Raw genomic sequence first — 144,179 nt, forward strand, 5'->3', positions numbered from 1 at the left:
GTCACTCCCTCCTTAACACACATGGAACTTACTGCACTCCCTGTCACACACTTTTATTCATTCATTTCCATGCATTTTGACCTAGTGCTCCCTTGTGTTTCCCTATCACTCACTAACACTCCTTAGCACACATTGGCACACCTTTGAACTTGGTACATCTTGGCATGCTTCCCTAGAACTGTAGCATGCCTTGACACTGCCTAACATACCTTGTTAGTCCCTCCTTAGCACACTTCAAACTCACTAACACTCCTTATCACACACTCATATTCAATTATTTCCATGCCATCTAAACTAGTGCTCCCTTATGATTCCTTGCACTCCCTTGTAACACCCTCCTCCCACATCTACCCATGCAATCGACCAAATGGGGTAAAGATGTGACAAGAGGCCACTATGATATGATTCAACCTCCTAAGTCACGTTAAGGAAGTGGAACCGATGGAAACACACCATGCAGACATTAACCATTAGCTACAAGACCCTTACAAACCAATCCAATACTTTAGACAACTTACCTTGGGGTCCCACTAGAACTAATTTTGGATAACTTAAGGCTCAGTCACTCACATGATATAGGCATTAGGGTGACTAGAAACCCAAAGTTGCTCTCACAAGCTTGCCTTCTCGGGACCAAAGACCAAAATTTTCAGTGTTATGCCAATGACTCTGGGATTTGGGCCACTTTTTTCAGGCCCAGAGCCCAGGTCATTGCCTAGAATTGAACCATCTCTGAAAGGTAGTAAAAGAACATGGAAATGATCATTGATAGTGCTAAAGAAAATACTTGTTCAAGACCTTGACTGGAACCCTACTAGCAATAATAGGCATTTCGTCAAAAATATTGCAAATGTGTAGTCTATAGGTGTAATTCGCAATTTTGAGCATAGGGGTCTCATACTTAGCTGAGAATCAATAAGAACCATTGATGCCTCAACACATCAACTTCCATTCCATCCATTATGTCATATATACATTGATCATTCAATTGTAAGTAAGAACATGATGAGAGCCACACATGGCTGCTGTCATAAAACACATACATAACCAACATAATAACAACAGAAAATACTCATGAAATTACAGTCATATAGACCACATATAATCCATCAAAATTCTCATAGAAATACAAGATGAAATAACATTTCATTAATGATGCAAAACCCAAACTTGTGATTGAACATCCATGTTCCACCTGACCATAGAATGGATGAGCCAAATCTCTCTTCAACCACTCAGCCCTGTGACATATTCCAGGCATTAATGTGGGATCTCATAGAACACATCAATCGAAAACCATCCAGGGCTTCCAGAGGCCATCCACCTCAACCCATCAAATAATTATTCCACCTCACGGTTGGACATCACAAAACCATCATTAGATCGGTCTCTATCCCATCCATCCATGGCTCTAGAGCGTTTTTCCAGCCAAGGCTCTAGGACTAGTAACTCAACCCACCAAGGGCTCTAGAGCATTTGTCCAACCAAGCCTACGAGAATAGTAAATCAACCCAAACTGAGAAGTGGTCTTAGGACTTAATTTCGTAGGGTCTATGGACCTAGAGGAAAGGTAGCTAGAGAAATTGATAGGGGAACCCCCAATAGTGGTGATAAGGGGATTAGGAGTCTAATTTTCACAAACCATAAGCCCTTAACCCATAACCTGTAAATTCCCTATCCCCTTAACCCCTAATCCATAATCCCTTAACCCCTACACTCACAACTCATAACGCATAAGCCCCTTGACTCATTAAATCTTGATACATTAACACCTAACATATAAGCCATGAACCTCCTAGGCCATAACTCCTTATCCTCTTAACCACTCACCCTTAACCCCTAACCCTTCACCACCTAAACACCTTAACTTCTAACCCCTTAACCACTAACACCTAAATCCCCTAAATCTTAAGTCATTAACCACTAAACTCAAATGTGTGAATGTATAATAATACATAAGAGAAAATAAAATGATATTATCCACATCAATGCTTGAAATAGCCTTAAATTAGCCATGAGTGGTGAGCCAGGGGGTGAATGTTGGGCACTATTAAAGTTACATCATGTTTAAATTCCTTTTATGTTGTGAGGTTGTTCTCTAATAGGGTTGAACCATCATCACAAGGAAGCATGACACATTTTTGTGGGGCAGTGATTAAAGTTGTAACACAATTCAAGTAATTTACACCTCCAATGTAAATGACATAATTTTATGTTTTTGTTAGGTTGTTAGAGGGGTTATTTATAGAAAATACATTCAATGTACTTAAACTTCATCCTTTCAGAGCCTCGACTCTAACATGGATTTGTACCAGGAACACTTCATGCAAATAAAAGGGGGCCTTTTTGTTTAACCACATATGCAAAAGAGTACAAGACGTTGCCCTTCGGGTCCCCCTTGGTGCGTTCAAATTGGGTTTACATTCTCGTCAAGTTGAAACTAATCATAATGACCTTCCTCTTCTTAATAACATTTGCTAGCGTTTCCATATACACGAGATAGAATTAAAGGATCACCTCATCTGTAGATGCCCCCATTTATTATGAGATTCAAGGGATGTTCTATTGTCTTTATTGACATTTGGATGGGTCATTATCTACATTCTTTAAATACACGTCTAGAACATTTTATGAGGGAGGTCCTTTGATTTAGATCTTTAAATAAGGCCTTATGCGGCCTTCCCCTATAAAATGCCTCCAAGGGGGTCACCTCCTTCCATGTTGCCTTGCGTACCTAGGACCAAATTGACAAACCAAGATTCAAACTTCTTCAACTACCAAATTAATGAGACATCATACCTCTTCTTGACCTCGACCTCAATGAGACGTATTTCTTTAGAGATAATTTGAGTATTTCCAACCATAGATCACAAGTTTGATGTCACGGGATATATTACCCCATTTTCTATTTGGGATTTTAGAGGATATTTTAAAATTTTGATTGTGTTAAAATTGATAAATAGGGCCAAATTACACCTTGGGATAGCTCATTTGATGAAGATGATGATTGCATTAAATTCCTCTTTTCGAGAGGAACAAAATTGATATAAATATCATCTCATTTAGACAAGAAAATGTGTGATTTTGAATTTATGCCCACACTTGTACAATTTGTTTAGGTCGGCTACATCAACATGTAGGCTCGAGAAGCCCAATGGATGTGTCTTTTCACCCATAGTGAATTTTATAAATATAAATGGCCTCTCTCCTCATTTGGCATCATCATCACTCACAAATTTTTCTCTCTCCTTCTCTCATTGGTTCGTACAACTATTGGGCAACTTGTCTCTCTCACACGTGTGGCAAGAAGGACGAATTTTCTGGGCTGAATTGGAGGACCAAAATTTTAGGCAGCAGACCAAGTTTGACCAATGTTGACAAAAGATTTATTGACTAGCTTTGACTGCGATTTTTGGAGGATATTTTTTGTCTCTTTAGGTGGCATTTCTGGGCCCAAAAATCGATGGAATATGGTAAATTTGACCAACAATGACTTCATGGTTGACTGCAGTTTGACCAGAGAAAATTATAAGAATTTTTCTCTCTCCTTTCACTGAGTTTCACTGGGGAAGACCGAGCTATTTTGAGGATGATTTATTGTTGATTTGACCAATGTTGACTTTCTAGTTAGGGCTGAAGTTTGACTGGATAAGTTGACAGGATTGTTTTGACTTTGAATTGGACAAGTCAATTTGACTTTTGTACTTTCTTTCTCTCTCCATCTCTCTCTGCTGAACTTTTGATATAATAATAAGAAGAATTGATCAAAGGGGTTTCCTAACATTGGGGTTTTTCCATGGCATCCGCCAAATCTGGTGTCCTCTTGTCTTGGTTTGATTTTTGAATATTATTTTATGTTCTATCTACTTTTATTGTCAATGTGATTAATGGTTAATGTGATTTCTACTATAAATCTAAATCGAAATTTCTATTGGGTTTGTTAAGGAACATTAAAGTAATCGTGCTAAGCACAGAACATATAATTATTAACTAAAATTAACAGATTGTCATTTCAACCCCTGCGATTCCTGTCACATTGATCATTTCCAATCTAAGGTTTACGAATCTATATGTAATTCATGGATGTATCATTGGTTTGATCACACATTGCCTTAGCCATCTAGGACACTAGGTGTAGAAAGAGGTTCCCTTAGCTACCACATTTAGCTGGATATGTATGATCCATGTGTATATGATATTATGTCCAATGTGTACTATTTTTACTGTGTTCACTTCAACTATTATGCAACCAACTCACAAAATAGAAGAAAAGATAGATGAATGCCTTCAAAATCAGCCTCTTCGAGGGGGAAACCTCCTTTACATTACACAAATGAACAATTCTTGGATGATACAAATGACAAAAATTCCTTTCTATATATAGGAGTCTAAGGGGTCATAATATAATCAAAGTTGACATAATAATAATAATATAAGGGCAGAACTGCAATAACAATAGTGGGCTTCTATGGGGCACAATAATAACAATATGGGGACAATCAGGGCACAAGAATAACAATAAGGGCTATAATGACAATAGTAATGGCGGAATCATTAGTATTCATCGCATCTGTTGTTTAAGTGCATCCGGAAGACACAAACACACAGAATACAAATCGCAGAAGTCTCAAATCCATAATCATTAGTATTACAGGGACCTAACATAAACAATTTGTTCTAACTCTTGATGCTTTGCCTATCAGTTTTAATTTGAGTTGTTCCATGGCATTTCATATTTTTTCTCAGAGAAGTGTGTCATCTTGATGGTTTGTGTATATTCTTGGTGATTTTAGTAGGTGTTATACATTGATTTTATTGTACCCCTTATTTCCTTTAGTCAAAATTTATCCCATGTCTCTCTTAACAACACACGTGAAAGGCTTCTAAGATATGGCTAGCTTCTAATAGGGTATTTTTAAGCTCTAAATGAACTTCCTCAAGAATAATGAGCTACCTATAACTATTTAAATTGATTGATAACATTATTTACAGATTTAAACATATTTTTCACATTTTTCACCTCCTTAAAAATTAATAGATATTTCCATTATGTGTAAAGCTCATGTCCATTTTTCCTCCTCATATCAACATACTTATACTAGAGAGAACTCATATAGTTTTTATTGATACTCTAATTAGACTAGCATTATTACTTATCTTCAACATCATTAGACATAACTTCTATGTGAGATGGCCTCGTTTGCTCAAATAAATATAAAATTTAATGGAAACCTAAGCGACCATAGCTATTGCTTTATAAGATTTTACTACCTATTCAAATATAATTTCGTCGCTACTCTGAAATCTAAATGGACCTATACAAATTTATTTTCCCACCGCACTTTCCGATAGAGGATCTCAAAGATCAGATTCATTCATAGAAAAGTTGAATATCATCAAGGGCGATGAAAGGTACTCATATAGCTTTCCTGCAAACTATTACTCAGGCTTCTCTTTACATGGTCCCTAAACAGGCCTTCTGTTTGAGAATAATTGTCCTGAAACTGACCAATTTGTGGGCATCTGGTCATTTCGTTAGATTGCAAAAACTTGGTCTTACCTTTGGTTAATTAGGCAGCCTTCACTAGACACTATTGCAGTTGAATCACAAGTAACTCACCAAGAGGCAAAGGAGGGCGACCAGCTAAAAACTGATCTAAGGAAACATCTGCAAGAATATAGGTACCAATTATCCATACATTCAAATGAAGAGAATGCTATAGTTCTCAATGCTTACTATCATCTTCTATCTAATTTCTATTTGTCGATATGTAAAAAACAAGACTTTTGAGATAACAACAAAACAGAGAAAGGCCCCAAGTGTTCTAGAGTATCACAGAGCTCCAGTCACCACAATATATCTTGATCGACACATCTACCCAGATTGTGTACTATAGAGATATAGATCATGGGTATATATTATTGTAATTTAGAAGTAATGTTTGAATGTGATGCACTAAGATGTCCCATAGTCAAAAGTTGGAAGCTAAGGAAGTGTGGCCACTATAAATATGATATCATTTAGTAAAGTTCCTCAGGCATGGTTTGATTATATGGATTAATGATCCACTTCCCGTATGCGAAAAATAGATCTTGAAGAATAAGCTATGGCATCAGTGTTTGTGATTATCTTGCCTCCAGAGGAGATTTTGTTATGTACTACATATGAATGGGATAAATTTTACAGCTTGCATTGTTTAGAATAATTTTCGATTTGATAAATCATTTTGTGTAATTTAAAGATTGAGATAACTGAATGGTAAAGGGGAACACCTTCTATAAAATATTTCAGACTACAAGAAATGATTAAAGATGCTTTTGGGTTGCAATCTGTTTTGCCTTGTTTCAATTAATTGAAAAAGTTGTCACAAACAAGAACATATATAGAGGGTCTAATAATGACCATATCTAGTTCAAAACTCTCCATCATTTGTCGGGTCATAAAATAAGTGCATCTTATAATTTTTACTCAATACAATTCAAAATCATCCATTAGAGGGTCGATTATATACACATACACCAACAACTACATGTAGAAAGAAAAATCAAGATCCATAAGGGTCACAACAGCGATGGTTGTATATTTGAGTATCCTCCCATTGACAAGGCTAGGTCATATGCCCTCTTATCTACCAATTTTCATTTGCTGAAGACCATTGTTCAATTTTATTCATTTTTATGATTTCTTTTTTTCAAAAGAATTGTTTTTTTTTACAATCCAGGCAGAGTCAAGGTTTGGATGAAATAATGTTCATCACATAAAATTGTGCAAGGCTAAGTAGAGTTAAAATTCCCATTGCTATAGTTTATTTCCCACTATGACTCTCACCCCAAACCCTTCCTCATAAAATTTGAAGTCAAAATCCCCATTGATATAGTTTATTTCCCATCCTTGGCAAGAAACCCACCAATACCAAGGAAGGGTTTGGCCTGGTTGAGACTTCTGAAATTCGACCCCTAAGGAGCCCAAGCTCAGATGCAACTGCAAAACTCGACCTGCTAGAGTGAAGTTGTGTAACCTCCTGGAAACTACTCCAAATCACTGAGATGATCCCTCCTATGAATCTCCTCCCCTCCCAGTGTTGAAACCAGCCTGTAGCTCTTCTCCTCAAGACCCACGTATTGCCTAGACTGACTCTCTGCGTTGTCCTCCAATACTGTAATTTGAACCACCTGTTTGTTGGCTATAGGAGATGATACTCTTAGGTTTTGGTAAGTCCTTGTAGCTCCTTATACCGTAAAGAATACAAAGAGTAAAGATGGGGCTGGTGCTTTTAACATGTATGTCACACGTATCCATTAAGCATATTTTCTTCCTTCAGGAATGAGCACAGGGGTATTATCTGCTCACATGGATTTAGCCAGAACCAGCTGACCTTATGGAAATATCCATATATGGTTAAGATAATAGAATTTTACAGGTCACATGTCTAGAGTGTTGCATCTGGCAGAGGTATTCATTGTATTGATCTAACAGTAAATGGATTTTGTGTTGAAAGTATTTTTTTTTGTGCTGACGGACTTTCCTTTGTTTTTGTCTTGACACAATGACAACCTTTCCTTTGTATTTGGTAAGTATTTGGAGCTCTTGATACCTTATAAAGGATCAAGAGTAAAGACGCGGCTGGTGCTTTAAACATGTATTTTAAGAAGATTCATTAAGCAGATTTTCCGCTACAGGTATGAGGACATGTGTATTGTCCATGGTATAAGAATTATTTCTTGCAATCAAAATATTATAAATAAAGAACATACTGTAAGCCTCTCTTATTTAACATAATTGTTTTTTCTTCTTTATACCATTTCTCTAACCATTCATGAATTCACTTTTACTGTATCAAGAGGTTTGTGATTTGTACATGGAGATTCCATTCTAGACATGTACAAGTATGACATGGAAAGGGTAATCTTCTCAGGTAAGAGTAGCGAATATACTCTGTACCATAGTGATTTTATTGTAGGAATAAATTGTTACATTCCTTGCAATTCAAATAGGAATCGACTTATGCTATATTGAAGATGTTGTTATCTATCTTTCTTGTCATATATGTTTTACCTTTTTATTGCAGTTCTCTCACCATTCATGGATTCATTTAGTTTATTTACAGGTTTGTACAGAGGGGCATATTAAACAACCAAAAGCATGTTCATGTATTAGGTATAGTAGTGAAGGATTGCATTGAATAATTTGACCATTTTTTATTTTCACTTGAGTAAAGGACTAATTCTCATGTAAGAAGAGGGAATGTGATGTTCTAAAAAATGTTCAGTGTTGGCTAAGAAAATGTTACTCCAGATATCTCTTTCCAAAGGATATGTATTTGGCTCTAACTGGAACATATAGCCTAGCCCGTATACATGGGTATGTTTTACATGTCTTTTGGAAATTTAAATCTCGATGAGGGATAGCATCAGCCTGAGTATAAATTAATTTTCATCTCACTCGAGTATAATTTATGTTAGCCTTATGATCCCCGTTACAGGTATGTGACATGTGAGGTAGAGTAAAGGAAAATGTGTTCCATAAAATCGATTTTATGGAAGTATAGGAAAGGTCATGGTAGTTGTTTCACTTATTATATATTTAGATATAATATTTATTAATAACTTAGGCTGTTGAAATTACATATACAATTAGAAAAACTATATTTAAGCAGGCTATGCTATTACTATTGAAATATTTCCAAAACTGGCAAATTACATATATCAGTAATTTTGATTTAGCAAATGCTGAGAGATCATTATTACTACAGTGAAATATGGCTTTGAAGTTAAACTACGGTGAATGGAAAAACGAACCTTATCTCAAACCAACCACTATAACTGCCAACCTAAAACAATGAATTCCAAGGTATAATAGATTCAAAGAATTATAAAAGAGTCGAATAAAATACCAAGAATATATTCACTTTCAAGTTTAGTCACATTCATATCTTGTATTTAATCCACATCGGTGATGCGATCTGAAGATCGATATCAAGATCAAAGATTTGAGGTGCACCATTATCTGTGATTTCAAACATAACATGATTCATTAAGATAGAGAAATCAGGCAACAAGTTGTAGACAGAGATCAGTTCTTGATTTTTGTGGGTTGATTTTGCCAGGTTTCATTCACTGTATTTTTGTGTATTTCAAAGGGCCATCCTCCTTGGCAAGGAAGCCCTTAATTTTTTATGATAAAAACTTAATTAAGAGAAATTTGGAGGGAAAAATCTTTGTTGTTTTCTTGATTTTTTTTAGAGTATTTCTGTTGCAAAATTATCGAGTTAAAAGTACTAGAGTATTTTTGTTTTGTAGTTTTCAGAATTTATTTACTGGCAGAGGTATTCATTGTATTGATCTAATGCTAAATGGATTTTGTGTTGAAAGTATTTGTTTTTGTGCTGACAATCTTTCCTTTTCTTTTTTGCTGAGACAAAGACAACCTTTCCGTTGTACTTGGTAGGTCTTTAGAGCTCTTGATACCTTAAATAGGACCAAGAGTAAAGATGCAGTTGGTGCTTTAAACATGTATTTCAAGTAGATTTGTTAAGCATATTTTTTGCTTTAGGTATGAGCACATGGGTATTATCTGCGGTATAAGAATAATTTCTTGCATTCAAAATATTATAAATAAAGAAGATATTGTAAGCCTCTCTTGTTTAACATAATTGTTTTTCCTTTTTTATACCATTTCTCTAACCATCTATGAATTCTTTTTTAGTGTATCAAGAGGTTTGTGATTTGTACATGGAGATGTTGTTTTGGACATGTACAAGTTTGACATGGAATGGGTAATCTTCTCAGGTAAGAGTAGCAAATATACTTTGTACCATAGTGATTTATTTGTAGGAATAAATTGTTACATTCCTTGCAATTCAAATAGGCAGAGGTATTCATTTTATTGATCTATCGCTAAATGGGTTTGTTCTGACAGTCTTATCCTTTTTGCTAACAGTCTTTCCCTTGTTTTGTATTTTCAGAGTGGAGATGGGTACATTGTTTCATTGGCTATAGGAGATGAGACTCTTAGGTTTTGGCAACTGTTTGGAACTCTTGATACCTTAAATAGGACAAAGAGTAAAGATGCAGCTGGTGCTTTTAACCTGTATCTCAAGCATATCCATTAAGCAGATTTTCCTCCTTTAGGAATGAGCACAGGGGTATTATATGCTCGCATGGATTTAGCCAGAACCAGCCGAACTTATGGAAATATCCATATATGGTTAAGATAAGAGAGCCTTACAGGTCGCACGTCTAGAGTGTTGCATCTCACAAAGGTATTCATTGTATTGATATAACACTAAATGAATTTTGTGTTGAAAGTCTTCGTTTTTGTGCTGATAGTCTTCCTTTGTTTTTGTGTTGAGAGAATGACAACCTTTCCTTTGTATTTGGTAAAAATTTGGAGCTCTTGATAGCTTAAAGAGGACCAAGAGTAAATATGCGGCTGGTGCTTTAAACATGTATTTCAATCATATTTTTTATGCAGATTTTCCACTTCAGGTATGAGCACATAGGTATCATCTGCAGTATAAGGATAATTTCTTGCATTCAAGATATTATAAATAAAGAAGATATTGTAAGCCTCTTTTGTTTAACATAATTGTTTTTCCTTATTGTACCATTTTTCTAACCATTCATGAGTTCATTTTTAGTAAATCAAGAGGTTTGTGATTTGTACATGGAGGTGTCGTTGTGGACATGTGCATGTCTGACATGGAAAGGGTAATCTTCTCACGTAAGAGTAGCGAATATACTATGTACCATAGTGATTTTTTTGTAGGAATAAATTGTTACATTCCTTGCAATTCAAATAGGCAAAGGTATTCATTCTATTCATCTATCGCTAAATGGGTTTGTGATGATAGTCTTAGCCTTTTTGCTGATAGTCTTTCCTTTCTTTTGTATTTCCAAAGTCCAAATGGGTGCATTGTTGCATTGGCTGTAGGAGATGAGACTCTTAGGTTTTGGTAAGTCTTTGGAGCTCCTGATACCTTAAAGAAGACAAAGAGTAAAGATGGGGCTAGTGCTTTTAATATGTATGTCACGCGTATCCATTAAGCAGATTTTCCTCCTTCAGGAATGAGCACAGGGGCATTATATGCTCACATGGATTCAGCCAGAACTAGCTAATCTTATGGAAATATCCATATATGGTTAAGATAAGAGAGCTTTACAGGTCACACATCTAGAGTGCTACATCTGGTAGAGGTATTCATTGTATTGATCTAACGGTAAACGGATTTTGTGTTGAAAGTCTTTGTTTTTGCGCTGACAGACATTCCTTTGTTTTTGTGCTGACACAATGACAACCTTTCATTTGTATTTGGTTAGTCCTTGGAGCTCTTGATACCTTATAGAGGATCAAGAGTAAAGTGTGGGTGGTGCTTTAAACATGTATTTCAAGAAGATTCGTTAAGCAAATTTTCCGTTGTAGGTGTGAGGACATGTGTATTGTCCGTGGTATAAGAATTATTTCTTGCATTCAAAATATTATAAATAAAGAACATACTGTAAGCCTCTCTTATTTAATATAACTGTTTTTGCTTCTTTATACCATTTCTCTAACCATTCATGGATTCACTTTTAGTGTATCAAGAGGTTTGTGATTTGTACATGAAGATTCCATTCTGGACATGTACAAGTCTGACATGGAAAGGGTAATCTTCTCAGGTAAGAGTAGTGAATATACTCTGTACCATAGTGATTTTATTGTAGGAATACATTGTTACATTCCTTGCAATTCAAATAAGCATCAACTTATGTTATATTGAAGATGTTGTTATCTATCTTTCTTATCATATATGTTTTACCCTTTTATTGTAGTTCTCTGACCATTCATGAATTCATTTAGTTTATTTACAGGTTTGTACAGAGGGACATATTAAACAACCAAAAGCATGTTCATGTATTAGGTATGGTAGTGAAGGATTGCATTGAATAATTTGACCACTTTTTATTTTCACTTGAGTAAAGGACTACTTCCCATGTAAGAAGAAGGAATGTGATGTTCTGAAAAATGTTCAGTGTTGGCTAAGAAATTGTTACTGCAGATATCTCTTTCCAAAGGATATGTATTTGGCTCTAACTGGAACATATAGCCTAGCGCGTATACATGGGTATGTTGAACATGTCTTTTGGAAATTTAAATCTTGATGAGCGATAGCAATAGCCTGAGTATAAATTATTTTTCACCTTACTCAAGTATAAATTATGTTACCCTTATGATCCTTGTTACAGGTATGTGACATGTGAGGTAGAGTAAAGGAAAATGTGTTCCATAAAATCAATTTTATGGAAGTATAGGAAAGGTCATGGTAGTTGTTTCACTTATTATATATTTAGATATATTATTTATTAATAACTTAGGCTGTTGAAATTACATATACAATTAAAAAAACTATATTTAAGTAGGCTATGGTATTACTATTGAAATATTTCCAAAACTGGAAAATTACATATATCAGTAATTTTGATTTAGCAGATGATGAGAGATCATTATTACTACGGTGAAATATGGCTTTGAAGTTAAACTACGGTGAATGATAAAACAAACATTATCTCCAACCAATCACTAGAACTACCAACCTAAAACAATGAATTCCAATGTAAAAGAGTCAAATAAAAAACCAAGAATATATTCACTTTCAAGTTTAGTCGCATTCATATCCTATATTCAGTCCACCTCAGCGATTCGATCTGAAGATCGATATCAAGATAAAAGTTTTGAGGTGCACCATTATCTGTGTTTTCAAACATAACATGATTCATTAAGATAGAGAAATCAGGCAACAACTTGTGGGCAGAGATCAGTTCTTGATTTTCGAGGGTTGATTTTTCCAGGTTTCATTCACTGTATTTTTGTGTATTTCAAAGGGCTATCCTCCTTGGTAAGGAAGCCATTAATTTTTTATGATAAAAAGTTAATGAAGAGAAATTTGGAGGGAAAAATCTTTGTTGTTTTCTTGATTTTTTTCAGAGTATTTCTGCTGCAAAATTATCGAGTTAAAAGTACTAGAGTATTTTTGTTTTGTAGTTTTCAGAATTTATTTACTGGCAGAGGTATTCATTTTATTGATCTAACGCTAAATGGATTTTGTGTTGAAAGTATTTGCTTTTGTGCTGACAATCTTTCCTTTGTTTCATTGTTGAGACAATGACAACCTTTCCTTTGTACTTGGTAAGTCTTTAGAGCTCTTGATACCTTAAATAGGACCAAGAGTAAAGATGCAGTTGGTGATTTAAACATGTATTTCAAGTAGATTCGTTAAGCAAATTTTTCGCTTTAGGTATGGGCACATGGGTATTATCTGCGGTATAAGAATAATTTCTTGCATTCAAAGTATTATAAATAAAGAAGATATTATAAGCCTCTCTTACTTAACATAACTATTTTTCCTTCTTTATCCCATTTCTCTAACCATTCATGAATTCATTTTTAGTGTATCAAGAGGTTTGTGATTTGTACATGGAGATGTCATTCTGGACATGTACAAGTGTGACATGGAAAGGGTAATCTTCTCAAGTAAGAGTAGTGAATATACTTTGTACCATAGTGATTCTTTTGTAGGAATAAATTGTTACATTCCTTGCAATTCAAATAGGCAGAGGTATTCATTCTATTGATCTATTGCTAAGTGGGTTTGTGCTAATAGTCTTATCCTTTTTGCTGACAATCTTTCCTTTCTTTTGTATTTTCAGAGTCGAGATGGGTACATTGTTGCATTGGCTGCAGGCGATGAGGCTGTTAGGTTTTGGCAAGTATTTGGAGCTCCTAATACCTTAAAGAGGACAAAGAGTAAGGATGTGGCTGGTGCTTGTAACAAGTATCTTACGCATATCCGCTAAGAAAATTTTCCTCCTTCAGGAATGAGAATAGGGGTATTATCTGCTCACATGGATTTAGCCAGAACCAGCTGACCTTATAGAAATATCAATATATGGTTAAGATAAGATAGCTTTACAGGTCACACGTCTAGAGTGCTGCATCTAGTAGAGGTATTCATTGTATTGATCTAATGGTAAATGGATTTTGTGTTGAAAGTCTTTGTTTTTGTGCTGACAGTCTTTCCTTTGTTTTTGCGTTGACACAATGACAGCCTTTCCTTTGTCTTTGGTAAGTATTTGGAGCTCTCGATAACTTAAACAGGACCAAGAGTAAATATGCGGCTGGTGCTTTAAACATGTACTTCAAGCAGATTCATTAAGTAGATTTTCCGCTACAGGTATGAGCACATGGGTGTTATCTATGGTAACAATAATTTATTTCATTCAAAATATTATCAATAAATAAGATATTGTAAGCCTCTCTCCTTTAACATAGTTGTTTTTCCTACTTTATACCATTTCTCTAACCATTCATGAATTCATTTTTAGTGTATCAAGAGGTTTGGAATTTGTACATGGAGATGTCGTTCTCGACATGTACACTTCTGACATGGAAACGGTAATCTTCTGAGGTAAGAGTAGCAAATATACTTTGTACCATAGTGATTTTGTTGTAGGAATAAATTGTTACATTCCTTTCAATTCAAATAGGCAGAGGTATTCGTTATATTGATCTATCGCTAAATGGGTTTGTGCTGACAGTCTTAGCCTTTTTGCTAACAGTCTTTCCTTTGTTTTTATTTTCAGAGTCCATATGGGTACGCTGTTGCGGTAGCTGCAGGAGATGAGACTCTTAAGTTTTGTCAAGTATTTGGAGATCATGATAACTTAAAGAGGACAAAGAGTAAATATGCAGCTGGTGCTTTTAACATGTATCTCACGCATATCCATTAAGAAGATTCTCCTCCTTCAGCAATGAGCACAGGGGTATTATATTCTCACATGGATTTTTCCAAAACCAACTAACCTTATGGAGATATCCATATATGGTTAAGATAAGAGAGATTTATAGGTCACAAGTCTAAAGTGTTGCATCTGGCAGAGGTATTCATTGTATTGATCTAACACTAAATGGATTTTGTGTTGAAAGTCCTTTTTTTGTGCTGACAGTCTTTCCCTTGTTTTTGTGTCGACACAATGACAACCTTTACTTTGTATTTGGTAAGTCTTTGGAGCTCTTGATACCTAAAAGAGGACCGAGAGTAAATATGCGGTTGGTGCTTTAAAGATGTATTTCAAGCAGATTCGTTAAGCAGATTTTCCGCTTTAGGTATGAGCACATGGGTATTATCTACGGTATAAGAATAATTTCTTGCATTCAAAATATTATAAATAAAGAACAAATTGTAAGCCTCTCTTGTTTAACATAACTGTTTTTCCTTTTTTATACCATTTCTCTAACCATTCATGAATTATTTTTTAGTGTATCAAGAGGTTTGTGATTTGTACATGGAGATGTCATTCTGGACATGTACAAGTCTAACATGGAAAGGGTAATCTTCTCAGGTAAGAGTAGTGAATATACACTGTACCGTAATGATTTATTTGTAGGAATAAATTGTTACATTCCTTGCAATTCAAATAGGTATAGGTATTCATTCTATTGATATATCGCTAAATGGGTTTGTGCTGACAGTCTTATCCTTTTTGTTGATAGTATTTCTCTTGTTTTCTATTTTCAAAGTTGAGATGGGTACATTGTTTCATTGGCTGCAGGAGATGAGACTCTTAGGTTTTGGCAAGTGTTTGGAGCTCTTGATACCTTAAATAGGACAAAGAGTAAAGTTGCGGCTGGTGCTTTTAACCTGTATCTCAAGCATATCTGTTAAGCAGATTTTCCTCCTTTAGGAATGAGCACAGGGGTATTATATTATCACATGGATTTAGCGAGAACCAACTGACCTTATGGAAATACCCATATATGGTTAAGATAAAAGAGCCTTACAGGTTACATGTCTAGAGTGCTGCATCTCATAGAGTGATCCGAATCAGATCCATCAAGAACTATCAAAGAACCATGACTCTATCAGGTCAGGACAAATCTCAAAGAATTCAGAACCATGATCAAAAACACCCTTGAACCTGTGGTAATGGCAGCCAGTGTGGAACGACGAGCACCTCGATCAAAGTGTGCTGACCGATGCCCATCGAGACTGCACGGGAGGTCAAATTAGCCCCTCAGAGGCCCGGATCGAGAAACAAAGGTGGATTTTGATGTGCGATTAGCGGCCTAGCACTAATCATGCATCGCTAGGAAAACAGGGCCATAATGGGGGAAGCCTGTGCACTTGGTCACGTCGGCAACCAGAGAACCGCGGGTGAAAAGGCAAAAGCGCTAAACGTACAAGGTGTGACCCATGCTCTCGAAACCAGCGGTATTGATCGGGATGCCCTCAAATGGTAAATGGTATTGGACAAGGATGGAGCGATCCCACTCAACATTCGACGCGTGGCGAGTGGAGGCGAGAGAAAACCACCGTTGATCGCGCGTTATCAGTCGAGCAAGTCAACTGCACAGGACGTGCGTATGGCGTCGGATTTGGAGGCCCCGAGATCGGACAGTTGAGATCAAACTTGATGGAGGAAACATAATTGACAAGGGACTACGCCGCGATTTGTGAAGATTTTGAATCCGTTTGACCACCACCGTGGAGGAAGAACGAATCCATGACGTAACTGAAAAGATGAACCGACGAAGCAGGATGGTGCCGTTTAGAGGAGGACACGTGGCCAGTGCCTGAGAGTTCACGCTGACGCCAAACACGAAACTCCAAGCGCAGCTGCAGAAGGTGAATTGACAGTGGCGAAAGGGGAACCAAACCGGTATGAGTTCGAATGACTAAAAACCATGAACATTGAAATAGAATGGACGAGTAAAGTCTGAGAGATGAGGAAAGACCAGAATCCCGAGAGGAGGACGAAATACACAGAGAGAAGGTAGTAAAGCAAGAGAAAAGTAGGAAGGAACAAAGGGTCGAGTTGACCAGCGGCAACATCGAGCACCAAAGGCTTGAGGAATTCGAGCTATCCCATAGAGGATCTCCCCAGGCTGAGCACCACATTGGGCTCTTGCCACAGTGGACCAGAAGGTCAGAGAGCTGGTAGGAAGGAAAAGAGTCTGTGTACTCCAGTGGCTTGGGGAATCGAAGAACTGCCCTGCCAAGCATACCTGCTTCAGGAGAAATCACATTGAGTCCCTGCGTTGTAATTCTCTGGATAAGGCACAATAAAATAAGGCCACCATTAAGAGCTGGACGGGAGACCTACCCCAAGGAAAATAGGGTGAACTCCTTATTAAAAATTGTTTGTGTCTTTGTTTACTGCATTTCTTTGTTGTCTTTCCCTTTCACTGTCTGTGTATTGGCAATCTAATCGATCCGTTGCTTCAATAACACAGAACACACACACACCAGCACATGAGTCTATAATACCTTTAACAATAAATCTTTAACTGATGTCACTCATAGGGTGAATATCAGATCAAGTGGTATCAGAGCTCTAGGCTGTAAGGTTAGACAAGCTTGTGTTGGTTTAGCTGTTGAATGCTCACGAGATCAAAGCTCAAATTAGGAGAAGGAGAGTTGGTGGAAACTAATCTTGAGATTGGGAGAGTCTATTCTCAGAAGACAATGTCAGAGGAAGGTTCTATGGGGCCAAACCCTCAATTCATAAAGAGTTTCCTAGCTATAAAGTCAATGGTAGAAGAAATGTAAAGGGACTTTAGAAAGCACAAGGATGAGGATTCATTAGGTTCTAAACAAGATAAAGAAGAAGATGAGTCTCAGGACCACTCCAAAAGAAAAGGGAAAGGGGAAAGCTTTCTCACACCTCCTAATAGCCCTGTGCATAATAAGAAAGCATCTTTGATTAAGCTAGATGTTAAATTTGATTTTCCTATATATGATGGAGAGCTAAATGCTCAGAGGTTGGAAAATTGGATTAGACAAATTGTTGTGTATTGCAGAGTGCAAAACATCAACTCAGACAAGATTAAAATTCAACTAGCAAGCCTACGCCTAGGAGGCACTGCCTTGGTTTGGTGGGAAGGCAGAACCCAAACTGATATGAAGAAACATGGCAAGACCATCTCTATCTGGAGTGAATCTGTTTCTGTAATCAAGAAGCAGTTCTATCCATTGGCCTACATGCAACAAGCCATGATGAGTTGGAAAACGCTTTGACAATTGAAAGGGAAAAGTGTGCATTGATGTTGGGCATCTCATTAGACTCACCAGAGACTCTTTTGAAGTACATTGCTCGTCTACACAACTACATGAGGCATACCATCCTCATGTTTAATCTCACTAGTATAGATGAGGTATCTGTACAAGCTACTAATCTAGAAGCTAGAGGAAAGAATCGAAATCCAGAAGTTGGGGGACCATCCAAACCCATTGTAAGCAAGAGCAAGGAGAAAAGAAAACAGAAGTGGAAAGCAAGGAAGTCTAACACTGCACAAAAAGGCAAAGCCTCATGCACTCACTATAAAAAGGAGGGCATGATGATGAAAACTGTTGGATTCTGCATCTAGAGCTGAGACCTAAGAAGTCTGAGGGCAAGAAGAAGAAGACTGCTGCAGCTATTGAGAAATATTTGGGGTCAAACTCGGGAGATGAAACAATTATTTCAGCGATAGGTATGAAAGGTAAGAAATCTGAAGCATCTACTAGTATTTCTGCTCAAACTATTATTGATGAAGTACATGAGAGAAAAAACATGATCTTTTTCATATTTGAGTTATTTCCAAACATAAAAAAATTGATACTTTGTTCGATAGTGGCTCTCAAGTAAATTTTATTTCTGAAGCCATTGTAAAGAAATTGGGATTAGTAACTACACCTCACAAGAAACCATACCCATTAGGATGGTTGAATGATAAAGCACAGCTACAAGTGACTAGACAGTGCAAACTCAAGTTTTCTTTTGGGTCAGCATTTGTAGATGAGGTTGAGTTAGACATAATTCCTTTGGATATATGTGGAACTGTTTTAGGAAGTCCTTACTTGTATGATAGAAAGGCTATTTTCTATAGAGCTGAAAACAAGTATCTGCTTGTTAAAGATGGAATTGAATACTTTGTAAGAGCTCATAAGCTCAAGAATAATTATACTCTCATAAATTCTGGGCAAATGAAAAGAATGATAAATTCATGCAAACAATTCTTACTAATGGTTGTAAAGGAAAATAAACTTGATAAAACCAATGTATTTGAGGGCTGTAATACTCAGCAAAAAGTTGATATAGAAAACATTGTTTCATAGTATGATGTCTTGTTTCAAGAACCTAAAGGTCTACCACCTAAAAAGGAAATAGTACATGATATTATTTTGCAGCAAGATGTTCCATTGCCTAACATTGGGATGTACAGGTTGTCTACTTTAGAGAATGCTGAAATCAAGAAGCAGGTGCAAGAGTTGCTTGAGAAAGGGTTCATTAGGCCTAGCACATCACCATGTGGATCACCAATCATTCTGGTGAGAAAGAAAGATGGCTCATGGAGAATGTGCATTGATTATGGAGCACTGAATAAGATAACAATAAAAAATCGTTATCCCCTTCCTCGCATAGAGGATCTTTTAGATCAATTCAAGGAAGCTGTTTATTTCACCAAGCTGGATTTGCACAGTGGATACCATCAGGTCAGAGTTGCAGAGAAAGATGCATGGAAGACTACTTTCAAAACAAAGCAGGGATTGTATGAGTGGCTGGTTATGCCTTTTGGCTTGACCAATGCTCTTACTACTTTCATGAGAATAATGAATGATGTACTCATACCTTTTCTTGATGACTTTTTTATTGTGTACCTGGATGACATTCTGATTTTTAGTAAAACGTGGGAAGAACACTTTAAGCATGTTAAGAAGACATTAGATGTTTTGAAAAGAGAAAAACTTTATGTTAAACTCTCAAAATGTGAATTTGGAAAAACATCTCTAAACTATTTGGGTCACATAGTAGGCGATGGTGAACTGAAAATAGATCCCTCTAAAGTGGTAGTCATTGTATACTGGCCTAAACCCAATTTTGCTACAGAAGTGAGAAGCTTCTTAGGAGCAGCACAATATTGGAGGAAGTTCATTTCTAATTTTTCCTAAATTGCGGCTCCCTTACATGCTTTAACAGGATTGAACAAGATGTTTCAGTGGGGAGGCAAACATTAGAAAGCCTTCGACACCTTAAAAGAAAAGATCAGTACAGCACCTGTATTAGCACTGCCTGATCTACAAAGACCGTTTGAAATCCAAACAGATGCAAGTGACTATGCCATGGGAGCAGTGTTGACACAACATGGTAAACCCATATGTTATCATTCTGAGACTTTTAATTCTGTAGTAGTAAACTATCCTACATATGATAAAGAATTGTATGCATTTGTTCAGAGTGTGAAAAAGTGGAAACATTATTTAATGGGCAAGGAGACAGTAATACATATTGATCATCAACCACTTCAATATCTACACTCCCAAACTAAGTTGCAGCAATTAAGACATTACAGATGGATGGGTTTTCTACAATAGTTTCATTTAGTCATCAGATATAAAAAGGGCATACATAACAAGGTTGCGGACATGTTATCTAAACCTATTATAAATGCATCTACCATACTTAAGCATAATTCTATACTACATGAAGGCTATATAGAACAATATGCTCAGGATATGGATTTTAAAGATGTATATGCAACTTTGAGTCAAGTAAAAATGGTAGAAGAATTGGATTATCATGTGAAGGATCGACTCTTCTATCATTGTGGAAAACTATGCATTCCATAAATAGAGAGGGTAAAAATAATTAGAGAGGCACACACTTCTCTGATATCAGGTCATTTTGGGGTAAGTAAAACAATTGCACTGCTGCAAAGGTTATGTTATTGGATGAAAATGAAAGAGAAAGTTTCTAGATATGTAAGAGGGTGTACTATGTGTGCAAAAAGCATGCCCAGCAATAGAAAACTAGGCTTGTACAGTCCTTTACCAATTCCTTCTCACCCTTGGGAAAGTGTTTCCATGGATTTTGTTGGAGGACTACCTAAATCTAGGAAAGTTCATGATTATCTATATGTGTTTGTGGATCGGTTCAGCAAAATGTGTATTTTGATACCTTATAATAAACAAATTATAGCTTAACAGAATGCAAAGTTATTCTTTGAACATGTATGGGTTCATTTTGAATTACCCACTTCCATTATATCTAATCGAGACACCTGATTTGTGGGGAAATTTTGGTCGAGTCTGTGGGAACTGATGGACACCAAACTGAAGAAAGGCATAGCTTTTCATCCACAAACCGATGGCTAGACATAAGTAGTTAACATGACAGTGATCCAATTACTTCGAGGATATTGCAAAAAACACCGTAAGCTTTGGGATGAACATTTGTGTTATGTGCAGCATGCTTACAACAGGGCGAAACACTCTTCTACACAAAGATCTCCTTTCGAGACCTGGTTTGGTTTCACACCAAGGTCACCTATGGATTTTGTCTTTGGTAAAGATACAATGGTTGATGGACATAGTGATGTGGACAAGGCAACTAGGTTCATTGAGCAGATCCAGGAGATCCACCAGGCAATACAGGAACAGCTGGAAAAGAGCCAAGCCAAGTACAAGGCTAGGCATGATAAGCATCGGATGGAGCATAGCTTTCAAGTTGGAGACCAGGTCTAGTTATATATCAGCAAGGATAGGATGCAAGGTGAACGTAAAAAGCTAAAGCCTATCAGGTATGGACCCTTCAGGATACTTGAGAAAATTGGTGAAAATGCTTTTCGCCTTGATCTACGAGCTTACATGCACATCTACTTAGTCATAAATGAAGATTGGTTGAGATTTTTTCAACCTTCAATTATTGAGGAACTTGAAGAGCAAAGTCAATTGCCTTCTATTGATGACCTACTACCTGAATATCTTAATGAATTGCGGGAAGACACAATGTTGGACAGGAAGGTAAGGACAATGAGCAGGGGCGATGTTGAATACCTCAGAATTGGACCCAGAGATTCGAAGCCAAGCAGCGCAAAGTGGATTGAGATTGGACAAATGAGACAACAGTATCCTCACTTAGTCGATGCTTGAAAGAAAACCAGCTTTTGGTGGTCCAAAAGCTTTTTCAGTGGGAAGGCCATGATTCGAATCGGATCCATCAAGAACTGTCAAAGAACCATGACTGTATTAGGTCGGGACAAATCTCAAAGAATTCAGAACCATGATCAAAAACACCCCTAAATCAGTGGCAATGGTAGCCAGCATGGAACGACGAGGACCTCGGTCAAAGCGTGCTGACCGAGGCCAATGGAGACTATGCGGGAGGTCAAATTAGCCCCTGGGAGGCCCGGATCAAGAAAGAGAGGTGGATTTTGATCCGTGATAAGCTAATCACGCATCGTTGGGAAAAAAGGGCCATAATGGGGGAAGCCTGAGTGCTTGGTCACATCGGGAACCAGAGAACCATGTGCGAAAAGGCAAAAGCACTAAATGCACAAGGCGAGACCCGCGCTCTGGAAACCGGCAGTAATAATCGGGATGCCCTGAAATGGTAAACAGTTTCGGATGAGGATGGAGCGATCCAACTCAATGATCGACACGTGGTGAGTGGAGATGAGAGAAAACCACCGTTGATCACGCGTTATCGGTTGAGCAAGTCAACCGCGTGGGACGTGCATATGGCGTCGGATCTGGAGGCCCCCAGATCGGACAACTGAGATCAAACTCGATGGAGGAAACGGAATCAACAAGGGATTATGCCGTAATTTGTGAAGTTTTGGAATCCGTTTGACCGCCACCGTGGAGGAAGAACGCATCCATGACATAACTGAAAAAATGAATCGACAAAGTAGGCTGGCACCGTTTAGAGGAGGACACGTGGCCACTCCCTAAGCGTTGATGTTGACGCCGAACAGGGAACACCAAGCACAGTTGTAGAAGGTGAATCGATAGTGGTAGAAGGGGAACCAAACCAGTATGAGTTCAAATGACTACAAACCATGAACAACGAAACAGAATGGACGAGCGAAGTCTGAGAGATGAGGAAAGACTAGAATCCCGAGAGGAGGATGAAATACACAGAGAGAAGGTAGTAAAGTAAGAGAAAAGTAGGAAGGGACAGAGGGCCGAGCTGACCAGTGGCAACATTGAGCACTAGAGGCTTGAGGAATTCGAGCTATCCCATAGAGGATCTGCCCGGGCTAAGCACCACATTAGGCTCTTGCCACTGTGGACCAGAAGGTCAGGGAGCTAGTAGGAAGGAAAAGATTCTGTGTACTCCAGTGGCTTGGGGAATCCAAGAACCACCCCGCCAAGCATACCTGATTCAGGAGAACTCACATTGAGTCCCTGCATTGTAATTCTCTGCTTAAAGGCACAATAAAACAAGGCCACCACTGAGAGCTGGACCGGAGACGTAGCCCAAGGAAAATAGTGTGAATTCTTTATTAAAAATTGTTTTTATCTTTGTTTACTACATTTCTTTGTTGTCTTTCCATTTTACTGTCTATGTATTAGCAATCTAATCGATCTGTTGCTTCAATAACACAGAACACACACATACCAGCACATGAGTCTGTAATACCTTTAACAATAAATCTTTAACTGATGTCACTCATAGGGTGAATATCAGATCACAGAGGTATTCATTGTATTGATCTAACACTAAATGGACTTTGTGTTGACAGAATGACAACCTTTCGTTTGTATTTGGTAAGTATTTGGAGCTCTTGATACCTTATAGAGCACCAAGAGTAAAGATGCGACTGGTGCTTTAAACATGTATTTCAAGCAAATTTGTTATGCAGATTTTCCGCTTCAGGTATGAGCACATGGGTATTATCTGCGGTATAAGAATAATTTCTTGCATCCAAAATATTATAAATAAAGAAGATACTGTAAGCCTCTTCGTTTAACATAACTATTTTTCCTTCTTTATACCATTTTTCTAACCATTCATGAGTTCATTTTTAGTGTATCAAGAGGTTTGTGATTTGTACATAGAGATGTCATTCTAAACATGTGCATGTCTGACATGGAAAGGGTAATATTCTCACGTAAGAGTAGCAAATATACTGTGTGCCATACTGATTTTGTTGTAGGAATAAATTGTTACATTCCTTGCAATTCAAATAGGCAGAGGTATTCATTCTATTGATCTATCGCTAAATGGGTTGGTGATGATAGTCTTAGCCTTTTAGCTGATAGTCTTTCCTTTCTATTGTATTTTCAGAGTCCAAATGGGTACATTATTACATTGGTTATAGGAGGTGAGACTCTTAGGTTTTGGTAAGTCTTTGGAGCTCCTGATACCATAAAGAAGACAAAGAGTAGAGATGGGGTTGGTGATTTTAACATGTATGTCACACGTATCTGTTAAGCAGATTTTCCTCCTTCAGGAATGAGCACAGGAGTATTATCTACTCACATGGATTCAACCAGAACCAGCTGACCTTATGGAAATATCCATATATGGTTAAGATAAGAGAGCTTTACAAGTCACACGTCTAGAGTGTTGCATCTGGCAGAGGTATTCATTGTATTGATCTAACGGTAAATGGATTTTGTGTTGAAATTCGTTGTTTTTGTGTTGACAGACTTTCCTTTGTTTTTGTGTTCACACAATGACAACCTTTCCTTTGTATTTGGTAATTATTTGGAGCTCTTGATACCTTATAGAGGACCAAGAATAAATATGCGGCTGGTGCTTTCAACATGTATTTTAAGAAGATTCGTTAAGCAGATTTTCCGCTTCAGGTATAAGGACATGTGTATTTTCCGTGGTATAAGAATTATTTCTTGCATTAGAAGAATTATAAATAAAGAAGATAATGTAAGCCTCTCTTATTTAACATAACTATTTTTGCTTCTTTATACCATTTCTCTAACCATTCATGAATTCAATTTTAGTGTATCAAGAGGTTTGTGATTTGTACATGGAGATTGCGTTCTGGACATGTACAAGTTTGACATGGAAAGGGTAATCTTCTTAGGTAAGAGTAGCGAATATACTCTGTACCATAGTGATTTTGTTGTAGGAATAAATTGTTACATTCCTTGCAATTCAAATAGGCATCGACTTATGTTATATTGAAGATGTTATCTATCTTTCTTATCATATATGTTTTACCTTTTTATTATAGTTCTCTGACCATTCATGAATTCATTTAGTTTGTTTACAGGTTTGTACAGAGGGCAATATTAAAAAACCAAAAGAATGTTCATGTATTAGGTATAGTAGTGAAGGATTGCATTGAATAATTTGACCATTTTTTATTTTCAGTTGAGTAAAGGACTACTTCTCAGGTAAGAAGAGTGAATGTGATGTTCTGAAAACTGTTCAGTGTTGGCTAAGCAATTGTTATTGTAGATATCTATTTCCAAAGGATACGTATTTGGATCTAACTCGAACATATAGCCTAGCCCGTATACATGGGTATGTTGAACATGTCTTTTGGAAATTTAAATCTCGGTGAGGGATAGCAATAGCCTGAGTATAAATTATTTTTCACCCTACTCGAGTATAAATTATGTTACCCTTATGATCCTCGTTACAGGTATGTAACATGTGAGGTGGAGTAAAGGAAAATGTGTTCCATAAAATTGATTTTACGGAAGTATAGGAAAGGTCATGGTAGTTTTTTCACTTATTATATATTTAGATATACTATTTATTAATAACTTAGGCTATTTAAATTACATATACAATTAAAAAAACTATATTTAATCAGGCTATGCTATTACTATTGAAATATTTCCAAAACTGGCAAATTACATGTATCAGTAATTTTGATTTAGCAGATGCTCGGAGATCATTATTACTACAGTGAAATATGGCTTTGAAGTTAAACTATGGTGAATGGAAAAACGAACCTTAGCTCCAACCAACCACTAGAACTACCAACCTAAAACAATGAATTCCAATTTATAATAGATTCAAAGAATTATAAAGGAGTCAAATAAAAAACCAAGAATATATTCACTTTCAAGTTTAGTCGCATTCAAATCCTGTATTTAATCCACCTCGGCGATGTCATCTGAAGATCGATATCAAGATCAAAGATTTGAGGTGCACCATTATCTATGTTTTCAAACATAACATTATTCATTAAGATAGAGAAATCAGGCAACAAGTTGCGGGCAGAGATCAGTTCTTGATTTTTGTGGGTTGATTTTGCCAGGTTTCATCCACTGTATTTTTGTGTATTAAAAGGGCCATCCTCCTTGGTAAGGAAGCCCTTAACTTTTTATGATAAAAATTTAATGAAGAGAAATTTGGAGGGTAAAATCTTTGTTGTTTTCTTGATTGTTTTTCAAAGTATTTCTGCTACAAAATTATCGAGTTAAAGGTACTAGAGTATTTTTGTTTTGTAGTTTAAAGAATTTATTTACTGCAGAAAATTAATTTGTTGGGTAAAATATTTTTTGGGGAGCTGCAAAGAAACAAAAAATTGAAAATGGTACTTAGAAATTAACATTAGTTATCCCTTTTCTTGGCCTTCTTTTTCCACCCCCTGGTGTGCCCTTATTTATTTATATTTATTTGGTGCATAGCTTAGGAGGCTAAGTTTTCTTTATTCCTTTTCAATACTCCTTTATTATATAGAAGTTTCTCGCTCATCGAGGTTGGGACATTTAGGAATTCCTTTGTTCGAGATTGAAGCATTAAATGCTTGGGGCACTAGGTGATAGGTAATGAGAAGGGTGGAGATCATGCTAGGATTTGTCCGCATGCTAAATCTGCCACAACCATATTTTGCATTTTACATTTTCTTTCCTTGTGGATTTATGTGCTTTTATCATTATTTTAGTTGCATCAACCTTCGGGGCCAAGTTTTCTATTGTTGACTTAAGGATGTGGATATAGGGGGACAATTCCAATGACGGGAGATGGATAATTGGAAAATATGGAAAGTGGTAAGTATGGATTACCTTGGACATGATCTATTAATCAATGTCTCCCCAATAGTGCCCTTCCTAAACCATAAGGCCTCAGAGGAGGTCTCACTGGACTAGAATCAAATACTAACCTCCCAAGTGAAGTGTGGGAACAAGGATACAATCCAGATTGGTCAATCATCCAGTTTGCCTCATTACCCATATTAATATTTCCATAACATTATTATGAAAATATATGATTGATAGAGTGCTTTAGTACCTACCAAAATATGAGCCACCTTCATTCAAGAAGAAGGTTAGATGGGAGAGAGATCTGACTGGAGCAATGGGTGGAAAACTGTGGCATAATGCTATGTGCTGACCATCATTGGGCTGCCGGTTGTCTAGCTGTCAAAATGAGGAGAAGATGTTTCACTTATGGTATACCCACTTTTGGTGGTTAACATTCTACATGAAGAATATCACCAAACCATATAGATGTCAAATTGCTTAACAAAGTGTGTCACATATCCATCATATCAAGTTGCAGCAATCGATGCGGAAGCTGTATCCAATGTGTATGACCATCATAGTTAAACTGAGGGTAGCTAACACACTACCTCCACATCATGTGAAGCACCTTTAAGCATGGTGTAAACACTTTGGGAGTAACCGAAAACCTAACATAAGGATCCACAATGTTGGTTTACTTAGACTCCTTAGTTCTAGAGAAGCTAGTATTTGGAATGGGTTTCCCAATCCCCACATCTATCTCAACATTTATGGTTCTACATCTTGTAATCTTTACCCTATCATCCATGGTTTCAACCTCTCTTCTCACTATTGAATGTTGGTTAAGTTAGGAGGTAGTAATGTTTGTTGCCACCCTTGCCTTTTCCTATGAGGAGAGGGTACTCCTCCTTTCTGCTTTTGTTCCCTACACTTGGGTGGTCTGCTTTGCATCCTCCTAAGTTTCCTCATGTTTGGGTCTTTGTGATCCAGGCTACCAGCTTTGATAATGTTGTAATCCATGGTGTTTAACATAATATACCATATTGGTGATACTCGACACTACCAACACTCCAGGGGAATCTTGAACAATTTTTTTTGCCTCGTAATATGTCTTAAAATGAAGTTCCAACTTTGGATCTTGCATGTTCAAATGACATGAATGCATTTTCAGAAAATATAAGTGTCTTGCCTTATTATTTTCAATGTTGTTTTCGAGAATTATTTTTTCATTTAGATTTAAAATTACTTTTTTGTTAGCTTTAAAAATAATGGATTTATTTATTTTTTATTCTGTTGGTATCCATAAACAACGGAGATTTAAGGTAATTAAAATCAATAATTGGAAACTTTGAATGTTGAAACTACCTTGAAAGAACATTTAAAATGATTTTATTTATTTATTTTTAAATATTTATTTATATTGTATCTAGAGAGACAATAGTTTGAATTATGGACATATAGTCTCGACAGAGACAATATGTTTTTAATCTCAACTGTTATCTCTAAAAAGAGAAAAATGTAATTGTCTCTAAAGAGACAAAAATGAAAGTGTATCTACAAAGACAAATGAAATTGTCTCTAGAGAGACAAATGAAATTGTCTCTTAACAGACAATAATTCTTGTTTTTATAGAGACAATAATAATATGTGTTCTATATTGTCTTTATAGAGAAAAATTTTTGAGACACCCGCTTAAAGACAATATTTAAGACAATACACAAGTTTTCCTCCTCAAAATTACAAATTACAATATATAGGTAAACATTACTTAAAAGCTAACTCTTATAATTTGAACAAAAGATTATAAAAATTATATCAACTTCTTTTCTAATTAAATTTATTAATTTAGATTAATTACATTTTAATTAATCAATTTATTTATAGTAGATCCGCATATCACCAGACCAATAATTTTAATACTTAATAAATATATGCAAAAATGACATCAGTTACACCATATGACTAAAAATATTAAGAACTTCGATAATTACTTGGTGAAGTCAGATCAATTTAAAAAACTACACGCAGGAATAATAGTAACATCTGACTGATCAATTCGATGTGAACGTAATTGTTCATGGTACTTAGTTTCAACCATAGTTCTTTTAAAATATTCAGAAGTACAAAATGAACGGAATTATTAGCAACGACAGCGGAACGGAAAATAAAATAAGAGAAAGCACGATAGTTTTATTATATTATATGAAGGATTTAGATAGCGACTGATGAGAATGAGAATAGCACAACATCATATTCTCTTGCCCAGAGAATCACGCGCGTGAGACGTTTTATTGAAACATAGATAGAGAAGATATGAGACCTCCTTAGATGCAGAGGTTGAATGCGTAACTATCTAGAAGCTGTACTGCTCGTAGCGGATGAAACAGTCAGTTAGCTAAACTCGACCACCGGTGGTGTTGCCACAAATGTTCCAGATGCGAGCCCCAAGGTTTTTAAGGCAGGTGGTGCAATCAGACTGAGAGATTCCCTGATTGCAAACCCCACGCCCATAGGCAGTGGGTGAGCCTGCGTGCGATGCTTTGTAGTCGTAACCGCTGAATGCAATGTTTCCTCTAGATCTACGAGGAGGGATCCAAGAGTGCTATAATAGGGACTTCCACTTAGGATCTTCTGCGTGTTACACGCAGACGATATGAAGTTTGTATTGGGCGTGCCAACAACATTGCCCACAACCAGTGCAGCTACTACCATGACTGCCAATGCAAAAGCAAATGAGTACCACAGGCACCAGCGGCCAACGCTCTTTCTAGACCCTAATATATAATTATAGCAAATCCTCTTCTTGTGTTACTTATAACTCAACACAAGAGTTGTCTTGCCTTCCTTACAGGGTCAATATTTTTCAGAGCAACTCCCTTGTTAACTTTTAAGCCTGTTATTTTTCTTGGTGTGGCAGTAATTATGTATACAGTTCACCTACTAATGTATGATTTTTTTGAAATTTTGAAAATATAATACAATTACTTTGAAGGACAAAAAAAAGTTTCAATTACATTGTTCACTTATCATAACCTAAATTGATCTTCTTCCATCATATCTGTCACAACTTATATTCATTTTGTTGGTTCTTGATCAAGTATCTTATCTACCAATTCAACTACAGTTCCCCACCACTTGATTGTTATAATCCTCCATGTTGATGGATTATTTTAATTTCTCTACTATGGTAACCATTCTTCTTGTGGCTCCCTTTATTGAACTTTTTTCGATTCATAGTTTTATTAATTTCTCTTATCACTTTGGGCTTTATTTCCATCAATCATGCAATGTGTAGCTAGTAGTATAATTGCATTGGACATATTTATACCTAAAGTATACTATTAACATAAATATTTTTGTCTTCTTCTTTTTTTGTGACCACTATGGATAAATACGATATCAGTTACTAATGTTTAGTTGGGTGAAAGGCTTCAAACCAATCCCACGAATCACCCACCATTGACTCATATATTTTGTAATCATCTTCTACATCCCCATGCAATTTGGACAAAATTTATCTTTAAATGTGCTAAGACGAATTCCTTGGGTGTATGGGTATTATATTTTACTAGCACAACCACAATTACCAATATGGTTGATATAGGCCATAGACGTATATCAAGCATATATACAACCACATTTTCCAGTGTGGTTGATATACGCTGGTTGATATATGCAGATAGGCCTATATCGACCACATTAATAATTATTATCTGTATTTTTTTAAAAACGGACTATTTATAATTATTAATAACTATATAAATAATAACAACCATATTCTTATATATTTATATATTAATGATTATTATATTAACATTATAATAATAATATTAGTAATATTAATTAATAATAATAATAAATGATAATAATATTATATATATATATATATATATATATATATATATATATATATATATATATATATATATAATTATTATTATTATATTACTATAATAATATAATAATAATATATTATTTTTATTATTATCTACTATAATATAATATAATAGTTATAGTAATAATAATAATTATATTATATTATTATAATAATAATAATTTATTAATATAATAATAATATAATCTAATAATAATTGTATTACATTATTATAGTAATAATACTATATTACTGTTATTATTATTATATTAATTCATAATAATATTAGCCATATTAATTAACAAAAATAATCTTCATAACATTAATTATTTAATAATAACAATAATTATTTTAGTAAATGAGGTTGATATATCCATAAGGCCTTATTTCTATCTATGGCACAAACCATTGATAAATATATAATAATAATAATAATAATAATAAATTTTTTTTTATATAAAATGTAAATAAACAATTACTTATTTTATTAGAAAAATTAAATTTTAATATTATTTTTATAAAAAATATAATTATTTTTATTTTATTTTATTTTATAATAATAATAATAATAATAATTTGCTAATAAAAATTAGTAAATAACAATTAAATATTTAATTATTGTTAAACAACAATGATACTTTTTTAATTATTATTATAAAATAATAATAATTAATTCATCTTTACATAATAATAATTAATAATGATAATATTAATACTAATAATTAGTTCTTTGTCACAATGTAACATTGGACCATGGTTGATCGTAGTTGCCATGGTTGATTTTCATATTGAGACAATCATTGTCGCAAAGCGACATTTGATCATGGTTGACCATGGTTGACTATGATTCACCATGTTTGACTCAAAGGAACAACAAACCATTGGGATTTATATTGAACACCCAAGATTGACCATGCTTGACCACGATTGACCATGGTTGAACATGTTTGATTCTATAACACATGGTTGACCAAGATCAACCATGGTTGACCATGGTTAACAAAGATTGTCCATGATTTTTATATGGAGACAATTTTTTTGTCACATTGCGACCTCAAACCATGGTTGACCATGATTGATATTATAAATCCAAGGGATTGATATTATCAACCGAAGGGAAAGATAAACTCATCGGATTAATATTAAAACCCCATGATTGACCATAGTTGAAAATGGTTAACCATGATTAATATTATAAACCTAAAGGGATAATAAACCCAACTCACTGATATTATAAACCCAAAGGGATAATAAACCCAAGGGATCAATACTAAAACCCCAAGGGATTATGAATCTATGGGAATAATATTAAACCCAAGGGACTAATATTATAAACCCAAGGTATAAAACCTAAGATAAATTAATACTAAAATAAACATGGTTGAGCATGGTTGATTTTCATATTGAGACAATCCTTGTCACAACGTGACATTGGACCATGGTTGACCATGGTTCATTATGGTTAACGCTTGTTGAATATAATTAAACCCTAGGAATATGAACCCTTATATCAATAAACGCAAGGGATTTGTATTATAAACCCAAGGGAATAATAAAACTAAGTGATAACAATTATAAAGCCAAGGTATATAAACCCTAAAATAAACATGGTTGACAATGGTTGACTATGTTGATTTCCATATAGAGACAATCGTTGTCACAAATGTGCAACATTGGCCCATGGTCAACCATGGTTGACCATGATTGATTTTCATATCGAGACAATCATTGTCGAACGCAACGTTAGACCATGGTTGACCATGCTTGATTTCCATATCCAACCTTGTTTGAACATAGTTGAACATCGTTGGTTATTATTGACCAAGGTTGATAATGATTAATATTATAAACCCAGTGGATTGATATTATAATCCCAAGGGATTAATACTAAAATCCCAAGGGATTATGAACCCAAGGGAATAATATTAAACCCAAGGGACAAATATTATAAATCCAGCGTATATAAACCCTAAGATAAATATTATAAAAACTAAAATAAACATGATTGACCATCATTGATTTTCATATTGAGACATTCCTTATCAAAATTCCATGTTCGGCTGACATCATAATCAACCATGCTTGACTGGGGAATAATAAACCCGAGCGTTTGATATTTTAAACTAGAAGGAACAATAAACCCAAGGGTTTAATAATAAAACCCCAAGGGATTTTGAACTGAAGGGAATAATTTTAAACCGAAGGTTCTAATATTATAAACCCAAGGTATAAAAACACTAAGATAAATATTAAAAACACTAAGATAAACATGTTTCAGCATAGTTGCTTTTCATATTGAGAAAATCCTTGTGAGAATGCGACATTGAACCATGGTTGATCACGCTTGAACATGGTTGACCATTTTTGAATAATATTAAACCCTAGGAATATAAATGCTTAGATCAATAAACCCAATGGATTGATATTATAAACCTAAGGGAATAGTAAACATAAGGTATAAAAATTATAGACCCTAAAAACCCTAACATGAATATTATAAACGCTAAAATAAACAATGTTCATCGTGATTCACCATGATTGATTTAAATATAGAGACAATCATTATCACAATGCAACGTTGGACCATGGTTAACCATGGTTGACCATGATTGATTTCCATATCGAGACAATCTTTGTGAGAAACAAATGTTGGACCATGGTTGATTTCCATATCCATGTGGTTTGACAATGGTTGAACATGGTTTCCTATGATTGACCATCGTTTACCATCATTAATATTATAGAACTAATGGATTGATATTAGAAACACAAGGGATTAATACTAAAACCCAAGGGATAATGAACCCAAGGGAATAATATTAAACACAATGGACTAATATTATAGACACAACATATATAATCCCTAGGATAAATATTATAAACACTAAAGCAGCCATGATTGACAATGGTTGATTTTCATATTGATACAATCCTTATCACAATGCCATGTTGGACCATGGTTGACCATCGTTAATTTTGATATCGATACAATCTTTGTCACAATGCAACGTTTGACCATGGTTTATCATGATTTATTTTCATGCTGAGACAATCCTTGTCACAATGAGACATTCACCATGGTTGACCATAGTTGGCAATGATTGACAATGGTTGACCATGATTGATATTATAAACCTAAGGGAATAATAAGCCCAAGGGATTGATATTATAAGCCTAAAGAAATAATAAACCCAAGGGATTAATACTAAAGCCCCAAGGGATTATGAACCCAAGGGAGTAAAATTAAACCCATGGGACTAATATTATAAGCCCAACATATATAAACCTTAAGAAAAATAATATAAACACTAAAATAAACATGATTGACCAACGTTGATTTTCATATTGCGACAATCCTTATCACAATTCCGTGTTGGACCATGGTTGACATCATAATAAACCATGGTTGACTGGGGAATAATAGACCCAAGCAATTGATATTAGAAACCCAAAGGAACAGTAAACCCAAGGGATTAATATTATAACCCCAAGGGATTATGAACGTAAGGGAATAATATTAACCCCAAGGGACTAATATTATAAACCCAAGCTATATAAACCCTAAGTGGAGATAATTTTTGTCATAATGTGAGATCCAACAGTGATTGACCACAGTTGACCATCGTTGGTTATGGATGACCAGGGTTGGACATCATTGATATTATAAACCCATGTTAATAATAAACCGTAGGGATTGTTATTATGAACCCAAGAGACTAATATTATAAACCCAACATTGGTAAACCGAAATAAAATATTATAGACACTAAAATAAATATGGTTCATTTTCATGGTGAGATAATCCTTGTCACAATGCGACATTCAATGATGGTTGACCATGGTTGGCTATGATTAAAAATGGTTGACCATGATTGATATTATAAACCTAAGGGAACAATAAACCCAAGGGAGTAATACTAAAACCCCAAGGGATAATGAACCCAAGGGAATAATATCAAACCCAAGGGACTAATATTATAAACCCAATGTATATAAACCCTAAGATAAATAGTATAAACATTATAATAAACATGATTGACCATCATTGATTTTCATATTGAGCTAATCCTTATCACAATTCCATTTTGGACCATGGTTCTCCAAGGTTTCCATCATAATAAACCATGGTTGACAGGGGAATAATAAACCCAAGCGATTGATACTATAAAGCGAAAGGAAAAATAAACCCAAGGGATTAATACTAAAACCCCAAGGGATTATTAACGCAAGGGACTAATATTGTAAACCCAAGGTATATAAACCCTAAGTGGAGACAATTTGTTTCATAATACGAGTTCGAACGATGATTGACCAAAGTTGACCATGGTTGGTTATGGTTGACCATGGTTGACCATGACTGATAATATAAGCCTAAGGAATTGATATTATGAACCCAAGGGAAACATAAACCCGAGGGATTAATACTAAAACCCCAAGGGATTATGAACCCAAGGGAATAATATTAAACCCAAGGGAATGATATAAAAAACCCAACATTGGTAAACCCAACTATAATCCCAAGGGATTAATACTAAAACCTCATGACTGACCATAGTTGACAATGGTTGACCTTGATTGATATTGTAAACCTAAGGGAATAATAAACCCAATGGATTGATGATAGAAACCTGAAGGAATAATAAACCCAAGGGATTAATACTAAAACCCCAAGGGATTATGAACCTAAGGGAATAATATTAAACCCAAGGGACTAATATTAGAAACCCAATGTATAAAAACCCTAAGATAAATATTAAAAATACTAAAATAAACATGGTTGAGCATGGTTATTTTTTATATTGAGACAATCCTTGTCACAATGTGACATTGGACCATGGTTGACCATGGTTGATTATGGTTAACCATTGTTGAATATGATTAAACCCTAGGAATATGAACCCTTAGGTCAATAAACCCAAGCAATTTGTATTATAAACCCAAGGGAATGACCATGGTTGACTATGTTGATTTCCATATAGATACAATCCTTGTCACAAGTATGCAACATTGGCCCATGGTCAACCGTGGTTGACCATGATCGATTTTTAGATGGAGACAATCATTGTCAAACACAACGTTAGACCATGGTTGACACTGTTTGATCTCCATATCCAACCTTGTTTGAACATGGTTGAAAATGGTTGGTTATGATTGATATTATAAACCAAATGGATTGATATTATAAACCCAAGGGATTAATACTAAAATCCCAAGTGATTATGAACCCAAGGGAATAATATTATAAACCCAACATCTATAAACCCTAAGATAAATATTATAAAAACTAAAATAAACATGATAGGGGATATTTTATTTTCATATTGAGACAATCCTTATCACAATTCCATGTTGGGCCATGGTTGACCATGGTTGAGATCATAACCAACAATGGTTGATGAGGGAATAATAAAGCCAAGCGTTTGATATTATAACCGAGAAGGAACAATAAACCCAAGGGATTAATACTAAAACACCGAAGGATTATGAACCTAAGGGAATAATATTAATCCCAAGGGTCTAATATTATAAACCCAAGGTATAAAAACCCTAAGATAAATATTAAAAATAGTAAAATAATAAAATAATAAAATCCTTGTCACAATGCAACTTTGGACCATGGTTGACCATTCTTAAACATGGTTTACCATTGTTGAATAATATTAAAACCCTCGGAATATAAACTCTTTCATCAATAAGTCCAATCGATTCGTATTATAAACCTAAGGGAGTAATAAACCTAAGCTATAAGAATTATAAACCGAGGGTGTATAAACCCTAACATGAATATTATAAACCCTAAAATAAACATGGTTGACCATGGTTGATTTAAATATAGAGACAATCCTTATCACAATTCCATGTTGGACCATGGTTGACCATGGTTGACATCATAATAAACCATGGTTGATCGAGGAATAATAAACCCAAACGATTGATATTATAAGCGAGAAGGAACAGTAAACCCAAGGGATTAAGACTAAAAACCCAAGGGATTATGAACCTAAGGGAACAATATTAAACCCGAGGGACAAATATTATAAACCCAAGGTATAAAAACACTAATATAAATTTTAAAAATACTAAAATGAACATGGTTGAGCATATTTTATTTCATATTGAGACAGTCCTTGTCACAATGTGACATTAGACCATGGTTGACCATGGTTGACGATTGTTGAATAATATTCAACCCTAGGAATATGAACACTTACATCAATAAACCTAAGGGATTGATATTAGAAACCGAGGGGAATAATAAACCTAAGGTATAAAAATTATAAAACCAATGTATATAAACCCTAACATGAATATTATAAACCATAAAATAAACACAGTTTACCATGGTTGATTTCCATATAGAGACAATTCTTCTCACAATGCAATGTTGAACCATGGTTAACCATGGTCGACCATGATTTATTTTCACATCCAAACAATATTTGTGAGAAAAAAACATTGGACCATGGTTGACCATTGCTGATTTCCATATCCATATGGTTTGACCATGGTTGAATATGGTTGGCTGTGATTGACCATTGTTTACCATGATTAATATTATAAACCTATTGGATTGATATTATAAAATCAAGGGAATAGAAAACCCAAGGGATTAATACTAAAACCCCAATGGATTATGAACCTAAGGGAATATGTTAAAAATCTAACCCAGAAATATTATAGATCTGATACGTAAATATAAGATAATGCAAATGAACCCAGAAAGTATATGAAATGATTCTTTATTGATCAAACCCTTAGGGTAGGGCAACACCATACATTCACTCCTTAAGAAAGGAGAACACTCCACAAGCCATATGCCTGTTCATACAATAATCCTTGACTCTATTCGTTGACTTGGAGTCTCTAGCCTCTATATAGGCCTCATATATACAATACCATGGGTCATTACCATGGTTCCCTCATACCATCAACTAATACCATGAGCCCATTACATTATTACTAACTACTTGTGGTCCCTTACATGATATGGGTTAACCACCTTATTTATTACTATGGCCCATCCCATTATTACATTATTACCTTGGGTACCTCCCTTGGTACCCCATATTATCCCCCCTAGGTATATAACATTCCACCCCCCTTAGCATGTTTCGTCTCAGAAACATGGGAAGAACACAAATAATAAGATCTACTCGAAAGAGTAGTCCACTGGTACCATGCATGTGCATCTAGCCATCCAAGAGAAAGGTGAACCCTCGGTCTCACTGGTGCCTCGCTTGCTTGAGATGGAAGTTTACCATGGCAGCTCTTCTGTGTTGATGTGTAGTAGGTGGATCTTCGCTCTTCGCTATCCGTCATACAGGGGTTGTTGTCCTTGTGACTAATTGGTTGCCATCTTGTTGGTTGTTTTCTTGCGGGGTGATGTGCGTGATGATATGTTGAAGATTTAACCCACGGTGTCTTTTTCTTTAATTCACCCTGTTGTGGTGCCTGTTGTGGTGTCTTATTTTCTAATATGACTTCAACCACTAAGCCCTCCTCTGATGTATCAGCACCTGGAACGTTTTCTGCTTCAGCCTCTGTTTGTGTTTGATTGTCTATCATCATTGGCTCATCATCTAATATGTCAGACCCTGAAACATCTTCTCCTTCAGCCTCCTTGGACTCTACCTATTTATTAATGGAAATATCCTGTAATGTAATTTTCTTCTTTTTATACCAGAGCTTCAGGAATTTCTTATGCACATTGATATTGATAGTACCTGCAGATTCCATCCAAGGATATCCCAAAACAACATCCATATTATCGATCTCTGAAGTATAAAAATCACCATGCAACACATACTTATCCATAGAAAGCTTCAAATCCTTACAAATTTGAACATCTTCATCATCAACCTGTGTATTTTCAATTTGTTTTGCTGGAACTTGAAATTTGTTTGCCAAATTAACATTGATGAAATTATGCTTGCAACTAGGATATTTATAGAAACAATGATTTTCTCCTTCTGAATCAATCCATGAACTTGCAATAAGGAGATACCCGTAGAAAATAACCCCTTAGGTTCCTTGGTTTCCTTCTTTCCTGTAAAAATAAAATCTTTGCTAGGTTGTGTGTCTGTCTATGTGAGCTTATCCACAAAATGAGCTTTACGGTCAAAGTGGTCCATAAGAGCTTTTGTGAATTTGTCCCAAGTCAAGGGCCTTCGATAGCAACGTTGATGCCCTTGCCACGATTGCAATCTTTCAATGTCCAAGTACATTGTTTCCACACTCAGCTGAGTCTCATCAACCATGATGTAATTCAATATAAAACATTTCCATTTGTGCTAGCCATTTGGCTGGATGAGACCCATCAAATGGATACAAGTCCCTCAAATTCAGATCTAGGCAGGCCATCACAAAAAATTGGCGAAAATTTGAAATGGTCACAATTTCGTCAATATTGCTCAAAATCCCTATTATAACCTATTTCCAGAAATGTAACAATCATTCTCCATCTTCCCATGCTATAGAAATCTTGATCCAGACACTAGAATTTCAGATCTGTGCTGCAACTCTCCCGCCGTCGCCAAAAGTTCTGCAAAAAAGAGCTGATTTTAAATCAGCGATATCTCCCTCATCCGGACTCCGATTCAACTGATTTTTTTTTTAATTGGGTATTTTTTTCACATAGAATATAAATATACAATTAGATTTTGCAGATCTTGCACCAGGACATCCAGATCTGTGCCACAAACTCACTGCCTTGAAAAATTGTCTGAAACCCCACTGATTTTTAGATTAGCGATATCTCCTTCATCCAGACTCCGATTCAACTGATTTTTTTTTTGAAATAGGCTATTTTTTCACAAAGAATACAGATCTACAATTAGATTTTGCAGACTTTTCACCAAAACATACAGATCTGATCTACCAACTCGCCGCCCCCGAAATCCTGCAAAAAATTAAAAAATTTCTCCCCATATTCCCCCCCTAGGTATATAACAGAATAAGATTAAACCCAAGGGACTAATATTGTAATCCCAATGTATCTAAACACTAAGATAAATATTATAAACACTAAAGTAAACATGATTAACCATGGTTGATCTTCATATTGAGACAATCCTTATGAAAATGCCATGTTGGACCATGGTTGACCATGGTTTATTTTCAAATCAAGACAATATTTGTCACAATGCGGCATTGGACCATGGTTGATCATGGTTGATTTTCATATCGAGACAATTTTTGTTACAACGCGACATTCAAAGATGTTTAACCACGATTGACCATGTTCGATTCTATAGGACATGGTTGATCATAATCAACCATGGCGGACCATGATTGACCATGATTGTTTATGGTTGACTATGGATATAAACCCTAGTGTTATAATAAGCATAAATAGTGCGGCGAAAGAAAAATGTATCACCTCCATATTTATTTCTATTCCATTTCATGTATTTATATGATTTTCTTTACAATATTTCCCGTAAGATTTTTTTATCTTAGATTGATTTGAATGATACAAAATCGAATATGTCGATTGTACTAAATCTCAACTTCAAACATACAATATATTTAATATTTAACATTAATATAATAATGCATTGTATTATTAAAGTAATTATCCAAAAATTCATATTTTTTTAATTTTTATTGATAATAAGGTTGTTTTTCGGATTAATCACATTGTAGAGATTTTGTCGACTTTTCGAACCAACTAATGTGGTTGATCCTCATTACAAATGGTGTGAAACATCCAACAAATGTGATTTGTCATGAGGATGAACCATATTAGTTGCTTCGAAACATAGACCAAATCTCTACAATGTGATTAATTCCAAAGACAACCTTATTATCAATATAGATCACAAAAGTCTAAGATCTAACATTAATTTTTATTACTAAACAAATTAATTAAATTATTATTTATAACATTTATAATAGATGAATCACTATATATTAAATCACATAAATTACAAAGTAACATATAAAATCATTATATATTAAAACAATGTTTTGCATTAAATCATTTTATATTATATTAAATTAATCATATAAAGGCATTTCCACGATTGACACGGGAAGTTTGATCCAATGGAAATTTACAATACTTAGCAAAAATGTATTATAGTTTATATTCATATATATAAAAGAAAATATATATATATATATATATATTTTGCTTGGGAGAGATAGCGTTAAATTTATAATTCCAACGTTTTCCTCCTCAAAATTACAAATGACAACATGCAGGTAAACATTACTTAAAAATAACTGTCTATAATTTCAACCAGAAATTATAAAAATTATATTAACTTCTTTTCTAATTAAATTTATTTAATTTACATTTTAATTAATCAATTTATCACTATTATATCGGGATATCCCTAGACCAATAATTGTAATACTTAATAAATATATGCAAAATCATATAAAAAAACATCAGTTACAGAATATGAATAAAAATATTAAAAACTTCGATAATTACTTTGTGAAGTCGGATCAATTTAAGAGTATCGAAACTAAAAATCTATAACATCTCACTAAACAATTCGATGTGAACGTAATTGTTCATGGTACTTAGTTTCAACCAGATTTCTTTTAAAATATTCAAAAGTACAAAATGAATGGAATTATTGGCAGCGACAGCCGAACGGAAAATAAAATAAGAGAATGCACCATAGTTTCATTACAGGAAGGATTTAGATAGTGACCGGTGACAATAGCACAACATCTGAGAAAGAAAGAAAGAAACATAGATAGGGGAGATATGAAAATAGCACAGCAGTGCAGTTGAGCAGAGATTGACATAACTAGAAGCTGTACCGCTCGTATTCGATGAAACAGTCAGTTAGCTGAACTCGAGCACCGATGGCGTTGCCGCAAATGTTCCAGATGCGGCCCCCAAGGTTTTGAAGGCAGGCGGTGCAAGCAGACTGAGAGATTCCCTGATTGCAAACCCCACGCCCATAGGCGGTGGGTGAGCCTGCTTGCAATGATTTGTAGTCGTAACCGCTGAAGGCAGTGTTTCCCTTTAGATCTGCGAGGAGGGATCCGAGAGTACTATAAAAGGAACTTCCGCTTGGGATTTTCTGCGTGTTACACGCAGACGATACGAAGTTTCAGCACCGCGCACAACCAGTGTTACTACCATTACTGCCAATGCGAAAGCAAATGATTACCTCGTCGACATGGCTGGCTAGTTGGGAAATTCTACTAATATGAATAAACTTCGACAATGGGAAATGGGAAATGGTGGGTGGAATGATATATAACCTCTAATGATATATAACCTCTAATGGTGCGATGCTTATCAGTGTGTGGTGGAAGCCTCCATTTATAGGCTTAGGCTTGGTGGGGATGGGGATGGGTGTGGGTAGCATTATAGATAACATCTGTGTGTGCTGGACACCGGTGGATGGGGACGCATGTGGTTAGTATAATACAAAGAAGGAAATGCACGACTCATTTTAGCCGCCTGTCCTGACTAGACCGTTTCCCCCTCATGAGTAGCCGCAGTCCATCACAGACCGTTTCCTCTGTAGAGAAAACCAACGAATAAGTAGCTCAGCTACTAAGTGGTTGGTTTATTGGGTTCTTAATAATTATTAAAAAACTAAGTGATTGGCTTATTGGGTTCTTAATAATTATTAATAATTATTAAAAAACTAAGTGGCTGGTTTATTGGGTTCTTCATAATTATTAAAAAACTAAGTGGTTGGTTTGTTGGGATTTAGAGTATGGGAGAGTTTTTATATAATAAGAGAGATTTGTAATTTTTTCATTACAAATGTTATAAAAATTATTAATAATTAAATAGTTAATCTAGGCATATTTTATATAACATATCAAAGAAATATAAAATAATTACAAATTGCATTGTTTAAGAGAAGTTATTTTTTTCATAATTAATTGATATTCCATATTCTAAGAAAAAGATATAAAACATAAGGAAGAGATATAAAATATATTTGGTACTTAAATTATATTAAATTTAATATTGATAAGAAACTACATTAATGGTGGGCCTCTAGTTAGCCCCATCAAATATTATCCAGAACTTACGTAAATGAGACTACAAATCACCAACATTAAGATCACCATGTAGATGGATGGCGTATTGATTAAGGTTCGTAAATGTTCAATTCACATGATATATATCTCCCATGTAATCCCGATGTTCAATTGACAAGATATATATCTCCCATGTAATCCGGGTTAGGAAGAGATGGACCCAAATGTCAGATCAGAAAATTGTGCTAGTTGAACTACTTTGCAGTCACATTAATTTATGGTAGGTGAGATATCAGCATACTCCAAAACTGAACTGACAAAAGGTTACAAATTGATCCTCAGAAGTCTTTTTATCAATTAGGACTTTATTTTCTTCATTTTCCATTATTTTTGTTCATTTTCTTCCTCACATGAGACCTGTGACCTTTCACCTTCCTTTTCTGCTAATCTTCGTTATTTTAATAAATAAATGTGCCAAAAATGCCATTTTGCATTTCCAAATCCTTAGCCATTGCCTTTGGCAATTTCCTTAACCATATTAACCAAAATGAACACCAACACTACGATGTTTTGCCCAACATTCAGCTTGGAATAAGTGTCCCATCACCGTGGTTATTATTTTGTCTTTATTAAATTTTATTACATAGAATTTTCACCAGGGTTGTTACATTAAAGGCGTGCTTCAAAAATCATCTTTCAACCCACATGCTAGAGCTGCACAAAATTATAACATTGTTGAAGACCTCGCTATGCCTCCTTCTGCAATGTTATCTCTCGAAGTGTTGCAAACATGCTCAACACAATGAAAGTTTTTATTTTTAGCGATAGGAGCTATTGATCTCCGTGATTCTAATATAATTATCTTTGATCTTGTGAGTCATATCCCGAGACTTCCTCATCAACTAGCGTTCCAGATTCCAGTATTTTTTCAAACTAGATTAGTGTTTCACATAGTTGCTGACGAAGGAGCTTCTACGTGTATTATGTTGATTGCTTGTTGGAAAACTTTAGGTTCTCCAACCATCAATCTATCACCTACCACTCTAAAAGCCTTCGATGGAAGATTTTTTCATCCTTATGGAATCCCGAATGATCTGCCCATAGAGCTAGAGGGTAAAATGGTCATGATCGAAGGTGGACCTACACTATTTCAATTGTGGTATCATCACTTTTCTAAATGATACAATTTCCTTACAAAGGGAAAATTGTCAAAGTAGACCATTTGTCTCACTACACTTCAGACCCTAACTCTAAGGGTACCATACCTTTTGTTGGAAAAATGAATACTGTTTAGGAGAATATTGGTGTTGGTTTACTCAAATATGGATCACTGATGAGAACCTTTGTGTTCCCTCCACCGAATTTTCCATCTAATATTGTTGAGGTTAACATGATTACAACAAGCACTATGGAATCTTTTTATGTGTGGATAGTGCCTTTAGAGTCTGAATTAGCCTCCTATGGCAATAAGCTTCCCTTGAGCCCATTTGAATTGGATTATCATGAAGGTAGATAATCTTCCGACCCATCATCTACTAATATTTATTGAGTGAATACGATCAATGATGATTGTTCTCCTTTACGTTGGTTAGAACAAGTTTCACTCCCTGATCCTCGACTATACATTTCCTAATGATGAAGGTATTATGGAGGTCATGACTTCAGATGAAATTCCATGGAACGATTACCATCATCCTTAATCTTTTCTACCTAACCCTAATAAACTTGATAATGAGTTTTCAACTATGTTTTCACTTGTGTTATTCTCTTAACCTGCAAGATAATACCATAATACCAAATATGCGAAGAAATATACCCAGAACATAGAAAAATGAGAAATAATAGCAAGTATTTTATTATTCAGGAAGCAATGTTCACTTGCCTCTTCGAGGGGCAACCTCCAATAGAGCTGAGCTCAACTACAAAATAAGACATGATGCTCCTCGAGGGGAGTCTCTATCATTTATATAGGATTCATACATGCAATACCATGGGGCAATACCATGGTTCTTATTAATACCATCTATCTAATACCATGGCCCATTTGAAACTAACTAGGGTCCCTTCATTAAATGCACGTTAACCACTTACAATTATTAATATGGGCTTTATTGACTCCTTATTTATCTATAACTGTGACTCGATCCTATTACATAAATAAGGGGGTTAGGGTTGGACCCTAACATGACCTCCCCCATAAGAGTAGCCTTATCCTCAAGGCTGAAGCGGTGGAAATTGCTGAAGGATAGTGGCTGGTTCGCAGGTTGGATCTTCTGGAGAGGTGTCTTTCCATTTCACGAGGACTTCCTTGATCGTGCAGCCATGCACGTGTCGTTCTCATGCGTCAAGAACCTGTTAAAGTTGGAGCCAAATTGACCCTTCTTCATCCACTTCAGGTAGACTAGTTTGAATTCTGCAATGGTTCCCAATCACTTTCTTGAGGAATGAGACATGGAAGACTGGATGGATTTTTGTAGTGGGTGGCAAAGCCTGCTTGTAGGATTCTGACAACCCTTGTCATTAAGTGATATTTGCTTATATGATTGCAGCCTCAAAAATATGTGATCCCCTTCTTGAAATTGGCGTTCTAAGCGATGTTGATCTGCTTGTTGCTTCATGCGGTTTTTGGACTTGATGAAGATTTTGTCTAAGGTGGGCCAGCATGGTTGTGCAGTTCTATAGGAGTCTATCCACTGCTTGTACCTTCGAGCATCCCTTGATATAAGAAGTAGGGGAAGGAGGGAGTTGATCATAAACTGCTTCATTTGGAGTCATTTTGGTGGTGGCATGATAGTTGGTGTTATACCACCATTTGGGTAGAGGTAACCATTATACCTAGAGATGTTGCTTTTCTGAAGTGAAACACCTAAGGTAGGTCTCCAGAAATTTGTTGACTGCTTCAGTTTGACCATCAGTTTGTTGATGATAGGAAGTATTGAGTTGTAGTTGGGTACTTTGTAGCCGGAAGAGTTCCTGCCAAAAGTTATTGGTGAAGATCGGGTCATGATTAGACACAATGGAAGTGGGCATGCCATGCAATTTGAAAATCTGATACATGAAAGATTGAGCGACCAAATTCGGTGTAAAAGGGTGGGGTAGGGCGCAAAAATGAGCATACTTAGAAAGTCTGTCCACAACCACCATGATGACTGACTTTTTTCCTGACTTTGAAAGACCCGTAATGAAATCCATAGAAACCTCCGTCTAGATTGAGGTCGGTATGGGCAATGGTTGTAATGTACCTAGGGATTTGACTGTTTCTCCTTTGCGGCACTGACAGACATCGCATTCAGCTACAAATGTAAGAATGTCCTTTCTCATGCCTATCCAAAAAAATGATCTTCGAGTGTGACCATACGTCTTCTGAAATCCTGAATGTTTTACAGTGGGAGATGAGTGCAACTCCGCCAAAATGGGGCTTTTGAGGGTGGATGTTGGTGATATTACGACTCTGTCCTTGTAGCGAAGAATCTCATCTTGCAACGAGTAGCCCGCTGTGGAATTTTGATCCGTCTGCAATTGATTAATGAGTTGGGAGAGCCAGGGATGTGAAAACCATTCCTTGAGAGCCTCTTCAACACATTCTGGAATGGGAAGGGAAATTACGAGCAGGGTACTTTCCTCCTCAAATTGGCGGGATAATGCATCTGCTACAACATTTTCGCGCCCTTTCTTGTAAATTATCTCATAATCATATCCCAGCATTTTGGAGAGCCATTTTTTTTGTTGTGGTGAGCATAGGCGTTGCTCCAAAAAATATTTAAGGCTTTGATGGTTTGTACAGATTTGGAAATGTCGCCCCAATAAGTATGGTTGCCAGGTATCTACTGCATGTAAGATGGCCATCATCTCCTTCTCATAGCTAGATTGTCCCAGATTCTTCCCACTTAGTTGTTGGCTCATGAAGGCCAAGGGTCGACCTTCCTGGATTAAGACTACCCCAATACCCGTACTAGAAGCATCACATTCAATCGCAAAAGATTTGGTGAAGTCGGGTAGTGCTAATATTGGAGTGGAACACATGGCATGTTTGAGAGCTATAAAGGCTTGTTGTGCTTCATCATTCCAAAGGAATGAATTTTTCTTGAGGAATTGAGTGAGGGGCCTAGTAATGTGACCATAATTGCGGACAAATTTGCGATAGTAGCATGTGAGACCCAAAAACCCTCTCAAGCTCTTAAAGGTCTTTGGTTGAGGCCAATCCTGCATTGCCTGAATCTTTTTGGGGTCCACCTTGACACTTTCACTCCCCACAATCTGGCCCAAATACTCAACTTCTTCCATGCCAAAAGAGCACTTGGAAATCTTGACAAATAATTTATGCTTGCGGAGCAGTTGCAAGAGCATATCTACATGCTGAATATGTGTGGCCTAGGGGCGACTGTAGATGACGAAGTCATCAAGGAGAACAAGGAAAAATTTTCTGAGATATGGTCTGAGCAGGTGGTTCATAAGGCTCTGAAAAGTGGATGGGGCATTACAAAGACGAAATGGCATGACCAGGAACTTATAATGTCCTTCATGAGTTTGGAAAGCAGTCTTTGGAACGTCTACTTCTTTCATGCGAATTTGGTGGTAGCATGAGCGAAGGTCGAGCTTAGTAAAGAATTGAGCCCCATTTAGTTCATCTAGCAAATCATCGATAACCAGGATGGGAAATTTACCTTTGACTGTCAACTTATTGAGGGCCCTGAAGTCTGGACACATACGACATTCCCCATCTTTCTTGAGCACCATGACCATCGACGATGAATAAGGACTAATGCTCGGACGAATGACAACTGCTTCCAAGAGTTCTTTGATTATTTTTTCAATTTCATTCTTTTGGGTGAACGGATATCTATATGGGTGCACATTTGGTGGTTGGGCCCTTAGGACCAAAGTAATGCTATGATCATGTTCCCCTCTCAAGGGTGGAAGCTCATGAGGCTTGTCAAAGATTGGCAGATGGTTGTTTAAGATCTGTTGCATCTCAGGATGAATATGAAGAGAATTGGGTTCGAAGGCCTGGATGGCATTAAATTGGGATATAACTCCATGGTGGCCCTTTTTTAACAATTTTTCCATCCGATGTGAGTTGATGATAGAGGGAGCTTCTGCCTGGAGTCCGAGGAGGGTATGTGTGTGTTTTTTCTGCTTAAAGCTCATAAATAACTCCTAGAAATCCATTATGATTGGGCCAAGTGTGCGAAGCCATTCAACACCTAGGACAATGTGACCTTGCCCTTAGAGAGTGGTTCCTTTAAGTTCATCAGTTGTAACACGACATCTTTCAATTGTGCTTTAAGGCTGTCAATCCTCTCATTGGCCATAGCTTGAGCTCTAGTTTGTACCATGCACCGATCTGATGTACTTGAAATTTGGGACCGCCCGAAATTTTTGGCACTAACAATTGAATGGTACCACCTTGCTCAGCTCGTAAACCTGATTCTTATGGGCTAAGTCACCAATAAGCGCCCCGGGGGGTCTCAGACTCCATTTTTTTTATTTTTTTTTACTCCGGACATAGTTTAACTTCTTGCTTAGGAACACTGTAGTAGCCAAATCCCCGAAATGTCAATGCTGCCCAAAGTCCTGTGAAAATCATGCCCAGCTATAGGAACCCACACAATTAGTCAGATCTAAATGGCGGATCTGATTGTTGCGATTGCTACAGAGCCAAAACTGCTAGGTCTAGATGGTGGATCTGATGGATTTGAGAGATCTGAATGGCTGATCTAATAGATCTGGATGACGGAACTGATTGTTGCTGCTGCGACAAAACCCCACTTGCGAGATCTAATCTGGAAAAAATTATACATGACAGAGAGATAAAGGAGGGAACTATGGTCTTTAGGAGTGTCAGGTGCTACAGATCGTAATATACATAAGGGTCTGACAATAGTACTCGGCCCAATTTTTCAGGCCACCAACCAAGGAGGATCAACCATACCCTTAGCCATATAGCCCGAATAACCTATCGTACGCTCGAGTAATCTCTCCGAGTGCTATTCTTGGTGTACTGTAGTAACAAGACGACCAATGATTTATCTATGGCGAGGTTTCAAGGGAGCTAGGGGGCTTCCAATATACCCAGAGGGTACTTGGAAGACAGTCTGTGTGCGGTTCTGTCTAATGCACTACTACTCAAAGGGGTACCCACAGGGGTTACAAGGGAGTCCAACAAGCGTGACCAACTCTTGTATTTCCTGCGTGCATGCCTCCCCAAATCCATAGGTTTATGTTCTCAATGACAGATCCCATTGTTTAAAGATGCCAAAACACGTCTCTAGCCAAAAAAAAAAAAAAAAAATTCTAAAAGATGGACATTCCATCGGCCCTGGAAAGTGCTTTGATACCACTTGTTATGCTCTTAACCTACAAGAAAATACCAGAATACCAAATATGTGAAGAAATATACCTAGAACATAGAACAATGAGAAATAACAACAAGTATTTTATTATTCAGGAAGTAATGTTCACTTGCCTCTTCAAGGGGGCAACCTCCAATAGAGCTGAGCTCAATTACAAAATAAGACACAATGCTCCTCGAGGTGAGTCTCTATCCTTTATATAGGATTCATACATGCAATACCATGGGGAAATACCATGGTTCTTATTAATACCATCTATCTAATACCATGGACGATTTGCAACTAACTGTGGCCCCTTCATTAAATGCAGGTTAACCACTTACAATTATTAATATGGGCTTTATTGACTCTTTACTTAACTATAACTATGACTTGATCCTATTACATAAATAAGGGGGTTAGGGTTGGACCATAACAACCTGAGATAATGGATAGTCTAGAATTGCCCATTTTAGTTTTTCAAGATGAGTCCGTAAGGAATTTGGGAAACATATCTACAATGATTACCATCTAGATGGATGGCGTATTGATGGGTTTGAAGAATGTGGGTGCAACCTTTCAACAGGCTATGTCTTATGTGTTTTACAATATCAAGCATATTGTACAACCTTATTTAGATGACTTGCCAATTCATTCACTAAGACAAGAAGACTATCTAATGCATTTGAGAGTAATATTTATCAGATGTTGTCATTACAATATTTGCTTGAATCCGCACAAGTGCGTTTTTTGTGTGTAATTTAGTCGATTGCTAAGATTTGTTGTTTCAAGTGAAGCCATTCGTGTCAATTTGCTAAAGGTTGACATTATTCTGAATTTTCATTCTCCTTCCAATATTCACCAACTATAAAGTTTGCAAGGGAAAGAAAACTTTCTACGTCGATTCATCCAGAACTACGATGAGTTGACTAAAGGCTTTGCTCGACTATTTAAAAAGGGCATCTCATTCATTTGGGATGAAGTGGCTAAAATATCCTTTGATGCAATTAAACATGTGTTTACCCATACACCATTGTTGCATCCTCCTGATTATCATCGAGACTACTTTTTATACTTAGTTGCATCTAATGTCACTATTAGCATCATTTTAGTTCAAGAAGACAAATTGAATGAAGAGCATGTGATATATTACTTAAGTAGAAATTTGACCAAAATTGAAGCAAAATATGCACATGTGGAGAAATTGGCCTTGGTAGCCATTCAAGTTGTCTAATGCTTTTGTCACTACATTGTATTGCACAAAACTACTGTGATTTCTTAATGGAACCCCATGGTTTACATTCTCACCAGAAAAATGCTAGGGGGAAAGTATTCCAAATGGGTAGTTATCCTATAGTAATTGGATTTGGAATTCATTAAATCGACATCTAAGAAATCGTTAGTATTTGTTGAATTATTATGTGACTTTCCCGATGATGAGATGGGAAAGGTGGTAGAGGATTCTCTTCTAGATGAACTACTCTTTCTGATCAATAATTTAGATCCCTAGTATGGATACATCATTATTTATCTTCAAACCGAGACATTTCTTCTAGAACTATGTCAAACTGATCGTCGTCATATCTGGTATCAATCCCAACAATACAATATTATTGGTGATACACTTTATCGTCGTAGTGCTAATTCTATCTTTAGATGATGTTTAACTCATAAGGAAGTCGAAAAGGCATTAAATGAATACCATTCTAGAGCTTGTGGCGATCATATGTCAGGGTTTTCCACTCCTAAAAAGATCCTGCGCGTAAGGTATTTATGGCCTTCTACGTTCAAGGATTATATAACTGATGTCCAAAAATTCCATAATTGTCAAATATATGATCGAAAAATGTCTTCACACCCAGCTCCTCTTCACCCAATCATTGTTTTCAGTTCTTTCACTAAATGGGGCATCACTTTCCTAACATGTAACCTTCACTCGTACAAGGGGCATGGGTACATTATTCTTGAGGTAGATTAATTTACGACATGACGCGAGGTGATTCCTATGTATAAGGATGATGGTGAAACATCATCCATTTTCATGTTCAATCATATATTGCTCGGTTCAGAGTTCCATAAGCCAGTTCCATAGACCATGGTAGCCATTTTTTAAACTTTATGATGATTGATATTACCACGAAGCTAGGCCTGCATCATGACAGTTCTAATCGATATTACCCGCAAGAAAACAACCAAGTAGAAGTTGTTAATAAGGTTTTAACCACCATGATTAAATGGATTATCAGGACTCATAAATAAGATTGGTGTCTAATGCTTTATCCAGCCTTATAGGCATACTCCTTTACAACTTGTTTACGACATGGAAGTAGTTATACCAATTGAATGTGAGATACCGTCTTTGAAGCTAGCAATTGAATTATTACCAGCCACTTCTATTAAATAAGAATGTTTCCCATACTTAGCATGTCTTGATGAGACTCACAGTGATGCTACATTAGATAGTGAGGCCCAAAAGAAATGAGTTAAAGCATAATATGATCAAAATGTGAAACCTCATTCATATGTAGAGGGTGATTTAGACTTGGTCTATGTTCAAGAGAACGATAAGATAGGTGCTAGTAAATTCGAGAACATGTGGCCAGACCCTTATGTTGTAAAATGTGCATTACAAAAAGGGACCTATGAACTAGTTAATTATGTTACAATTCCTTTGGGAAAGCCTATAAATGGTCTTTAACTAAAGAGATATTATGCTCAGATTGTTCGGTGAGAAAATTGTATATTGTTGTACTATAGTTTACATGTGGAAATTTTTAGCATCCTTTTATGATTTTATGCTACTTCTCATACTTACCTTGTGTTACATGCATCTTTTAGATGTCGACACTTCCTCGAGCTTACATTGGCTTTGTTGATGGTGCTACTCATAGTACACATAATTTATCTTCCGTAGCCTGGGTCATTTATTCTCCCACATATGAGTTAGTTTATATTCATGGGATATTCCTTGGTCGAACAACAAATAATATTGCAGAGTATAGCGCAGTGATTTCAGCTACTCCTTATCTTTTGTTACACTTGATTTGTAGATGTCGACACTCCCTCGAGCTTAAATTGGCTTCGTTGATAGTGCTAGTCATAGTACTCAGAATTTACCTTGCGTAGCCTGGGTCATTTATTCACCCAAATATGAGTTAGTTTCTATTCATGGGATATGCCTTGGTTGAACAACAAAAAGTATTGCAGAGTATAGCTAGTGATTGAGCTATTATCTTATGCGATTTCATTTGGAATTCATTGATTGATCGTTATGTTATATTCACAACTCATAGTATTACATTTGAATGGTATTTATTTAGTTGGAATTGCTTCCATGTAAAGGATGTTTTTGTGGGTTCATCTCTTGGAAAGAGAATTTGATTATATTGAATATCAATATATTATGAGAAATTTAAAACAGTTGTAGTGAAATCAATGCAATATTCATCCATATATTGTACAACATAGAATAGAATAGAAGTGGTATCTTTCATTAGATAAGTGTCTATAAAAAGAGTGGATTTTACAAAAATGTTATCCAAAGACATGATTCCACGTGACCTTTATTTTCTAAACATGCCAGTACATCATCAAAAAATAAAAATCTAGCCCTCAAACTAGTGACTACACATGATGATGATCATGGAAACATACAATAATGCATGCTACTCATCATAGAAAACAACTAATAGATTCAGGAACCCCCAAAGTGTGCCTCTAATAGCGGAGTGGCAGGTCATCTATCTTGCATCTTGGATGTCCAAGGTCAACCTCTGAAGGTTGTGCTCTATCTTTATCAATGCCTCTGTTGCATCTGAGTTTGGCTCTATTAGATATATTGGTTGCTCCCCACACCTACCATATCTATGTAATCTAGCTGGTCTCAATGGGGCCACATCTGCATGATCATTTTAGATAATTAGTTTTGAATACCAAAAAAAAACAAAAAATAAAAAGAAATAAAAAAACAACCAAAGTGTGAAGTTTTACCTATGTTGCCCCACTACATCCTAGGTGGCAGTGGCGTGTGCATGGGAAATATTCAATCATAATGATTTGGTTTTCCAGCCAATCGATAAAGTCGGGAGTATATAATCATGTGAGGGTTTTGAGGTCCTCCTCTCTCTATAGCTACCCGTGGAGCGAGAAGAGGGAGCTTCTCTATAGCAAATGATATAACAAATGCACCTTACCCAAAGCTTTTTAGTCTGTCTGTTCTTACTCTAGTCAGTTCCCCTTTCAGATTGGCAACTATAGACTCTCTCCAGTTGAATATAGTAGGTTTTAAACACTCTACGGTGGTTTGCATTTAAGCCTTTGTGAGTAAATGCAGAGTTGTACTACCACATATCCGTGCAACAATGAACCCAATATCTTTCAAAGGAAGCTGTGAGATGATATTAATGTCAATTCTCCCATATTTGAGAGTAGCTCTATAAGTACAATGTTGTATCACATAGGTGACAGTGGTTTCGTCACCTCGCCTATGCCCAAACAGATTGATTTCCACCCCACAACATAGAATTCCCATCAAGAAGTACATTTCATCAGCATCAATGACAAGTCTATGGTCAACAACTATGAAAAATTCTTGTAAAACATTCCACTTACCCAACATCCATTCTAGCAAGTCTAATTGGTTTTTCATGCCCAGAATGGTGAAACACTTCATGTTCACACTCTCACCAAACCATATTTACAGAACAAAACCTGACAAACAAGCATAAGAGATTATTAGAAGCAATCATGGAAAAAATTAGCAAGAAATTTGGGTGTTTTTCATATTATGTTTTTTGCCCTCAATGTTGTGTGCATCCGACTGTGCTAAATAGTGTGAATGTGCATGGTTATCTTGTTAGAAGCCAAACACATCGCATTTTTTATTCTAAAAAAATCGACTGTTCTGTAGAGGCCTAATAAGGGCCACTTGCGCACATCGAGGGAAAGTTTCATTTGAAAACCCTCTGCAAAAAATCCAAAACATTTGGTTAAATGCTAAATAAAATATATGAAAATGAATATCTCGGAGAGGTAGTCTACTTGAAAAAGATAGCTCACGATTTTGCCCAATAGTTTGCACAAAATCTGCCTTTGAAGGTTTTGGTGAAAATGACCTCTATCACTCTCAAAACGTTAAAACAAAAATGGTAAAAGCTATTTTACTTTTTGGGTTATTATAATTTTTGTAGGCCTATTTAAATATTGTTTTTTCCCTATAAACCTTTAAAACCCATTTTTTTTTATTTTTTTTATTTATTTTTCAAAGAAGTTAATTATTTCAAGTTTAAGTGTGTCGCTTACAAGCTATTTACAGGAAATGAATAATTTTTGTTTTGATTATATTTTTATCACCTTTTCGAACTCATTAGAACTTACAAAAAAATTGAAACCCTGGATTTCTCTTTACGCCCTTTTCAGACTCCCTAAAAATGAAAAGATCGTCGAGTACTTGATTGTTCGAACTTGTAAAAGTAAGTGAACAACTGACTGTTCAGTATAAGTTTACCCTTTTTATGGACTAAACCAAACTGTTTAGGAAAAAGGTATAGGTTGACTAATCATGGTCAATAGAGTTCTCTCCCACATTCTTTTACCCTTTTCCGGGCTTGAGAGACTAAATTTATGAAAAAGGACACCGTGGAGTTTACTTATGTTTTTCTCTTGTCTCCCTAAAACTAAAAACAATTAGATTTACTTTCCCTCAACTCGTTAAAATTTATGTTGAAAGAACTGCTTGATTTTTATTTTTGTGTGTTTTCAAACTCTTTATATATGAAAAATAAATTGAGTTACCCATTCATTCAACTCGTAAAATCTAAAGAGTATAGGACTTGCTAAGCATGACGAGACTTAACAACTCATTTTTAGGGTTTGTTAAAATACTTTGATGGACTCATCCAAAGGATGAAATTACATGGCAAGAATATGTTATCCTCCTCAAGATTGTAATACCATAAAGAGGTACATTCCAGTAATGGTGGGGGAAAGGTGAGAAATAGTCTTTGTTTTCTATTTGTAAAAGGCAGTATGTCACTCTTGAACATGACAATCCATCACTTTCATGTCCAAGTTTTGAAATCCATTTGTCTCATAATTGAGCATATCTTATTGAAAGTCTTCAGTTGGTTTGGGATTTATTTTTTGAGTCAAATGTTTCGAATTAATCATGTCATGTATCTAATATCTTCAAGAGAAGTCCAACTTCAGTCAAATTACTTTGTCAGTCATAGCCTTCAGTTGCATTGACCACCCTAAGTCAGTCCTGAATTACTCCAAACTATTATTGTTAAAAACTTGGCATGAGTTTTGTGACATGGGTCCTCTTGCGATGAGTCACTTCCTATCTACTTGACAAAATTATCTACGAAATTGATCTAGAAACCTTCAGTACCTTAAGGCTAGCATGCCTTAATGGCAGGTGTTTCTCCTTCGATGATAGGTTCTAATCATTGACCTTCGATCAAATGATTTTATGGGTGTTTGACATTAGCACATCTTTTTGCACTTTGTAGATTGCATTGGATGTACCTTGAGAACCATTGTCATTATTTGTGGTTTCTATTGCACTTGTTAATGGAGCACACCATTGGCTGGTAATCAAGTGGTTTCTACCATGTTCGACTACGAGGCATTTATTTGCATGCTTAGATTCATACTATGGATCATGAAATGGAGATCAAGACCCTCGATCTAGTTTCATCCATCCAGGCTGCATGGAGTTATTAATATTCCTAATTGTAAACATAGATTCATTGATGGTTGTGTCCATAATATCTCGCCTATTGATATGGATCTTCGGATGTATTTCCTTACTGTTCTTTGAGATGTTTATGTTTTGAGGATGGGAATGCCTACATCAGTGACGATATTATATATTGCATTGTAACATTTGTTTGATTGTTTTAGGGCTCCAACTACAGTCTCTAACCCAAACCTTTACATGATAAAGTGCTTCAGTCATCGAATTTATTTTAACTTTTCAATTTAGGGGGAAATATGTTACATGTCATTTTGTCGAATTAAGAAAACCACCATCTGTTTGGATATTTCGTTGTCCACAAATGTGTCCCAAAGCATTCCCCTATAAACTTAGCATCCAAATTACCCCAACGAAAGTGGAGTTCTTGGATCCCATGGTACAAAACCATGTTTTTGGCTTCCTGCATAGTTCCCTAGTCAATATCTGCACATACGTATAGGTGTCCCTTAGGAACTATGCATAAGTATGCATTGTCTTACACTATGACCTGTGAACATTACTTATCACATGCAAAAATAAAAATTAAAGTCTAGAAGCAATGTTAGTATCATCTATCCCAACTAACAAGCTTCAAATGATTTCCTAATGAGTCTTGATCCCTCTCATCATAGAGCAACTCCCTCTCCCTATGGAATCCCTATCCCACCATTAATGAATCTCATTCCTTGGAAAATGGATCCAAAACTTCCCACCCTTGGCCTATAAAGCTGACACAAGCCAAAGGATTGAGGAGGATTGTTGGAAGTAGGCTTATGTTGCAGGAATAAGTTTGGAAGGCTATTCATTCAAGTAGAGGGTTGGATATTGTGGGAAGGGACTTGCAACATCAAGGCTACATGGTTGTAAGGGTATTCTCTATTTGATTAATATAAAGTCAATTGTTATTTCTCAATTACATATTTGTTGACATAGTTTGTAGGATTCCTTGATCACCTACATAGGTTGTGATTGGGTATTGATCAGTTTATGATACATGATTTCTTAATTAGTGCATTTATCTTATGATTATATATGAGATACTTTGATCTCTTATTTATCTCTATCTATGCAGATCTCCTTCACCACATCATGGAGAAGCTATGGGGACTGAAGGGAGGCTCTCTAAAGCTTTGAGGAGAAGATGGTTGATAGATCTGAAGGTGTCTTCATAAATCATTTTGTTTAAATGGTAAGTGGTCATTATTGTAGTATTTGTTTCAGTCAATCATAGTATAGAGAAAGGTAATAGTTCTTGGTTGTTTATTACAAGGTTTCATTGAAGTCTAGGGAGATTGCTCTTGTCTGCAAGAGGGATAAGTCCACATAACACTTGGAATATTAGTTAATTATAAGAGGAATAACCTATTTTCCTCATCATAAAGAAGACACTAATGAAATATTTAATTTAATTTGTAACTATTTTGCATTTGTTTTATATATTATATAGAATATGTCTATATATATTTACATTAACTTATTAATTATTAATAATTTTTATAACATATTATATATACTTCTTCCTATTAAATAATGTAATGAAAGAATTACAAATCTCTGTTATTATATAAAACTCTCCCATACTCTTACTCCCAACCAACCACATACTCTAAACCCCAACTAACCACTTAATTTTTTAATAATTATGAACAAACTATCTCAAAATAGGATGCCTACCCCGAAGTTAGTTTTATTATAGAACTTGTCACATATCCTCTTTAAATTTTCTACCCATATTCACTATAATGGTGTTACAAGGATGTCCAGGTGAGCTACTTATTGATTGGAATTCTCTAAAAAGGATGGGGTGGTCGTCGTTTATGGCCCACGTGGACTAAGCCCTGTCATGAGGGGGGAAACGATACAGTCAGGACTTGTGGCCAAAATGTGTCACTACAAGAAAAGGGGTCATTGGTGAGGGCCATACCTGTGACAAACCTTTAAGGTCCATCACCAATGTCGCATATGGTGACAGTCCTTAGAAAAGTGTCATTGTAAGTGTATATAGTGATGGTCCTTGAAGGTTTTTCATCGAATCCATTTTCAATGACACTTTTGGTGGGGGTCGTTAAAGGTCTGTCACTAATTCTCTCTTTGGTGACACTTTTGGTGAGGGTCGTTAAAGGTCCATCACTAATTCTCTCTTTGGTGACACTTCTGGTGACGATCTTTTATTGACCCTCACAAATTCTCTTTTTGGTTACTTTTGGTGACGGTCAAAAAATGTTCGTCATCATTGATCATTCCAATTAGTTTTTGATGATGCTATGTACCTGTTACTATATTTTTTGTCAAAAGATAAAAATTTAAGGCCATTGTTGTGGAGTTATTTTTGTTATGTGTCCAAGGCCAGAGTGTTTAGAGTCAGTCAATTTGTTAAGATGTAATTAGTGTGTATCATTTCCCTCAAGTAGTAAGAGTATAGTTTTCATATGAGTCAACACATGATTCTTCTCTATTAGGTTTATTATCTAGCAAATTCCATTTAGATAAAGTTCCACTAGTGTATGTAGGAATTATATTATTTAATACATAATCAAGATTTGTCAATTCTATTAATGAGAGAAACATAACACTCCTCAACATTCATGGCATGCCTTAACATGCTTTGGTACACACTAACATTCCTTGGCACTTCGCATGTCTTGGAACATCTGTATACCTAGAACATATTTACATGAGTAGAGAAACCAAGCACATGTTGGCATGACCTAGCATATCATAGCACTCCCCTAACATGTGTTGGCATGCCCTGTAGTCCCTAACATTCCCTGGAAAACCTTGGCATAATATTGCATTAACATATATTAGCACTTGGCACACATTGGCTCTTGGCATGTATTGGAACCTATTATTAGTGTGCCTAGCATGCCCCTTTTGAAAAAGATAAAGTTCTGAATTATTAACCCTCTTATGTGTTCATTTCGTTGAATTTTGGATTGGTTATTCCTTTTGCTTCCTTAAAACTCCTTGACACATATTGGCATACACTGGCACCTTGCACATCCTAGTGTGTCTTAGCACATGGCATGTCTTAGCATGTCTTGGCATGCCTTGGCACTATTTGGCACATGTTAGAACACCCTAAAACTACCTAGCACACTCTAGCACTTCTTGACATGCCCTGGTATTCCGTGACATGACTTACCATTTCTTAGCATACCCTGTCACTCCCTCCTTGGCATCATAGTTAACACTCATTGACACTCCTTGAAACACCCTCATATTCATTCACTTCCATTCATTTTGTCCTAGTGATCCCTTTTGTTATCCTAGTACTTTGTAACACTGCTCAACATGCATTTTCACTCTCTAGCATACCTTAGCACTCTTTGACATGTTCTGCCACTTCATAGCACGCATCACACTCCCTGACACACTTTGGCACTTTGCACGTGTTGGCACTTGGAAAGTCTTAGCATGTTTGGCATGCATTGACATTACTTGGTATGATTTGGAATGGTTTAATATTAAATTTATTTGAGATCAATTATTTCAAAGTCGATGAGAAGCAATGGAGGAATATTTGGCACTTAGAATGCACTAACACATGATACTTTGCACCTATTGGCACCTAGTGTTGGTGTGTGTTGCACGCCCCTCATGGAAAAGGTAAATTGATGACTTATTAACCCTATTATGTGTTCATTTCCTGGTAGTTTAACTTGTTTCTTCCTTTTGTTTCCTTGACAGTCCCTAACATTCAGTGTCACACCCTTGCACATCTTGGCATGCCTTAGCACTTGGCACATCTTAGCATGTTTGACATGCCTTCACACTATCTAACACTTGTTAGCATGCCCTAGAATTCCCTAACATACCTTGGCAGTCATCCCTCACAACTAGCATTACATTTTTCCACGACTTGGGAACCTTGCATTCCCTAGAACATCTTGGTACTTGCTATTTTTCATGCCCTCATAGATAGCATTACGTTTTTTGCAATTGGGGAACCCAACAGATTCATTAGCAAAAAAATATTGTGCCCAACCAAAATTCTCCCTTTCTCTCAAATTTGTCCACGCCTTATCACAACCATAGGCTTTCCTTCTACAAGTCCTATCTTGAACTTCTGCTAAAACACTTCATCCTTGGGACACCTAGAATCCATTGACACTCCTTCGCACACACTCTTATTCATTCATTTCTAAGCATTTTGACTTAGTTCTCCCTTGTGTTCCCCTGAGACTCCCTAACACTCCTCAGCATCCATTGACACTATCTGCCATGTGTTAGCATGCCTTTTCATTCATTTTCATGCCCCGACACTCCTTAGATATCATGCACTCACAACAACCGTTACTTTTTTTGAGACTTGGGAACCCAACCAAGTCCTGCCTCCACTACAACAACTTACCCAAGTTATAATGACTACAACTAGACTATGCCTTGTTTACCTAGGAACTACGTAAAACACATCTTAGGCTACTCATGTCCAATCTAAACTCATCCCACTTAACAAGTTACCAAGTCAAGGTTCACGTCCAACCATGGCCATTAAACAACTAAGCAACATAGTTTACATATTCACATGTCATAGCACTTGGCATGTCTAACAATTTGTTAGCACTCTGTGGCACGTGTTAGCATCCCCTACATTTATTGGCATGATCTTCACTCCATAGCACACCCTAGCACTCCATGACATGCCCTGGAACTCTAGTATGCCTTGGAACTACCTAGTATATAAGCTTGTCACTCCCTCCTTAGAACACTTGGAACTCACTCACACTTCCTATCACACATTCTTATCTATTCATTTCCATGCATTTTGAGCTAGTTCTTCCTTGTGTTTATGTGGCACTCCCTAACACTTGTTGGAACACATTTACAAACCCTGGCACCTGGCACATCTCGGCATGTCTCCTTGGCACTCTAGCATTCCTTCGCACTACCTAACATATCTTGTAACTCCCTCCTTACCACACCTAGAACTCACTGACACTCCCTGTCACACACTCTTATTCATTCATTTTCATGTATTTGAAACTAGTGATGCCTTTTGTTTCCTTGGAACTCCATAATGCTTCCTGACATGCATTGGCACACTCTAGCACCTATCAAATCTAGGCATGTTTCCCTGATGTCTAGCATGCCTTAGCACTGCATACCATACCTTGTTACTCTCTTAGCACACTTGTAACTCACTGACGCTTCCTGTCACAAAATCTTATTTGTTCATTTGCATGCATTATTTTGACCTAGTTCTCCCTTGTGTTTCCTTGGCACTCCCTAACACTTCCTAACACATGTTGACACACCCTACCACCTAGCACATCTTGGCCGCATGTCTCCCTAGCAATCTAGCATCACTTAGAGCAACCTAGCGTACCATGTCACTCTCTCCTTAGTACACTTGGAACTCACAGACAGTCCTTGTCACACACTCTTATTCATTCATTTCCATGCATTTTGACCTAGTTCTCCCTTATGTTTCCCTTACACCCCCTAATACTCCTTAAGATGCCTTGGCACACCTTGGCACTTGGCACATGATCTTGGTATGGTTCCCTATCACTCTAGCATGCCCTGGCACTACATATCATACCTTCTCACTCCCTCCTTAGCACACCTGGAACTCGTTGACACTTCATTTGCATGCATTTGAAACTAGTGTTCCATTGTGTTTCCTTTTCACTTGTCCCAGACACTCCCTAGAATGCCCTCACAACTACCCTTACATTTTTTGGGAGTTGGGAACCCAACCAAGTCTTCCTCGACTACAACAACTTGACCAAGTTACAGTTACTAGAACTAGACTATGCCTTGTTCAACTAAGAACTGAATATAACTCATCTTAGGCTACTCATGTATAATTTCAACTTATCCAACTTAACGAGTTACAAGTCTCCATGTCAAGGCTCATTTCCAACCGTGGCCATAAAACAACTGAACAACATATTTTACATCTTGAAATGTCATAGCACCTCACACATCTAAAAATCCCTTGGCACTATGTGGCATGTGTTAGCACCCCCTACATTCCTTGACATGCTTTGGCACTCCCTAGCACTCCCTGACATGCACTGGAAATATAGCATGCCTTGGCACTGCCTAGCATATAACCTTATCACTCCCTCCTTAACATACTTGAAACTCACTGACATTCCCTATCGCACACTCCTATTCATTCATTTCCATGCATTTTGATCTAGTTCTCCATTGTGTTTCCATGGCATTCCATAACACTCCATGGTACCTGACACATCTTGGCATGTCGCTCTAGCACTCTAGCATTCCTTAGCACTACCTAGCATACCTTTTCACTCCCTCCTTAACACACCTATCACTCTCTAACACTTCCTGTCACATGCCCTTATTCATTCATTTCCATGCATTTGTAACTATCGCTCCCTTGTGTTTCCATGGCACTCCCTAACACTCCCTAGCATGCATTCACACACCCCAGCACTTGGCACATCTTGCCATATCATTGCCCTAGCATCTAGCATGCCTTAGCGCTACAAAGAATATCTTGTAACTCCCTCAGCACACCTAGAATTCACTAGCACTTCCTGTCACAAAATCTTGTTCTTTAATTTCCATGCATTATTTTGACTTAGTGGTTCATTGTGTTTCCATGGCACTTTGTAACACTTCTTAGCACGTGTTGGCACACCCTGACACCTGACACATCTTGGTCAGATGTTGCACTGGCACTCTAGCATGCCTTAGCACTACCTAGCATACCATGTCACTCCCTCCTTAACACACAAGGAACTCGCTGCACTCCCTGTCACACACTTTTATTCATTCATTTCCATGCATTTTGACCTAGTGCTCCCTTGTGTTTCCCTATCACTCACTAACACTCCTTAGCACACATTGGCACACCTTTGAACTTGGTACACCTTGGCATGCTTCCCTAGCACTGTAGCATACACTGCCTAACATACCTTGTCAAGCCCTCCTTAGCACACTTCGAACTCACTAACACTCCTTATCACACACTCATATTCATTTATTTCCATGCCATCTAAACTAGTGCTCCCTTATGATTCCTTGCACTCCCTTGTAACACCCTCCTCCCACATCTACCCATGCAATCGACCAACTAGGGTGAAGATGTGACAAGAGGCCACTGTGATATGATTCAACCTCCTAAGTCACGTTAAGGAAGTGGAACCGATGGAAACACGCCATGCAGACATTAACCATTAGCTACAAGACCCTTAGGAACCAATCCAATACTTTAGACAACTTACCTTGGGTTCCCACTGAACTAGTTTTGGATAACTTAAGGCTCAGTAACTCACATGATATAGGCATTAGGGTGACTAGAAACGCAAAGTTGCTCTCACGGGCTTGCCTTCTCGTGACCAAAGACCGAAATTGTCAGTGTTATGCCAATGACTCTGGGATTTGAGCCACATTTTTCAGGCCTAAAGCCCAGGTCATTGCGTAGAAATGAACCATCTATGCGAGTTAGTAAAAGAACATGGAAATGATCATTGATAGTGCTAAAGAAAATACTTGTTCAAGACCTTGACTGGAACCCTACTAGCAATAATAGGCATTTCGTCAAACATATTGCAAATGTGTAATCTATAGGTGTAATTCATAGTTCTGAGCATAGGGGTCTCATACTTAGCTGAGAATCACTAAAAACCATTGATGCCTCAACACATCAACTTCCATTCCATCCATTATATCATATATACATTGATCATTCAATTGTAAGTAAAAACATGATGAGAGCCACACATGGCTGCTGTCATAAAACACATACATAACCAACATAATAAAAACATAAAATACTCATGAAATTATAGTCATATAGACCACATATAATCCATCAAAATGCTCCCAGAAATACAAGGTGAAATAACATTTCATTAATGATGCAAAACCCAAACTTGTGATTGAACTTCCATGTTCCACCTGACCATAGAATGGATGAGCCAAATCTCTCTTCAACCATTCAGTCCTGTGACATATTCCAAGCATTAATGTGGGATCTCATAGAACACATCAATCAAAAACCATCCAGGGCTTCCAGAGGCCATCCACCTCAACCCATCAAACAATGATTCCACCTCAGGGTTGGACATCACAAAACCATCATTAGATCGGTCTCTATCCCGTCCATCCACGGTTCCAGAGCATTTTTCCAACCAAGGCTCTAGGACTAGTAACTCAACCCACAAATTTTACTTGGTTCCAGAGTGTTTTTCCAGCCAAGGTTCTAGGACTAGTAACTCAACCCACCAAGGGTTCTAGAGCATTTTTCCAACCAAGCCTAGGGACTAGTAAATCAACCCAAGCTGAGAAGGGGTCTTAGGACTTAATTTCATAGGGTCTATGGGACCTAGAGGAAAGGTAGCGAGAGAAATTGATAGGGGAACCCCCAATAGTGGTGATAAGGGGATTAGGAGTCCAATTATCACAAACCATAAACCCTTAACCCATAACCAGTAAATTCCCTATCCCCTTAACCCCTACACTCACAACTCATAACCCATAAACCCATTGACTCATTAAATCTTAAGACATTAACATCTAACATATAATCCATGAACCTCCTAGCCCATAACTCCTTATCCTCTTAGCCTGTCACCCTTAACCCCTAACCCTTCACCACTTAAACACCTTAAATTATAACCCCTTAACCACTAACACTTAAATCCCTTAAATATTAAGTCATTAACCACTAAACTAAAATGTGTGAATGTATAATAAGACATAAGAGAAAATAAAATGATATTATCCACATCAATGCTTGAAATAGCCTTAAATTAGCCATGAGTGGTGAGACAAGGGGTGAATGTGGGGCACTATTAAAGTCACATCATGTTTAAATTCCTTTTACATTGTGAGGTTGTTCTCCAATAGGGTTGAACCATCATCACAAGGAACCATGACACATTTTTGTGGGGGAGTGATTAAAGTTGTAACACAATTCAAGTAATTTACACCTCCAATGTAAATGACATAATTTTATGTTTTTGTCAGGTTGTTAGAGAGGTTATTTATAGAAAATACATTCAATGTACTTAAACTTCATCTTTTCAGAGCCTCAACTCTAACATGGATTTGTACCAGGAACACTTCATGCAAATAAAAGGGGGCCTTTTTGTTTAACTACATATGCAAAAGAGCACAAGACGCTGCCCTTTGGATCCCCCTTGGTGCGTTCAAATTTGGTTTACATTCTCATCGAGTTGAAACTAATCATAATGGCCTTCGTCTTCTTAATAACATCTGCTAGCTTTCCCATATACACGAGATATAATTAATGGATCACCTCATCTATAGATGCCCCCATTTATTATGAGATTCAAGGGATGTTCTATTGTCTTTATTGACATTTGGACGGGTCATTATCTACATTCTTTAAATACACGTCTAGAACATTTTATGAGGGAGGTCCTTTGATTTAGATCTTTATATAAGGCCTTATGTGGCCTTCCCCTATAAAACGCTTCCAAGGGGGTCACCTCCTTCCATGCTTCCTTGCCTACCTAGGACCAAATTGACAAACCAAGATTCAAACTTCTTCAACTACCAAATTAATGAGGCATCATACCTCTTCTTGACCTCGACCTCAATGAGACATATTTCTTTAGAGATAATTTGAGTATTTCCAACCATACATCACAAGTTGGATGTCATGGGATATATTACCCCATTTTCTATTTGGGATTTTAGAGGATATTTTAAAATTTTGATTGTGTTAAAATTGATAAATAGGGCCAAATTACACCTTGGGATAGCTCATTTGATGGATATGATGATTGCATTAAATTCCTCTTTTCGAGAGGAACAAAATTGATATAAATATCATCTCATTTAGACAAGAAAATGTGTGATTTTGAATTTATGCCCACACTTGTACAATTTGTTTAGGTCGGCTACATCAACATGTAGGCTCAAGAAGCCGAATGGATGTGTCTTTTCACCCATAGGGAATTTTATAAATATAAATGGCCTCTCTCCTCATTTGGCATCATCATCACATACAAATTCTTCTGTCTCCTTCTCTCATTGGTTGGTACAACTATTGAACAACTTGTCTCTCTCACACGTGTGGCAAGAAGGACGAGTTTTCTGGGCTGAATTGGAGGACCAAAATTTTAGGCATCAGACCAAGTTTGACCAATGTTGACAAAATATTTATTGACCAGCTTTGACCGTGATTTTTGGAGGATATTTTTTGTCTCTTTAGGTGGCATTTCTGGGCCCAAAAATCGAGGGAATATGGTAAATTTTACCAACAATGACTTCATGGTTGACTGCAGTTTGACCAGAGAAAATTATAAGAGTTTTTCTCTCTACTTTCACTGAGTTTGACTGGGGAAGACCGAGCTATTTTGAGGATGATTTATTGTTGATTTGACCAATGTTGACTTTCTGGTTAGGGATGAAGTTTGACTCGATAAATTGACAGGATTGTTTTGACTTTGAATTGGACAAGTCAATTTGACTTTTGTACTCTCTCTCTTTCCGTCTCTCTCTGCTAAACTTTTGATATAATAATAAGAAGAATTGATCAACGGGGTTTCCCAACATTGGGGTTTTTCCATGGCATCCGCCAAATCTGGTGTCCTCTTGTCTTGGTTTGTCTTTTGAATATTATTTTATGTTCTATCTACTTTTATTGTCAATGTGATTAATGGTTAATTTGATTTCTACTATAAATCTGAATTGAAATTTCTATTGGGTTGGTTAAGGAACATTGAAGTAATTGTGCTAAGCACAGAACATACCATTATTAACTAAAATTAACAGATTGTCATCTCAACCCCTATGATTCCTGTCACATTGATCATTTTCCATCTAAGGTTTACGAATCTATATGTAATTCATGGATGTATCATTGGTTTGATCACACATTGCCTTAGCCATCTAGGACACTAGGTGTAGAAAGAGGTTCCTTTAGCTACCACATTTAGCTGGATATGTGTGATCCATGTGGATATGATATTATGTCCAATGTGTACTATTTTTACTCTGTTCACTTAAACTATTATGCAACCAACTCACAAAATAGAAGAAAAGGTAGATGAATGCCTTCAAAATCAGCCTCTTTGATGGGGAAACCTCCTTTACATTACACAAATGAACAATTCTTCGATGATACAAATGACAAAAATTCCTTTCTATATATAGGAGTCTAAGGGGTCACAATATAATCAAAGTTGACATAACAATAATAATATAAGGGCACAACTGCAATAACAATAGTGGGATACTATGGGGCACAATAATAACAATATGGGGACAGTCGGGGCACAACAATAACGATAAGGGCTATAATGACAATAGTAATGATAGAATCATTAGCATTGCAGGGACCTAACATAAACAATTTGTTCTAACTCTTGATGCTTTGGCTATCAGTTTTAATTTGAGTTGTTCCATGGTGTTTCATATTTTTTCTCAGAGAAGTGTGTCATCTTGACGGTTTGGGTATATTCTTGGTGACTTGAGTAGGTCTTATACATTGATTTTATTGTACCCCTTATTTCCTTTAGTCAAAATTTATCCCATGTCTCTCTTAACAACACATGTGAAAGCCTTCTAACCTATGGCTATCCTCTAATAGGGTATTTTTAAGCTCTAAATGAACTTCCTAAAAAATAATGAGCTACCTATAAGTATTTAAATTGATTGATAACGTTATTTACAGATTTAAACATATTTTTCACATTTTTCACCTCCTTAAAAATTAATAGATATTTCCATTATGTGTAAAGCTCATGTCCATTTTTCCTCCTCATATCAACATACTTATACTAGAGAGAACTCATATAGTTTTTATTGATACTCTAATTAGACTAGCATTATTACTTATCTTCAACATCATTAGACATAACTTCTATGTGAGATGGCCTCGTTTGCTTAAATAAAAATAAAATTTAATGGAAACCTAAGCGACCATAGCTATTGCTTTATAAGATTTTAATACCTATTCAAATATAATTTTGTTGCTACTCTGAAATCTAAATGGACCTATACAAATTTATTTTCCTGCCGCACTTTCTGATAGAGGATCTCAAAGATCAGATTCATTCATAGAAAAGTCGAATATCATCAAGGGCGATGAAAGGTACTCATATAGCTTTCCTGCAAACTGTTACTCAGGATTCTCTTTACATGCTCCCTAAACAGGCCTTCCATTTGAGAATAACGGTCCTGAAACTGACAGATTTGTGGGCATCTGGTCATTTCGTTAGATTGCAAAAACTTGGTCTGCCTTTTATTGATGGTAGAGATTTTGTAGTCCTTCAATGATTACTGAAGTTCAATTTTGTTTCCTAAAATTTTCTTCTCATATGGATGACTCTGAAATTGGTCTTACCTTTAGTTAATTAGGCAGCCTTCACTAGACACTATAGCAGTTGAATCACAAGTAACTCGCCTGGATGCAAAGGAGGGCAACCAGCTAAAAATTGATCTAAGGAAACATCTGCAAGAATATAGGTACTAGTTATCCATACATTCAAATGAAGAGAATGCTCTGGTCCTCAATGCTTACTATCATCTTCTGTCTAATTTCTATTTGTCGATATGTCAGAAACAAGACTTTTGAGATAACAACCAAAATAGAGAAAGGCCCCAAGTGTTCTAGAGTCTCACAGAGCTCCAATCACCACGATATATCTTGATTGACACATCTATCCAGATTGTGTAGTATAGAGATATAGATCATGGGTATATATTATTGTAATTTAGAAGTAATTTTTGAATGTGATACACTAAGATGTCCCATAGTCAAAAGTTGGAAGCTGATGAAGTGTGGCCACTATAAATATGATATCATTTAGTAAAGTGCCTCAAGCAGGGTTTGATTATCTGGATTAATGATCCACTTCCCGTACGCGAAAAATAGATCTTGAAGAATAGGATATGGCATCAATCGTTGTAATTATCTTGCCTCAAGAGGAGATTTTGTTATGTACTACATATGAATGGGATAAATTTTACAGCTTGCATTGTTTAGAGTAATTTTTGATTTGATAAATCATGCTGTGTAATTTAAAGATTGAGATAACTGAATGGTAAAGGGGAACACATTATAAAACGTATTTCAGACTACAAGAAATGATTAAAGATGCCTTTGGCTTGCAATCTGTTTTCCCTTGTTTCAATTAATTGAAAAAGTTGTCACAAAGGAGAACATATATAGAGGGCCTAATGATGACCATATCGAGTTCAAAACTCTCCATCATTTTTCGGGTCATAAAATAAGTGCATCTTAAAATGTTTACTCAATACAATTCAAAATCATCCATTAGAGTGTCGATTATATACACATACACCAAAAACTACATGTAGAAAGAAAAAGCAAGATCCATAAGGGTCACAACAGGGATGGTTGTATATTTCAGTATCCTCCCATTGACAAGGCTAGGTCATATGCCCTCTTATCTACCAATTTTCATTTGCTGAAGACCATTGTTCAGTTTTATTCATTTTCATGATTTCTTTTTTTCAAAAGAATTGTTTTTTTCTACCATCCAGGCAGATTCAAGGTTCGGATGGAATAATTTTCATCACTTAAAATTGTGCAAGGCTAAGTAGAGTCAAAATTCCCATTGCAATAGTTTGTTTCCCACGATGACTCTCACCCCAAACCCTTCCTCATAAAATTTTAAGTCAAAATTCCCATTGATACAGTTTATTTCCCATCCTTGGCCAAAAACCCACCAATACCCAGGAAGGGTTTGGCCTGGTTGAGACTTCTGAAATTCGACCCCCAAGGAGCCCAACCTCAACTGCAACTGCAAAACTCAATCTCCTAGAATGAAGCTGTGTAACCTCTTGGAAAATACTCGAAATCACTGAGCTGATCCCTCCTATGAATCTCCTCCCTTCCCAGTGTTGAAACTAGCCTATAGCTCTTCTCCTCAAGACCCACCTATTTCCTAGGCTGACTCTCTGCGCTGTCCTCCAAGACTGTAATTCTAACCAGCTGTTTGTTGGCTATAGGAGATGAGACTCTTAGGTTTTGGTAAGTCCTTGGAGCTCCTGATAGTTAAAGAATACAAAGAGAAAAGACGGGGCTGGTGCTTTTAACATGTATGTCATGCGTATCCATTAAGCAGATCTTCCTCCTTCAGGAATGAGCACAGGGGTATTATCTGCTCACATGGATTTAGCGAGAACCATCTGACCTTATGGAAATATCCATATATGGTTAATATAAGAGAGCTTTACAGGTCACATGTTTAGAGTGCCGCATCTGGCAGAGGTATTCATTATATTGATCTAACGGTAAATGGATTTTGTGTTGAAAGCCTTTGTTTTTGTGCTGACAGAGTTTCCTTTGTTTTTGTGTTGACACAATGACAACCTTTCCTTTGTATTTGGTAAGTCTTTGGAGCTCTTGATACCTTATAGAGGATCAAGAGTAAAGATGCGGCTGGTGCTTTAAACATGTATTTTAAGAAGATTCTTTAAGCAGATTGTCCGCTGCAGGTATGAGGACATGTGTATTGTCTGTGGTATAAGAATTATTTCTTGCAATCAAAATATTATAAATAAAGAACATACTGTAAGCCTCTCTTATTTAACATAACTGTTTTTGTTTCTTTATACCATTCCTCTAACCATTCATGAATTCACTTTTAGTGTATCAAGAGGTTTGTGATTTGTACATGGAGATTCCATTCTGGACATGTATAAGTCTGACATGGAAAGGGTAATCTTCTTAGGTAAGAGTAGCGAATATACTCTGTACCATGTGATTTTATTGTAGGAATAAATTGTTACATTCCTTGCAATTCAAATAGGCATTGACTTATGTTATATTGAAGATGTTGTTATCTATCTTTCTTATCATATGTTTTTTACCTTTTTATTGCAGTTCTCTGACCATTCATGAATTCATTTATTTGTTTTACAGTTTTGTACAAAGGGGCACATTAAACAACCAAAAGCATGTTCATGTATTAGGTATAGTAGTGAAGGATTGCATTGAATAATTTGACCATCTTTTATTTTCACTTGAGTAAAGGACTACTTCTCAGGTAAGAAGAGGGAATGTGATGTTCTAAAAAAATGTTCGGTGTTGGATAAGAAATTGTTACTGCAGATATCTCTTTCTAAAGGATATGTATTTGGCTCTAACTGGAACATATAGCCTAGCCCGTATACATGGGTATGTTGAACATGTCTTTTGGAAATTTAAATCTCGATGAGGGATAGCAACAACCTGAGTATAAATTATTTTTCACCTCACTCGAGTATAAATTATGTTACCCTTATGATCCTCGTTACAGGTATGTGACATGTGAGGTAGAGTAAAAGAAAATGTGTTCCATAAAATCGATTTTATGGAAGTATAGGAAAGGTCATGGTAATTTTTTCACTTATTATATATTTAGATATACTATTTATTAATAACTTAGGCTGTTGAAATTACATATACAATTAAAAAAACTATATTCAAGGAGGCTATGGTATTACTATTGAAATATTTCCAAAACTGGAAAATTACTTATATTAGTAATTTTGATTTAGCCGATGTTGAGAGATCATTATTACTACGGTGAAATATCGCTTTGAAGTTAAACTAAGGTGAATGGAAAAATGAACCTTATCTCCAACCAACCACTAGAACTACCAAGCTAAAACAATTAACTCCAATGTATAATAGATTCAAAGAATTATAAAAGAGTCGAATAAAAAACCAAGAATATATTCACTTTCAAGTTTAGTCGCATTCATCTCCTATATTTAATCCACCTGGACGATGCAATCTGAAGATCGATATCAAGATCAAAGATTTGAGGCGCACCATTATCTGTGTTTTCAAACATAACATGATTCATTAAGATAGAGAAATCAGGCAACAAGTTGTAGGCAGAGATCAGTTCTTGATTTTTGTGGGTTGATTTTGCAAGGTTTCATTCACTGTATTTTTGTGTATTTCGAAGGGCCATCCTCCTTGGTAAGGAAGCCCTTAATTTTTTACGATAAAAAGTTAATAAAGAGAAATTTGGAGGGAAAAATCTTTTTTTTTTCTTGATTTTTTTTAGAGTATTTCTATTGCAAAATTATCGAGTTAAAAGTACTAGAGTATTTGTGTTTTGTAGTTTTCATAATTTATTTACTGGCAGAGGTATTCATCGTATTGATCTAACGCTAAATGGATTTTGTGTTGAAAGTATTTTTTTTTGCGTTGACAATATTTCCTTTGTCTTTTTGTTGAGACAAAGACAACCTTTCCTTTGTACTTGGTAAGTCTTTAGAGCTCTTGATACCTTAAATAGGACCAAGAGTAAAGATGTAGTTGGTGCTTTAAACATGTATTTCAAGTAGATTCGTTAAGTAGATTTTTTGCTTTAGGTATGAGCACATGGGTATTATCTGTGGTATAAGAATAATTTCTTGCATTCAAAATATTATAAATAAAGAAGATATTGTAAGCCTCTCTTGTTTAACATAATTGTTTTTCCTTTTTTATACCATTTCTCTAACCATTCATGAATTCTTTTTTAGTGTATCAAGAGGTTTGTGATTTGTACATGGAGATGTTGTTTTGGACATGTACAAGTCTGACATGGAAAGATTAATCTTCTCAGGTAAGAGTAGCGAATATACTTTGTACCATATTGATTTATTTGTAGGAATAAATTGTCACATTCCTTGCAATTCAAGTAGGCAGAGGTATTCATTTTATTGATCTATCGCTAAATGGGTTTGTGGTGACAGTCTTATCCTTTTTGCTAACAATCTTTCCCTTGTTTTGTATTTTCAGAGTTGAGATGGGTACATTGTTTCATTGGCTACAGGAGATGAGACTCTTAGGTTTTGGCAAGCATTTGGAACTCTTGATACCTTAAATAGGACAAAGAGTAAAGATGCAGCTGGTTCTTTTAACTTGTATCTCAAGCATATCTATTAAGCAGATTTTCATCCTTTAGGAATGAGAACAGGGGTATTATATGCTCGCATGGATTTAGCCAGAACCAGTTGACCTTATGGAAATATCCATATATGGTTAAGGTAAGAGAGCCTTACAGGTCGCACGTCTAGAGTGTTGCATCTCACAAAGGTATTCACTGTATTGATATAACACTAAATGGATTTTGTGTTGAAAGTCTTTGTTTTTGTGCTGAAAGTCTTCCTTTGTTTTTGTGTTGACAGAATGACAACCTTTCCTTTGTATTTGGTAAGAATTTGGAGCTCTTGATACCTTAAAGAGGACTAAGAGTAAATATGCGGCTGGTGCTTTAAACATGTATTTCAAGTAGATTCGTTATGCAGATTTTCCACTTCAGGTATGAGCACATAGGTATTATCTACGTATAAGGATAATTTCTTGCATCCAAAATATTATAAATAAAAAAGATACTGTAAGCCTCTTTCGTTTAACATAACTATTTTTCCTTCTTTATACCATTTTTCTAACCATTCATGAGTTCATTTTTAGTAAATCACGAGGTTTGTGATTTGTACATGGAGATGTCATTGTGGACATGTGCATGTTTGACATGGAAAGGGTGATCTTATCACGTAAGAGTAGCAAATATAATGTGTACCATAGTGATTTTGTTGTAGGAATAAATTGTTACATTCCTTGCAATTCAAATAGGCAAAGGTATTCATTCTATTCATCTATCGCTAAATGAGTTTGTGCTAACAGTCTTATCCTTTTTGCTGACAGTCTTTTCCTTGTTTTCTATTTTCAGAGTTGAGATGGGTACATTGTTTCATTGGCCATAGGAGATGAGACTCTTAGGTTTTGGCAAGTGTTTGGAGCTCTTGATACCTTAAATAGGATAAAGAGTAAAGATGCAGCTGGTGCTTTTAACCTGTATCTCAAGCATATTTGTTAAGCAGATTTTCCTCCTTTAGCAATGAGCACAGGGGTATTATATCCTCACATGGATTTAGCCAGAACCAACTGACCTTATGGAAATATCCATATATGGTTAAGATAAGCGAGCCTTACAGGTTGCATGTTTACAGTGCTACATCTCACGGAGTGATCCGAATTAGATCCATCAAGAACTGTGAAAGAACCATGACTGTATCAGGTCAGGACAAATCTCAAAGAATTTAGAATCGTGATCAAAAACACCCTTTAACCAGTGGCAATGGCAGCCAGTGTGGAATGACGAGGACCTCGATCAAAGCGTGCTGACCGAGGCCCATGGAGACTGCACGGGAGGTTGAATTAGCCCTTGGGAGGCCCGAATTGAGGGAAAAAGGTGGATTTTGATGTGCGATTAGCGGCCTAGCACTAATCACACATCGCTGGGCAAACAGGGCCATAATGGGGGAAGCCTAAGCACTTTCTCACGTCGAGAACCAAAGAACCGTGGGTGAAAAGGCAAAAGCGCTAAACGTACAAGGCGTGACCCGTGCACTGGAAACTAGCGGTATTGATCCAGATGCCCTCAAATGGTAAATGGTATTGGACGAGGATGGAGCGATCCCACTCAATGTTTGAAGCGTGGCGAGCGGAGGTGAGAGAAAACAACCGTTGATCGTGTGTTATCAGTCGAGAAAGTCAACTGCGCGGGATGTGCGTATGGCGTCGGATATAGAGGCCCTGAGATCGGACAACTGAGATCAAACTCGATTGAGGAAATGGAATCGAGAAGGGATTACACTGCGATTTGTGAAGATTTGGAATCCGTTTTACCACCACCGTGGAGGAAGAACGCATCCATGACGTAACTGAAAAAATGAACCAACGAAGCAGGATGGCGCCGTTTAGAGGAGGACACGTGGCCACTGCCTGAGCGTTCATGCTGACGCCGAACACGGAACTCTAGGCGCATCTGTAGAAGGTGAACCGACAGTGACGGAAGGGGAACCAAACTGGTATGAGTTTAAATGATTAAAAACCATTAACAGCGAAACAGAATGGACGAGCGAAGTCTGAGAGATGAGGAAAGACCAGAATCCCGAGAGGAGGACGAAATACATAGAGAGAAGGCAGTAAAGCAAGAGAAAAGCAGGAAGGGATAGAGGGTCGAGCTGACCAGCAGCAGCATCAAGCACCAGAGGCTTGAGGAATTCAAGCTATCCCATAGAGGATCTGCCCGGGCTGAGCACCACGTTAGGCTCTTGCCACTGTGGACCAGAAGGTCAGAGAACTGGTAGGAAGGAAAAGAGTTTGTGTACTCCAGTGGCTTGGGGAATCGAAGAACCGCCTTTAGTAGAACTCACATTGAGTCCTTGCGTTTTAATTCTTTGCTTAAAGGCACAATAAAACAAGGCCACCACTGAGAGCTGGACGGGAGACGTAGTCCAAGGAAAATAGGGTGAACTCCTTATGAAAAATTGTTTGTGTCTTTGTTTACTTCATTTCTTTGTTGTCTTTCCCTTTTACTGTCTATGTATTGGCAATCTGATCGATCTGTTGCTTCAATAACATAGAACACACACACACCAGCAAATGAGTCTGTAATACCTTTAACAATAAATCTTTAACTGATGTAACTCATAGGGTGAATATCATATCAAGTGGTATCAGTGCTCTAGGCTGTAAGGTTAGACAAGCTTGTGTTGGTTTAGCTGTTGAATGCTCACGAGATCAAAGCTCAAATTAGGAGAAGGATAGTTGGTGGAAACTAATCCTGAGATTGGGAGAGTCTATTCTCATAAGACAATGTCAGAGGAAGGTTCTATGGGGCCGGACCCTCAATTAAGAAAGAGTTTCCTAGCTATAAAGTCAATGGTAGAAGAAATGTATAGGGACTTTATAAAGCACAAGGATGAGGATTCATTAGGTTCTAAACAAGATAAAGAAGAAGATGAGTCTCATGACCACTCCAAAGGAAAAGGGAAAGAGGAAAGCTTTCTCACACCTCCTAATAGCCCTGTGCATAATAAGAAAGCATCTCTGATTAAGCTAGATGTTAAATTTGATTTTCCTATATATGATGGAGAGCTAAATGCTGAGAGGTTGGACAATTGGATTAGACAAATTGTTGTGTATTACAGAGTGCAAAACATCAACTCAGACAAGAGTAAAATTCAGCTAGCAAGCCTATGCCTAGGAGGCACTGCCTTGGTTTGGTGGGAAGGCAGAACCCAAACTAATATGAAGAAACATGGCAAGACCATCTCTATCTGGAGTGAATTTGTTTCTGCAATCAAGAAGCAGTTCTATCCATTGGCCTACATGCAATAAGCCATGATGAGTTGGCAAACTCTTTGACAGTTGAAAGGGCAAAGTGTGCAAGGGTATACTCAAGAATTTAGAAAGAGAGCATTGATGTTGGGCATCTCATCAGACTCACCAGAGACTATTTTGAAGTACATTGGTCGTCTACACAGCTACATGAGGCATACCGTCCTCATGTTTAATCTCACTAGTATAGATGAGGTATCTGTACAAGCTACTCATCTAGAAGCTAGAGGAAAGAATGGAAATCCAGAAGTTGGGGGACATTCCCAACCCACTGTAAGCAAGAGCAAGGAGAAAGGAAAACAGAAGTGGAAATCAAGGAAGGCTAACACTGCACAAAAAGGCAAAGCCTCATGCACTCACTGTAAAAAGGAGGGGCATGATGATGAGCACTGTTGGAATCTGCATTCAGAGCTGAGACCTAAGAAGTCCGAGGTCAAGAAGAAGAAGACTGCTACAGCTATTCTGAAAGATTTGGGGTCAAACTCGGGAGATGAAACAGTTATTGCAGCCATAGGTATGAAAGGTAAGAAATCTGAAGCATCTACTAGTATTTCTGCTCAAACTATTATTGATGAAGAACATGAGAGAAAAAAACATGAGCTTTTTCATATTTGAGTTATTTCCAAACATCAAAAAATTGATACTTTGTTTGATAGTGGCTCTCAAGTAAATTTAATTTCTGAAGCCATTGTAAAGAAATTCAGATTAGAAACTACACGTCACAAGAAACCATACCCATTAGGATGGTTGAATGATAAAGCACAACTACAAGTGACTAGACAGTGCAAACTCAAGTTTTCTTTTGGGTCAGCATTTGTAGATGGGGTTGAGTTAGACATAATTCCTTTGGATATATGTGGAATTGCTTTAGCAAGTCCTTACTTGTATTATAGAAAGGCTATTTTCTATAGAGCTAAAAACAAGTATCTACTTGTTAAATATGGAATCGAGTACATTGTAAGAGCTCATAAGCTCAAGAATAATTATACTCTCATAAATTCTGGGCAAATGAAAAGAATGATAAATTCATGCAAACAATTCTTACTAATGGTTGTAAAGGAAAAGAAACCTGATAAAACCAATGTATTTGAGGGTTGTAATACTCAGCAGCAAGCTGATATAGAAAAAATTGTTTCAGAGTATGATGTCATGTTTCAAGAACCTAAAGGTCTGCCACCTAAAAAGGAAATAGTACATGATGTTATTTTGCAACAAGATGTTCCATTGCCTAACATTGGGATGTACAGGTTGTCTACTTTAGAGAATGTTGAAATCAAGAAGCAGGTGCAAGAGTTGCTTGAGAAAGGGTTCATCAGGCCTAACACATCACCATGTGGATCACCAATCGTTCTGGTGAGAAAGAAAGATGGCTCGTGGAGAATGTGCATTGATTACCGAGCACTGAATAAGATAACAATCAAAAACCGTTATCCCCTTCCTCGCATAGATGATCTTTTAGATCAATTGAAGGAAGTTGTTTATTTCACCAAGCTGGATTTGCACAGTGGATACCATCAGGTCAAAGTTGTAGAGCAAGATGCATGGAAGACTACTTTCAAAACAAAGCAGGGATTGTATGAGTGGTTGTTTATGCCTTTTGGCTTGACCAATGCTCCTGCTACTCTCATGAGATTAATGAATGATGTAATCAGACATTTTCTTGATGATTTTGTTATTGTGTACCTGGATGACATTCTGATTTTTAGTAAAACGTGGGAAGAACACTTAAAGCATGTTAAGCAGACATTAGATGTTTTGAAAAGAGAAAACCTTTATGTTAAACTCTCAAAATGTGAATTTGGCAAAACATCTCTAAACTATTTGGGTCACATAGTAGGGGATGGTGAACTGAAAATAGATCCCTCTAAAGTGGTAGTCGTTGTAAACTGGCCTAAACCCAAGTCTGCTACAGAAGTGAGAAGCTTCTTAGGAGCAGCACAATATTGGAGGAAGTTCATTTATAATTTTTCCTAAATTGCAGCTCCCTTACATGCTTTAACAGGATTGAACAAGGTGTTTTAGTGGGGAGGCAAACATCAAAAATCATGTGACACCTTAAAAGAAAAGATCAGTAGAGAACTTGTATTAGCACTGCCTGATCTACAAAGACCGTTTCAAATCCAAACAGATGCCAGTGACTACGCCATGGGAGTAGTGTTGAGACATCACAGTAAACCCATGTGTTATCATTCTGAGACTTTTAATTCTGTAGTAGTAAACTATCATACATATGATAAAGAATTGTATGCATTAGTTCAGAGTGTGAAAAAGTGGAAACATTATTTAATGGGCAAGGAGACAGTAATACATATTGATCATCAACCACTTCAATATCTACACTCCCAAGCTAAGTTGTAGCAATTAAGAAATTACAGATGGACGGGTTTTCTACAACAGTTTCATTTAGTCATCAGACATAAAAAGGTCATACATAACAAGGTTGCAGACATGTTATCTAAACCTATTATAAATGCATCTACCATACTTAAGCATAATTCTATACTACATGAAGGCTATATAGAACAATATGCTCAGGATATGGATTTTAAAGATGTATATGCAACTTTGAGTCAAGGAAAAATGGTAGAAGAATTGGACTATCATGTGAAGGATCGATTGTTGTATCATTGTGGAAAACTCTGCATTCCACAAATAGAGAGGGTAAATATAATTAGAGAGGAACACACTTCTCTGATATCAGGTCATTTTGGGGTAAGTAAAATAGTTGCACAGCTGCAAAGGTTCTGTTATTGGCTGAAAATGAACGAGAAAGTTTCTAGATATGTAAGAGGGTGTACTGTGTGTGTAGAAAGCATGCCCAGCAACAAAAAACTAGGCTTGTACACTCCTTTACCAATTCCTTCTCACCCTTGGGAAAGTGTTTCCATGGATTTTGTTGGAGGACTACCTAAATCTAGGAAAGGTCATGGTTATCTATATCTTGTTGTGGATTGGTTAAGCAAAATGTGTATTTTGATACCTTGTAATAAACAGATTACAGCTGAACAGACTGCAAAGTTATTCTTTGAACATGTATGGGTTCATTTTGGATTACCCACTTCCATTATATCTGATCGAGACACCCGATTTGTGGGCAAATTTTGGTCGAGTCTGTGGGAACTGGTGGACACCAAACTGAAGAAAAGCATAGCTTTTCATCCACAAACTGATGGCCAGACAGAAGTAGTTAATAGGATAGTGATCCAGTTACTCCGGGAATATTGCAGCAAACATCCTAAGCTTTGGGATGAACATTTGTGTTATGTGCAGCATGCTTACAACAGGTCAAAACACTCTTCTACAGAAAGATCTCCTTTTGAGACTTGTTTTGGTTTCACACCAAGGTCACCTTTGGATTTTGTCTTTGGTAAAGATACAATGGTTGATGAACACAGTGATGTGGACAAGGCAACTAGGTTCATTGAGCAGATCCAGGAGATCCACCAGGCAGTACAGGAATAGCTGGAAAAGAGCCAAGCCAGGTACAAGGCTAGGCATGATAAGCATCGGATGGAGCATAGCTTTCAAGTTGGAGACCAGGTCTGGTTATATATCAGCAAGGATAGGATGCAATGTGAAGGTAAAAAGCTAAAGCCTATCAGGTATGGACCCTTCAAGATACTTGAGAAGGTTGGTGAAAATGCTTTTCGCCTTGATCTACCAGCTTACATGCACATCTACTCAGTCGTAAATGCAGATTGCTTGAGATTTTTTGAACCTTCAATGATTCAGGACCCTAAAGAGCAAAGTCAATTGCCTTCTATTGATGACCTGCTACCTGAATATCCTAATGAATTGCGGGAAGACACAATGTTGGAGAGGAAGTTAAGGACAATGCACAACGGCAATGTTGAATACCTCAGAATTGGACTCAGAGGTTCGGAGCCAAGCAGTGCAAAGTGGATTGAGATTGGACAAGTGAGACAACGGTATCCTCACTTAGTCGATGCTTGAAAGAAAACCAACTTTTGGTGGTCCAAAACCTTTTTCAGTGGGAAGGCCATGATCTGAATCGGATCCATCAAGAACTGTCAAAGAACCATGAATGTATTAGGTCAGGAAAAATCTCAAAGAATTCAAAATCGTGATCAAAAACACCCCTAAGCCAGTGGCAATGGTAGCCAGTGTGGAACGACGAGGACCTCAGTCAAAGCGTGCTAACCGATTACCATGGAGACTGTGCGGGAGGTCAAATTAGCCCCTGGGAGGCCCGGATTGGGAAACAGAGGTGGATTTTGATGCGCAATTAGCTAATCATGCATCGTTGGGCAAACAGGGCCATAATGGGGGAAGCCTGAGCACCTGGTCACATCGGGAACTAGAGAACCATGGGTGAAAAGGCAGAAGCACTAAATGTACAAGGCGAGACCCGTGCTCTGGAAACTAGCAATATTGATCAGGATGCCCTCAAATGGTAAACAATTTTGGACAAGGATGGAGCGATCCAACTCAACGATCAACATGTGGCAAGCGGAGGTGAGAGAAAACCACCGTTGATCGCGCATTATCGGTTGAGCAAGTCAACAACGCGGGACATGCATATGGCGTTGGATCTGGAGGCCTCCAGATCGGACGGCTGAGATCAAACTCGATGGAGGAAACGAAATCAACAAGGGATTATGCCGTGATTTGTGAAGATTTGGAATCTGTTTGACCACCACCGTGGAGGAAGAATGCATCGATGACGTAACTGAAAAAATGAACCGATGAAGCAAGATGGTGCTGTTTAGAGGAGGACACGTGGCAACTCCCTGAGCGTTGATGCTGATGCTGAACAGGGAACACCAAGCACAGCTGTAGAAGGTGAATCGAGAGTGGTAGAAGGGGAACTGAACTGGTATGAGTTTGAATGACTGCAAACCATGAACAATGAAACAGAATGGACGAGCGAAGTTCGAGAGACGAGGAGAGACCAAAATCCCGAGAGGAGGATGAAATACACAAAGAGAAGGAAATAAAGCAAGAGAAAAGCAGGAAGGGACAGAGGGTCGAGCTTACCAGCAGCAGCATCGAGCACCAGAGGCTTGAGGAATTTGAGCTATCCTAGAGAGGATCTGCCCGGGCTGAGCAACACATTAGGCTCTTGCCACTATGGTCCAGAAGGTCAGAGAGTTGGTAGGAAGGAAAAGAGTCTGTGTACTCTAGTGGCTTGGGGAATCCAAGAACCACCCTGCCAAGCATAACTGCTTTAAGAGAACTCACATTGAGTCCCTGCATTGTAATTCTCTGCTTAAAGGCACAATAAAACAAGGCCACCACTAAGAGCTAGACTCGAGATGTAGACCAAAGAAAATAGGGTGAACTCTTTATTAAAAATTGTTTGTGTCTTTGTTTAATGAATTTCTTTGTTGTCTTTCCATTTTACTGTCTATGTATTGTCAATCTAATTGATTCCTTGCTTCAATAACACAAAACACACACACACTAGCACATGAGTCTGTAATACCTTTAACAATAAATCTTTAACTGATGTCACTCACAGGGAGAATATCAGATCACAGAGGTATTCATTGTATTGATCTAACACTAAATGGATTTTGTGTTAACAGAATGACAACCTTTCATTTGTATTTGGTAAGTATTTGGAGCTCTTGATACCTTAAAGAGGACCAAGAGTAAAGATACGGCTGGTGCTTTAAACATGTATTTGAAGCAGATTTGTTATGCAGATTTTCCGCTTCAGGTATGAGCACATCGGTATTATCTGTAGTATAACAATAATTTCTTCCATCCAAAATATTATAAATAAATAAGATACTGTAATCCTCTTTCGCTTAACATAACTGTTTTTCCTTCTTTATACCATTTTTCTAACCATTCATGAGTTCATTTTTAGTGTATCAAGAGGTTTGTGATTTGTACATGGAGATGTCGTTCTAAACATGTGCATGTCTGACATGGAAAGGGTAATATTCTCACGTAAGTGTAGTGAATATACTATGTACCATAGTGATTTTGTTGTAGGAATAAATTGTTACATTCCTTGCATTCAAATAGGCAGAGGTATTCATTCTATTGATCTATCGCTAAATGGATTGGTGATGATAGTCTTAGCCTTTTTACTGATAGTCTTTCCTTTCTTTTGTGTTTTCAGAGTCCAAATGGGTACCTTATTGCATTGGTTGTAGGAGATGAGGCTCTTAGGTATTGGTAAGTCTTTGGAGCTCCTGATACCATAAAGAAGACAAAGAGTAGAGATGGGGCTGGTGCTTTTAACATGTATGTCACGCGTATCTTAGAAGATTTTCCTCCTTCAGGAATGAGCACAGGAGTATTATCTACTCACATGGATTCAGCCAGAACTAGCTGACCTTATGGAAGTATCCATATATGGTTAAGAAAAGAGAGCTTTATAGGTCACACATCTAGAGTGCTGCATCTGGCAGAGGTATTCATTGTATTGATCTAATGGTAAATGGATTTTGTGTTGAAATTCGTTGTTTTTGTGTTGACAGACTTTCCTTTGTTTTTGTGTTGACACAATTACAACCTTTCCTTTGTATTTGGTAAGTATTTGGAGCTCTTGATACCTTATAGAGGACCAAGAGTAAAGATGTGGCTCGTTCTTTAAACATGTATTTTAAGAAGATTCGTTAAGCATATTTTTCGCTTCAGGTATAAGGACATGTGTATTGTCCGTGGTATAAGAATTATTTCTTGCATTCAAAATATTATAAATAAAGAAGATAATGTAAGCCTCTCTTATTTAACATAACTATTTTTGCTTCTTTATACCATTTCTCTAACCATTCATGAATTCACTTTTAGTGTATCAAGAGGTTTGTGATTTGTACATGGAGATTCCGTTCTGGACATGTACTAGTCTGACATCAAAAGGGTAATCTTCTCAGGTAAGAGTAGTAAATATACTCTGTACCATAGTGATTTTTTTGTAGGAATAAATTGTTACATTCCTTGCAATTCAAATAGCCATCGACTTATGTTATATTGAAGATGTTGTTATCTATATTTCTTATCATATATGTTTTACCTTTTTATTGCAGTTCTCTGACCATTCATGAATTCATTTAGTTTATTTACAGGTTTGTACAGAGGGGCATATTAAAAAATGAAAATAATGTTCATGTATTAGGTATAGTAGTGAAGGATTGGATTGAATAATTTGACCATTTTTTATTTTCACTTGAGTAAAGGACTACTTCTCAGGTAAGAAGAGTGAATGTGATGTTCTGAAAACTGTTCAGTGTTAGCTAAGCAATTGTTACTACAGATATCTCTTTCCAAAGGATACGTATTTGGCTCTAACTGGAACATATAGCCTAGCCCGTATACATGGGTATGTTGAACATGTCTTTTGGAAATTTAAATCTCGATGAGGGATAGCAACAGCCTGAGTATAAATTATTTTTCACCCTACTCGACTATAAATTATGTTACCCTTATGATCCTCGTTACAGGTATGTAACATGTCAAGTGGAGTAAAGGAAAATGTGTTCCATAAAATCGATTTTATGGAAGTATAGGAAAGGTCATGGTAGTTTTTTCACTTATTATAGATTTAGATATACTATTTATTAATAACTTGTGCTGTTTAAATTACATATACAATTAAAAAAACTATATTTAAGCAGGCTATGCTATTACTATTGAAATATTTCCAAAACTGGCAAATTACGTATATTAGTAATTTTGATTTAGCAGATGCTGAGAGATCATTATTACTACGGTGAAATATGGATTTGAAGTTAAACTATGGCGAATGGAAAAAATAACCTTAGCTCCAACCAACCACTAGAATTACCAACCTAAAACAATGAATTCCAATTTATAATAGATTCAAAGAATTATAAAGGAGTCGAATAAAAAACCAAGAATACATTCACTTTCAAGTTTAGTCGCATTCAGATCCTGTATTTAATCCACCTCGGCGATGTCATCTGAAGATCGATATCGAGATCAAAGATTTAAGGTGCACCATTATCTATGTTTTCAAACATAACATGATTCATTAAGATAGCGAAATCAGGCAACAAGTTGCAGGCAGAGATCAGTTCTTGATTTTTGTGGGTTGATTTTGCCAGGTTTCATTCACTGTATTTTTGTGTATTTAAAAGGGCAATCCTCCTTGGTAAGGAAGCCCTTAATTTTTTATGCTAAAAAGTTAATGAAGAGAAATTTGGAGGGTAAAATCTTTGCTGTTTACTTGCTTTTTTTTTCAGAGTATTTCTACTGCAAAATTATCGAGTTAAAAGTACTAGAGTATTTTTGTTTTGTAGTTTAAATAATTTATTTACTGTAGAAAATTAATTTGTTGGGTAAAATATTTTTTGGGGAGCTGCAAAGAAACAAAAAAATGAAAATGGTATTTAGAAATTAACATTAGTTATCCCTTTTCTTGGCCTTCTTTTTCCACCCCCTGGTGTGCCTTTATTTATTTATATACATTTGGTGCATAGCTTAGGAGGTCATGCTTTCTTTATGCCTTTTCAATACTCCTTTATTATATAGAAGTTTCTCGCTCATCGAGGTTTGGACATTTAGGAGTTCCTTTGTTTGAGATTGAAGAATTAAATGCTTGGGGCACTAGGTGATAGCTAATGAGAAGGGTGGAGATCATGCTAAGCTTTGTCCACATGCCAAACCTGCCACAACCATCTTTTGCATTTCACATTTTCTTTCCTTGTGGCTTTATGTGCTTTTGTCATTCTTTTAGTTGCATCAACCTCCGAGGCCAAGTTTTCTGTTGTTGACTTAAGGATGTGGATATAGGCGGACAATTCCAATGACGGGAGATGGATAATTGGAAAATATGGAAAGTGGTAAGTATGAATTACCTTAGATGTGATCTATTAATCAATGTCTCCCCAATAGTGCCCTTCCTAAACCATAAGGCCTCAGAGGAGGTCTCACTGGACTAGAATCAAACACTAACCTCCCAAGTGAAGTGTGGGAACAAGGATACAATCCAGATTGGTCAGTCATCCAGTTTGCCTCATGATCCATATTAATATTTCCATAACATTATTATGAAAATATATGATTGCTAGAATGCTTGAGTACCTACCAAAATATGAGCCACCTTCATTCAATAAGAATGTTAGATGGGAGAGAGATCTGATAGGAGCAATGGGTGGAAAATTGTGGCATAATGCTATGTGCTGACCATCATTGGGATGCTGATTGTCTAGCTATCAAAATAAGGAGAAGATGTTTCACTTATGGTATACCCACTTTTGGTGGGTAACATTCTACATGAAGAATATCACCAAACCATATAGATGTCAAATTGCTTAACAAAGTGTGTCGCATATCCATCATATCAAGTTGTAGCAATCGATGAGGAAGCTGTATGCAATGTGTATGACCATCATAGTTCAACTGAGGGTAGCTAACACACTACCTCCACATCATGTCAAGCACCCTTAAGAATGGTGTAAACACTTTGGGAGTAACCGAAAACCTAACATAAGGATCCACAATGTTGGTTTACTTAGACTCCCTAGTTCTAGAGAAGCCAGTATTTGGAATGGCTTTCCCAATCCCCACATCTATCTCAACATTTATGGTTCTACATCTTCTAATCTTGACCCTATCATCCATGGTTTCAAGCTCTCTTCTCACTATTTAATGTTGGTTCAGTTAGGAGGTAGTAATGTTTGTTTCCACCCTTGTCTTTTTCCTTCGAGGAGAGGGTCCTCCTCCTTTCTACTTTTGTTCCCTACACTTGGGTGGTCTACCTCGCATCCTCCTAGTTTTCCTCATGTTTGGGTCTTTGTGATCCGGGCTACCAGCTTTGGTAATGTTGTAATCCATGGTTTTTAACATAATAGACCAGATTGGTGATACTTGACACTACCAACACTCCACGGGAATGCAAACCACCAACCCTATTGAATGAAGATTCATTCTACTCAGTGTTTCTTCATTAAACTCGTTTTCTCATGCTTCCCAACTCATTATTGTAATAAGTTAAGGCATTTGTGGGAGAGTTCTCTTTGTGATTTATTGCAATAGCCAGAGTACCATTTAGTTGAGTAGTTCACTGGGAAGGAGGACATTTATTATGTTTTGAACCAACTTTCCTCTTCTCCATTTGATGTTTTCTAGTTCCATCACCACTTGATCTCATGTCTTCTGGCTAGGTGGAAGACTTCACTTCTCTCTCCCCTATCTCCTCATTTAGGGAAAATCCCATATGCTTGTTGAGTATAAATGTTGATTGAGATTCTATAAGTTTTAGTCAGAGATTCTATTCACTCCTCTAAGAAGAGTATTCAAAGACTTTCCATCCCACTACAGAGAAAAATAGGTGCTTTACATTCATTTTTAAAAGGGTTTGAAACTTACCTTGTATTTTCACTAGTATTCATGACATTTTTGGGCTTTGAATGGGAACAAACAGTGCTACGAAGCAAAAATGGAGATGGTATCATCATTAAAAATTATGTTTATATTAAATAATATATTGATTTTGTTTTTGAGCCATTTTTATATTGAGACTTTAATAAGTTTGTATAATTTTAATTTTATTTCAATTATTAATTATTATAAATATGATAGGGGTTTTAATTATAAAAAAAGTAAAATGACTCTACTATTGCATTTGCAGGTCCTCTGGGGAATCAGGCAAGGCAAGGCAAGTGATAATGAAGAAATACTAAGAGTGCACATATTTCTATCTCAGGTACACACTACATTCATTTTATTTTATTTCAGTAAGTAGCTCTCCTCGAAATGGTTGAGCAATGGTATAAAACTTGCATGACAGGAAATTATTATTTTATTCTTAACGGGAAGAAGGATGGGTGGTTTAGTGTGCCTCCAAGAAATGATTAACTACCCAGAAAAAAGCTAGTGATAGAGACTTCTCTGCAACTTCAGCCTGCTATGAAGTTGATCATAATAGTTCATTACGTGAATTAGATTCATTGGATATGAAGCTTACTCAAGAACTAGATCACCACCAATTTGGATACCAATTGCAACAATTCTCGGGCTAGAAATAGGAGATGGAGCCAACTCGAATTGTGAAAGTAGTAGTGGAGAATATAATTTTGTAGGTCACCAATAGATTGAGAATTGGCCTATATCATGTTGCCAGGACCTGTGTCAATTTTCCATCTTTTATAAAACCTTCATGAAGACAAAAATTCCAATCAATTGTAGATTCAAATGCATATACATTATTACAATTCTTTGTTATCAAGGAAGCTGATTCCAATTACACAAGGGTCTTGAGATTGTGGTTTAACAACTGGATATGAATTTAATTTCCACCATTTAATGTGATTGAAGTTTTGAATTTATATGTTAAAGAGTAAACCCTCTTGTAGGATGGAGAAATCTTGAACAATTTTTTTTGCCTCGTAATATGTCTTAAAATGAAGTTCCAACTGAGGATCTTGCATGTTCAAATGACATGAATGCATTTTCAGAAAATATAAGTGTCTTGCCTTATTATTTTCAATGTTGTTTTCGAGAATTATTTTTTCATTTAGATTTAAAATTACTTTGTTGTTAGTTTTAAAAACAATGGATTTATTTATTTTTTATTCTGTTGGTATCCATAAACAACAGAGATTTAAGGTAATTAAAATCAATAATTGGGAACTTTGAATGTTGAAACTACCTTGAAAGAACATTTAAAATGATTTTATTTATTTATCTTTAAATATTTATTTATATTGTCTCTAGAGAGACAATAGTTTGAATTATGGACATATAGTCTTTATAGAGACAATATGTTTTTAATCTCAGCTATTGTCTCTAAAAAGACAAAAATGTAATTGTCTCTAAAGAGACAAAAATGAAAGTGTCTCTACAAAGACAAATGAAATTGTCTCTAGAGAGACAAATGAAATTGTCTCTTAATAGACAATAATTCTTGTTTTTATAGAGACAATAATAATATGTGTTTTATATTGTCTTTATAGAAAAAAAAATTTGAGACACCCGCTCAAAAACAATATCTAAGACAATAAACAAGTTTTCCTCGTCAAAATTACAAATTACAATATGTAGGTAAACATTACTTAAAAGCTAAATTTGAACAAAAGATTATAAAAATTATATCAACTTCTTTTCTAATTAAATTTATTAATTTAGATTAATTACATTTTAATTAATCAATTTATTAATAGTAGATCCGCATATCACCAGACCAATAATTTTAATACTCAATAAATATATGCAAAAATGACATCAGTTACAGCATACGACTAAAAATATTAAAAACATCGATAATTACTTGGTGAAGTCGGATCAATTTAAAAAACTACAGGCAGGAATAATAGTAACATCTGACTGAACAATTCGATGTGAACGTAATTGTTCATGGTACTTAGTTTCAACAATATTTCTTTTAAAATATTCAGAAGTACAAAATGAACGGAATTATTAGCAACGACAGCGGAACGGAAAATAAAATAAGAGAATGCACGATAGTTTTATTATATTATATGAAGGATTTAGATAGCGACTGATGAGAATGAGAATAGCACAGCATCATATTCTCTTGCTCAGAGATTCACGCGCGTGAGACGTTTCATTGAAACATAGATCGAGAAGATATGAGATGCAGAGGTTGAATGCGTAACTATCTAGAAGTTGTACTGCTAGTAGCGGATGAAACAGTCAGTTAGCTGAAGTCGACCACCGGTGGTGTTGCCACAAATGTTCCAGATGCGGACCCCAAGGTTTTTAAGGCAGGCGGTGCAATCAGACTGAGAGATTCCCTGATTGCAAACCCCACGCCCATAGGCAGTGGGTGAGCCTGCGCGCGATGCTTTGTAGTCGGAACCGCTGAAGGCAATGTTTCCTCTAGATCTACGAGGAGGGATCCGAGAGTACTATAATAGGGAATTCCACGAGGAGGGATCCGAGAGTACTATAATAGGGAATTCCACGAGGAGGGATCCGAGAGTACTATAATAGGGACTTCGACTTGGGATCTTCTGCATGTTACACGCAGACGATATGATGTTTGTATTGGGCGTGCCAACAGCACTGTCCACAACCAGTGCAGCTACTACCATGACTGCCAATGCAAAAGCAAATGAGTACCACAGGCACCAGCGGCCAATGCTCTTTCCAGACCCTAATATGTAATTATCGCAAATCCTCTTCTTGTGTTACTTATAACTCAAGACAAGAGTGGTCTTGCCTTCCTTATAGGGTCAATATTTTTCAGAGCAACTCTCTTGTTAACTTTTAAGCCTGTTATTTTTCTTGGTGTGGTAGTAATTATGTATACAGTTCACCTACTGATGTATGATGTTTTTGAAATTTTGATAATATAATACAGTTATTTTGACCGAAAAAAAAATTTAATTATGTATACAGTTCACCTATTGATGTATGATGTTTTTGAAATTTTGATAATATAATACAGTTACCTTGACGGACAAAAAGAAGTTTCACTTACATTGTTCACTTATCATAACCCAAATTGATCTTCTTCCATCATATCTGTCACAACTTATATTCATTTTGTTGGTTCTTGATCAAGTATCTTATCTACCAATTCAACTACAGTTCCCCACCACTTGATTGTTATAATCCTCCATGTTGATGGCTTATTTCAATTTCTCTACTATGGTAACCATTCTTCTTGTGGCTCCCTTTATTGAAATTTTTTCCATTTGTAGGTTCATTAATTTCTCTTATCAGTTTGGGCTTTATTTCAATTAATCATGCAATGTGTAGCTAGTAGTATAATTGCGTTGGACATATTTATACCTAAAGTATACCATTAACATAAATATTTTTGTCTTCTTCTTTTTTTGTGACCACTATCGATAAATACGATATCGGTTACTAATGTTTAGTTGGGTGAAAGGCTTCAAACCAATCCCACGAATCACCCACCATTGACTCATATATTTTGTAATCATCTTCTACATCCCCATGCAATTTGGACAAAATTTATCTTTAAATGTGCTAAAACCAATTCCTTGGGTGTGTGGGTATTATATTTTACTAGCACAACCACAATTACCAATATGGTTGATATAGGCCATAGGCGTATATCAAGGATATATACAACCACATTTTCCAGTGTGGTTGATTTACGTGGATAGGCCTATATTGACCACATTAATAATTATTATCTGTATTTTTTTAAAAACAGACTATTTATAATTATTAATAACTATATAAATAATAACAACCATATTCTTATTTATTTATATATTAGTGATTACTGTATTAACATTATCATAATAATATTAATAATATTAATTAATAATAATAATAAATGATAATAATATTATAAAATATATATATATATTATTATTATATTACTATAATAATATAATAATAATATATTATTTTTATTATTATCTAATATAATATAATATAATAGTTATAGTAATAATAATAATTTATTAATATAATAATAATATAATCTAATAATAATTGTATTACATTATCATAGTAATAATACCATATTATTGTTATTATTATTATATTAATTGATAATAATATTAGTCATATTAATTAACAAAAATAATCTTCATAACATTAATTATTTAATAATAACAATAATTATTTTAGTAAATGAGGTTGATATATCCATAAGGCTTTATTTCTATCTATGGCACAAACCATTGATAATTATATAATAATAATAATAATAATAATTTATTATTTTTTTTATAAAATGTAAATAAACAATTACTTATTTTATTAAAAAATTAATTTTTAATATTATTTTTAGAAAAAATATAAATATTTTTATTTTATTTTATTTTATAATAATAATAATAATAATAATTTGCTAAGAAACGCGTCGACAAAAATTTATCCATGTGATTTTCGCCGAAGAATTCTTCTAAAATTTAATAAATAACAATTAAATATTTAATTATTGTTAAACAACAATGATACTTTTTTAATTAAATATTATTAAATAATAATAATATGAATATTAATTAATTAAATAAAAATAATAATAATTAATTCATCTTTACATAATAATAATTAATAATGATAATATTAATACTAATAATTAATTCTTTGTCACAATGTAACATTGGACCATGGTTGATTGTAGTTGCTATGGTTGATTTTCATATTGAAACAATCATTGTCGCAAAGTCACATTTGATCATGGTTGACCATGGTTGACTATGATTCACCATGTTTGACTCAAAGGAATAACAAACCATTGGGATTTATATTGAACACGCAAGATTGACCATGGTTGACCACGATTGACCATGGTTGAACATGTTTGATTCTATAACACATGGTTGACCAAGATCAACCATGGTTGACCGTGGTTAACAAAGAGTGTCCATGATTTTTATATGGAGACATTTTTTTTGTCACATTGCGACATCAAACCATGGCTGACCATGATTGATATTATACATCCAAGGGATTGATATTATCAACTGAAGGGAAAGATAAACCCAGTGGATTAATATTAAAATCCCATGATTGACCATAGTTGACAATGGTTGATCATGATTAATAGTATAAACCTAAGGGGATAATAAACACAACTCATTGATATTATAAACCCAAAGGAATAATAAACCCAAGGGATTAACACTAAAACCCCAAGGGATTATGAATCTATGGGAATAATATTAAATCCAAATGACTAATATTATAAACCCAAGTTATAAAACCCTAAGATAAATATTAAAAATACTAAAATAAACATGGTTGAGCATGGTTGATTTTCATATTGAGACAATCCTTGTCACGACGTGACATTGGACCATGGTTGACCATGGTTCATTATGGTTAACACTTGCTGAATATAATTAAACCCTAGGAATATGAACCCTTATATCAATAAACGAAAGGGATTTGTATTATAAACCCAAGGGAATAATAAAACTAAGTGATAACAATTATAAAGCCAAGGTATATAAACCCTAACATCAATATTATAAACCCTAAAATAAACATGGTTGACAATGGTTGACTATGTTGATTTCCATATAGAGACAATTGTTATCACAAATGTGCAACATTGGCCCATGGTCAACCATGGTTGACCATGATTGATTTTCATATCGAGACAATCATTGTCGAATGCAACGTTAGACCATGGTTGACCATGCTTGATTTCCATATCCAACCTTGCTTGAACATAGTTGAACATGGTAGGTTATTATTGACCAAGGTTGATAATGATTAATATTATAAACCGAGTGGATTCATATTATAATCCCAAGGGATTAATACTAAAATCCCAAGGGATTAATACTAAAATCCCAAGGGATTATGAACCGAAGGGAATAATATTAAACCCAAGGGACTAATATTATAAATCCAACGTATATAAACCCTAAGATAAATATTATAAAAACTAAAATAAACATGATTGACCATCATTGATTTTCATATTGAGACATTCCTTATCGAAATTCCATGCTCGGTTGACATCATAATCAACCATGCTTGACCAGGAAATAATAAACCCGAGCATTTGATATTATAAACCAGAAGGAACAATAAACCCAAGGGTTTAATACTAAAACCCCAAGGTATTTTGAACTGAAGGGAATAATTTTAAACCGAAGGTTCTAATATTATAAACCCAAGGTATAAAAACCCTAAGATAAATATTAAAAACACTAAGATAAACATGTTTCAGCATAGTTGCTTTTCATATTGAGAAAATCCTTGTGAGAATGCGACATTGAACTATGGTTGATCATGCTTGAACATGGTTGACCATTGTTAAATAATATTAAACCCTAGGAATATAAACCCTTAGATCAATAAACCCAATGGATTGATATTATAAACCTAAGGGAATAATAAACATAAGGTATAAAAATTATAGACCCTATAAACCCTAACATGAATATTATAAACGCTAAAATAAACAATGTTGACCATGGTTCACCATGATTGATTTAAATATAGAGACAATCATTATCACAATGCAACGTTGGACCATGGTTGGTTTCCATATCCATGTGGTTTGACCATGGTTGAACATGGTTGCCTATGATTGACCATGGTTTACCATGATTAATATTATAGACCTAATGGATTGATATTAGAAACACAAGGGATTAATACTAAAACCCAAGGGATAATGAACCCAAGGGAATAATATTAAACACAATGGACTAATATTATAGACCCAACGTATATAAACCCTAAGATAAATATTATAAACACTAAAGAAACCATGATTGACAATGGTTGATTTTCATATTGAGACAATCCTTATAACAATGCCATGTTGGACCACGGTTGACCATCGTTAATTTTGATATTGATACAATCTTTGTCATAATGCGACGTTGGACCATGGTTTATCATGATTTATTTTCATGCTGAGATAATCCTTGTCACAATGCGACATTCACCATGGTTGACCATAGTTGGCTATGATTGACAATGGTTGACCATGATTGATATTATAAACCTAAGGGAATAATAAGCCCAAGGGATTGATCTTATAAACCTAAAAAGATAATAAACCCAAGGGATTAATACTAAAGCCCCAAGGGATTATGAACCAAAGTGAGTAAAATTAAACCCATGGGACTAATATTATAAGACCAACATATATAAACCTTAAGAAAAATAATATAAACACTAAAATAAACATGATTGACCATCGTTGATTTTCATATTGAGACAATCCTTATAACAATTCCGTGTTGGACCATGGTTGACATCATAATAAACCATGGTTGACTAGGGAATAATAGACCCAAGCAATTGATATTAGAACCCAAAGGAACAGTAAACCCAAGGGATTAATATTAAAACCCCAAGGGATTATGAACGTAAGGGAATAATATTAACCCCAAGGGACTAATATTATAAACCCAATGTATATAAACCCTAAGTGGATATAATTTTTGTCATCATCTGAGATCCAACCATGATTGACCACAGTTGACCACCGTTGGTTATGGATGACCATGGTTGAGCATCATTGATATTATAAACCCATGTTAATAATAAACCGAAGGGATTGTTATTATGAACCGAAGAGACTAATATTATAAACCCAACATTGGTAAACCGAAATAAAATAGTATAGACACTAAAATAAATATGGTTCATTTTCATGGTGAGATAATCCTTGTCACAATGCGACATTCAATGATGGTTGACCATGGTTGGCTATGATTAAAAATGGTTGACCATGATTGATATTATAAACCTAAGGGAACAATAAACCCAAGGGAGTAATACTAAAACCCCAAGGGATAATGAACCCAAGGGAATAATATCAAACCCAAGGGACTAATATTATAAACCCAATGTATATAAACCCTAAGATAAATAGTATAAACATTATAATAAACATGATTGACCATCATTGATTTTCATATTGAGCTAATCCTTATCACAATTCCATTTTGGACCATGGTTCTCCAAGGTTTCCATCATAATAAACCATGGTTGACAGGGGAATAATAAACCCAAGCGATTGATACTATAAAGCGAAAGGAAAAATAAACCCAAGGGATTAATACTAAAACCCCAAGGGATTATTAACGCAAGGGACTAATATTGTAAACCCAAGGTATATAAACCCTAAGTGGAGACAATTTGTTTCATAATACGAGATCGAACGATGATTGACCAAAGTTGACCATGGTTGGTTATGGTTGACCATGGTTGACCATGACTGATATTATAAGCCTAAGGAATTGATATTATGAACCCAAGGGAAACATAAACCCGAGGGATTAATACTAAAACCCCAAGGGATTATGAACCCAAGCGAATAATATTAAACCCAAGGGACTAATATTATAAACCCAACATTGATAAACCCAACTATAATCCCAAGGGATTAATACTAAAACCCCATGACTCACCATAGTTGACAATGGTTTCCCTTGATTGATATTGTAAACCTAAGGGAATAATAAACCCAAAGGATTGATGATAGAAACCTGAAGGAATAATAAACCCAAGGGATTAATACTAAAACCCTAAGGGATTATGAACCTAAGGGAACAATATTAAACCCAAGGGACTAATATTATAAACCGAAGGTATAAAAACCCTAAGATAAATATTAAAAATACTAAAATAAACATGGTTGAGCATGGTTATTTTTTATATTGAGACAATCCTTGTCACAATGTGACATTGGACCATGGTTGACCATGGTTGATTATGGTTGACCATTGTTGAATATGATTAAACCCTAGTAATATGAACCCTTAGTTCAATAAACCCAAGCGATTTGTATTATAAACCCAAGGGCATGATAAACCTAAGGGATAACAATTATAAGCCCAAGGTATATAAACCCTAACATCAATATTATAAACCCTAAAATAAACATGGTTGACCATGGTTGACTATGTTGATTTCGATATAGGGACCATCCTTGTCACAAATATGCAACATTGGCCCATGGTCAATCGTGGTTGACCATGATTGATTTTTAGATCAAGACAATCATTATCAATTGCAACGTTAGACCATGGTTGACACTGTTTGATCTCCATATCCAACCTTGTTTGAACATGGTTGAACATGGTTGGTTATGATTGACCATGGTTGATAATGATTGATATTATAAACCAAATGGATTGATATTATAAACTCAAGGGATTAATACTAAAATCCCAAGTGATTATGAACCCAAGGGAATAATATTATAAACCCAACGTATATAAACCCTAATATAAATATTATAAAAACTAAAATAAACATGATAGGCGATCTCTTATTTTCATATTGAGACAATCCTTATCACAATTCCATGTTGGGCCATGGTTGACCATGGTTGACATCATAATCAACAATGGCTGACCAGGGAATAATAAAGCCAAGCGATTGATATTATGAGCGAGAAGGAACAATAAACCCAAGGGATTAATACTAAAACACCAAAGGATTACAAACCTAAGGGAATAATATTAATCCCAAGGGTCTAATATTATAAACCCAAGGTATAAAAACCCTAAGATAAATATTAAAAATAATAAAATAATAATATAATAAAATCCTTGTCACAATGCAACTTTGGACCATGGTTGACCATTCTTAAACATGGTTTACCATTGTTGAATAATATTAAAACCCTTGGAATATAAACTCTTTCATCAATAAGCCCAATCGATTCGTATTATAAACCTAAGGGAGTAATAAACCTAAGGTATAAGAATTATAAACCGAGGGTGCATAAACCCTAACATGAATATTATAAACCCTAAAATAAACATGGTTGACCATGGTTGATTTAAATATAGAGACAATCCTTATCACAATTCCATGTTGGACCATGGTTGACCATGGTTGACATCATAATAAACCATGGTTGATCGGGGAATAATAAACCCAAGCGATTGATATTATAAGCGAGAAGGAACACTAAACCCAAGGGATTAATACTAAAACCCCAAGGGATTATGAACCTAAGGGAACAATATTAAACCCGAGGGACAAACATTATAAACCCAAGGTATAAAAACACTAATACAAATATTAAAAATACTAAAATGAACATGCTTGAGCATAGTTTATTTTCATATTGAGACAGTCCTTGTCACAATGCGACATTAGACCGTGGTTGACCATGGTTGACCATGGTTGACGATTGTTGAATAATATTCAACCCTAGTAATATGAACACTTACATCAATAAACCTAAGGGATTGATATTAGAAACAGAGGGGAATAATAAAGATAAGGTATAAAAATTATAAAACCAATGTATATAAACCCTAACATGAATATTATAAACCCTAAAATAAACACGGTTTACCATGGTTGATTTCCATATAGAGACAATTCTTGTCACAATGCAATGTTGAACCATAGTTAACCATGGTTGACCATGATTTATTTTCACATCAAGACAATATTTGTGAGAAAAAAATGTTGGACCATGGTTGACCATGGTTGATTTCCATATCCATATGGTTTGACCATGGTTGAATATGGTTGGCTATGATTGACCGTCGTTTACCATGATTAATATTATAAACCTATTGGATTTATATTATAAACTCAAGGGAATAGAAAACCCAAGGGATTAATACTAAAAGCCCAAGGGATTACGAACCTAAGGGAATAAGATTAAACCCAAGGGACTAATATTATAATCCCAATGTATATAAACTCTAAGATAAATATTATAAACACTAAAGTAAACATGATTAACCATGGTTGATCTTCATATTGAGACAATCCTTATGAAAATGCCATGTTGGACCATGGTTGACCATGGTTTATTTTCAAATCAAGACAATATTTGTCACAATGCGGCATTGGACCATGGTTGATCATGGTTGATTTTCATATCGAGAAAATTTTTGTTACAACGCGACGTTCAAAGATGTTTGACCACGATTGACCATGTTTGATTCTATAGAACATTGTTGATCATCATCAACCATGGCGGACCATGATTGACCATGATTGCCCATGGTTGACTATGGATATAAACCCTAGTGTTATAATAAGCATAAATAGTGGGGCTAAAGAAAAACGTATTACCTCCATATTTATTTCTATTCCATTTCATGTATTTATATGATTTTCTTTACAATATTTCCCTTAAGATTTTTTTATCCTAGATTGATTTCAATGATAGAAAATCGAATATGTCAATTGTACCAAATCTCAAATTCAAACATACAATATATGAAAGATTTAGCATTAATATAATAATGCATTGTATTATTAAAGTAATTATCCAAAAATTCATATGTTTTTTAATTTTTATTGATAATAACGTTGTTTTTCCGATTAATCACATTGTAGAGATTTCGTCGACTTTTCGAACCAGCTAATGTGGTTGATCCTCATTACAAATGGTGTGAAACATCCAACAGATGTGATTTGTCATGAGGATGAACCATATTAGTTGGTTCGAAACATAGACCAAATCTCTACAATGTGATTAATCCCAAAGACAACGTTATTATCAATATGGATCACAAAAGTCTAAGATCTAACATTAATTTTTATTACTAAACACATTAATTAAATTATTATTTATAACATTTATAATAGATGAATCACTATATATTAAATCACATAAATTACAAAGTAACATATAAAATCATTATATATTAAAACAATGTTTTGCATTAAATCATTTTATATTATATTAAACTACAAATTATCATATATAGGTAATGTACATTGAACTACACAATATTGTATTGATTACAAATTATTATGTAAAAGTAATGTATGTTAAACTACACATTATTGTACTGATGAGGGTGTTAAAGACTAAAAAGGGATTCTATTAAAATGATTTGGAGCCATTATAGATTAAAGAAATGTTTTGTATTAAAATCAATGTCCATTAAAACAATGTATTTGTTTATAAAATAAATGTATCTTAAATTAAAAATTATTATTATCAAATCAATGTATATCAAATTCTACATTATTGTTTTATAACTAGAATACTATGAAACCTCTTTAATAAAAAAATTAGCAACTTAAATTAAATTTTGAAATTGCAATATATTAGATTACAAATTTTGAAATAATAAAATTAAACCTATGTTTTGTATTAAAATCAATGTCCAAAACCCTAGTTTTATAATAAGTATAAATAATAGGGTGCAAAAAAAATGTATCTCCATATTTATTTCTATTCCATTTCATATATTTTTATGATTTTCTTTACAATATTTTCCTTAAGATTTTTTTATCCTAGATTGATTTGAAAAATAGAAAATAGAATATGTCAGTTGTACCAAATCTTAAGTTCAAACCTACAATATATGAAATATTAAATATTAATATATTAATGCATTGTATTATTAAAGTAATTATCAAAAAAATAATATTTTATTTAATTTTTATTGATAATAAGTTTGTTTTTTCAGATTAATCACATTGTACAGATTTGGTGGACTTTTCGAACCAATTAATGTATATCAAATCAATGTATATCAATTCCACATTATTTTTTTATAACTAAAAAACTATGAAGCCAATTTAATAAAAAAAATTAGCACCTTGTTATAAATTTTGAAATTGCAATATATTAGACTACAAATTTTGAAATAATAAAATTAAACTTATGTTTTGTAGTAAAATCAATGTCCATTAAAACATTGTATTTTTTTTATAAATTAATGTATATTAAATTACAAATTATTATTATCAAATCAATGTATATCAAATTCCACATTTTTTTTTAAACCTAAAAAACTATGAAGCCACGGTAATAAAAAAATAGCACCTTAAAATAAATTTTCAAATTGCAATATATTAAATTACAAAATTTGAAATAATAAAGTTAAACCTGGCCTATTGGACAATCTGTATTTCAACAGTTTCATAAAGTAATTTTGTACCAAATTACACTAGGTAGATCAAGAGTGGTTATTCATATTACTTAGATTTAGATTTTCAAATGTATATTTAATTTTTAATAGTCAAATTTACATTATACACCTAATAATTATTAATAAGGTTGATATAAGGCTATCGATGAATATCAATCACATTTTCTAATCTCGTTGTATATGTGGTTGAAATAAGCCTAGGTGGGTATATGAAGCACATTTTTTAAATGTGGTTGTACAAGTATTAAGCACAAACCAAAACGCATCATATTAAAAAAATTAATTAAAATTTTGGTTTTATATGTGGTTGAAATAAATCTATCTATGTATATCAACCACATTAGCAGATGTAGTTATATACCACATTAGTAAATATGGTTATGTTAGTATTAAGAAAAAATCAAAACACATCATATTAAAAAATTAATTATTATATACTTCAGCTTGTAGATCATGAGTCTTTATTCATATCTATATCTATATATATATATATATATATATATATAGATATAGATATATATAATAAACTACTTTTATATAAAATTAAAATAAACTTTAACCATTAAAGTTTCCCACTAAGTTTTCCACATAACCCATGATTTTCCAAGTCTTTAGACTAAAAGTAAATTAAATATATACTAGAGGTGTTACATTTTTAATATAAGATGAATTTCACAAATACCACGATGTGGTCGATGTTAAATTAATATTATATATTTATATAATCCCAAAACAAACATCTAATACCCTTTCAACTTGGCGTTTCCATGTATTCAACTGATTTGTTTCTGGCTAGAGAGTCAAGAAATTCAACTAGGAGAAATACCACTCCTCTCAACCAATGAGAATGGAAATCACGTCCAATCCCCCTCGGAACCTTTTCAATTCCAAAACATCAGAATGGACAGTGACCTATCAAGGTATGTTGTCAGGCATCAAGACCATCGAGTCTAGCCTAGAACTCTAAGAATGGACAGTGACCTATCAAGGTATGTTCATGGTACTTAGTTTTAACCAGATTTCTTTTAAAATATTTAAAAGTACAAAAGTAAAAGTGAAAGTAAAAGTGAATGGAATTATTGGCAGCGACAGCGGAACGGAAAATAAAATAAGAGAATGCACCATAGTTTTATTACAGGAAGGATTTAGATAGTGACCGGTGACAATAGCACAACATCAGAGAAAGAAAGAAAGAAACATAACTAGAAGCTGTACATAACTAGAAGCTGAGCAAAGATTGACATAACTAGAAGCTGTACTGCTCGTATTCGATGAAACAGTCACTTAGCTGAACTCGAGCACCGATGGCGTTGCCGCAAATGTTCCAGATGCGGCCCCCAAGGTTTTGAAGGCAGGTGGTGCAATCAGACTGAGAGATTCCCTGATTGCAAACCCCACGCCCATAGGCAGTGGGTGAGCCTGCTTGCGATGATTTGTAGGCGTAACCGCTGAAGGCAGTGTTTCCCTCTAGATCTGCGAGGAGGGATCCGAATAAACTCCGACAATGGGAAATTCTACTAATATGAATAAACTCTGACAATGGGAAATGGTGGGTGGAATGATATATAACCTCTAATAATAATGCTGGCTCTTGCGATGCTTATCAATGTGTGGTGGAAGCCTCCATTTATAGGCTTAGGCTTGGTGGGGATGGGTGTGGGTAGCATTATAGATAACATCTGTGTGTGCTGGACACCGGTGGATGGGGAGGCATGTGGTTAGTATAATACAAAGAAGGAAATCCACGACTCATTTTAGGCGCCTGTCCTGACTAGACCGTTTCCCCCTCATGAGTAGCCGCAGTCCATCACAGACCTTTTCCTCTGTAGAGAAAACCAACGAATAAGTAGCTCAGCTACTAAGTGGCTGGTTTATTGGGTTCTTAATAATTATTAAAAAACTAAGTGGCTGGTTTATTGGGTTCTTCATAATTATTAAAAAACTAAGTGGTTGGTTTGTTGGGATTTAGAGTATGGGAGAGTTTTTATATAATAAGAGAGATTTGTAATTTCTTCGTTACAAATGTTATAAAAATTATTAATAATTAAAGAGTTAATCTAAATATATAGACATATTTTATATAACATATCAAAGAAATATAAAATAATTACAAATTGCATTGTTTAAGACAAGTTATTTTTTTCATAATTAATTAATATTCTATATTCTAAGAAAAAGATATAAAACACAAGGAAGAGATATAAAATATATTTGGTACTTAAATTATATTAAATTTACGATTGATAAGAAACTACATTAATGGTGGGCCTCTAGTTAGCCCCATCAAATATTATCCAGGACTTACGTAAATGAGACTACAAATCACCAACATTAAGATCACCATGTAGATGGATGGCGTATTGATTAAGGTTCGTAAATGTTCAGTTCACATGATATATATCTCCCATGTATATGGATGTCGTATTGATTAAGGTTCGTAAATGTTCAATTCACATGATAAATATCTCCCATGTACTCTTGATGTTCAATTGACATGATATATATCTCCCATGTAATCCGGGTTAGGAAGAGATGGACCCAAATGTCAGATCAGAAAATTGTGCTAGTTGAACTACTTTGCAGTCACATTAATTTATGGTAGGTGAGATATCACCATACTCCAAAACTGAACTCACAAAAGGTTACAAATTGATCCTCCCAAGTCTTTTTATCAATTAGGGCTCTATTTTCTTCATTTTCCATTATTTTCGTTCATTTTCTTCCTCACATGAGACCTGTGACCTTTCACCTTCCTTTTTTGCTAATCCCTGTTATTTTAATAAATAAATGTGCCAAAAATAACATTTTTCATTTCGAAATCCTTAGTCATTGCCTTTGGCAATTTCCTTAACCATATTAACCAAAATGAACACCAACACTACGATGTTTTGCCCAACATTTAGCTTGGAATAAGTGTCCCATCACTCGTGGTTATTATTTTGTCTTTATTAAATTTTATTACATGGAATTTTCACCAGGGTTGTTACATTAAAGGTGTGCTTCAAAAATCATCTTTCTACCCACATGCTAGAGCTGCACAAAATTATAACATTGTTGAAGACCTCGCTATGCCTCCTTCTGCAATGTTATCTCTCGAAGTGTTGCAAACATGCTCGACACAATGAATGTTTTTATCTTTAGCGACAGGAGCTATTGATCTGTGTGATACTAATATAATTATCTTTGATCTTATGAGTTATATCCCGAGACTTCCTCATCAACTAGCGTTCCAGATTCTAGTATTTTTTCAAACTAGATTAGTGTTTCACATAGTTGCTGACGAAGGAGCTTCTACGTGTATTATGTTGATTGCTTGTTGGAAAACTTTAGGTTCTCCAACAATAAATCTGTCACCTACCACTCTAAAAGCCTTCGATGGAAGATTTTTTCATCCTTATGGAATCCTGAATGATCTGCCCATAGAGCTAGAGGGTAAAACAGTCTTGATCGAAGGTTGACCTACAGTATTTCAATTGTGGTATCATCATTTTTTTGAATGATACAATTTCCTCACAAAGCAAAAATTGTCAAAGTAGACCATTTGTTTCACTACACTTCAGAACCTAACTCTAAGGGTACCATACCTTTTGTTGGAAAAATGAATACTGTTTAGGAGGATATTGGTGTTGGTTTACTCAAAGATGGATCACTGATGAGAACCTTTGCGCTCCCTCCACCGAATTTTCCATCTGATATTTTTGAGGTTAACATGATTACAACAAGCACTATGGAATCTTTTTATGTGTGGATAGTGCCTTTAGAGTCTGAATTAGCCTCCTATAGCAATAAGCTTCCCTTGAGCCCATTTGAATTGGATTATCACGAAGGTAGATAATCTTTCGACCCATCATCTACTAATATTGATCGAGTGAATACGATCAATGATGATTGTTCTCCTTTACCTTGGTTAGAACAAGTTTCACTCCCTGATCCTCGACTATACATTTCCTAATGATGAAGGTATTATGGAGGTCATGACTTTAGATGAAATTCCATGGAATGATTACCGTCATCGTTAATCTTTTCTACCTAACCCTAATAAACTTGATAATGAGTTTTCAACTATGTTTTCACCTGTGTTATGCTCTTAACATGCAAGATGATACCAGAATACCAAATATGCGAAGAAATATACCCAGAACATAGAAAATGAGAAATAACAGCAAGTATTTTATTATTCAAGAAGCAATGTTCACTTGCCTCTTCGAGGGGGCAACCTCCAATAGAGCTGAGCTCAACTACAAAATAAGACATGATGCTCCTCGAGGGGAGTCTCTATCATTTATATAGGATTCATACATGCAATACCATGTGGAAATACCATGGCTCTTATTAATACCATCTATCTAATACCATGGCCCATTTGCAACTAACTGTGGTCCCTTCATTAAATGCAGGTTAACCACTTACAATTATTAATATGGGCTTTATTGACTCTTTACTTAACTATAACTGTGACTCGATCCTATTACATAAATAAGGGGGTTAGGGTTGGACCCTAACATGCCCTCCCCCACAAGAGTAGCCTTATCCTCAAGGCTGAAGCAGCGGAAACTGCAGAAGGATAGTGGCTGGTTCCCAGGTTGGATGTTCTGGAGAGGTGTCTTTCCATTTGACGAGGACTTCCTTGATCGTGCGGCCACGCAGGTGTCGTTCTCATGTGTCAAGAACCTATTTAGGTTGGAGCCAGATTGACCCTTCTTCATCCACTTCAAGTAGACTAGCTTGAATTCTGCAATGGTTCCCAATCACTTTCTTGAGGCATGAGACATGGAAGACTGGATGGATTTTTGCAGTGGGTGGCAAAGCTAGCTTGTAGGATTCTAACAAGCCTTGTCTTTGAGTGATGTTTGCTTATATGGTTGCGCCCTCAAAAATACGTGATCCCCTTCTTGAAATTGGCATTCTAAGAGATGTTGATCTGCTTGTTGCTTCATGCAGTTTTTGGGCTTGATGAAGATTCTCTCTAAGGTGGGCCAACATGGTTGTGCAGTTCTGTAGGAGTCTATCCACTTCTTGTACCTTCGAGCATCCCTTTATATAAGAAGTAGGGGAAGGAGGGAGTTGATCATAAACTGCTTCATATGGAGTCATTTTGGTGGTGGCATGATAGTTGGTGTTATACCACCAATCAGGTAGAGTTAACCATTGTACCCAGATATATTTTTTTTCTGAAGTGAAACACCTAAGGTAGGTCTCCAAACATTTGTTGACTACTTCAGTTTGACCATCAATTTGTGGATGATAGGAAGTATTGAGTTGTAGTTGGGTACCTTGTAGCCAGAAGAGTTCTTGCCAAAAGTTATTGGTGAAGATTGGGTCATGATCAGACACAATGGAAGTGGGCATGCCATGCAATTTGAAGATCTGATACATGAAAGATTGAGAGACCAAATTCGGTGTAAAAGGGTGGGGTAGGGTGCAAAAATGAGCATACTTAGAAAGTCTGTCCACAACCACCATGATGACTGACTTGTTTCCTGACTTTGAAAGACCCGTAATGAGATCCATAGAAACCTCTGTCGAGATTGAGGTCGGTATGGGCAATGGCTGTAATGTGCCTCGGGATTTGACTGTTTCTCCTTTGTGGCACTAACAGACATTGCATTCAGCTACAAAAGTAAGAATTTCCTTTTTCATGACTGTCCAAAAAAATGATCTTCAAGTGCGAGCATACGTCTTCTGAAATCCTGAATGTCCTATAGTGGGAGATGAGTGCAAGTCCGCCAAAATGGGGCTTTTGAGGGTGGATGTTGGTGATATTACGACTCTGTCCTTGTAGTGAAGAATCTCATCCTGCCATGAGTAGCCCACTGTGGAATTTAGATCCATCTGCAATTTATTAATGAGTTGGGAGAGCCAAGGATGTGAAAACCATTCCTTGAGAGCCTCTTCAATCCGTTCTCGAATGAGAAGGGAAATTGCGAGCATGCTACATTCCTCCTCAAATTGGTGAGATAACGCATCTGCTACAATATTTTCACGCCCTTTCTTGTAAATTATCTCATAATCATATCCCAACATTTTGGCGAGCCATTTATTTTGTTGTGGTGAGGATAGGCGTTGCTCCAAAAAATATTTAAGGCTTTGATGGTCTATGCGGATTTGGAAACGTCGCCCTAATAAGTATGGTTGCCAGGTATCTACGGCATGTAAGATGGCCATCATCTCCTTCTCATAGGTAAATTGTCCCAGATTCTTCCCACTTAGTTGTTGGCTCGTGAAGGCCAAGGGTCAACCTTCCTAGATTGAGACTGCCCCAATACCCGTACCAGAAGCATCACATTCAATCACAAAAGATTTGGTGAAGTCAGGTAGTGCTAATACTGGAGTGGAACACATGGCATGTTTGAGAGCTATAAAGGCCTGTTGTGCTTCATCATTCCAGAGGAATTAATTTTTCTTGAGGAATTGAGTGAGGGGCCTAGTGATGCGACCATAATTGCAGACAAATTTGCGATAGTAGCATGTGAGACCCAAAAATCCTCTCAAGCTCTTCAAGGACCTTGGTTGAGGCCAATCCTGCATTGCCTGAATCTTTTTGGGGTCCACCCTGACACCTTCATGCCCCACAATGTGGCCCAAATACTCAACTTTTTCCATGCCAGAAGAGCACTTGGACATCTTGACAAATAATTTATGCTTGCGGAGCAGTTGCAAGAGCATATCTACATGCTAAAGATGTGTGGCCCAGGGGCGATTGTAGATGACAATGTCATCAATGAAAATAAGGAAAATTTTTCTAAGATATGGTCTGAGCAGGTGGTTCATGAGGCTCTGAAAAGTGGATGGGGCATTACAAACACAGCGAAGGTCGAGCTTAGTAAAGAATTGAGCCCCATTTAGTTCATCCAGCAAATCATCGATAACCAAGATGGGAAATTTATCTTTGACTGTCAACTTATTGAGGGCCCTGAAGTCTGGACACATACGCCATCCCCCATCTTTCTTGAGCACCATGACCACCGGCGATAAATTAGGACTAACGTTGGGACGAATGACGCCTGCTTCCAAGAGTTCTTTGATTATTTTTTCAATTTCATTCTTTTGGGCGAATGGATATCTATATGGGTGCACATTTGGTGGTTGGGCCCTTGGGACCAAAGTAATGGTATGATCATGTTCCCCTCTCAAGGGTGGAAGCTCATGATGCTTGTCGAAGATTGGCAGATGGTTGTTTAAGATCTGTTGCATCTTAGGATGAATATGAAGAGAATTGGGTTCGAAGGCCTGGATGGCATTAAATTGGGATATAACTCCATGGTGGCCCTTTTTTAACAATTTTTCCATCCGATGTGAGTTGATGATAGAGGGAGATTCTTCTTGGAGTCCGCGGAGGGTATGTCTGTGGTTGTTCTACTTAAAGCTCATATATAACTCCTAGAAATCCATTGTGATTGGGCCAAGTGTGCGAAGCCATTGAACACCTAGGACAATGTCACACCCTCCCATGTGTATGGAAAGCATGTGGGTCTTTAACTGATAAATCCCCCATTTGAAGCCATCAAATTTATACATGTCCAGCTTGGGTGGTCGCAGATGGGATTGTTGGTGGGTGCCAAAGAGGTGAAGAGACTGGCTCAATTCACCCTCACTATTTTCATTGCTAATATATGCCTCCGCGCGTTCCTCCACTTTGCCCTTAGAGAGTGTTTCCTTTAATTTCATCGGCTACAACACAACATCTTTCAATTGTGATTTAAGGCTGTCAATACTCTCACTGGCCATACCTTGAGCTCTAGTTTGTACCATGCACCGATCTGATGTACTTGAAATTTGGGACCGCCCGAAATATTTGGCACTAACAATTGAATGGTACCACCTTTCTCAGCTCGTCGACTCGATTCTTATGGGATAAGTCACCAATAAGCGCCCCGGGGGGTCTCAGACTCCATTTTTTTATTATTTTTTTTTACTTCGGACATAATTTTACTCCTTGCCTAGGAACATTGTAGTAGCCGAATCCCAGAAATGTCAATGCTACCCAAAGTCCTGTGAAAATCATGCCCAGCTATAGGAACCCACATAATTAGTCAGATCTAAATGGCGGATCTGATTGTTGCAACGGCTACAGAGCCCAAACTGCTAGATCTAGATGGTGAATCTGATGGATTTGAGAGATCCGAATGGCTGATCTAATAGATCTGGAGGACAAAACTAATTGCTGCTGCTGCGATAAAACCCCACTTGCGAGATCTGATCTGGCAAAGATTATATGTGACACAGAGATAGAGAAGGGAACTATGGTCTCTAGGAGTGTCAGGTGCTACAGATCGCAATATACATAAGGGTCTGACAGTAGTACTCGGCCCAATTTTTCAGGGCACCAACCAAGGATGATCAACTGTACCCTTAGCCATACAACCCGACTACCCTATCATACGCTCGAGTAATCTCTCCGAGTGTTGTTCTCGGTGTACTATAGTAGCAAGACGATCGACGATTTATCTATGGTGAGGTTTCAAGGGAGCTAGGGGGCTTCCAATATACGTAGAGGGGTTACAAGGGAGTCCAACAAGCGTGACCACCTCTTGTATTTCCTAAGTGCATGCCTCCCCAAATCCACAGGTTTATGTGCTCAATGACAGATCCCGTTGTTTAAAGATGCCAGAACACGTCTCTAGCCAAAAAAAGAAAATTGGTAAAACTTGGACATCCCATCGGCACTAGAAAGTGCTCTGAGACCACTTGTTATGCTCTTAACCTGCGAGACAATACCAGAAATACCAAATATGTGAAGAAATATACCCAGAACATAGAACAATGAGAAATAACAATCAGTATTTTATTATTCAGGAAGCAATGTTCACTTGCCTCTTCAAGGGGGAAACCTCCAATAGAGCTGAGCTTAATTACAAAATAAGACACGATGCTCCTCGAGGGGAGTCTTTATCCTTTATATAGGATTCATACATGCAATACCATGGGGCAATACCATGGTTCTTATTAATACCATCTATCTAATACCATGGACCATTTGCAACTAATTGTGGTCCCTTCATTCAATGCAAGTTAACCACTTAGAATTATTAATATGGGCTTTATTGACTCTTTACCTAACTATTACTATGACTTGATCCTATTACATAAATAAGGGGGTTAGGGTTGGACCCTAATAGCCTGACATAATGGATAGTCTAGAATTGCCCATTTTAGTTTTTCAAGATGAGTCCGTAAGGAATTTGGGAAACATATCTACAATGATTACCATCTAGATGGATGGCGTATTGATGGGTTTGAAGAATGTGGGTGCAACCTTTCAATAGGCTATGTCTTATGTGTTTTACAATATCAATAATATTGTACAATCTTATTTGGATGACTTGCCAACTCATTCACTAAGACAATAAGACTATCTAATGCATTTGAGAGCAATATTTATCAAATGTTGTCATTACAATATTTTCTTGAATCCGCACAAGTGGTTTTTTGTGTGCAATTTGGTCAATTGCTAAGATTTATCGTTTCAAATGAAGCCATTCATGTCGATTTGCTAAAGGTTGACGCTATTCTGAATTTTCATTCTCCTTCCAATCTTCACCAAATCCAAAGTTTACAAGGGAAAGAAAACATTCTACGTCGATTCATCCAGAACTACGACGAGTTGACTAAAGGTTTTACTCGACTATTTAAAAAGGGCATCTCGTTCATTTGGGATGAAGTGGCTAAAAAATCCTTTGATGCAATGAAACATATGTTTACCCATACACCATTGTTGCATCCTCCCGATTATCATCGAGACTACTTTTTATACTAAGTTGCATCTAATGTCACTATTAGCATCATTTTAGTTCAGGAAGACAAATTGAACGAAGAGCATGTGATATATTACTTAAGTAGGAATTTGACAAAAATTGAAGCAAAATATGCACATGTGGAGAAATTGGCCTTGGTATCCATTCAAGTTGTCCAATGTTTTTGTCACTACATTATATTACACAAAACTACTGTGATTTCTTAATGGAACCCCATGGTTTACATTCTTACCAGAAAAATGCTAGGGGGAAAGTATTCCAAATCGGTAGTTATCCTATAGTAATTGGATTTGGAATTCATTAAATCGACATCTAAGAAATCGTTAGTATTTGTTGAATTATTATGTGACTTTCCCTATGCTGAGATGGGAAATGTGGTAGAGATTCTCCTCTAGATGAATTACTCTTTCTGATCAATAATTTAGATCCCTAGTATGGATATATCATTATTTATCTTCAAACCGAGACATTTCTTACAGATCTCTGTCAAACTGATCGTTGTCGTATCTGGTATCAATCCCAACAATACAATATTATTGGTGATACACTTTATCTTCGTAGTGCTAATTCTATCTCTAGATGATGTTTAAATCACAAGGAATTCGAAAAGGCATTAAATGAATACCGTTCTAGAGCTTGTGGCGATCATATGTCAGGGTTTTCCACTCCCAAAAAGATCTTGCACGTAAGGTATTTATGGCCTTCTACGTTCAAAGATTATATAACTGTGGTCCGAAAATTCCATAATTGTCAAATATATGATCGAAAAATGTCTTCACACACAGCTCCTCTTCACCCAATCATTGTTTTCGGCCATTTCACTAAATGGGGCATCGCTTTCCTAACATGTAACCTTCACTCGTCCAAGGGGCATGGGTACATTATTCTTAAGGTAGATTAATTTACGACATGACACGAGGTGATTCCCATGTATAAGGATGATGGTGAAACATCATCCATTTTCATGTTCAATCATATATTGCTCGGTTCAGAGTTCCACAAGCCATTGCCATAGACCATGGTAGCCATATTTTAGACTTTATCATGATTGATCTTACCACGAAGCTAGGCCTGCATCATGAAAGTTCTAATCCATATTACCCGTAAGAAAACAACCAAGTAGAAGTCGTTAATAAGGTTTTAACCACCATGATTAAATGGATTATCAAGACTCATAAATGAGATTGGCATCCAATGCTTTATCCAACCTTATAGGAATACTCCTTTACAACTTGTTTATGGCATGGAAGTAGTTATACCAATCGAATGTGAGATATCGTCTTTGAAGCTAGCAATTGAATTATTACCAGCCACTTCTATTAAAGAAGAATGTTTCCCATACTTAGCATGTCTTGATGAGACTCACAGTGATGCTTCATTATATAGTGAGGCCCAAAAGAAACGAGTTAAAGCACAATATGATCAAAATGTGAAACCTCGTTCATATGTAGAGGGTGATTTAGACTTGGTCTATGTTCAAGAGAATGATAAGCTAGGCGCTAGTAAATTCGATCACATGTGGCAAGACCCTTATGTTGTAAAATGTGCATTACAAAAAGGGACCTATGAACTAGTTAATTATGTCACAATTCCTTTGGGAAAGCCTAGAAATGGTCTTTACCTAAAGAGATATTATGCTCAGATTGTTCAGTGAAATTTTTTTATATTGTTGTACTATAGTTTACATGTGGAAATTTTTAGCATCTTTTTATGATTTTATGCTACTTCTCATTCTTACCTTGTGTTACATGCATCTTGTAGATGTCGACGCTCCCTCAAGCTTACATTGGCTTTGTTGATGGTGCTAGTCATAGTACTCTGAATTTATCTTCCATAGACTGGGTCATTTATTCGCCCACATATGAGTTATTTTATATTCATGGGATATTCCTTCGTCGAACAACAAATAATATTGCAGATTATAATGCAGTGATTTGAGCTACTCCTCCTTATCTTTTGTTACACTTGATTTGTAGATATCGACACTCCCTCGAGCTTAAATTGGCTTCATTGATGGAGCTAGTCGTACTACTCAGAATTTACCATTCGTAGCCTGGGTCATTTATTCACCCAGATATGAGGTATTTTCTATTCATGGGATATGCCTTGGTTGAACAACAAATAGTATTGCAGAGTATAGCTAGTGATTGAGCTATTATCTGATGCCATTTCATTTGGAATGCATTGATTGATCGTTATGTTACATTCACAACTCATAGTATTACATTTGAATGGTATTTATTTAGTTGGAATTGCTCCCATGTAAAGGATGTTTTTGCGGGTTCATCTCTTGGAAAGAGAATTTGATTATATTGAGTATCAATATATTCTGAGAAATTTAAAACATTTGTAATGAAATCAATGCAATATTCATCCATATATTGTACAAGATAGAATAAAATAGAAGTGGGATCTTTCATTAGATAAGTGTCTATAAAAAGAGTGGCTTTTACAAGAATGTTATCCAAAGACATGAGGCCACGTGACCTTTATTTTCTAAACATGCCAGTACATCATCCAAAAATAAAAATCTAGCCCTCAAACTAGTGACTACACATGATGATGATCATGGAAGCATACAATAATGCATGCTACTCATCATAGAAAACAACTAATATATTCAGGAACCCCCACAGTGTGCCTCTAATAGTGGAGTGGCAGGTCATCTATCTTGCATCTGGGATGTCCAAGGTCAACCTCTGAAGGTTGTGCTCTATCTCTATCAATGGCTCTGTTGCATCTGAGTTTGGCTCTATTAGATATAATGGTTGCTCCCCACACCTACCATATCTATGTAATCTAGTTAGTCTCAATGGGGCCACATCTACATGATCATTTTAGACAATTAGTTTTGAATACCAAAAAAACAAAAAATAAAAGGAAATCAAAAATCAACCAAAGTGTGAGGTTTTATCTATGTTGCCCCACCGCATCCCAGGTGTCAGTGGCCTGTGCATGGGAAATATTCAATCATAATGATTTGGTTTTCCAACCAATCGAAAAAGTCGGGAGTATATCATCATGTGAGGGTGTCGAGGTCCTCCTCTCTCTATAGCTACCCGTGGAGCGAGAAGAGGGAGCTGCTCTACAGAAAATGATATAACAAATGCACCTTACCCAAAGTTTTTTAGTCTATCTGTTCTTACTCTAGTCAGTTCCCCTTTCAAATTGGCAACTATAGACTCTCTCCAGTTGAATATAGTAGGTTTTAAACACTCTACGGTGGTTTGCATTTAAGCCTTTTTGAGTAAATGCGGAGTTTTCCTACCACATATCCATGCAACAGTGAACCTGATATCTTTCATAGGAAGCTGCAAGATGATATTAATGTCAATTCTCCCATATTTGAGAGTAGCTCTATAAGTACAATGTTGTATCACATAGGTGACAGTGGTTTCATCACCTTGCCTATGCCCAAACAGATTGATTTCCACCCCACAACATAGAATTCCCATCAAGAAGTACATTTCATCAACATCAATGACAAGTCTATGGTCAACAACTATGAAAAATTCTTCTAAAATGTTCCACTTACCAAACATCCATTCTAGCAAGTCTAATTGGGTTTTCATACCCGGAATGGTGAAACACTTCGTACAAGCCACAATTTATCAATGCATGTATCATTTCTCGATGGCTTACATTAGCTATTTATTCTTATTCATGTTCACACTCTCACCAATCCATATTTGTAGCACAAAACCTAAGAAACAAGCATAAGAGATTATTAGAAGCAATCATGGAAAAAATTAGCAATAAATTTGGGTGTTTTTCATATTATGTTTTCTGCCCTCAATGTTGTGCGCATCCGACTGTGCTAAAGAGTGTGAATGTGCATGGTTATCTTCTTAGAAGCCAAACACATCGCATTTTTTATTCTCAAAAGATCGACTGATCTGTAGAGGCCTAATACGGGCCACTTGCACACATTGAGGGAAAATTTCATTTGAAAACCCTCTGCAAAAAATCCAAAACATTTGGTTAAATGCTAAATAAAAGATATGAAAATGAATATCTGAGAGAGGTAGTCTACTTGAAAAAAACAGCTCACGATTTTGCCCAACAATTTGCGCAGAATCTGGCTTTGAAGGTTTTGGTGAAAATGACCTCTATCACTCTCAAAATGTTAAAACAAAAATGGTAAAAACTATTTTACTTTTTAGGTTATTATAATTTTTGTAGGCCTATTTAAATATTGTTTTTTTCCTATAAACCTTTAAAATCCAATTTTTTTTTTATTTTTTTCTTTATTTTTCAACGAAGATAATTATTTCAAGTTTAAGTGTGTCAGTTACAAGCTATTTACAGGAAATGAAGAATTTTTTTTTTTATTATATTTTTATCACTTTTTCGAACTCATTAGAACTTAAAAAAAAATTGAAACCCTGGATTACTCTTTACGCCCTTTTCAGACTCCCTAAAAATGAAAAGATCATCGAGTACTTGATTGTTCGGGCTTGTAAAAGTAGGTGAACAACCAACTGTTCAGTATAAGTTTACCCTTTTCATGGACTAAACCAAACTATTTAGGAAAGAGGTATAGGTTGACTAATCATGGTCAATAGAGTTCTCTCCCGCATTCTTTTACCCTTTTCTTGGCTTGAGAGACTAAATTTATGAAAAAGGACACCATGGAGTCTACTTATGTTTTTCTCTTGTCTCCCTAAAACTAAAAACAATTAGATTTACTTTCCCTCAGCTCGTTAAAATTTATGTTCAAAGAACTGCCTGATTTTTATTTTTGTGTGTTTTCAAACTCTTTATATATGAAAAAGAAATCCAGTTAACCCTTCACTCGACTCATAAAATCCAAATAGTATAGGACTTCTTAAGCATGACGAGAATGAACAACTCATTTTTAGGGTTTGTTAAAAATACTTTGATGGACTCATCCAAAGGATGAAATTACATGGCAAGAATGTGTTATCCTCCTCAAGATTGTAATACCATAAAGAGGTACTTTCCAGTAATGGTGGGGGAAAGGTGAGAAATAATCTTTGTTTTCTATTTGTAAAAGGCAGTATGTCACTCTTAAACATGACACTCCGTCACTTTCGTGTCCAAGTTTTGAAATCCATTTGTCTCGTAATTGAGCATACCTTATTGAAAGTCTTTAGTTGGTTTGGGTTTTATTTTTTGAGTCAAATGTTTCGAATTAATCATTTCATGTATCTAATATCTTCAAGAGAAGTCCAACTTCAGTCAAATTACTTTGTCAGTCATAGCCTTTAGTTGCATTGACCACTCTAAGTCAGTCCTGGATTACTCCAAACTATTATTTTTAAAAACTTGGCATGAGTTTTGTGACATGGGCCCTCTTGCAATGAGTCACTTCCTATCTACTTGAAAAAATTATCTACGAAGTTGATCTAGAAACCTTCAGTACCTTAAGGCTAGCATGCCTTAATGGCAGGTTTATCTCCTTCGATGATAGCTTCTAATCATTGACCTTCGATCAAATGATTTTATGGGTCTTTGACATTAGCACATCTTTTTGCACTTTATAGATTGCATTGGATGTACCTTGAGAACCATTGTCATTATTTGTGGTTTCTATTGCACTTGTGAATGGTGCACACCATTGGCCGGTAATCAAGTGGTATCTACCATGTTTGACTACGAGGCATTTATTCACATGCCTAGATTCATACTACGGATCGTGAAATGGAGATCAAGACCCTCGATCTAGTTTCATCCATCCAGGCTGCATGGAGTTATTAATATTCCTAATTGTAAACATAGATCCATTGATGGTTGTGTCCATAATATCTCACCCATTGATATGGATCTTCGGATGTATTTCCTTACTGTTCTTTGAGACGTTTATGCTTTGAGTATGGGAATGCCTACATCAGCGACGATATTAAATATTGCATTGTAACATTTGTTTGATTGTTTCAGGGCTCCAACTACAGTCTCTAACCCAAACCTTTGGATGATAAAGTGCTTCAGTCATCGAATTTATTTTAACTTTTCAATTTAGGGGGAAATATGTTACATGTCATTTTTTTCGAATTAAGAAAATCGCCATCTGTTTGGATCTTTCATTGTCCACAAATGTGTCCCAAAGCATTCCCCTGTAAACTTAGCATCCAAATTACCCCAAAGAAAGTGGAGTTCTTGGATCCCATGGTACAAAACCATGTTTTTGGCTTCCTACATAGTTCCCTAGTCAATATATGCACATATGTATAGGTGTCCCTTATGAACTATGCATAAGTATGCATTATCTTACACTATGACCTGCAAAAATTAGTTATCGCATGCAAAAATAAAAATTAAAGTCTAGAAGCAATGTTAGTATCATCTATCGCAACTAACAAGCTTCAAATGATTTCCTATTCAGTATTGATCCCTCTCATCATAGAGCAACTCCCTCTCGCTATGGAATCCCTATCCCACCATTAATGAATCTCATCCCTTGGAAAATGGATCCCAAACTTCCCACCCTTGGCCTATAAAGCTGACACAAGCCAAAGGATTGAGGAGGATTGTTGGAAGTAGGCTTATGTTGCAGGAATAAGTTTGGAAGGCTATTCATTCGAGTACAGGGTTGGATATTGTGGGAAGGGACTTGCAACATCAAGGCTACATGGTTCTAAGGGTATTCTCTATTTGATTAATATAAAGTCAATTGTTATTTCTAAATTACATATTTGTTGATATAGTTTGTAGGATTCCTTGATCACCTACATAGGTTGTGATTGCGTATTGATTAGTTTATGATACATGATTTTTTAATTAGTGCATTTATCTTATGATTATATATGAGATACTTTGATCTCTTATTTGTCTCTATCTATGTAGATCTCCTTCAGCACATCATGGAGAAGCTATGGGGACTGAAGGGAGGCTCTCTAAAGCTTCGAGGAGAATATGGTCGATAGATCTGAAGGTGTCTTCATAAATCATTTTGTTTAAATGGTAAGTGGTCGTTATTGTAGTATTTGTTTCAGTCAATCATAGTATAGAGAAAGGTAATAGTTCTTGGTTGTTTATTACAAGGTTTCTTTGAAGTCTAGGGAGATTGCTCTTGTCTGCAAGAGGGATAAGTCTACATAACACTTGGAATATTAATTAATTATAAAAGGAATAACCTATTTTCCTCATCATAAACAAGACACTAATGAAATATTTAATTTAATTTGTAATTATTTTTCATTTGTTTTATATATTACATAAAATATATCTATATATATATTTACATTAACTTATTATTTATTAATAATTCTTATAACATCTTATATATACTTCTTCCTATTAAATAATGTAATGAAATAATTACAAATCTCTCTTATTATATAAAACTCTCCCATACTCTGACTCCCAACCAACCACATACTCTAAACGCCAACTAACCACTTAATTTTTTAATAATTACGAAAAAACTATCTCAAAATAGGACGCCTATCCCGAAGTTAGTTTTATTATAGAACTTGTCACATATCCTCTTTAAATTTTCTACCCATATTCACTATAATGGTGTTACAAGGATGTCCCAGTGAGTTACTTATTGATTGGACTTCTCTAAAAAGGACAGGGTGGTCGTTGTTTATGACCCACGTGGACTGAACCCAGTCATGAAGGGGGAAACGATATAGTCAGGACTTGTGGCTAAAATGTGTCACTACAAGAAAAGGGGTCATTGGTGAGGGTCATGCCTGTGACAGACCTTTAAGGTCCATCACCAATGTCGCATATGGTGACGGTCCTTAAAAAAGCATCATTGTAAGTGTATATAGTGATGGTCCTTGAAGGTTTGTCATCGAAGCCATTTTCAATGACACTTTTGGTGAGGGTCGTTAAAGGTCTGTCACTAATTCTCTCTTTCGAGACACTTTTGGTGAGGGTCGTTAAAGGCCCATCACTAATTCTCTCTTTGGTGAAGTGACGATCTTTTATTGACCCTCACAAATTCTCTTTTTTGTTACTTTTGGTGACAGTGAAAAAATGTTCGTCATCATTGATCATTCCAATTAGTTTTTGATGACGCTATGTACCTGTTACTATATTTTTTGTCAAAAGATAACAATTTAAGGCCATTGTTGTGGAGTTATTTTTGTTATGTGTCCAAGGCCACAGTGGTTAGAGTCAGTCAATTTGTTAAGAAGTAATTAGTGTGTATCATTTCCCTCAAGTAGTAAGAGTATAGTTTTCATATGAGTCAACACATGATTCATCTCTATTAGGTTTATTATCTAGCAAATTCCATTTAGATAAAGTTCCACTAGTGTGTGTAGGAATTATATTATTTAATACATAATCAAGATTTGTCAATTCTATTAATGAGAGAAAGCTAGCACTCCTCAACAGTCATGGCATGCCTTAACATGCTTTGGTACACACTAACATTCCTTGGCACTTCGCATGTCTTGGAACATCTGTGTACCTAGAACGTATTTCCATGAGTAGGAAAACCAAGCACATGTTGGGATGACCTAGCATATCATAGCACTCCCCTAACATGCGTTGGCATGCCCTGTAGTCCCTAGCATTCCCTGGAAAACCTTGGCATAATATTGCATTGACATACATTAGCACTTGGCACAAATTGGCTCTTGGCATGTATTGGAACATATTATTAGTGTGCCTAGCATGCCCCTTTTGGAAAAGTTAAAGTTCTGAACTATTAACCCTCTTATGTGTTCATTTCCTCGAGTTTTGGATTGGTTATTCCTTTTGCTTCCTTAATACTCCTTGACGCATATTGGCATACTCTAGAACCTTGCACATCCTAGTGTGTCTTAGCACCTGACATGTCTTAGCATGTCTTGGCATGCCTTGGCACTATTTGGCACATGCTAGAACACCCCAAAACTACCTAGCACACTCTAGCACTATCTTCCATGTGTTAGCATGCTTTTTCATTCCTTTTCATGCCCCGACACTCCTTAGATATCATGAACTCACAACTATCGTTACTTTTTTTGAGACTTGGGAACCCAACCAAGTCCTGCCTCCACTACAACAACTTACCCAAGTTATAATGACTACAACTAGACTATGCCTTGCTTATCTAAGAACTACCTAAAACACATCTTAGGCTACTCATGTCCAATCTCAACTCTTCCCACTTAACAAGTTACCAAGTCAAGGCTCACGTCCAACCATGGCCGTAAAACAACTAAGCAACATAGTTTACATATTCACATGCCATAGCACTTGGCACGTCTAACAATTCGTTAGCACTGTGTGGCACGTGTTAGCATCGCCTACATTTCTTGGCATGCTTTTCACTCCATAGCACACCCTAGTGCTCCATGACATGCCCTAGCACTCTAGCATGCCTTGGAACTGCCTAGCATATAAGCTGGTCACTCCCTCCTTAGAACACTTCGAACTCACTGACACTTCCTATCACACACTCTTATCTATTCATTTCCATCTCCCTTGTGTTTATGTGGCACTCCCTAACACTTGTTGGAACACATTGACACACCCTGGCACCTGGCACATCTCGGCATGTCTCCTTGGCACTCTAGCATTCCTTCGCACTACCTAACATATCTTGTAACTCCCTCCTTACCACACCTAGAACTCACTAACACTACCTGTCACACACTCTTATTCATTCATTTTCATGTATTTGAAACTAGTGATCCCTTTTGTTTCCTTGGCACTCCATAATGCTTCCTGACATGCATTGGCACACTCTAGCACCTATCACATCTAGGCATTTCTCCCTGATCTCTGGCATGCCTTAGCACTACCTACCATACCTTGTTACTCCCTTAGCACACTTGCAACTCACTGACGCTTCCTGTCACAAAATCTTATTTGTTCATTTGCATGCATTATTTTGACCTAGTTCTCCCTTGTGTTTCCTTGGCACTCCCTAACACTTCCTAACACATGTTGACACACCCTAGCACCTAGCACATCTTGGCCGCATGTCTCCCTAGCAATCTAGCATGACTTAGCGCAACCTAGTGTACCATGTCACTCTCTCCTTAGCACACTTGGAACTCACTGACACTCCCTGTCACACACTCTAATTCATTCATTTCCATGCACTTTGACCTAGTTCTACCTTATGTTTCCTTGGCACCCCCTAACACTCCTTAAGATGCATTGGCACACCTTGGCACTTGGCACATGATCTTGGTATGGTTCCCTATCACTCTAGCATGCCTTGGAACTACATATCATACCTTCTCACTCCCTCCTTAGCACACTTGGAACTCGTTGACACCTCATTTGCATGCATTTGCAACTAGTGTTTCCTTGTCACTTGTCCCAAACACTCCCTAGAATGCATTCACGCCACACCCTGGCACTTGGCACATCCTGGGATGCCTTAGAAGTTGGCTTGTCTTAGCATTCTTAACATGCCTTGGAACTATCTAGCATGTGTCAGTATTTCCTGACATTCCCTAGAACAACATATCACTCCCTAATTGTCATGCCCTCATAGATAGCTTTACTATTTTTGTGACTTGGGAACCCAACCAATTCATTGGCAAAACAGTGTTGCGCCCAACCCAAAGTATCCCTTTTTCTGAAATTGATTTGACCAACCCTTATAATGGTAACCATAGGCTTGCCTCCTAAAATTCCTATTCTAACCTTCTCCTAACACACTTTTTCCTTAAGACACCTGGAATTGATTAGCACTCTTTGACACACACTCTTATTTGTTCATTTCCATGTATCTTGACCTAGTTCTGTCTTGTGATGCCCTAACTCTCCCTAGCATTCCTCAACACGCATTGGAAATGTCTGACATGTGTTAGAATTCCTTTTCATTCGTTGGCATGCCCTGACAGTCCTTAGCTGTAGTTCCCTCACAACTACCCTTACTTTTTTTGGGAGTTGGGAACCCAACCAAGTCTTCCTCGACTACAACAACTTGACCAAGTTACGGTTACTACAACTAGACTATGCCTTGTTCACCTAAGAACTGACTATAACTCATCTTAGGCTACTCATGTATAATTTCAACTTATCCAACTTAACGAGTTACAAGTTTCCATGTCAAGGCTCATGTCCAACCATGGCCATAAAACAACTGAACAACATATTTTACATCTTCAAATGTGTTGTAGATCTAACCGAGAAATATTATAGATCTAATATGAAAATATAAGACAATGCAAATAAACCCAGAAATAATATGAAATGATTCTTTATTAATCAAACCCTTAAGGTAGGGCAACACCATACATTCACTCCTTAAGGAAGGAGAACACTCCACAAGCCATATGCCTGTTCATACAATAATCCTTCACTATCTCTCCACGAAGAGTCTCTAGCCTCTATATAGGCCTCATACATACAATACAATGGATCATTACCATGGTTTCCTCATACCATCAAACTAATACCATGGGCCCATTACATTATTATTAACTACTTGTGGTCCCTTACATGACATGGGTTAACCACCTTATTTATTACTATGGCCCATCCCATTATTACATTATTACCTTGGGTACCTCCCTTGGTACCCCATATTATCCCCCCTAGGTATATAACATTCCACCCCCCTAAGCATGTTTCGTCCTCGAAACATGGGAAGAACATAAATAATAAGATATACTCAAAAGAGTAATCCACTGGTACCATGCACGTGCATCTAGCCATCCAGGAGAAAGGTGAACCCTCGATCTCGCTGGTGCCTCTCTCGCTTGAGATGGAAGTTGACCGTTGCAGCTCTTCAGTGTTGATGTGTAGTAGGTGGATCTAGGCTCCTTGCTATCCATGATATGGGGGTTGTTGTCCTTGTGGCTAGTTGGTTGCCATCGTATTGGTTGTTTTCTTGCGAGGTGATGTGGGTAATGATATGTTGAAGTTTTAACCCACAATGTCTTTTTCTTTAATTCACCCTGTTGTGGTGCCTGTTGTCGTGTCTTCTTGTCCAATATGACTTCAACCACTGAGCCATCCTCTGATGTATCAGCACCTGTAACCTTTTCTGCTTCAGCCTCTGTTTGTGTTTGATTATCTATCATTACTAGCTCATCATCTAATATGTCAGACTCTGGAACATCTTCTACTTCAGCCTCCTTGGACTCTACCTGCTTATTAATGGAAATATCCTGTAATGTAATTTTCTTCTTTTTATACCAGAGCTTCAAGAATTTCTTCTGCACATTAATATTTATAGTACCCACTGATTCCATCCAAGGGTATCCCAAAACAACATCCATGTTATCCATATCTGAAGCATAAAAATCACCATGCAACACATATTTATCCATAGAAATCTTCAAATCCTTGTACACTTGAACATCCTCATTATCAATTTGTGCAGTTTCAATGTGTTTTACTGGAATTTGCAATCTTTTTGCCAAATTAACACTTATAAGATTTTGCTTGCAACTAGGATTTATAGACACAACAATTCTCTTCTTCTAAATCAATCCATGAACCTACAATAAAGATATACCAGTAGGAAATAACCCCATATGTTTCTCCTTATCTTGTTTTCTAGTATGAGACCATCTGTCTAAAAGGAATTTTTCAAATTCTTCATCAGGCAAGTTGTAACACTTCTTTTGGTTAAGTAATCCCCACCATGTGGCTGCCTCATCTCTGAAATCCTCCACTACCCACCATTTCCGGTTTTTCCATACCCTCTTATGTAGTTTTATGTATTCTTCAATAGTAGGACCATCATCTTTTCCTGTAAAATATAGAGTCGCCATGAAGAGGGTTTGAAAAAAAATTCGCTTACTTGGCGAAAATTTGAAAGTGTCACAGTTTCGTCAATATTCCTCAGAATCCTTATTATGACCTATTTTCAGAAATGGAACAATCATTCTGCATCTGCCCATGTGATAGAAATCCTGATCGAGGCACTAGAATTCTAGATCTGTGCTGCTACTCTCCCGCCGTCACCCAAAATTTCTGAAAAAAGAGCTGATTTTAAATCAGCGATATCTCCCTCATCCGGACTCCGATTCGACTGATTTTTTTTTTGAAATTAGGTGTTTTTTCACAAAGATTCCAGCTCTACAATTAGATCTTGAATATTTCGTGTTAGGATGTCCAAATGTGCGCTGCAAATTCGCTTCCCTAAAACATTGTCTGCAACCTCACTGATTTTTAGATCAGCGATATCTCTTTCATCCGGACTCCGATTCAACCGTTTTTTTTTTTTAAATCGGCTATTTTTTCACAAGAAATACAGATCTGAGCTTGCACCAAAACATATAGAACTGATATGCAACTCGCCGCCCCTAAAACCCTGCAAAAATAAAAAAATTCTCCACTTTTGTCCGCAAGAAAGTGCTCTGATACCACTTGTTATAGATCTAACCCAAAGATATTATGATAATAGAAATAACCCAAGAATAAAAAGATAGAAATATATAGAAATGCTTCTTTATTGATCAAACTCGCTGCCCTGAAAAATTGTCTGCAACCCCACTGATTTTTAGATCAGCGATATCTCCTTCATCCAGACTCCGATTCAACCGATTTTTTTTTTGAAATCGGCTATTTTTTCACAAGTAATACAGATCTGCAATTATATTTTGTAGATATTGCACCAAAACATATAGATCTGATTTGCAACTTGCCGCCCCTAAAACCCTGCAAAAAAAAAAAAAAAAAATCTCCACTTTTGTGCCCAAGAAAGTGCTCTGATACCACTTGTTGTAGATCTAACTCAGAAATATTATAGATATAATATGAAAATATAATACAATGCAAATAAACCCAGAAATAATATGAAATGATTCTTTATTAATCAAACCCTTAAGGTAGGGCAACACCATACATTCACTCCTTAAGGAAGGAGAACACTCCACAAGCCATATGCCTGTTCATACAATAATCCTTCACTATCTCTCCATGAAGAGTCTCTAGCCTCTATATAGGCCTCATACATACAATACCATGGATCACTACCATGGTTTCCTCATACCATCAAACTAATACCATGGGCCCATTACATTATTATTAACTACTTGTGGTCCCTTACATGACATGGGTTAACCACCTTATTTATTACTATGGCCCATCCCATTATTAGATTATTACCTTGGGTACCTCCCTTGGTACCCCATATTATCCCCCCTAGGTATATAACAAAATGTCATAGCACCTCACACATCTAACCATCCCTTGGCACTATTGGCATGTGTTAGCACCCCCTACATTCCTTGACATGCTTTGGCACTCCCTAGCACTCCCTAACATGCGCTCGAAATATAGCATGCCTTAGCACTGCCTAGCGTATAACCTTATCACTCCCTCCTTAACATACTTGAAACTCACTGGCATTCCTTATCACACACTCCTATTCATTCATTTCCATGCATTTTGATCTAGTTCTCCCTTGTGTTTCCATGGCACTCCATAACACTCCATGGTACCTGGCACATCTTGGCATGTTGCTCTAGCACTCTAGCATTCCTTGGCACTACCTAGCATACCTTTTCACTCCCTCCTTAACACACTTATAACTCACTAACACTTCCTGTCACATGCCCTTATTCATTCATTTCCATGCATTTGAAACTATCTCTCCCTTGTGTTTCCATGGCACTCCCTAACACTCCCAGGCATGCATTTACACACCCCAACACTTGGCACATCTTGCCATATCGTTGCCCTGGCATCTAGCATGCCTTAGCGCTACAACGAATATCTTGTAACTCCCACAACACACCTAGAATTCACTAGCACTTCCTCTCACAAAATCTTATTCATTATTTTCCATGCATTATTTTGACTTAGTGGTCCATTGTGCTTCCATGGCACTTTGTAACACTTCCTAGCATGTGTTGGCACACCCTGACACCTGACACATCTTGGTTAGACGTTACATTGGCACTCTAGCATGCCTTAGCACTACCTAGCATACCATGTCACTCCCTCCTTAACACACATGGAACTCGCTGCACTCCCTGTCACACACCTTTTTTCATTCATTTCCATGCATTTTGACCTAGTGCTCCCTTGTGTTTCCCTATCACTCACTAACACTCCTTAGAACACATTGGCACACCTTTGAACTTGGTACATCTTGGCATGCTTCCCTAGCACTGTAGCATGCCTTGACACTGCCTAACATACCTTGTTAGTCCCTCCTTAGCACACTTCGAACTCATTAACACTCCTTATCACACACTCATATTCATTTATTTCCATGCCATCTAAACTAGTGCTCCCTTATGATTCCTTGCACTCCCTTGTAACACTCTCCTCCAACATCTACCCATGCAATCGACCAACTGGGGTAAATATGTGACAAGGGGCCACTATGATATGATTCAACCTCCTAAGTCACGTTAAGGAAGTGGAACCGATGGAAACACACCATGCAGACATTAACCATTATCTACAAGACCCTTACGAACCAATCCAATACTTTAGACAACTTATCTTGGGGTCCCACTGAACTAATTTTGGATAACTTAAGGCTCAGTCACTCACATGATATAGGCATTAGGGTGACTAGAAACCCAAAGTTGCTCTCACAGGCTTGCCTTCTTGCGACCAAAGACCAAAATTGTCAGTGTTATGCCAATGACTCTCGGATTTGGGCCACTTTTTTCAGGCCCAGAGCCTAGGCCATTGCCTAGAATTGAACCATCTCTGCAAGTTAGTAAAAGAACATGTAAATGATCATTGATAGTGCTAAAGAAAATACTTGTTCAAGAAATTGACTGGAACCCTACTTGCAATAATAGGCATTTCGTCAAACATATTGCAAATGTGTAATCTATAGGTGTAATTCATAGTTCTGAGCATAGGGGTCTCATACTTAGCTGAGAATCGCTAAGAACCATTGATGCCTCAACACATCAACTTCCATTCCATCCATTATGTCATATATACATTGATCCTTCAATTGTAAGTAAAAACATGATGAGAGCCACACATGGCTGCTGTCATAAAACACTTACATAACCAACATAATAACAACAGAAAATACTCATGAAATTACAGTCATATAGACCACATATAATCCATCAAAATGCTCATAGAAATACAAGGTGAAATAACATTTCATTAATGATGAAAAACCCAAACTTGTGATTGAACTTCCACGCTCCACCTGACCATAGAATGGATGAGCCAAATCTCTCTTCAACCATTTAGCCCTGTGACATATTCGAAGCATTAATGTGGGATCTCATAGAACACATCAATCGAAAACCATCCAGGGCTTCCAGAGGCCATCCACCTCAACCCATAAAACAATGATTCTACCTCACGGTTGGACATCACAAAACCATCATTAGATCGGTCTCTATCCCGTCCATCCACGGCTCTAGAGTGTTTTTCCAACCAAGGCTCTAGGACTAGTAACTCAACCCACAAATTTTACTTGGTTCCAGAGTGTTTTTCCAGCCAAGGCTCTAGGACTAGTAACTCAACCCACCAAGGGCTCTAGAGCATTTGTCCAACCAAGCCTACGGGACTAGTAAATCAACCCAAGCTGAGAAGGGGTCTTAGGACTTAATTTCATAGGGTCTATGGACCTAGAGGAAAGGTAGTAATAGAAATTGATAGGGGAACCCCCAATAGTGGTGATAAGGGGATTAGGAGTCCAATTATCACAAACCATAAGCCCTTAACCCATAACCAGTAAATTCCATATCCCCTTAACCCCTAATCCATAATCCCTTAACCCCTACACTCACAACTCATAACCCATAAACCCCTTGACTCATTAAATCTTAAGACATTAACACCTAACATATAATCCATGAACCTCCTAGGCCATAACTCCTTATCCTCTTAACCTGTCACCCTTAACCCCTAACCCTTCACTACCTAAACACCTTAACTTCTAACCCCTTAACCACTAACACCTAAATCCCCTAAATCTTAAGTCATTAACCACTAAACTCAAATGTGTGAATGTATAATAATACATAAGAGAAAATAAAATGATATTATCCACATCAATGCTTGAAATAGCCTTAAATTAGCCATGAGTGGTGAGCCAGGGGGTGAATGTAGGGCACTATTAAAGTTACATCATGTTTAAATTCCTTTTACGTTGTGAGGTTGTTCTCCAAAAGGGTTGAACCATCATCACAAGGAAGCATGACACATTTTTGTGGGGGAGTGATTAAAGTTGTAACACAATTCAAGTAATTTACACCTCCAATGTAAATGACATAATTTTATGTTTCTGTCAGGTTGTTACAGAGGTTATTTATAGAAAATACATTCAATGTACTTAAACTTCATCTTTTCAGAGCCTCAACTCTAACATGGATTTGTACCAGGAACACTTCATGCAAATAAAAGGCGGCCTTTTTGTTTAACCACATATGCAAAAGAGCACAAGACGCTGCCCTTTGGGTCCCCCTTGGTGCGTTCAAATTGGGTTTACATTCTCGTCGAGTTGAAACTAATCATAATGACCTTCCTCTTCTTAATAACATTTGCTAGCTTTTCCATATACACGAGATAGAATTAAAGGATCACCTCATCTATAGATGCCCCCATTTATTATGAGATTCAAGGGATGTTCTATTGTCTTTATTGACATTTGGATGGGTCATTATCTACATTCTTTAAATACATCTCTAGAACATTTTATGATGGAGGTCCTTTGATTTAGATCTTTATATAAGGCCTTACGTGGCCTTCCCCTGTAAAACGCTTCCAAGGGTGTCACCTCCTTCCATGTTGCCTTGCCTACCTAGGACCAAATTGACAAACCAAGATTCAAACTTCTTCAACTACCAAATTAATGAGGCATCATACCTCTTCTTGACCTTGACCTCAATGAGACATATTTCTTTAGAGATAATTTGAGTATTTCCAACCATAGATCACAAGTTGGATGTCACGTGATATATTACCCCATTTTCTATTTGGGATTTTAGAGGATATTTTAAAATTTTGATTCTGTTAAAATTGATAAATAGGGCCAAATTCCACCTTGGGATAGCTCATTTGATGGAGATGATGATTGCATTAAATTCCTCTTTTCGAGAGGAACAAAATTGATATAAACATTATCTCATTTAGACAAGAAAATGTGTGATTTTGAATTTATGCCCAAACTTGTACAATTTGTTTAGGTCGGCTACATCAACATGTAGGCTCAAGAAGCCCAATGGATGTGTCTTTTCACCCATAGTGAATTTTATAAATATAAATGGCCTCTCTCCTCATTTGGCATCATCATCACTCGCAAATTCTTCTCTCTCCTTCTCTCATTGGTTCGTACAACTTTTGGGCAACTTGTCTCTCTCACACGTTTGGCAAGAAGGATGAGTTTTCTGGGCTGAATTGGAGGACCAAAATTTTAGGCAGTAGACCAAGTTTGACCAATGTTGACAAAAGATTTATTGACCAACTTTGACTGTGATTTTTGGAGGATATTTTTTGTCTCTTTAGGTGGCATTTCTGGGCACAAAAATCGAGGGAATATGGTCAATTTGACCAACAATGACTTCATGGTTGACTGCAGTTTGACCACAGAAAATTATAACAATTTTTCTCTCTCCTTTCACCGAGTTTGACTGGGGAAGACCGAGCTATTTTGAGGATGATTTATTGTTGATTTGACCAATGTTGACTTTCTGGTTAGGGCTGAAGTTTGACTAGATAAATTGACAGGATTGTTTTGACTTTGAATTGGACAAGTCAATTTGACTTTTGTACTGTCTCTCTCTCTCTCCATCTCTCTATGCTAAACTTTTGATATAATAATAAGAAGAATTGATCAAAGGGGTTTCCCAACATTGGGGTTTTTCCGTGGCATCCGCCAAATCTGGTGTCCTCTTGTCTTGGTTTGTCTTTTGAATATTATTTTATGTTCTATCTACTTTTATTGTCAATGTTATTAATGGTTAATATGATTTCTACTATAAATCTAAATTGAAATTTCTATTGGGTTGGTTAAGGAACATTGATGTAATTGTGCTAAGCACAGAACATACCATTATTAACTAAAATTAACAGATTGTCATTTTAACCCCTACGATTCCTGTCACATTGATCATTTCCCATCTAAGGTTTACGAATCTATATGTAATTCATGAATGTATCATTGGTTTGATCACACATTGCCTTAGCCATCTAGGACACTAGGTGTAGAAAGAGGTTCCTTTAGCTACCACATTTAGCTGGATATGTATGATCCATGTGTATATGATATTATGTCCAATGTGTACTATTTTTACTTTGTTCACTTAAACTGTTATGCAACCAACTCACAAAATAGAAGAAAAGATAGATGAATGCCTTCAAAATCAGCCTCTTCGAGGGGGAAACCTCCTTTACATTACACAAATGAACAATTCTTGGATGATACAAATGACAAAAATTCCTTTCTATAATAGGAGTCTAAGGGGTCCCAATATAATCAAAGATGACATAATAATAATAATATAAGGGCACAACTGCAATAACAATAGTGCGCTTCTATGGGGCACAATAATAACAATATGGGGACAATCGGGGCACAATAATAACAATAAGGGCTACAATGACAATAGTAATTGCGGAATCATTAGTATTACAGGGACCTAACATAAATAATTTGTTCTAACTCTTGATGCTTTGGCTGTCAGTTTTAATTTGAGTTGTTCCATGGTGTTTCATATTTTTTCTCAGAGAAGTGTGTCATCTTGATGGTTTGTGTATATTCTTGGTGATTTGAGTAGGTGTTATACATTGATTTTATTATACCCCTTATTTCCTTTAGTCAAACTTTATCCCATGTCTCTCTTAACAACACACGTGAAAGCCTTCTAAGCTATGGCTAGCTTCTAATAGGGTATTTTTAAGCTCTAAATGAACTTCCTCAAAAATAATGAGCTACCTATAACTATTTAAATTGATTGATAACATTATTTACAAATTTAAACATATTTTTCACATTTTTCACCTCCTTAAAAATTAATAGATATTTCCATTATGTGTAAAGCTCATGTCCATTTTTCCTCCTCATATAAACATACTTATACTAGAGAGAACTCATATAGTTTTTATTGATACTCTAATTAGACTAGCATTATTACTTATCTTCAACATCATTAGACATAACTTCTATGTGAGATGGCCTCGTTTAATCAAATAAAAATAAAATTTAATGGAAACCTAGGTGACCATAGCTATTACTTTATAAGATTTTACTACCTATTCAAATATAATTTGGCCGCTACTCTGAAATCTAAACGGACCTATACAAAATTATTTTCCCGCCGCACTTTCTGATAGAGGATCTCAAAGATCAGATTCATTCATAGAAAAGTCGAATATCATCAAGGGCGATGAAAGGTACTCATATAGCTTTCCTGCAAACTGTTACTCAGGCTTCTCTTTACATGGTCCCTAAACATGCCTTCCGTTTGGGAATAACGGTCCTGAAACTGACAAATTTGTGGGCATTTGGTCATTTAGTTAGATTGCAAGAACCTGGTCTGCCTTTTATTGATGGTAGAGATTTTTTAGTCCTTCAATGATTACTGAAGTTCCATTTTGTTTCCTAAAATTTTATTCTCATATGGATGACTCTAAAATTTGTCTTACCTTTGGTTAATTAGGCAGCCTTCACTAGACACTATAGCAGTTGAATCACAAGTAACTCGCCAAGATGCAAAGGAGGGAAACCAGCTAAAAACTGATCTAAGGAAACATCTGCAAGAATATAGGTACTAGTTATCCATACATTCAAATGAAGAGAATGCTCTGGTCCTCAATGCTTACTATCATCTTCTGTCTAATTTCTATTTGTTGATATGTCAGAAACAAGACTTTTGAGATAACAACCAAAACAGAGAAAGGCCCCAAGTGTTCTAGAGTCTCACAGAGCTCCAATCACCGCGATATATCTTGATCGACACATCTATCCAGATTGTGTAGTATAGAGATATAGATCATGGATATATATTATTGTAATTTAGAAGTAATGTTTGAATGTGATACACTAAGATGTCCCATAGTCAGAATTTGGAAGCTGACGAAGTGTGGCCACTATAAATATGATATCATTTAGTAAAGTTCCTCAGGCAGGGTTTGATTATCTGGATTAATGATCCACTTCCCATACGCGAAAAATAGATATTGAAGAATAGCCTATGGCATCAGTGGTTGTAATTATCTTGCCTCTAGAGGAGATTTTGTTATGTATTACATATGAATGGGATAAATTTTACAGCTTGCATTGTTTAGAATAATTTTCGATTTGATAAATCATGTTGTGTAATTTAAAGATTGAGATAACTGAATGGTAAAGGAGAACACATTCTACAACATATTTCAGACTACAAGAAATGATTAAAGATGCCTTTGGCTTGCAATCTGTTTTGCCTTGTTTCAATTAATTGAAAAAGTTGTCACAAACGAGAACATATATAGAGGGCTTAATGATGACCATATCGAGTTCAAAACTCTCCATCATTTATCAGGTCATAAAATAAGTGCATCTTAAAATGTTTACTCAATACAATTCAAAATCATCCATTAGAGTGTCGATTATATACACATACACCAACAACTACATGTAGAAAGGAAAAGCAAGATCCATAAGGGTCACAACAATGATGGTTGTATATTTGAGTATCCCCCCATTGACAAGGCTAGGTCATATGCCCTCTTATCTACCAATTTTCATTTGTTGAAGACCATTGTTTAGTTTTATTCATTTTCATGATTTCTTTTTTTCATAAGAATTGTTTTTTTTTACCATCCAAGTAGAGTCGAGGTTCGGATGGAATAATGTTCATCACTTAAAATTGTGCAAGGCTAAGTAGAGTCAGAATTCCCATTGCTATAGTTTATTTCCCACGATGACTCTCACCCCAAACCCTTCCTCATAAAATTTTAAGTAAAAATCCGCATTGATATAGTTTATTTCCCATCCTTGGCCAAAAACCCACCAATACCCAGGAAGGGTTTGGCCTGGTTCAGACTTATGAATTTCGACCCCCAAGGAGCCCAACCTCAGCTGAAACTGCAAAACTCGACCTGCTAGAATGAAGCTGTGTAACCTCCTGGAAACTACTCCAAATCATTGAGATGATCCCTCCTATGAATCTCCTCCCTTCCTAGCGTTGAAACTAGCCTGTAGCTCTTCTCCTGAAGACCCACGTATTGCCTAGACTGACTCTCTGCGCTGCCCTCCAAGACTGTAATTCGAACCACCTGTTTGTTGGCTATTGGAAATGAGACTCTTAGGTTTTGGTAAGTCCTTGGAGATCCTGATACCTTAAGGAATACAAAGAGTAAAGATGGGGCTGGTGATTTTAACATGTATGTCACAGATATCCATTAAGCAGATTTTCCTCCTTCAGGAATGAGCAAAGGGATATTATCTGCTCACATGGATTTAGCCAGAACCAACTGACCTTATGGAAATATCCATATATGGTTAAGATAAGAGAGCTTTACAGGTCACACGTCTAGAGTTCTGCATCTAGCAGAGGTATTCATTGTATTGATCTAATAGTAAATGGATTTTGTGTTGAAATTCTTTTTTTTTGTGCTGACAGACTTTCCTTTGTTTTTGTTTTGACACAATGACAACCTTTCCTTTGTATTTGGTAAGTCTTTGGAGATCTTGATACCTTATAGAGGATCAAGAGTAAAGATGCGGCTAGTGCTTTAAACATGTATTTTAAGAAGATTCGTTAAGCAGATTTTCCACTGCAGGTATGAGGACATGTGTATTGTCCGTGGTAAAAGAATTATTTCTAGCAATCAAAATATTATAAATAAAGAACATACCGTAAGCCTCTCTTATTTAACATAATTGTTTTTGCTTCTTTATACAATTTCTCTAACCATTCATGAATTCGCTTTTAGTGTATCAAGAGGTTTGTGATTTGTACATGGAGATTCCATTCTGGACATGTACAAGTATGACATGGAAAGGGTAATCTTCTCAGGTAAGAGTACCAAATATACTCTGTACCATAGTGATTTTATTGTAGGAATAAATTGTTACATTCCTTGCAATTCAAATAGGCATCGACTTATGCTATATTGAAGATGTTGTTATCTATCTTTCTTATCATATATGTTTTACCTTTTTATTGTAGTTCGCTGACCATTCATGAATTCATTTAGTTTATTTACAGGTTTGTACAGAGGGGCATATTAAACAACCAAAAGCATCTTCATGTATTAGGTATAGTAGTGAAGGATTGCATTGAATAATTTGACTATTTTTTATTTTCACTTGAGTAAAGGACTACTTCTCAGGTAAGAAGAGGGAATGTGATGTTCTAAAAAATGTTCAGTGTTGGCTAAGAAAATGTTACTGCAGATATCTCTTTCCAAAGGATATGTATTTGGCTCTAACTGGAACATATAGCCTACCTCGTATACATGGGTATGTTGAACATGTCTTTTGGAAATTTAAATCTCGATGAGGGATAGCAACAGCCTGAGTATAAATTATTTTTCACCTCACTCGAGTATAAATTATGTTACCCTTATGATCCTCGTTACAGGTATGTGACATTTGAGGTAGAGTAAAGGAAAATGTGTTCGATAAAATCGATTTTATGGAAGTATAGGAAAGGTCATGGTAGTTGTTTCACTTATTATATATTTAGATATACTATTTATTAGTAACTTAGGTTGTTGAAATTACATATACAATTAAAAAACTATATTTAAGCGGGCTATGCTATTACTATTGAAATATTTCCAAAACTGGCAAATTACATATATCAGTAATTTTGATTTAGCAGATGCTGAGAGATCATTATTACGACGGTGAAATATGGCTTTGAAGTTAAATTACGGTGAATGGAAAAACGAAGCTTATCTCCAACCAACCACTAGAACTACCAACCTAAAACAATGAATTCCAATGTATAATAGATTCAAAGAATTATAAAAGAGTCGAATAAAAGACCAAGAATATATTCACTTTCAAGTTTAGTCACATTCATATCCTGTATTTAATCCACCTCGGCGATGCGATCTGGATATCGCTATCAAGATCAAAGATTTGAGGTGCACCATTATCTGTGTTTTCAAACATAACATGATTCATTAAGATAGAGAAATCAGGCAACAAGTTGTAGACATAGATCAGTTCTTCATTTTTGTGGGTTAATTTTGCCAGGTTTCATTCACTGTATTTTTGTGTATTTCAAAGGGCCATCGTCCTTTGTAAGGAAGCCCTTAATTTTTTATGATAAAAAGTTGATGAAGAGAAATTTGGAGGGCAAAATCTTTGTTGTTTTCTTTATTTTTTTTAGAGTATTTCTGCTGCAAAATTATCGAGTTAAAAGTACTAGAGTATTTTTGTTTTGTAGTTTTCATAATTTATTTACTCGCGGAGGTATTCATTGTATTGATCTAATGCTAAATGGATTTTGTGTTGAAAGTATTTGTTTTTGTGCTGACAATATTTCCTTTGTTTTTTTGTTGAGACAAAGACAACCTTTCCTTTGTACTTGGTAAGTCTTTGGAGCTCTTGATACCTTAAATAGGACCAAGAGTAAAGATGCAGTTGGTGCTTTAAACATGTATTTCAAGTAGATTCGTTAACTAGATTTTTTGGTTTAGGTATGAGCACATTGGTATTTTTTTTCCCCTAGGAAAAAAACGTAATTTTATTCATGTTGATAAAATTACATTTTGTAGATGCATGATGCATATTCAGATAGCTGTTCCTGTAAAGCCAGGCAACGAACAGAGTAAAGAAAATCACAAAAATGCAAATAATTGTTCCTGTTGTGACAGGAAACTACAAGATATAGAGAAAAAGAAAAAGAATTTCAGTTAGATTAAACTTTTCTGCCCTTCTTCTTCTCCACCCGTCGCCAACCGCCAGTGTCGGGAGTGGGTGTGATGATGGCAAGCTGGTTTTCCATGGTGATTAGTTGGTGTTCTTTGTCAGATTCGGAGCCCTCTGATCCATGTGTTCTTTTGATGCCACTGATTTCCATTTGTGGCTCTCGTTGCATATCCGAAATGTGAGTCCCTGAATGTGTAGCTGAAGCATTCTCCTCCTGTGTAAATGTCTGTTTCATTAGAGTATCGGGTTCTGGTTGATTCTCTGTGGGCTCCACGTATGTGTCTTCTTCTTCAACTGGTTCAGTGTGCTGCTAGCCTTTGGGCTTTTTTTGCTGATTCTTGGTTCTCCTGGTGTCCTTTCGAGCAAGAGGGCAGTCATATTAAAGGTGCCCTATTTGCATACATCCCCTGCACCAGAACGTTGTGTTCTCATAGTTGAGCTGTTGTATCCATTGAGAGTTATTAAAGTTCAACTTGATGTGGTCAGGGAGCCCTTGACTCAGGTCCACTTCTACACATATTCTGGCAAAAGTAAATATTCCTCTGATAACTCTGTCTTCATCTGTTTTTAGGAATTTCCCCAGGGAATTCCCAATGGTAGCTAGTACTTTGTGATGCCAAAAGTGTAGGGGGAGACCATGAAGCCTCACCCATACAGGCATCGTTGAAACCTTGATTGTATTAGCGTCAAAGTCAGGGAACCAGGGGGTAAGGAAGAGGCCAACACTTCCCCAGAACTAAGGCCTCTGATTGATAATGCTGTCACGTTCTTGTTCTGAGTTGAATCTGACTATGAAGTAACCTTTGGGACAAAGGTATATTTCACAGCTTGATGTCCATGTTGTATAGATCCATTGGTGCAAGGGATCTGATTTTGGCCAGAAGCCATTAAATCTGCAAATAACTGCACATTTACATAAATCAGAATGCAAACTAGTTACCTCTAGCATAGCGACTTGTAGCGTTGGTGATTCTGGCTTTTGTTCAACAATGTAGGGTCCAGGGGCCTCTGATGGTGGTGCTTAAGTGTATTTCATTTTTTCTTTTCCTTTCACAGCATCCCGAAAGGAACCTGTATTTTTAGAGCTGGTTCCAGTGCTCCTGCCACGCAGTCGGAGATTTAAGATAATGGTTGAATCTTTAGTGATGCCATATTGCAGGAGAGTTTGTTTGTCCTGCAAACTGTATCCTGCATATATAAGATTTTGGTACTGTATTGGGGTTCCAAGATAACCTTGGATTTCCTTTTTTAAACCCTGTATGCTCATTCTCTGACTGATCCGCATGCAATGGTGTTTGCCCTCTGTTGATTTTATGAAGATTTCGACCAGATCGGCCTCCATGCTGAGTGGATCAGGCTTGTGGGGTTCTCGTTTTGCTGGATCGAGCCAATCGGGAGGAAGTGGCAGCGTATATTGTTCTACCCTCATCACCGCGACCATTTCCAGCCTGCCCTTAACTTTTTGCTTGAGTATAACAGGGTGTATTTGTTGATCTGGTCGTTGACGAGTTATTCCGGCCTCTGCACATTTGATTTTACCCTGCGTCCAATGCCCCCAAACTTGGATCTCGAGTAAATCGTCTAGGGGCTGCCAGGAAACGATAGATCGTGCCCATAGCCTACCAAGAGGGGGCCAAGGGGTGGGCTGCCGGCTCTTTTCTCCTTCAGCGCAGGCAATACTTCCTGGCCATGGCATAATCTCCGCCGGGGAGATCGTATCTGCCCATCGTTTGGCTCCAAGGCTGGCACCAGTGCTCGCAGATCGAAGATCCCCGCTTCCATAGTCCCTTAGCTGACCGAGTGGGTACAGAGGAGACATCAGACGCACCTTTACCCGCCATGTGCAGACATCTCTGCCTTGTCGGACTGGTTCACCCTCACATGGTTGTTCAGATACCCAGATCTGTGTATGATCAGGTTGTATTAAAGAGAAACTCCCAAGGTTTTGAGGAGGATAACCCAGATTCACCATAAAATTGTTGGTCTGCTCCAAGAGGGAAGATAATTCCTTCTGCTGTTGAAATCTCTGATCCGAGCCTTGTATAACCTTTCCAGCAGTGAAATCGGGAGAAAAACAAACCGATGGATCGAAGTTTGAGTTCCCAACATCCAGACGCCAAGCAGATCCGGGGCCTGGCTGATCTCTGGGGACGACGGCGGCATAGCTTATTCGTTCTGGAACCCTAGGTGATCGAAAACTCGCCATCGCTCCTCTCCCCTTCCCTTGAATCGGTTGATAATGTGTCTTTTATGAAAGGAAACTCATGAGCACATGGGTATTATCTGTGGTATAAGAATAATTTCATGCATTCAAAATATTATAAATAAAGAAGATATTGTAAGCCTCTCTTGTCTAACATAATTTTTTTTCCTTTTTTATACCATTTCTCTAACCATTCGTGAATTCTGTTTTAGTGTATCAAGAGGTTTGTGATTTGTACATGGAGATGTTGTTTTGGACATGTACAAGTCTGACATGGAAATTGTAATATTGTCAGGTGAGAGTAGTGAATATACTTTGTACCATAGTGATTTATTTGTAGGAATAAATTGTTACATTCCTTGCAATTCAAATAGGTAGAGGTATTCATTCTATTCATCTATCGCTAAATGGGTTTGTGCTGACAGTCTTATCCTTTTTGCTAACAGTCTTTCCCTTGTTTTGTATTTTCAGAGTCGAGATGGGTACATTGTTTCATTGGCTATAGGAGATGAGAATCTTAGGTTTTGGAAAGCATTTGGAACTCTTGATACCTTAAATAGGACAAAGAGTAAGAATGCGGCTGGTGCTTTTAACCTGTATCTCAAGCATATCCGTTAGGCATATTTTCCTCCTTTAGAAATGAGCACAGGGGTATTATATGCTCGCATGGATTTACCCAGAACCAGCTGACCTTATGGAAATATCCATATATGGTTAAGATAAGAGAGCCTTACAGGTCTCACGTCTAGAGTGTTGCATCTCACAAAGGTATTCATTGTATTGATATAACACTAAATGGATTTTGTGTTGAAAGTATTTGTTTTTGTGCTGATAGTCTTCCTTTGTTTTTGTGTTGACAGAATGACAACCTTTCCTTTGTATTTGGTAAGAATTTGGAGCTGTTGATACCTTAAAGAGGACCAAGAGTAAATATGCGGCTGGTGATTTAAACATGTATTTCAAGCAGATTCGTTATGGAGATTTCCTGCTTCAGGTATGAGCATAGGTATCATCTATAGTATAAGGATAATTTCTTGCATCCAAAATATTATAAATAAGGAAGATACTGTAAGCCTCTTTCGTTTAACATAACTGGTTTTCCTTCTTTATACCATTTTTCTAACCATTCATGAGGTCATTTTTAGTAAATCAAGAGGTTTGTGATTTGTACATGGAGATGTCGTTGTGGACATGTGCATGTCTGACATGGAAAGGGTAATCTTCTCACATAAGAGTAGAAAATATACTGTGTACCATAGTGATTTTGTTGTAGGAATAAATTGTTACATTCCTTGCAATTCAAATAGGCAAAGGTATTCATTCTATTCATCTATCGCTAAATGGGTTTGTGATGATAGTCTTAGCCTTTTTTGCTGATAATCTTTCCTTTCTTTTGTATTTTCAAAGTCCAAATGGGTACATTGTTGCATTGGCTGTAGGAGATGAGACTCTTAGGTTTTGGTAAGTCTTTGGAGCTCCTGATACCTTAAAGAAGACAAAGAGTAAAGATGGGGATAGTGCTTTTAACATGTATGTCACGCGTATCCGTTAAGCAGATTTTCCTCCTTCAGGAATGAGCACAGGGGTATTATCTGCTCACGTGGATTCAGCCAGAACCAGCTGATCTTATGGAAATATCCATATATGGTTAAGATAAAAAAGCTTTACAGGATGCACGTCTAGAGTGCTACATCTGGCAGAGGTATTCATTGTATTGATCTAACGGTAAATGGATTTTGTGTTGAAAGTATTTGTTTTTGTGCTGACAGACATTCCTTTGTTTTTGTGTTGACACAATGACAACCTTTCCTTTGTATTTGGTAAGTCTTTAGAGCTCTTGATAACTTATAGAGGATCAAGAGTAAAGATGTGGGTGGTGCTTTAAACATGTATTTTAGGAAGATTTGTTGAGCAGATTTTCTGTTGTAGGTATGAGGACATGTGTATTGTCCGTGGTATAAGTATTATTTCTTACATTCAAAATATTATAAATAAAGAACATACTGTAAGCCTCTCTTATTTAACATAACTGTTTTTGCTTCTTTATACCATTTCTCTAACCATTCATGAATTCACTTTTAGTGTATCAAGAGGTTTGTGTTTTGTACGTGGAGATTCCATTCTGGACATGTACAAGTCTGACATGGAAAGGGTAATCTTCTCAGGTAAGAGTAGCGAATATACTCTATACGATACTGATTTTATTATAGGAATAAATTGTTACATTCCTTGCAATTCAAATAAGCATCGACTTATGTTATATTGAAGATGTTGCTATCTATCTTTCTTATCATATATGTTTTACCTCTTTATTGTAGTTCTCTGACCATTCATGAATTCATTTAGTTTATTTACAGGTTTGTACAGAGGGACATATTAAACAACCAAAATAATGTTCATGTATTAGGTATAGTAGTGAAGGATTGCATTGAATAATTTGACCATTTTTTATTTTCACTTAAGTAAAGGACTACTTCCCAGGTAAGAAGAGGGAATGTGATGTTCTAAAAAATGTTCAGTGTTGGCTAAGAAATTGTTACGACATATATCTCATTCCAAAGGATATGTATTTGGCTCTAACTGGAACATATAGCCTAGCGGGTATACATGGGTATGTTGAACATGTATTTTGGAAATTTAAATCTCGATGAGGGATAGCAACAGCCTGAGTATAAATTATTTTTCACCTTACTCGAGTATAAATTATGTTACCCTTATGATCCTCATTACAGGTATTGGACATGTGAGGTAGAGTAAAGGAAAATGTGTTCCGTAAAATAAATTTTATGGAAGTATAGGAAAGGTCATGGTAGTTGTTTCAATTATTATATATTTAGATATACTATTTATTAATCACTTAGGCTGTTGAAATTACATATACAATTAAAAAAACTATATTTAAGTAGGCTATGGTATTACTATTGAAATATTTCCAAAACTGGAAAATTACATATATCGGTAATTTTGATTTAACAGATGTTGAGAGATCATTATTACTACGGTGAAATATGGCTTTGAAGTTAAACTACGGTGAATGGAAAAACATACCTTATCTCCAACCAACCACTAGAACTACCAACCTAAAACAATGAATTCCAATGTATAATAGATTCAAAGAATTATAAAAGAGTCGAATAAAATACCAAGAATATATTCACTTTCAAGTTTAGTCGCATTCATATACTATATTCAATCCACCTCAGTGATTCGATCTGAATATCGATATCAAGATCAAAGATTTGAGGTTTACCATTATCTGCGTTTTCAAACATAACATGATTCATTAAGATAGAGAAATCAGGCAACAAGTTGTGGGTAGAGATCAGTTCTTGATTTTCATGGGTTGATATTTCCAGGTTTCATTCACTGTATTTTTGTGTATTTCAAAGGGATATCCTCCTTGGTAAGGAAGCCATTAATTGTTTATGATAAAAAATTAATGAAGAGAAATTTGGAGGGAAAAATCTTTGTTGTTTTCTTGATATTTTTCAGAGTATTTCTACTGCAAAATTATCGAGTTAAAAGTAGTAGAGTATTTTTGTTTTGTAGTTTTCAGAATTTATTTACTGGCAGAGGTATTCATTGTATTGATCTAACGCTAAATGGATTTTGTGTTGAAAGTATTTGTTTTTGTGCTGAAAATCTTTCCTTTGTTTCTTTGTTGAGACAATGACAACCTTTCCTTTGTACTTTGTAAGTCTTTAGAGCTCTTGATCCCTTAAATAGGACAAAGGGTAAAGATGTAGTTGGTGCTTTAAACATGTAATTCAAGTAGATTCGTTAAGCAGATTTTTTGCTTTAGGTATGAGCACATGGGTATTATCTGTGGTATAAGAATAATTTCTTGCATTAAAAATATTATAAATAAAGAAGATACTATAAGCCTCTCTTACTTAACATAACTGTTTTTCCATCTTTATACCATTTCTCTAACCATTCATGAATTCATTTTTAGTGTATCAAGAGGTTTGTGATTTGTACATGGAGATGTCATTCTAGACATGTACAAGTGTGACATGGAAAGGGTAATCTTCTTAGGTAAGAGTAGTGAATATACTTTGTACCATAGTGATTCCTTTGTAGGAATTAATTGTTACATTCCTTGCAATTCAAATAGGCAGAGGTATTCATTCTATTGATCTTTTGCTAAATGGGTTTGTGCTAATAGTCTTAGCCGTTTTGCTGAAAATCTTTCCTTTCTTTTGTATATTTAGAGTCGAGATGGGTACATTGTTGCATTGGCTATAGGAGATGAGGCTCTTAGGTTTTGACAAGTATTTGGAGCTCCTGATACCTCAAAGAGGACAAAGAGTAAGGATACAGCTGGTGCTTGTAACAAGTATCTTACGCATATCCGCTAAGCAGATTTTCCTCCTTCAGGAATGAGCATAGGGGTATTATCTGCTCACATGGATTTAGCCAGAACCAGCTGACCTTATATAAATATAAATATATGGTTAAGATAAGAGATCTTTATAGGTCACACGTCTAGAGTGCTGCATCTAGTAGAGGTATTCATTGTATTGATCTAATGGTAAATGGATTTTGCTTTTCAAGTCTTTGTTTTTGTGCTGACAATCTTTCCTTTGTTTTTGTGTTGACACAATGACAACCTTTCCTTTGTCTTTGGTAAGTATTTTGATCTCTCGATAACTTAAAGAGGACCAAGATTAAAGATGCGACTGGTGCTTTAAACATGTATTTCAAGCAGATTCGTTAAGCAGATTTTCTGCTACAAGTATGAGCACATGGGTATTATCTATGGTAACAAAAATTTCTTGCAATCAAAATATTATAAATAAATAAGATATTGTAAGCCTCTCTCCTTTAACATAGTTGTTTTTCCTACTTTATACCATTTCTCTAACCATTGATGAATTCATTTTTAGTGTATCAAGAGGTTTTTGATTTGTACATGGAGATGTCGTTCTCGACATGTACACTTCTGACATGGAAACGATAATCTTATGAGGTAAGAGTAGAAAATATACTTTGTACCATAGTGATTTTGTTGTAGGAATAAATTGTTACATTCCTTGCAATTCAAATAGGCAGAGGTATTCATTCTATTGATCTATCGCTAAATGGGTTTGTGCTGACAGTCTTAGCCTTTTTGCTGACAGTCTTTCCTTTGTTTTTTATTTTCAGAGTCCAGACGGGTACACTGTTGCGATAGCTGTAGGAGATGAGACTCTTAAGTTTTGGCAAGTATTTGGAGCTCGTGATAACTTAAAGACAACAAAGAGTAAATATGCAGCTGATGCTTTTAACATGTATCTCACACCTATCCATTAAGAAGATTCGCCTCCTTCAGGAATGAGCACAGCGGTATTATATTCCCACATGGATTTGTCCAAAACCAACTAACCTTATGGAGATATCCATATATGGTTAAGATAAGAGAGCTTTATAGGTCACAAGTCTAAAGTGTTGCATCTGGCAGAGGTATTCATTGTATTGATCTAACACTAAATGGATTTTGTGTTGAAAGTCTCTTTTTTTGTGCTGACAGTCTTTCCTTTGTTTTTGTGTCGACACAATGACAACCTTTCCTTTGTATTTGGTAAGTCTTTGGAGCTCTTGATACCTGAAAGAGGACCAAGAGTAAATATGCGGTTGGTGCTTTAAACATGTATTTCAAGCAGATTCGTTAAGCAGATTTTCCGCTTTAGGTATGACCACATGGGTATTATCTGCGGTATAAGAATAATTTATTACATTCAAAATATTATAAATAAAGAAGATATTGTAGGCGTCTCTTGCTAAACATAAGTGTTTTTCCTTTTTTATACCATTTCTCTAACCATTCATGAATTATTTTTTAGTGTATCAAGAGGTTTGTGATTTATACATGGAGATGTCATTCTGGACATGTACAAGTCTGACATGGAAAGGGTAATCTTCTCAGGTAAGAGTAGCGAATATACTCTATACCATGGTGATTTATTTGTAGGAATAAATTGTTACATTCCTTGCAATTCAAATAGGTAGAGGTATTCATTCTATTGATCTATCGCTAAATGGGTAGGTGCTAACAGTCTTATCCTTTTTGCTGACAGTCTTTTTCTTGTTTTCTATTTTCAGAGTTGAGATGGGTACATTGTTTCATTGGCTGCAAGAGATGATACTCTTAGGTTTTGGCAAGTGTTTGGAGCTCTTGATACCTTAAATAGGACAAAGAGTAAAGATGCAGCTGGTGCTTTTAACCTGTATCTCAAGCATATCCGTTAAGCAGGTTTTCCTCCTTTAGGAATGAGCACAGGGGTTTTATATTCTCACATGGATTTAGCGAGAACCAACTGACCTTATGGAAATATCCATATATGGTTAAGATAAAAGAGCCTTACAGGTTACATTTCTAGAGTGTTGCATCTCATAGAGTGATCCGAATCAGATCTATCAAAAACTATCAAAGAACCATGACTGTATTAGGTCAGGACAAATCTCAAAGAATCCAGAACCATGATCAAAAACACCCTTGAACCAGTGGAAATGGCAGCCAGTGTGGAATGAGGAGGACCTCAGTCAAAGCATGTTGACCGAGGCCCATGGAGACTACACGAGAGGTCGAATTAGCCCCTGGGATGTCCGGATCAAGAAACAAAGGTCGATTTTGATGTGCGATTAGCGCCTAGCACTAATCGTGCATCGCTAGGCAAACAATGCCATAATGGGGGAAGCTTGATCACTTGGTCACGTCGGGAACTAGAGAACCACGGGTGAAAAGGAAAAAGCGTTAAACGTACAAGGTGTGACCTGCACTCTAGAAGCCAACGGTATTGATCGGGATGCCCTTAAATGGTAAATGTTATTGGACAAGGATGGAGCAATCCCACTCAATGTTCGACGCGCGGCAAGTGGAGGTGAGAGAAAATAACCGTTGATCGTGCGTTATCAGTCGAGCAAGCCAACCGCACGGGATGTGCGTATGGCGTCGGATCTGGAGGCCCCGAGATCAGACAACTGAGATCAAACCCGATGGAGGAAAGGGAATCGATAAGGGATTACACTGCGATTTGTGAAGATTTGGAATCCGTTTAACCACCACCATGGAGGAAGAACGCATCCATGACATAACTGAAAAAATGAACCGACGAAGCAGGCTAGCACCGTTTAGAGGAGGACACGTGGCCACTGCCTGAGCGTTCATGTTGACACCGAACACAAAACTCCAAGCGCAGCTGCAGAAGGTGAATCGACAGTGGCAGAAGGGGAACCGAACTGGTATGAGTTCAAATGACTAAAAACCATGAATAACGAAACATAATGGATGAGCGAAGTCTGAGAGACAAGGAAAGACCAGAATCTCGAGAGGAGGATGAAATACACAGAGGTTCGAGCTGACCAGTAGCAGCATCGAGCACCAGAGGCTTGAGTAATTCGAGCTATCCCATAGAGGATTTGCCCGAGCTGAGCACCACATTGGGCTCTTGCCACTGTGGACCAGAAGGTCTCAGAGCTGGTAGGAAGGAAAAGAGTTTGTGTACTCCAGTGGCTTGGGGAATCAAAGAACCGCCCTGCCAAGCATACCTGCTTCAGGAGAACTCACATTGAGTCCCTGCGTTGTAATTCTATGCTTAAAGGCACAATAAAACAAGGCCACCATTGAGAGCTGGACAGGAGATGTAACCCAAGGAAAATAGGGTGAACTCCTTATTAAAAATTGTTTATGTCTTTGTTTACTACATTTCTTTGTTGTCTTTCCCTTTTACTGTCTATGTATTGGCAATCTGATCGATCCATTGCTTCAATAACACATAACACACACAAACCAACACATGAGTCTGTAATACCTTTAACAATAAATATTTAACTGATGTCACTCATAGGGTGAATATCAGATCAAGTGGTATCAGAGCTCTAGGCTATAAGGTTAGACAAGCTTGTGTTGGTTTAGCTATTGAATGCTCACGAGATCAAAGCTCAAATTAGGAGAAGGAGAGTTGGTGGAAACTAATCCTAAGATTGGGAGAGTCTATTCTCAGAAGACAATGTCAGAGGAAGGTTCTATGGGGCCAGACCCTCAATTCATAAAGAGTTTCCTAGCTATAAAGTCAATGGTAGAAGAAATGTATAGGGACTTTAGAAAGCACAAGGATGAGGATTCATTAGGTTCTAAACAAGATAAAGAAGAAGATGAGTCTCATGACCACTCCAAAGGAAAAGGGAAAGGGGAAAGCTTTCTCACACCTCCTAATAGCCCTGTGCATAATAGGAAAGCATCTTTGATTAAGCTAGATGTTAAATTTGATTTGCCTATATATGATGGAGAGATAAATGCTGAGAGGTTGGACAATTGGATTAGACAAATTGTTATGTATTGCAGAGTTAAAAACATCAACTCATACAAGATTAAAATTCAGCTAGCAAGGCTACGCCTAGGAGGCACTGCCTTGGTTTGGTGGGAAGGAAGAACCCAAACTGATATGAAGAAACATGGCAAGACCATCTCTATCTGGAGTGAATTTGTTTCTGTAATCAAGAAGTGGTTCTATCCATTGGCCTACATGTAACAACCATGATGAGCTGGAAAACTCTTTGACAGTTGAAAGGGCAAAGTGTGCAA

General features: G+C 36.3%; 1 pseudogene; it reads right to left on the bottom strand.

Annotated features, from left to right (window-relative positions):
- Positions 1 to 41,225: 41,225 nt before the first annotated feature.
- On the bottom strand, positions 41,226 to 88,743 carry LOC149176647 (antifungal protein ginkbilobin-like protein pseudogene; annotated as a pseudogene).
- Between the last annotated feature and the right edge of the window lie 55,436 nt (positions 88,744 to 144,179).

This window comes from Pinus tabuliformis, chromosome 4_1 (genome assembly GCF_031772625.1).
Source record: "Pinus tabuliformis cultivar Carrire ecotype Pingquan chromosome 4_1, CPIR1, whole genome shotgun sequence".
In the NCBI taxonomy this organism is placed as follows: Eukaryota; Viridiplantae; Streptophyta; class Pinopsida; order Pinales; family Pinaceae; genus Pinus; species Pinus tabuliformis.